Here is a 119,385-nt window from a genome sequence, read left to right as displayed (position 1 = left end):
GTTCCAGTAACGCTGATTTGAGTGAGGTTAATCAACTCTGAGTAGGTTCACCTTGAGTTTTGCGTGTGCACCACAACTTTAAAAAGCCAGCATCAATGGAGCCCCGATTCGACGAGTCACCATGGCAACGGGGAAGAGGAGGGGCTACGTTTTTCACCAACCTCGAAATCTTAATGCGCTCATACGGCGAGTTTCAATACGTTTTAAGAAATAAGTGCACCGTTGCAGCAGCAAAAGTGTAAGTTTAAATGTAGTCTTTTGCAATCACAATAATATTACAGGGAAACTGCTTGAATGGTAGCCCATTCATTTATTTAATTTAGGTGCAATCTCACGGGGGAGAAGCGCACTTGGCAGCAGCTTAGAATAGAATAGAATAGAATAGAAAAATACTTTATTTATCCTCCAATGGGGGAAATTCAAATTCGTCAAGTAGCTCAACATTTTTTTTAAATATTTACAATGATTGAATTAACAACAATAAAACAACAATAATAATACTACTACTAACTAAATAATAATAAATGACTAAATGGCAAAATAAACAAATAAATAAAAATCAATCAATCAATCAATTAATTTGAGAAGAACTCAGCAGTCACTGTTATAAAGCCTTATGGCTGTGGGAACAAAGGACCTTCTGAACCTCTCAGTCCTGCAGCGCAGAGAGATGAGACTCTCACTACAGCTGCTCCTCTGTCCTGTCAGGATGCTGTGGAGAGGATGTTTATTATTCTCCATCACAGAATCGAACTTCCTCCTCATCCGTTGCTCCACCACAGCACCGAGAGGGTTCAGCCTTCTGCCTACAACAGAACCAGCCTTTTTCACAAGTTTGTCCAGGCGCCTACAATTTCTGTCTGTAGTGCAACTCCCCCAGCAGACAGCAGCATAGAACAGTGCACTCTCAATGATAGTGTGATAAAACATGCACATCAGATCACTGCAGACATTGAAGGACCTGAGACGGCTCTGGGCCCTCCTGTACACTGCGTCTATGTTGGCAGACCACTCCAGTTTATTATCCAGCACCACCCCCAGGTATTTGCAGGTCTGAACCGTCTCTATCTCCACTCCATCAATGCAGACTGACTGGTATGGAGTTTTAGATCTCCTGAAGTCCACCACCAGCTCTTTGGTTTTGGTGGTGTTCAGGAGCAAACAGTTCTTTTTGCTCCAGTCAGTAAAGGCCTCCACAAGGTCCCTGTACTCCTTCTCCTGTCCACCGCGCACACATGCCACAACAGCCGTATCATCAGAATACTTCTGAATGTGGCATGACTCTGAGTTGTACCTGAAGTCTGATATGTACAGGGTGAAAAGAAAAGGAGCCAAAACAGTACCCTGCGGAGCCCCAGTACTGCATTCCAGTGTTCCAGAAACACATTTCCTCATCCTGACATACTGTGGTCTGGCAGACAAATAGTCTATAATCCATGTCCATGTCAGGGAGGGGGCCACACCCATACCGAGCAGCTTGTCTTTCAGTATGGGAGGCCGTATGGTGTTGGAGGCACTGGAGAAGTCAAAGAACATGACTCTCACATATGAACCAGGCACATCCAGAAAAGCATATGCCCGATGCAACATGTACAGAATCGCGTCTTCCACTCCTATGTGTTTCTGGTAGGCAAACTGGAGGGGATCAAGAGCCTCAGCAACCTGCAATCTCATGCGACGAACAAGAAGTCTCTCCAAGGTCTTCATGATATGAGATGTCAGAGCCACCCGTCTGTAGTCATTCAGCTCCACCGGTTGCCCTAATTTGGGCACCAGTATGAGACAAGAAGTTTTCCACAGTACCGGGACTTTTTCCATCTGAATGCTCATATTAAAGAGCCTCTGAAGAGGGACTGCTAGTTGACCAGCACAGTCCTGTGACAGGGGGGGGGGGGTTCAACTATAAAACAAGATGAACCCAATAAGTTGGTCAGACTACAAGCATGTCTTAAAGACATAAAGACCTGGATGACTCAGAACTGTCTGCTGCTAAATTCAGACAAACTGAAGTTGTTATCTTTGGACCTGAGCGCTCTAGAGAGAGATTGTCTAGCTATATAGTTACTCTAGATGGTATTTCCTTGGCTTCTAGTTCTACAGTGAGGAACCTTGGAGTTATTTTTGACCAGAACTTATCATTTGACTCGCATGTAAAACAGGTTTCTAGGACTGCTTTCTTTCATCTTAGTAATATTGTTAAAATCAGGAACATCCTGTCTCAGAGTGATGCAGAAAAACTGCTCCATGCATTTGTTACTTCAGGATTGGACTACTGTAATTCTTTATTATTGAGCTGTCCCACATATTCTCTGAAAAGCCTTCAGCTGATCCAAAATGCTGCAGCCAGAGTTCTGATGAGAACTAACAGGAGAGATCATATTTCTCCAGTTTTAGCTTCTCTTCATTGGCTCCCTGTTAAATTCAGAATAGAATTTAAGATTCTTCTCCTCACATATAAAGCTCTTAATGACCGAGCTCCATCATATCTTAAAGATCTCATTATAAGATATTTTCCTAACAGAGCACTTCGTTCCCAAACTGCAGGTTTACTTGAGGTTCCCAGAGTTTCTAAAAGTAGAATGGGAGGCAGAGCCTTCAGTTATCAGGCCCCTCTCTTGTGGAATAAGCTGCCAGTAAATGTCTGGGAAATGTCCGGAACCGGAGTTAAATTCCTCGTGTGCGTTCACAAACCTGGCAATAAAAGCGATTCTGATTTTGATGTGGTTCTGTTAGCATCGTCGGGCCTCGACCTTCAGCTCTCGCTGGAGCGGTTCGCAGCCGAGTGTGAAGCGGCTGGGATGAGAATCAGCACCTCCAAATCCGAGACCATGGTCCTTAGCTGGAAAATGGTGGAATGCTCTCTCCGGGTTCAGAATGAGACCTTTCCCCAAGAAAGCTCAAGTATCTCTGGGTCTTGTTCACGAGTGAGGGACGAATGGAGCAGGAGATTGACAGACGGATTGGTGCGGCGTCTGCAGTGATGCGGGCTCTGCACCGGCCCGTCGTGGTGAAGAAGGAGCTGAGCCAGAAGGCAAAGCTCTCGATTTACCGGTCAATCTATGTTCCTATCCTCACCTATGGTCACGAGCTGTGGGTAGTGACCGAAAGAACGAGATCGCGAATACAAGTGGCCGAAATGGGCTTCCTCTGCAGGGTCTCCGCATCGAGAGTAGCCAGATGAGGTGGCTCGGTTAAGTTAAGTTAAACTTAAATGTTGTCTCCTTTGTCTGCAGCGCTCTGCTCTCCTTCCTTCCTTCATGAAACGAAGAAGAATCGCCTGCGCTCGATTCTTTGTCTGCTGACTCTCTCTGTGTGCTCTTTATAGCAAGCTCCAGTGTGGAATTAATATATCTTGAACCTTCGGAAGATACAAGCATTCCTGTGGGGGATGTTTTTCTGGGTGAAGACCAGATCTGGAAAGTCTACACAAAGGAGAGAGACAGAAATCGCCTAATTTACAACCACCTTCGGCCTATGAAAGCTTTTGGGAGTGGATTTAGCAGTAGACATTTGCCATAAACTTTTTTTTTCTTTTTTTTATTTATCAAATGCAAGACAAAAATATGAAGTGTATACAGGAAGAGAAGTAATTTTCTTTTTTCTTTACCCAAACAACTTAAGAACTTGTGTACAACCCATCCTCACCTCCCCTAGGTCTTTTACATGTTGTAGGATTTCACAGATAAGTAAATAGTTAAATAAAGACAAAAACAACAACAATTAGGAGCGCTAAGGATAATTAAAATAAATAAATAAATAATAATAAAGGAGGTAGACAAATAAATACTATAATAATAACAATACGTAATAATAATAATAAAAATACTTAGGAATAATACTAATAATAATAATAATAATAACATAAACAATTACAAACGACTAAATAAATGATACAACGTGCTAATACTGATCTTTACATATACAACGTGAGTATTATTGGCTGCTTACTCCCCCCTCACCGGGACAAACCAACTGTCACTGCTGCCATGAGGGGAAGATCTTCTATATAGACACAGATTGGGGCTTCATCCCGCTACCTCCTGAGCCGGCAACCTATCTAATTAAGTGAGCATTGGTTTCCAATGTACATAAAACCTGTCAGATGAACCTCTAAGTGAAAACTTTATCTTCTCTAGCTTCAGAAGACTCAGAATATTATGGAACCAGACTTTGATTGATGGTGGTTGAGGGGACTTCCATAATAACAGGATTCTCTTTCGAGCTACAAGAGAAGTGAAGGCAATGACATTATTCTGAATGGCCGTGGTGCGAAGGTCGTCTAGGGGCTTGCCGAAGATAGCTATATGTGGGGATGGAATTCACGTTTAATACATCTGAAATTGTTTTGAAGAATAGTTGCAAGAAATTGGACAGCTTGGAGCTGGTCCAAAACATATGGGAAAGGTTGCATGGGGTCTATAAACATCTACTACATTTCTCATCAAATTTGTCTAGATAGAGTATTGAGAGTTTTTCTTTGCAATAGTGTAATCTGTGGAAAATTTTAAACTGTATTAGTGAGAGTCTAGCACAACTAGATGTTGAATTAACGGCTCCCCTTGCCCCCTCCCAGAAGGACTCAGAAAAATTCAGCTGGAGTTCCGACTCCCAACCCATCTTGATTTTATGTAAAATAGATTCACTGTTTGAAGACAATAATCTGTAAAAATAGGATATATGGCCTCTTGATAGCGTTTTAGCGTTGAGAACCAGGTCCAATCCACTTGGTGTTGGCGCCTGTGGGAATGTCATAGTATGTATTTTTGCAATGTTCCTTCACGAAATTACCGAAAAAAGTCTTTTAAGTTAAAAGTGGAGACTAATTGATCAAAACTTACAAACACACCATCAATATACAAGTCCCTCAAACTCCGTAAGCCTTTGCTTTCTAATATGGAGAATCGTGGGTGGATCCTTGCAGGGACGAACAGGTGAGTATTGCAAATGGGCGTCACTAAAGGAAGGGTAAACCATCCTAGATGACGTCTTATTTGCGCCCAGATCTTTAACGTTCCAGCAACGACCGGGTTGGAGGTAACATTTGACAAATTGAGAGGCAGGGAACTGCATGTCAAAGCCAACAGCGATGAGGAGCAAGAAGCTGACTCACTCTGGCACCAACTAGATTGAGGGGATGTTATCCAAGAAATTATTTTGTGCATATTAGCTGTCCAATAATAGCCAATCAAATTGGGTAGACCCAATCCTCCAATCGATCTTTCCCTGCAAAGCAGCACGCGACCTGCTCTCGGTCATTTACCAGCCCAGATAAATGATGAGATAATACCGTTTATGGTTGTGAAAAATGATTTAGGAAGAAAAATTGGCAGGCACTGAAAGACATACAAGTATCTCGGCAGCACATCAATTTTTATGGTTTGAATTCTACCAGCTAGAGATAACGGCAGGTAATTCCACCTTTGTAAATCTGACTTAACCGTCGCTGTTAATGATGTAAAATTCTGCTCTCGCATTGTTTGTAAGGAACGTGTTATTGTAACACAGAGATACTTAAACTGTATTAGCCAGTTTAAATGGCATGGCTGATGGCTGAATATTTATGGCCACTTGGTTAATTGGGAAGTATTCGCGTGGCTACCACCTGCTGTGTTCCGAGCTGACTAAACAGGAGTTCAGCAAAGTAAGGTCGACTTGTTTTCATCTTACAGACAGTTAGATGGGTGTCTCGAGACTTTCACTATTAGAGTGATAAATGAATACAAAATGTCAGTCTTTAGCTTCAAATAGTAAGGAAACCTAAACTATTTGAGTAAATCCGGTATCTCTCCATTACCCATATTTTATTTTCAGTTCACTATGTGTTGTATACAATCACCCATATTCAACGCATCCCCTGTTTGTCTTAAGGTTCATGTCTTTGGTCATATTGTTTTAATAAATAGTTCATATATCTATATATATGTATAATCACAGGTTGTGTTGTATGCTGTCTTTACGTAATGTCTGTCCAACCAAAAGAGAATTCACAAAAGTAGCGAGATATGAGACTGATTATTACTTGAAATATTTGACGTAAAAAAAACAGTTTTTTCCCCTTGCAGTCGGACTTATGAACACTTCATAATCACCTCATAACCTGCCCCAGTCACTTTACCATCATTAAAATTGCACTAATGAAGCTGCACTGTTGTTGCTCTGTATATTGGATACTGTGTATTGTTGTACACACCTTGTACATTTTATATTCATATATTTTTATACTTTATTTTTATCATTATATCCTATGTTACATGTTTGCACCTTACGCCGCAGCAAATTCCTAGTTAGTGAACACTGTGGTCACTAACAATGGCAATAAAACTGATTCTGAATCATAATATTCTGTTTTTCCTTCTTTAAGGTTGTGCCCTACATCCGAGGATAATTTAGATTTATTAAGATAGTGAGAACTTCTGATAAATCCTTATATTTGATCAAGTAACGCTACATGTTCCAGCCTCGATGTTAGATGCGCGATGTGATCGTTCATGATTAATATCACCATCATGCAGACCATGAACACGGTGGCCTCCCCGCTCTCCATGTTAGCTTCTTGGTGGTGTTTTTTTCTTCTCTCCTTACTTTTCGCGTATTTTGTTTTGTTCTGTTTTGTTGTTGAATGTGGCGCTAAAGTAACACGTCACTGTCTCAGATGGTTGCGTCGCATCAGTCCCTATCAGGGTCCCGACTCATGTGAGAATGCAAACTGAAACAGTTCCGCTGGAGAAGGACAGTTATAAGAAACAAATTCGAGGAGGACCGTTCTTAGAACAGTTAAAAACCAAAAGGAGACCGACACTCATTTGAATTTGGAGCTGACTCCACCAGGTTTTAGAGCAGACTCAACTAAACTCTACAGCAGTGATCTTTTGTCATTTGGATTAATGGGTTTTCAGAGTTTATCCAAGTCAGCCTATTGGTGGCATCCACTGTTTGGCAACCTGTGTTCATCATGCACTTTGGCCCAGTGTTTGCACAGTTTGTATGATCAGGAGGATTCACCAAAACATGACCTATTTTTGTTTTGTGATACCCAGTTTATCTGATCTCTTTTGTTGCCCCATCCGAACATTTGATGTTCTCTACAGTCTATTGTGCATAAATATTTGAATATAAGCTTCTTAAATCATTGCATTCTGTTTTTATGTACATTTTACACAGTGTCCCAAAAGGACTTTGGGTTGTTCTGGGCATCCATTAAAGTCATTCACATTATTTCTTTACAGATGTTTCAGGACTGCAACGTTTTACCTGTGTGAGTTCTCATGTGATGCAGCAGACTACTACTCAAACTGAAACAATTGCCACATGTTTTGCATGAATATGGCTTCTCACCTGTGTGAGTTCTCACGTGCTTTCGCAGAGCACTATTGTGACTAAAACCTTTGCCACAAGTTTCGAATGAGTACAGCTTCTCACCTGTGTGAGTTCTCATGTGCTGCCACAATGTACCCCTTTGACTGAAGCATTTGCCACATGTCTTACAAGCGTAAGGCTTCTCACCTGTGTGAACTTTTATGTGATCGGTTAAGTAACTGCTGTAGCTGAAAGCTTTCCCGCATGTAGAACAAGAATACGGTTTCTCACCTGTGTGGATTCGCAAATGCCTTTTAAGTGTGACGCTTCCAGAAAATCTATTCCCGCAGGTTTTACAAACATAATGCTTCTCAACTTTGTGAGTTTTCATGTGCTTCTGCAGATTACCATTGTGACGGAAACATTTGCCACATGTTTCACACGAGTACGACTTCCCAACTGTGTGAACTTTGATGTGACCTTTTAAGTGACTGCTGCACCTGAAAACTTTCCCACATGTAGAACATGAAAACGGCTTCTCACCTGTGTGAGTTCTCATGTGATACAACAGACCATCTCTCCGACTGAAACATTTGCCACATGTTTTGCATGAAAACGGCTTCTCACCTGTGTGAACTTTTATGTGAACAGTTAAGCTACTGCTGGAGCTGAAAACTTTCCCACATGTAGAACATGAGTATGGCTTCTCTCCTGTGTGAGTTCTCATGTGCTGCTGTAGATTACTACTCTGTATGAAAACTTTCCCACATGTAGAACATAAAAACGGCTTTTCACCTGTGTGAGTCCTCATGTGGACCAACAAACTCTTTTTTTGTCTGAAAGCTTTCTTACATATTTCACAAGAATATGGTTTCTTATCTGTGTCCATTCCATAATGTGTCCTCAACTCAACTTCACATATTACTGACTGGTCACCTGTGTCGGCATTAAACTGACTCTCATTGATCACATCGTTACTGTGATTTATGTTTCTCTCACGTCTCTTATGTGGCTTCAGTTTTGCATTTTGAGTTGATTCAGACTCTTCTTCTCTCAAGTTTTTTTCCATTTCTTGTCTCTCAGCTACAGAGGAGTTCTGAGAGAGGAGCTGGTCACTAGTTAGTTCACTTTCCTCATAAGTAGGAGTCACCAATAAGATATCAGTGTCCTGATTCAGTTCAAGCCACTCTTCCTCTTGAGAGGTGCAGCGTTCCTCCAGCTCTTCTTTAAACTGTGGTGGTTCTGGTTCCTGCTGGTCCAGACTGGAGTTGCTCTCGTGGTTAAAGAACTGCTGGTCAGTAAGAATCTCCTCCTTCTCCTCACAGACATATTGTTGTGAGAGGTCTGGGGGAAAAGGGACAAAACCAAAGGTTAGTAACACGATGAGAGATGAATCTAAGATCTGACGAGAAACATTTTAGTTTGAAATGTTGACAGTGTTCGACAGATACGTGGTGAACTGTAAAATATGCAAATGAGACTAATTATATGTCCAACTCAGCCTGAAGTTTTGAAGGTTTGATGAGTAAATGAGACCTTCACACAACAGTGCACGTGCTCGTACGCTCTTCCTGTCCTTTGAAGCGCTGTGAGTGGCAGGTTACAGGATTAAGGTGCATGAGCAGCCAGCACAGCATGCCGGGTTATTCCTCAGGTCCAGAAGGACGATCATTCGAACCATCAAAAGAGATACAGTGATCTCATTGATAACTGCTTTTAGCTTGATTGACAATCAGAGTCTCAGATATCAGGTTCTGTGCAGGTAACATTTATATAAAAGCCACAGGCTGGTTTAGATCATGCTTACTGTGACAGACTGCATCAAGACAGCCTCATGACACACAAACTAATAAATAAAGTAAATCAAAGTAAGAAAGTTTTTGTGAAAGCTTTATAATCTTGTGAGCATGTTAGATGTTGACCCGATGATGGGTTTCGGTCTGTTCTGGGCTTTACATAACAGTTCCAGAGGTGAAGTGATGCTACATTTCTGCAGCTTGGTCAGTAGTCATGGGTCAGAGCAGCAGTCACACCTCAGGATGATCAGAAATAAAAAAGCAACCTGACTACATGGATCATAAAGTACTCCTTTAACTCTGTACGCTTTAAACTTCATTTACAACACATCTGTCACCTCCAAAAGCTTCATTGTTGGGTTTGTATCAGTGGGGCCTGAACTGGAACTCAGATTGCTCAACATTGACCGTCAGCTGTTGGACGCTCAGCCACCTTCACATAAACACCAGAAAAAGAAAGGAGGCGGTGACAGACTCCCACGGGAAACTATCCCACACCACATCAGTAAACCGGGCGCTGTGATTGGCTGCCACCGCTCCAGGTTGCAATCTGTCTCTATGAGTGTGTGACCCTGTGCATGTGCGTGTTAAACAGGTGCCAACCTGGATGGGTTAAAAGTGGAGGACAAACAAGCTCGGGTTACACCGCTGCGCAAGAAACCTTCCCTCCCTTCAAACTCATGTGGAGAACTATTGGCCGGTCTCTCTCCTTCCGTTTCTGTCTCAAACCATTGAAAGGGCGCTCTTTAAGCAGATCACTGATTACCTCTCACAACACACCTCCTTGATCCAAACCAATCTGGGTTTAAAAGTGGATACTTCACTGAAACGGCTCTGTTGGCTGTGACAGAAGCCTTAAAAGAAGCTAAATCATCAGTTCTTATCCTGCTCGACCTATCGGCTGCATTTGACACTGTCAACCATTGTATCCTTTTGGTCCGTACTCTCTAGCGTGGGCATCACAGGGAGAGCACACTCCTGGTTTGAATCATACCTCACTAGTCGGTCATTCAAGTATCCTGGCTTGGTCACACTTCTGCAGCGCATCACCTCACCACAAGGGTCCCCCAAGGCTCAATACTGGGACCTCTTCTCTTTGCCCTATACACCACGTCACTGGGCCAGATCATCCCATCATATGGCTTCAAATGTTATGCTGACGATACCCGGCTTAATCTGTCATTCCCACCTGACGACCACACGATCTCAGCACCAATCTCAGACTGTCTCTCTGACATATCAAAATGGATGAAAGCCCATCACCTCCAACTGAACCTCTCTAAAACTGAACTGCTTGTCTTCCCAGCCAAACCAACCATACACCACAGGATCTGCATCCAAACTGAATCCCTATCTCTTGCTCCATCAAAGGATAGCTAGAAACTAGGGTGTCATGATTGAAGACCAACTGACCTGGTGTCACTGATGTTAGCCTACAAAGTCCTTAATGGAATGGCTCCCATCTAGTTGAATGCTCTCGCAAAGGCTTATGTCACAACTCGGTCACTCCAGTCGTCACAGGATTGTCGTCGAGCAGTGCCTACACCACGCTGAAGACAATCCAGACTCTTTTCATGTGTCGTTCCACAATGGTGGAATGACCACCGAGCGCTACCAGAACAGGGGCGTCCCTGAATATCTTCAAGAAACTCTTGAAGACCTTCCAAACTCTACAAATTCATTTCCGGACCCTATAAATCCTTACCAGAAGAGGGCATTTGGAATAGAGATTTAAATGAGGTAAATGATGAAGAGATTTGCTGGGACACAGTGTGGAAAAACCTTTGTGGCGTTTCCAAAAACCCCAACCACCAGTTAATACACTATAAATATATTCATAGGATGTATCTCACCCCCAGAAGGCGTTATTCCATGAAGATTATCACATCTCCGAATTGTGATCTCTGCTCACTTAATGCCTAGGGGTTATTCTTGCATGTTTATTGGGAGTGCCCCAGTATGGTTGGATTTTGGAGGGAAATATCTCTAACTTTAAGTGATATTCTTAAGATCAGGATCCCTGTTTCCCCAGCCTTACTTTTGCTCAATGATGAGTCTTCTTTAAATTTGTCCCTACAACATAGTCGTATTCTATGGGCAGGCCTCACAGCAGCCAAGAAAATGCTGGCCCTTAGATGGCAATCGCCACATTCCTTGGCTTGGCAGCATTGGGCCAATTCCATCCATCCATCCAGTTTCAATACCCGCTGAATCGGTCGGTCGGGTCGCGGGGGGGCTGGTGCCTATCCAAGCGGTCAATGGGCAAGAGGCAGAGTACATCCTGGACAGGCCGCCAGTCTTGGGCCAAATTCATTTCTTGAAATTGTCCTGATGGAGTGGTCTGTTGCCCATATGCACGGAGCCAGCCATAAGACTTTGCAGGCCTGGGAAGCAGCATACAAGTTAGTTAAAGAAAGGGTGCAGCACCACTGACCTTGATTTCTTATTTATTTATTTTTGTTTTATTTTTTCTCGTTTGTTTTATTTTGTGAGAGGTTCATACTGAGTCGCCAGGGGTATGGAGGGTTGTTGTATTGTTGTTCCTCTTAAATATGTATGTGATTTCTTGTTAAGGAATAAAATAATGTATTTGATGAGAACATATATATATATTTGTACATTTCTCAATAAAAAAGTTGATCACACAACAAAAAGAAATTCTTGAAGACCCAGCTCTGCAGAGCATCTCCTATCCCGGCACTTACCCTGTACTTCCCTACCCCCTCTATTGCACTTTATCTTTCTGTACTTCCCTCTATGCCTGCACTCTATCTCTACCTTGCCCCCCGTCACCTCTGACAGAGCCTGACCAGAGGTTTCCTTCTATGTAGCTTATTGTTAGTGTTGATATTAGCTGTAATGTTATATATTTTTTCAATTGTAAGTTGCTTAGGATAAAAGCGTCTGCTAAATGCATAAACATAAACATGAACCTGATCTTAATCTGAGGTGCTAGAAGAGTACAAGTACTTGGGTGTACAATAAACAATACAACAATAAACTGCTCTGGTCTGAAAGCACAGAAAGGCCAAAGTGATATTATCAGATATCATCAGCCCTTTTCCATGATATGGTGTGCTGAGGTGGTCAAAACTGAACAAGCTGGTCAGGAGGCCAGCTCAGTCCTGGACTTTCCTTTGAACTCCGTGAGAAGAGGATGGGAGCCAACCTAACATCAGTCATGGACGGCATGTTCACCACCAACACGACACTGTTGGAGCTCTGAGCTTCTCCTTCAGCCACAGACTGATGCAGCCTCAGTGTGAGAAGGAGCACCACCACAGACCAATCATCCCCAAAGCAGGAAGAGTTTCCACCAGCAGCACAATGTGAAAACTGTTATCCATCGTTCATGTTTGTCTGCTCAACCTTTGTCATTTCCAGACAGTAGTTGCTGGATAATAAACTGGAGTGGTCTGGCAACATAGAAGCAGTGTACGGGGGGGGCAGAGCCATCCTTCATCACATGATATGCATGTTTTATCACTGAGAGTGCACTCTTCTATGCTGTTGTCTGCTGGGGGAGTTGCACTGCAGAAAAAGACTGTACACTGCTGGGCCCCCAGCTGCTATTGCTTCTTGTAATCCAAATCCACTGAATGGACTTTACTGCCTCATCTGACACTTCCTTCACTATTTTCCTCACACTCTGTCCACTTACACCCAGCTCACTCAAAAACTAGATAACAGACTTTGCAACAAATCCTCTCCATCAGTGGTGCCCAGCCTTTTTTGACCCAAGATCTACTTTTCAAGTAGCCAACCTACCAAGATCTACCAGTCCAGTGTCAACATCGCAAACCCACACACATCATACAGCCTGCAGTAACTAACCAAAACTGACCTTAATATGAACCAACAAGAAAAATAACCAGACACAAAACAGGTAGATCTCTGAGTTTGAAAAAATTCAATTCAAATCAAATCAATTCAATTAAAAAAATATATATATTATTTGGGCAATTAAAGCAGCTGGAAATCACTTCCTACCCTAGTGTGAGACCTGGCACTGGGAGAAGGAGGCTGGCTTCTCGTCGTCAGGAGTGTAGGAGCTGGATGCAAGTTGTAGGCAAGGTGGTCATCAGTCATTGTTGATCTGTACTTGGACTTGATGATTTTCATGTGCGAGAAAGCAAACTCGCACAAATAAGAGCTGTCAGGTTTAAAGCAAATCTTCTGAGATTGGGATGCTTCTCCTCCACCAGTAGTTTCCAGAACACTACATGCTCTCCAGGTTGAGCAGATGTTGATCTGGCTTTGATCTCAATGTCATTTTGCAATGTCACAATCTCATCCTCAAGAGCTGAGCTTTCCAGGTCGAAAAGTGATTAGAATTTGGCGGCAATGTCATCAACATCAATACAATATCCATATGTGGACAACACATATAGCTGGTTACAGGCTCGATGCATGCAAAGTCAGTAAAACGCCTCTCAAACTCTGACGAGATGCTCTGAACATGCTCCTCATAACGTGCACTGTCAAGCTGTGTCACACCTTTACCTTGACGTTGTAGTTCTGCTTGCATGTGATGGAAGTTGCGCAGGTTACCACGCTGCAGCCTGCTTGATATCAGCTGTAGCTTGCTTTTAAACTTGTTTCCTGAACTCATCATGTTGACAACATCTTTACTCTTACCCTGCAACTCTAAATTTAATGAATCGGGTTCGCCAGTGAGATCAGTGAGGAAAGATAAATCTAAAAGCCACTGGTGGTCCTCGAGCTTTGTATGGTAATCCACATGTTTTGAAAGCCTCAGGAAGTCCTTGATTTCAGGCAACAGCATTCCTCTGCATTCCCATCATTCTCCTCCAAATGAGGACGGAAAAGCCTTCTCTGCAGACTCCTGGCACGAACTCAACACAGTCTTCATTGCAATATCCATCACTTCTTTCATATTTAAAATCTTTCCGCACAACGCTTTCTGGTGAATTATACAATCAAATCAAATCAAATTTATTTGTATAGCACATTTCATGTACAAAACAATTCAAAGTGTTTTACATAAAATAAAAGCATTGCAGCAGGGAGTGGAAGAAGCATTAAAAATACATAAAAGAATATAAAGAGAAACAAATAAAGTAATTTAAATGAATTTAAAAACAAGCAACAGTCAAGATAAGTTAAAATATACCGTACAGATTTCATGCATAGACACATGAGAAAATAAATGTTAATTCAGGAAATCTGGGAAAGATTCATGGTCTTTGCACAGTGCAATGAACCCACTGGTGCGGCCCAACATAGCAGGCGCCCCATCAGTTGTGATAGAGATCAGCTTGAAAAGCAGCAATTTTGTCTCGCTAACAAATCCCATAAAGGCATTGAAAATATCCTCACCTCTGGTGTGTTCTTTTAATGGAAAAATGGTGAGTAGCTCTTCCTTGGTGCTCATGTCTTCAAAAACCATCCTGATGAAAACACACAATTGTGCCACATCCACCATATCAGTCGGCTTGTCTAACTGGAGGGAAAAGCACTCACACGCGCCAATATCCTTCCTCAGTTCCTCCTCCATATCAACAGCCATTCTCTCAAATCGCCCTGTGGTAGTACTGTGGGAGAGTTGCACTTCTTTAATGGCCTTCACAATCTAAGTTTTATTTTTAAAGTCGTCAAAAAGGCTATGTGCTGCCTCGAGAAAGGCTTCCTTCACAATTTCGCCGTCTTTGAAAGGCTTCTTGTGTTTAGCAAGAACTGACTGACTCGATAGGAAGCAATAGTTGCGGCATTACTCTGGGTCTTCGGTTTGGTGAAGACTGACTGCCATGCTGCAAGCTGTGCTTTCAAATCCTGCACTTTCGTGGCGTGTAAAGGCGTTTTTGAAGGGAAATCTCTCTCGTAACCGTGTACCGTTTTCAAATGCCGCTCCAGATTCCCTTTATTTGCAAATCAAACCCACTGGCTTTGAATGAGAATAATAAAAAAAAATCTTCCTCCTATTCTGAGTGAAAATGGTAGGTCTTGGCACATTTCACCTCAGCCATGTTTACGTTTAGGAGTGGTAACGGCTCTGATCGCTAGCTCAGGGCTCTCAAGTTATAAATGCAGGTAATCGTGAGACTCACCCCCGTTGAGTGGGCCGGTTGGACGGGTCGCAGGAATGGGTTTCTTTCATGAATAATATTATCATTAGTGTTGTTGTTATTAATAACTGCTCTGCTCAGACTCATGGGAGATGTGCTCTTTTCCTGCTGTTTCCATTTCTTATCAGCGTAAGAATGAATTTTTTAATTTTATTCCTACACCCCTCGCGGTCAACTTGGGACCAGTCTGCGATCGACCAGCCGATTGGGCAGCACTGCTCTACATCCTACTTCCACTGGATATATCCTAACTTTCCATCCTCGCTACTCTGCTTCTGCCCCCAACTCCACATATCTAAGCTTTTTCCAGTCATATACTTCTGCTATTAACTCATCCCAAGGAACAGTCAGCTCTATGAAATAGACTCTCATTCTACTCCTAGACCACAAAACTTTATCAGGCCTTAAATTTGTAGAGGCTATCTCCTGGGGAACATCAAGCTTATTTCCTAAGTCTACCTGCATCTCCCAATCACAAGCATCCTCCAAGCTGCCGTGCCTCCTTATCGTCTTATTAACTTTCTCCCCTTCTTGAACAAACTGAATTGCCACTCTCTTCAGCTTAGACCCTCCTAAGTTTACCTGCCTTCGTTTATCTTCAATACCTGCAGCTAAGCTTCTTAATACTTGGTCATGTCGCCATGTATACCGGCCTTATAACAACCTAACCTTACAACCTGACAAAATATGCCTTAGAGTTACAGTACCTGAACATAACAAACATAACGGGTCTCCATTTACCCAGAGTTTTAGGTTCTGGGGAGTAGGCAATACATCATATGTTGCTCCTATCAAAAATCTAATACTCCTCTCCTCCATACTCCACAGCTCTTTCCAACTAAGCTTTTTTCTTCTCTACACCTTCCCAATTCAACCACCGTCCCTGCTTAGCCTGAGCCACTGCCTTTGCACCCCTTAACATTTCCTCCTGTCTACGAATCTGCTCAACAACTAGCTTTCTCTTCTCCTTGGGACCTTCTCTACTCCACACCGGTTTGCCTGGGCCAAGCCCCAAGCCTCCCCGGCCTATTTGCACATTACCCACAATCTCTGCATGTGTAAGAGTTGCTTCTGCCTCCTGAGCTGCTATTCTTGGTTTCCACTTCCTCCCCTTGGTTGGGTTTGGAACCACCTTACTAATTATCACATCTTTACTCCCAGCTAACAGGAGCTCTGTCCTAACTTCAGTACATTTAAACTCCTCTACTAGACTAGATACTGGGAGCTGGAGTATGCCTTTCCCATACAGTGCCATAGTACTTAAGCATCTAGGAACACCTAGCAACTTCCTTATATACAAATAATCTAATCTTTCCATTTTTTCTGCAACAGATAGTGGAATCTCATACACAGACAATGGCCACATCAACCTAGGAAACCATCCAAAATGCAGAAACCACAGCTTCAACTTTCCTGGAAGCTCCAATTTATCCATTCTATCCAGTCCCTCAGCAACATCTTTCCAAAACTGCACTGCCTGCTCTCCATCATTCATGTCTGCCTGGTACCACCTGCCTCTTGCCTAATTATTGGAATATTTTTTAATATATTACAAACTCTCTATCACCTAATTTCCCTCTACTTATTGAGATACTTCTAGTCTCTCAAGTATTCTCTTCATACATGGCACTGTTGTAGTCACCAACGTCTCATCATCTCATCGTCTCATATAGGCCCTAATTGGTGTAAGGCGCATGCCATCCCGACGTCTCTCTCCACTTACAACCCACTTGGAAGCTCTAATAATTATCTCCATCATCATTGTAAATGCTAATGGAGACATCGTACACCCTGCCATAATGCCCATTTCTAGCCTCTGCCAACCTGTTGTGAAACCTGCTGTACTTAGGCACTAATATCCTGAAAATATGCTCTTACTACTTTAACAACTACTATGGGCACTCTAAAACAGTGGTTCTCAAACTGTGTGCCGTGGCACATTGGTGTGCCATGAGGCAAGTCCAGGTGTGCCGGGGGGATTTTGTGACAACCATACGTTATTATTGCAATATACAACTACACAAAAATAATTATTTTTTAATTCACTATATCGGTACTTTGTATGCACTCATTTCATAATACAGAGGCAAACTCTATACCTAAAAACAATTATTTAAAACAAAATCCTCAGAGAACCCCATATTTAGCTGTTAACACAGTTGTGCAGGTGGGAACAATGAGACGACAGACTTTGCAACAAATCCTCTACATCCTACTTCCACTGGACAGATTCTAACTTTCCATCCTCGCTGCTCTGCTTCTGCCCACAACTCCACATACCTAAGCTTTTTCCTTTCATATGCTTCCACACACAGAGGAAGATTAAATGATTTAAAAACAAAAAAGAAATGTTCTTAGAAATTAGTTTATTAGTGTAAAACATTTTACAAAACCACGTGTCTTCATCAATCTGTCAACTCTTAAACATTAAAAAGTTGATGTAATCACAAAATACAAGCAAACATACAATGAAACAATAAGTACAGTTGGCAGGGAGCAAAACCTGAATGCAAGAGTTCACGATCTATAAAACACTTTACATTTAAAAACACAAAGCGAGACATCAGTAGTGTTGGAACCGTCTTGTAGCCTGTGGATGCACATCCAAATGATCCATCCTATCAATCATGAGTGACTTGCTGGTCTTTGAAACCCTCCAGATAATTGAAGAGGACTTTTAAAGAAAAACTAACTGCACAGATATATTACATCTGATGCAGAGAAGCACTTCGATCACTTTTTTCTAAGCTTTTCTGAATAACGAGTGTAATTAAATTGGCAAGTGACACAAGAAAAAGGTACGTACACATTCCTTTCTCTCCCGCTCCCAGCTGTCCACTGTGCCATTGTGAACTATTTCACCACTTTGTGACCAACACTATGCAATTCAATAGGCGGACACCTCACAAAGAGCCTATAAACCAAACTTTAAGGCACTTAACAACATTCCCAGCCATCACATCACTGCAAAGGGTTCGCTTCCTGATGGTATTGTGAGAAGACAAAACAGCTCTAATCTTAACTACAATGATTGACAATTTCAACCCAATTCTTACAAGTTGGGACACTGTGAGAAATATAAATAAAAACTAAATGAAATCAGTTTCAAATCTTAAACCATTTTATTCAGAATAGAACAAAGAAAGTATATTAAATTTTTACAATGAAACAGGGGCTACACAGTGGTGGGGCTTACCCTCAGCAGAGGGTTCCTAGTTCAATTCCCGGCTAGGTTTTCCCCGTGTTCTCCTGGAATAGGGTATGTTGCTTGGGGCTTTAAGCCCCATGTAAGGTCACCCAAGGCAAACAGATCCTAGATGAGGGACCAAACAAAGAACAGCTCACAAGACCCCTTATGATGAAAAACAATGTTGGAAAACCTTCTTTTGCCCGGACATGAGTCACCAGGGCCTCCCCCTGGAGCCAGGCCCAGGGGCAGGGCCCGACAGCGAGCGCCTGGTGGCCAGGCCTGTGCCCATGGGGCTCAGTAAACCACAGCCCGCAGATACGATGTGCGTCAACCCAATTGACTCACAACCCGTGGGAGGGGCCAAGGGGGTCAACGGACACGTTGGAGAGACTATAGCCCCTTTCACACTGAGGAATAACCCGCGTTTAATTCGAGAATTTAGCGTGTCCGCAGTTGCGTTCACACTGACGACCCGGGCTGGCGTGTCAACTCGACTCGCCTTTCGACCCGCGTCGGACCCTAGTTTTTTTGCCGAGCCGAGTTTGATGTGAAAGCAATTGACGCGGGTTGGACGTGGGCGTGACGTGAGGAGTTTAAAAGACAGAATGGACAGCTGATTCACAACAACAGCAACAGGTGAGGACAAGTTTCACTCCGTTTTACATTCGAGACATTTTTGAAGATGGCTAACTGGGGAGACAAGGAGGTCCGCGAGCTCCTCAGCCTCCGAGCAGAGGACGTTTTTTAACGCCACATGTCGGGGGCGGTGAAAGATGGACCTCTGCTGGAAGGGCTGGCAAGAAAGATTGGGAGAGCGCGGTTTCCCACGCAGCAAGACGCAGGTGACCAACAAACTGAAAGCCATGAGGAAAAAGTTCCATGCTGTTAATGGCCACAACGGCAGGAGTGACAGAGAGCAATTTCGTCAACTTGGAGATTATAGTGCTCTTGTATTCTCCGAATATGTTCTTCGGCGGCATCCCACGTTGTGACCATCCACACCCCGTAAAATAACATCTCCATGAACTGCATATACAATTGCAAAAACAAGTCCTCAAGGTGTCCCGCCATCGTTGGTTTGAAAAATTAGATGCAGACAGGTGTGCGCCTACGTCATTGTACACGCCCAGCATTTTATGTGTTTCGTGTGACGCTCTGCCACGAGGCAACGTCCCCTGAACTCGGCTTCAGGCGACACGGGTCACCTAACACGCCAAGCGTTCACATTGCGCGACGCGGGACGAATGGGCAATTTGGACCCGCTAAGGTAGCGGTTCTCAGTGTGAAAGGGGCTTATGTTTCTCGGCTGGCCTGGGAACGCCTCGGGTCCCCCCAGAAGAGCTGGAGGAAGTGGCCGGGGACAGGGACGCCTGGGTTTCTCTGCTCAAGCTGCCGCCCTCGCGACCCGATCCCTGGAGAAGCGGAAGATGATGAATGGATCGATGGATTGACAGATTGGTGAGCTATGTAAATATAAAACGTAAGACAAGTCGCTCTGGGACAAATGCTATTTATTTAGGCCCTCCAGAAAAACGCGATTTTGCGATCGCTGATTTTATTGCAAAATCAGCAAAATACCGCTGATTATTCGGGGGTCAATATTTAAAAAAAAAAAAAACGCATATTCACCGCAATAATCACATTTTCCGCGCAAAATATGCAAAATATGCAGGACTCGCTTGATTTCACAATCTCCGCACTTTTCTGCATAAAGTTGGGAAGAGAAAAAAATGTCGAAAATTAACGAGAGACAAAATGAAAAAAGCTAATCGATCTCATCTACCGACGCACATTACTGCCAAAGACCGGGCACACCAGTACCCCGACGTCTTACACGAAAGCGGGGGGAACTATTCTGCACCCCGTGCAACTGTGTGTTGGAGCATAAAAGAAAATCGTTGGTGGCGTGCCACTTTACCAGCGCGAAACATTTGAAAATGCTTTCTGCAGCTGCGGAAAGGTAAGCCAAAGCCAGACAGCTGACGTTCACCGAGGCATCAACCTCCAAAACCATTGCGAGGGCTACCAGAAGCGAGGTGAGTAGCGTACAAGCTTGAAATTGGCCAAATAAAGAATAAATGAAACAGAATGAGACCGAGAAGTGTGTGTGTGTGTGTGTGTGTGTGTGTGTGTGTGTGTGTGTGTGTGTGTGTGTGTGTGAAACTGCTCAAGTTGTTAAAATAAAAAAAACCTTCTGTGAAGTAACTTGGTTCCAGTATGCTTGTTTATCATAGGAGGTCTTTAAAATGACTCTTTTTCATTCAGCATATTTTGCAACTTTGCATAATTCGCAAGTTTTTGCATAATTCGCAAGTTTCCGCAACTTCTCACAATTTCACGGCATAAAATCATTAAAAAACCTGCATATTTAATCGCAAAATCCAGGATTTTAGCCCGCAAGATCAAGGATTTTAGCCTGCGTAATCAAGGATTTATGCCCGCGTTTTTCTGGAGGGTCTATTTAATGTGAATTTTAACTGGAGAGCGGCTTTGAACAGCAGAAGATGAGCCAGCAGCAAACAATGAGGACAACATCATTTAACAGTTAATAAGCAAAAGGAGACCGACATTCATTTGAATTTGGAGCAGACTCAACTAAACTCTACCAGCAGTGTGTCATGCCCATGGGATTTGCCCCATGTTTTTAGTTTGATATTTTATCATGTTTTAGGTTGTTTATTGTTTTAGTTTTTGAGTTCATGTTTTAGTCAGGTCTTGCCATTGTTGTTCCCCCTCACTTCCCATGCCAGGTTATTAGTTTCACTCACGTCAGCTGTTTGTCTTTGTCCCCAGCTGCACTCAGTCACCAATCACTCCCAGTTCCCTATTTAGTTTCCAGGCTACCCTGTCAATTTGTGAAATCCTTTTTAAGGTGACGGTTGAAGAATACACACCTGAAAGAACAAAGCCCCTTCCCTGTATAAATGGTTTGCACCCCCTTTGTCTGGGGTCTTTTTTCACCATTACCGAGTGGTGAGGACTGACCTTTTCCTTGCAACGAAAATAAAAATCTTGACCGGCCGGCAGAACAACAAAGGTCTCTATATTTCATTTCTCAGAGGTATTAGGAAGCAAGGGAAGATTTTTTTCCACCACAGGACCCAAAAATGGCACCTTTCAATAGACACGCTTACGACGCAGACTTCAAACTAAAGGCTATCAGTCACGCAGTAGAACATGGGAATAGAGCAGCTGCGAGAGAATTCAATATTAATTCATCAATGGTATGGAAGTGGAGGAAGCAAGAAGATGACCTGCTCCAAGTAAAGAAGACCACACAGAGTTTCCGCGGGAAAAAACGAGATGGCCACAGTTGGAGGACAAAATTGAACAGTGGATTATTGAACAGAGAGCAGCGGGTAGAAGCGTCTCTACAGTCTCTATTCGACTGAAGGCAACAGCGTTAGCAAGGGACATGAATATCAGTGACTTTCGAGGCGGTCCTTCTTGGTGCTTTCGTTTCATGAAAAGACGTAATCTTTCTATCTGCACACGAACTACAGTCTCACAGCAACTGCCAAAAGATTACGAGGAAAAGCTAGCCACTTTTTGCGCGTACTGCAAGAACAAGATCTCTGAAAAGAAGATCCGGCCAGAGCACATCACCAACATGGATGAGGTTCCCCTCACCTTTGATATCCCCCTGAACCGCACCGTGGAGAAAACAGGGACCAGAACGGTGTCTATACGCACCACAGGGAATGAGAAGTCATCCTTAACGGTAGTTCTCGGTTGCCAGGCTAATGGCCAGAAACTTCCACCCATGGTCATTTTTAAGAGGAAGACGTTGCCAAAAGAAAAGTTTCCAACCGGCGTCATCATCAAAGCTAACCCGAAGGGCTGGATGGACGAGGAAAAGATGAGTGAGTGGTTGAGAGAAATTTACGTCAAGAGACCGGATGGCTTTTTCCACATCTCTCCGTCCCTATTGATCTGCGACTCCATGCGCGCCCATCTCACCGATGCTGTCAAAAACAGAGTGAAGCAAACCAATTCGGAGCTTGCCATCATTCCAGGTGGATTAACTAAAGAACTCCAGCCGCTAGATATTGGTGTCAACAGGGCGTTCAAAGTTAAACTGCGAGCTGCGTGGGAGCAGTGGATGACAGAAGGCGAACACACATTCACCAAGGGAGGGAGACAGCGCCGGGCGACTTACGCTACTATCTGCCAAGGCTAAGGTATCGGTCTCAACTGTGGTCCGAGCTTTCACGAAGGCCGGAATCGTCACTGAACTGCCAGGTAACAGCAACGACACTGACTCGGATAATGACGAGAGGGATCCGGGCATGCTGGATGCCGTAATCGCCCAACTGTTTCACTCGGACACTGAAGATGATGATGAATTTGAGGGATTTGTGGACGAGGAATGAACTGAAAAAATGTGTGTATTGTGTTCAATTATACGTGTTATAACTGAACAATTTTGAGAGTTATTGTGAATACGTTACGGTTTGATTTAGCGGTATCAGACATTTTTTTACATGTTACAACTGAGCAAGGGTGGGAGTTATTGTGAATACGTTTAATAAAGTTTGACTGACTGACTTATCCGACTGTTTTGTTTTGCTTAATGCGCCTTATAGGCCAGTGCGCTTTATATATGAAAAAAGATCAAAAATAGACCATTCATTGACAGTGCCCCTAATAACCCAGTGCGCTCTATAGTGCGGAAAATACGGTAATGGGTTTTCAGAGTTTATCCAAGTCAGCCCATTGGTGGCATCAACTGTTTGTAGTGATGCTCCGATCGATCGGCTGCCGATCATGATCGGCCGATAATGCCCAAAAATAGCCTGATCGGCGATCGGAAAAATTATGCCGATCAAAAAACCGATCAAGTGACGTAAATTACTAGCGATCACTTTCTAATGTGGTACGTGACGTGTGTACAGAACCGAACAGGCACAACCTTTACAGTGCATCTCGACAACATGACCTCTCCTGTCTGGAATTTCTTCAAAGTGTGTCAGAAAGATGTGAAACTTGCTGCGGTCACGCCATCTGCGCTTCGGAGAGGCACGGTCGCGCTAGCTACACTTGAAAATCGAGTGCCCGTTTACATCGCATCGTACGGTAAAGCATGTGAGGGGATTTATGGTGCATTCAAGTGCACCCCGTAAACTCAGATATCTATATCGAAGTTGATTTTTCATTTGTTGGAATACATACACCTGTCATTACTTGGTTGTTTTTTTACTACATTCTTTTTAATGATTAAAACAAAATGATAGAACAAAATTATTGAAGCATATTCAGAATCAAACTCATTTATGCATAGTTAGATTTGAAAACTTCATTTAGAACCAAATCAAAATGTTCTCTGCCAACTCCACCAGATTCTTGTTCTACATGTCCCCAGCTACCTCTGTGGTGATTTTCAAGTCATCCCACTGCATCATTGTTTAATAATCTGATGCTGAAATCAAACCCAATGCATGTATATGGCTAGATTAAGAAATTCATAAAAAAAAAAATAAATAAATAAATCTAATTGTTTTCTGCAAACTCCACCAGATTCTTGTTCTACATGTCCCCAGCTACCTCTGGCGGTTTAATTTCTATAAATGGTGCACTCTCTGCTAGATGAAAGGCATGGAAATGTCCGATTCCTTCCGTGATCGGCAATCGGGCAGATCATGATTTTGGTGATCGGTGATCGGTCCAAAAAATGCTGATCGGAGCATCACTAACTGTTTGGCAACCTGTGTTCATCATGCACTTTGACCCAGTGTTTGCACAGTTTGTATGATCAGGAGGGTTCCCCAAAACATGACCTATTTTTGTTTTGTAATACACAGTTTGTCTGATCTCTTTTCGTTAACCCATCCCAACATTCTATGTTCTCTACAGTCTATTGTGAATAAAGATTTGAATATGAGCTTCTTAAATCATATCATTCTGTTTTTATGCACATTTTACACAGCGTCCCAGCTGGACTTTGGGTTGTTCTCTGCATCCATTAAAGTCATTCACATTATTTCTTTACAGATGTTTCAGGACTGCAACGTTTTACCTGTGTGAGTTCTCATGTGAAGCAGCAGATTACCACTCCGACTGAAGCATTTGCCACATGTTTAGCATGAATATGGCTTCTCACCTGTGTGAGTTCTCATGTGCTGCTGCAGATTACCATTCTGTATGAAACCTTTACCACATTTTTCACATGAATAAGGCCTCTCACCCGTGTGAGTTCTCATATGCCGCCTCAACGTACCACTGTGACTGAAGCATTTGCCACATGTTTTGCATGAATAAGGCTTCTCACCTGTGTGAGTTCTCATGTGCTGCTGCAGACTACCACTCTGACTGAAACATTTGCCACATGTTTTGCATGAATATGGCTTCTCACCTGTGTGGATTCTCACGTGCTTCTGAAGAGCATTACTGCGACGGAAACATTTGCCACATGTTTCACACGAGTATGGCTTCTCACCTGTGTGAACTTTTATGTGAGCGGTTAAGCTACTGTTGCTGCTGAAAGCTTTACCACACGTAGAACATGAAAACGGCTTCTCACCTGTGTGGATTTGCAAATGTATTTTAAGTGTTGACATTCCAGAAAATCTTTTCCCACAGGTTTTACAAACATAAGGCTTCTCACCTGTGTGAGTTTTCATGTGGACCAACAAACCATTATTATACCTGAAAGCTTTCTTACATATTTCACAAGAATATGGTTTCTTACCTGTGTGCATTCCGTAATGGGCCCTCAACTCAGAGTAATTCATAAAGGCTTTTCCACAAACTTCACATTTTACTGCCTGGTCACCTGTGTCGGCATTAAACTGACTCTCATTGATCACATCGTTACTGGGATTTATGTTTCTCTCACGTCTCTTATGTGGCTTCAGCTTTGCATTTTGAGTTGATTCAGACTCTTCTTCTCTCAAGTTTTTTTCCATTTCTTGTCTCTCAGCTTCAGAGGAGTTCTGAGAGAGGAGCTGGTCACTAGTTAGTTCACTTTCCTCATAAGTAGGAGTCACCGATAAGATATCAGTCTCCTGTTTCAGTTCAAGCCACTGTTCCTCTTGAGAGGTGCAGCGTTCCTCCAGCTCTTCTTTAAACTGTGGCGGTTCTGGTTCCTGCTGGTCCAGACTGGAGTTGCTCTCGTGGTTAAAGAACTGCTGGTCAGTAAGAATCTCCTCCTTCTCCTCCTCACAGACATATTGTTGTGAAAAGTCTGGGGAAAAGGGACAAAACCAAAGGTTAATTAAAGCTGCAAGCAGCCTTGAGCGGGACCGAGCCTTTGCGCAGTCAGGTGCCGTAGTCACGCAGCTTTGCCAACACGCACGATACCTTCTGCATGAGTTTGAGCACCTTTTACAAAGAATAAGAATAACTAGGTAGCGCCAATGAGCCATTTTGCTCCGCCCACACACGATACCCTTTACATACGTACGAGGTCGTCTTGGTGGACGTGTGTGCCAAGTTTCATGACCTTACGATGATGTTAAAGCTTTGAAACCACAAACGCCATCACACGATTTTTCACCGCCTGGCGACGCCCACACCGTTCAGAGTTTAGAAAAGTTTTGCAAGATTTTTTTCCCCCATTGCTTACGAGTAGCCTGGCCAAGTTTGGAGCTGGTACCATTTAATCTGTAGCAGGAGTTCGATCAAATGCGAGGTGTGGGGGCAGTCGGTGGCGTAGTGGGTTAAGCAGCCGCCCCATGTACGTTTCCCTGGTTTATCTATTTTTACAGAGGGCGCGCGAAAATGTACAGATGGCTGGTTGGCATGTGTGTCATTGATCTGCGCGGATAGTAATCGCTCTGCATACAGAGCTGCAAGTGGCTTTGATGGGTTAACATTCCATACCCTCGCCTCGTTCACAGCTGGCACATTTAATTGGTCTATGCCAGCACTAATCGCCCGGCATACCAACACCTACCTCTAGTTAGGTGAGAGTGGTTTCGATGGCTTGGATGGCTAGACTATATATGAACACATGTTCACTAAATATTGGCCATGTTTATTTTGCAGTTATTCATAGGATATAAACATTAAGCATTAAAACACACACAAGCGCACGAAAGACGCTTAAGAGAACTGCGAGTTGCTTGGAAATTGGAAGAGGAGATGCAAAACTGCCAACAAACGTTGTGTGAAAATAAACCACATGCACACATTCGTTGGACAATAATGCTGTAGCTTAATCATTTAGAAGCCCATTTGGCGGTTTGTGAGAATTAAAATAGTGATTTAGGCTATAAGATAAGCATCCGCATTGCCATCAAAAGGGTAACTGATCTGAAACCACCACATTCGTTGGACAATAGGCCTAATTATTAATAATAATTCGTTATTTAGAAGCCCGTTTGCGAGATGGGACGTGGTTGATACACGTGAACACAAATTCACTAAATATGTGTTTATTTTACAGTTATTCGTAGGCCTATATATTCTGCTTAAATTGTATTTTATTTGAAATATTACTGTCATACAATTATGTTTGGACGAATAGTAAATTGTTGTTTAGGTTGAGTACAAGGGTAATTGCCCTAAGATGGGATGTGGCCTTTGGTTTTTTTAATGCCCCTACCTGCTCTGCATCCAACAGGCTAATTCGATAAAGTGAATATAAAAGGAATATGAAAGGAAAACAGCACCATATCAATCAAAATCAACACTTTATTTATCCCAAGTAAGGAAAGAAAAGGCACAAAGTGTAGGGAGCCCTAGGCTGTACAGGCAATAAAATAGCTTCTGAACAGTCATCAGCAAAGGTAAAAAGTGGTTGTAGGCTATTCCAGCAAGAGTGCTAAAGTACAAATTGTTTACATCGCCTTTAAGTTAAGAAATGTTTCCAGTGCAAAATACAGACAGTCTCGTCCTCTGCCGACGGCGATTCGCTGCCCTTGCCAAGTGCAGCGGCTTGGAGAGTGCAGGACAATGCACACCCTCCTGGACTTCATCGAGCAACACCTCTTGAACGATGACCGCTGCCGACTTGAACAAGTCTCTCGTCGCCTCCGCCTTCACGCGGGCTGCGACTTTGGCCGCTGTGGCAGCGCCGGGATTGGGTCCATGGTTGTGCGGGTATTGGCCTGCTTCAAACACACCATCACGCTGCAACACTTTGGCTCTGCATGCTGCGCCGTTTGGACGGGCAGTACATCTCCAGGTGACGGAGCTGGATCTAGTATGGTGAACACCAAAACGGTAGCCGAAGTTGTCTATCAGCTGCGGACGTCCTCTCTTTGTCCCACACTCGACAACTTCGTAAGTTGGCGCCACTGGATGGTTGTCCAACACTGTGTCTTCCACAACCGTCTCTTGTAGGGCCTCCTCTATGGACTCGTTGTTCCCTGTCCGGGATGGGACTGGCGAAGGCATGGATGCGGGGGGTTGGTCTTCGATGACAGAGGATCGGTCTGTGGCGTTCATGTCACGGCATGGGGCACAGGTCCACTGTACGTTTGATCTCTGCATCTGTCTGTAGAGGTCTTGCGATACACCTTTAGCGTGAAGAAAATAAAAACAATTAATACAGTGCATACATGCTTTGACTTTAAGCCAACACTTCATGTGGTGTTAATTTACAACCCTGATCCCACCACAGCAGAACAACAGAATGAAACACTTACCGGTATTACACAGCCTGTGTTGCCACCCAGAGCACAGGTGACACACCAGTGCCTGTTGTCTTCTCGTTACTGCAGAGTCGCACACTACGCAGGAAACCATTGTCGAATGAATGAAGTAATTCTTTGACCAAGGGTGCCTTTAAAGCCATTGTCGTGGGGGCGGGGCAGAGGGTGGGGGGATGGCTTAGAAGGTGTGAAACCATTTGCATCCTAACACACCTGACACAAATATGGAAATGCCTTCACCTACATTTTGCAGCTATGAAGGAAATAATAGACTTTATTTTTTTAAGCTATAAGTTGCTTATCTGACATGCCATTAATGCATTTCCCCCCTCACATTCTCGTCGCAACTGTATCTTCACCGTTGGCTGTTGAATACTGAATCTCCTGATCGCTATAATGAATAGGCCTACTTACTGTAGGGATTACTTTCTTGGTGTAGGCATATATCATGCAATAGGCCTACCAAATGCAATACAAAATTGACCGTCTTTCAAGGCTATAGTTGGGCCTAAATGTAAAGCAACGTAGAGGTGGAGTAGCCATGTGTGTGTGTGTGTTTGTGTTTGTGTGCCTGTACAGCCTAGGGCTCCCTACACTTTGTGCCTTTTCTTTCCTTACTTGGGATAAATAAAGTGTTGATTTTGATTGATATGGTGTTGTTTTCCTTTCATATTCCTTTTATATTCACTTTATCGAATTAGCCTGTTGGATGCAGAGCAGGTAGGGGCATAAAAAAAACCAAAGGCCACGTCCCATCTTAGGGCAATTGCCCTGTACTCAACCTAAACAACAATTTACTATTTGTCCAAACATAATTGTATGACAGTAATATTTCAAATAAAATACAATTTAAGCAGAATATATAGGCCTACGAATAACTGTAAAATAAACACATATTTAGTGAATTTGTGTTCATGTGTATCAACCACGTCCCATCTCGCAAACGGGCTTCTAAATAACGAATTATTATTAATAATTAGGCCTATTGTCCAACGAATGTGGTGGTTTCAGATCAGTCACCCTTTTGATGGCAATGCAGATGCTTATCTTATAGCCTAAATCACTATTTTAATTCTCACAAACCGCCAAACGGGCTTCTAAATGATTAGGCTACAGCATTATTGTCCAACGAATGTGTGCATGTGGTTTATTTTCACACAACGTTTGTTGGCAGTTTTGCATCTCCTCTTCCAATTTCCAAGCAACTCGCAGTTCTCTTAAGCGTCTTTCGTGCGCTTGTGTGTGTTTTAATGCTTAATGTTTATATCCTATGAATAACTGCAAAATAAACATGGCCAATATTTAGTGAACATGTGTTCATATATAGTCTAGCCATCCAAGCCATCGAAACCACTCTCACCTGACTAGAGGTAGGTGTTGGTATGCCGGGCGATTAGTGCTGGCGTAGACCAATTAAATGTGCCAGCTGTGAACGAGGCGAGGGTATGGAATGTTAACCCATCAAAGCCACTTGCAGCTCTGTATGCAGAGCGATTACTATCCGCGCAGATCAATGACACACATGCCAACCAGCCATCTGTACATTTTCGCGCGCTCTCTAAAAATAGATAAACCAGGGAAGCAATTGTACACGCCCCAGCTACTGCGGAAATGATGTGATCAGGATTCCAAAAATATTCTCACAAACCACGAATCAAACTGGCTTCTGAATAACAAATTATTAGGTATTAATAATTATTGTCCAACGAATGTGGTATTTCAGATCAGTCACCCTTTCGATGACAATGCATGCTTATCTTATAAATCACTATTTTAATTCTCACAAGCCGCGCGAATCTAACGGGCTTCTAAATAATTACAGCATTATTGTCCAATGAATGTGGCAATGCGGATGATTATTTCCACAATTTTATGAATTTATAAATCACCATTTATTAAATAAAAAATAAAAAAAACGTTTCCACACTAAAGTTGGTTATTAAATAATTTACCATAGAGATGTAGGCTACCCAGACAGACCAGTAGAGCTGACTTATATCTTATAATAACGAATGTACAATAATAAAGATTTCAGCTGCTCAGGTAGCCTGGCCTAAACGACTCCTCTGTTGGCCTGAACGACTCCTCTGTTGGCCTGAACGACTCCTCTGTTGGCCTGAACGACTCCTCTGTTGGCCTAAACGACTGCTCCCTGTGGCCTAAACGACTGCTCCCTGTGGCCTAAACGACTGCTCCCTGTGGCCTAAACGACTGCTCCCTGTGGCCTAAACGACTGCTCCCTGTGGCCTAAACGACTGCTCCCTGTGACCTAAACGACTGCTCCCTGTGGCCTAAACGACTGCTCCCTGTGGCCTAAACGACTCCTCTGTTGGCCTAAACGACTGCGGCCTAAACGCCAATGGCCTAAACGACCTGCTCCCCATTAGGACACACATACTACTCTGTTGCCAGACTCTTATTCTTCCGTTTCCGTCATGAATTTCGGCGCGCTACTAGTCTAGTACCGATGGTCCGACCGGCATAAAAAGCACGCCGCTGGTGCGCAACGACCTCGATCGGTGTGCAACGACGTTTGGCTCTCATTAGTCAAAAGGAATTCCGGCAAAATGGGAAAAAGTTGGAAAAATGTGGATGGGAAAATGCATTGAAAAGCACTTAACGAGCCAAAGTTGAGCTCCCTCTCTCCAACTCAGATCCCCACTAATTTCAATACTGCACCAATTACTCGAACAAATGTCTCTCATGTCCAAAATCAGGTAGCCTGGCCTAAACGACTGCAGGGGGGCCTAAACGACAGCGGCCTAAACGCCAATGGCCTAAACGACCTGTATCCGTCTTAATGCCTTCGGCATTGGCACCCATAATAATAACTCCTTCAGATACAATAGGGTCCTTGCAGTTTCACTGCTCGGTCCCTAATAACACGATGACAGATGAATCTAACATCTGACAAGTAGTGGTGCAACGGATCATAATTGATCCGTGATCCGAACGGATTTCTCTCTACGGTTCGGTACGTACGTGGTCCGCAGATTGGTTGACAAAATAAATAAATAAATAAGTAAGGAGGCGTGTTTATGTGGAGGCCGTGCGCCTATTCAACCTAAAGGACAAAAGCACAGTGGTAGTAATGGCTAGCGGAGGAGGAGAGGATCATCATTTAAGTCGCATGTATGGGCACATTTTAGCTTCCCTGTCACATACAATGATGATGGACGAAGGGTGGTGGATAAAACAAATACGGTATGTCGGCATTGTGGCACGAGAAAGCTATATGAGAGTGGAAATACATCCAGCATGGCAGCGCATTTGAAGCGCCATCATCCTGGCATGTTAGCTCCTGCGTCAGGCTCCAAGACGAGTGCTGCGCATCAACCAGTAATCACAAAGACATTTAAAGGGGAACTCCGGGGCATTTGAAGCGCATTTCCATTGCTAGAGGTTGTCAAATACTGACAGTAGGACACAGACAGGTGCAAATCTGCGCTCCCTGTGTGGAGATAGCGCTGTTCGCTCAGCCTGTCATGCGAGGCTAATACGTGGTGGCTAAGGGGCAAGCGCTAACCCTTCCACGTAAAACAACAACTTGCACACTGCAGAAACGTCACACCACTTTATAAACCATCCGACAATAAAGTCACAAGCCTTACCATCAAAACCATATGCATGGTTCTCACATTACTGGCATGGGGACGTTACAAAACAACTTTATAAACAGCATGTCACTCACCGGCTGGTTGTAGGCTCGCGCATGTGAAAGCCCAAAAGAGTGGATGGACGATACTCCCATATACAAAACAATTATCTTCTCTAGAAAAACTGCGTTCAAGTATTTAAAACATTACAACAATATTACTGGGCATGTATTGTTCTAATGTTTTAAATACTTGAACGCAGTTTTTACACAGTACTCAAAACACAGCTTCAAGTGTGTTCAACCTCCTGCCATTTAAAAATCTTTCACTCAATTGAAATAAATCTACACTACATTGCCACGTTCCTCTAAGCCTTCTGCTTCTGATGGTCTTCAAATTATTTTCCTTGCTCCTCAACTTTTGTCACAGGAGGTCATAGTATCCATTCAGCCACTTTCTGCTGCTTCTCCTGCAGGTCTGCTGGGTGTGAGCTTGTTAAGCCGCACCGGTTTACAAACATTCCTATCACTGTGAGGACATCTCTCTTCCACTCCTCTGCTTCATTTTACACTGCAGCCATTTTAAGCATTATTCACTTGTGACTTCTGCTAAATTTACACTATATTCAGCTTTTTTTAGTATTTTTTCCTCAAAGCTGTTTTGCAGGAACAGCTCTTTCTAGTTAAAGTTTTAAAGATGCTTTACCTTTCGCGGTGTTACGGTGACTTTCTGACATGGAAGAGCTGTCTCCATCGTTACTGTGACGCCTCTTCTTTGGCCTCAGCTCTGCATTTCCAGTTGATTCACGCCCACTTCCTTCCTGATCTTGGCTCTGATCTTGGAGCTGGACATTTGTTGGTTCTGCTTCACTAAGGTCACTTTCCTCATAAGTTAGGGTCACTGTGAAGATATCAGTCTCTTGCTTCAGTAAGAGCTGCTGTTCCTCATGACTGGTGCAGACTTCCACCTGTTCTTCTTTAATCTGTGGAGGTTCTGGTTCCTCCTGGTCCAGACTGGAGTCCTTCTCAAGGTTAACAGGAATCTCTTCCTCACAGAGATATTGCTGCGGGAGCTCTGGAAAGACAAAAGGTCACAAGGAAATGGTTATTTACACCATCACTAAATAACAGAGACTGTAGTTATAAGTAATAAAAAGGGTTCCACAGATATGAGGGTGAAACTTAATGTGAATGAGACTAATTATTTAGGTGCACAGATACGAGAAAGTCTTAAGTTTTAACCCTCCTAACAGCAGAAATGCAACAATCAACTGGCTGGTGAGCAGAAACGTAGGTTTGTTAGCTTGTTTCAGATACATCAGATTTACATCATCTTTTAATTCTAAGGTGCTAAAACAATCATATGCTCCTGAGCAGGTGTTAAAACTCATGACATATCACACTGTGTCTTTATTTATGGAACAGAAACTAAGTGAACCCCTGATCCAGCAGCTTGTAGCAGCAGCTTCAGCAGCAGTAAGTTGAAGTAATGGTTTCCTGTGTGACGTTATCAGTCTCTCACATGGTTGTGGAGGAATCTTGGCCCACTCTTCTTTCCAACGCTGCTTCAGCTCATTGAGGTGTGCAGCTTTGGTTCATGCTCAGATTATTTTACTGGCAATGGACATAAATGTTTAACATCTGGTCATGAAGATTAGAAATGGATCTAGATGTGATTTTAGAAGGTGATCCCACAGATTGAGCGTAGGAACATTACCCAGATGTTAGAACTCAGGGTCTGTAAATAAAAGACAGCCTGAGAGGGAACCGGAACACAATCCAAAACAAACCACCATCACATTCTCCATGAGTTCAGTAACAGAGGCGATGTGTGAGAGGCACAGAGGGAAGCTTTTAAACTTTCTGTCTCTGCAGAACATGGTCTGTTCACATTAATGTGAAACTTCACTTCCTGTCATGCATCTGTGGGCTGTGCACGGCTGCTGTGCACGGCTGCTGTGCAACTGCGGTCAAGTGAGCAGAAGTTCGTCTTTTCTCTGATTTAAAGTGCGCCCGTATTACAGAATTTATGGCAAATGCAGGAAGTTCATGATACGGAGCGTGCAAATATTTTACTAAACTGTAAAATCCCTCTCATCCATAATTTCTGACAAAGGCGTGTACACTTGAACTCAGGACCATCATGACTGTTCACTCACTCAGTGTCAAGCTCATTCACTTTATCCTTTTGGAGAAATTCAACCTCAAATTTCATTATTTTGAAATGAAAACGGCATGCGCATTACATCAGCCAGGTTTGCAAGAACTGATTCCATATCAAACACTGTCACTGCAGTTTAATTCTTTTGGTACTTCTAAAATAATTTTGTTCTATTTCTGAAGAATGCGAAATTCAAAGTCATGACAGTAACTTTGACTGATTGACTCGCTTAGTGAACTTTGTCTAAAAAACACTTTGTAAACCTATTCTCTATACGCTAAAACAAGTAAATCATTATTTTATTTATTATAAGAACAATTGTTAGTGGTGGCAGAAGTGGTAAATCTAATATTTTCAACTTTCTGTTAGTGTTTAACACGGAGCTGTTTAACTAGCTGTGCCATGTGCTCAGCAGTCAACTTTGAATGGACTTTGAGGCTGAATTTCTCCAAAATGATACAGTGAATGAGCTTGATCCTGAGTGAGTGAATAGTCAGGATGGTCCTGAGTTCAAGTGTATCAACCTTTTAGCTAATTATTATTGTTATTGCACATGGTGAAGTAATGAAATAAATAAATAAATGATGAAATGAATATGCAGTGTGGTGCAATGAGTCTCTGGCTGAAGGTGCTTCTGTGGTTGACCAACACATCATGAAGAGGATATATTGTCCAGCATGGACAAAATAAACAGCGGATTCAGGATGAGGCCCGTTACAGCCCAACAGAACCGGAGCGGAGCTCAGAGCTGCAGCCCTGTTCCTCCACACAGCCTTACTTACCCACTCTGTGGACGTTTATTTGCGGTTTCCAGCTGATATCCAGCAGTCCGCGCTGACGGCCGATCTCTTCCTCGTACTGGACGATGGTTTTCTCAAACTCTGAGAATATTTCTTCGGCGGCAGCAGTTAGTCGCTGGCTGATAAACTCTCTCAGATGCTGAACTGAAGACATTGTTGCTGCACACACTCAGATATTCAGCTCAGACACACTAACACACCGTCCAGCAGCTGAGTCCCACACAGAGAAAACTGGCGCCCGGCTGCGGTGTTTGTTTCCGGTGTCACACGGTGGAGTTCCGGCAGAGGAAACGGACCAGTTTAACGTTCCGCCTGTTTTACAGCAAAATAAATAGAGCTGCAGGAAGTATTCATGGAAATGAAAAGAGATAAAGAACTAATATTTTCAACATTGTGACTTCAGTTGTGTGATATTGTGTTAACGTAATATATGAACGGAGACACGGCTGTAACCAAACTTGTTCACTTAACTTCCTGTTCTTCTTCTACGAACACCTCAGCAGGTTCAATACACAAACACTGGTGACAGACTCCCCCTACTGGTCGAAGTCATATATGCAACATACATCACATCTTTCCCCTTAAGATATTCTCCATAACCAATTTACTCAATACTTTCTACTTTTTTTAAACACACTTTTCTAATGCAATATCATTCAAAACATCCTCAGATTCAAACTGAAAGCACCTTTACACGTAATAGGTAAAGTGCATATTACTTGAATTCTGAAAATGAATTAACAAACCAAAATTAACTTAACGTGCTTCATTTATACTCATGACTACTTCAAACAACTTAGCAATATTTTCTGTCTTTCTTCGTTTAAAGCAAATGACTTTAAAGTCCAAATGAAATGCTCCTCATCACTCACAGTAACGTTTTGGTGTTCTAATTGACCGGCCACACCTCAACCTCTTAACTGTTTCTTCTCTGTTCACAGTTGGTGTCACAGTCTCTTTCTCAGGTGATGTCACAAGTGACTGTGCATGTGATGGCATGGGCCTTTCAGTCTCTGCAGGTGGATTTGTGGTGACTGACCAGGGGCGGTCCTAGAGGCGGGCCGACCGGGCAGGCGCCCCTGGCGGCATCGCAGGGGGGGTGAGAAAAAAAAAAAAAAATCCCAAAAAAAAACGTAGCACCTGATTGTATTTTAACTGCCTTAACCTTCTGGTGATTTGCCTGAAGGAACGCCTGAAAACTGCACTTTTTCTTAGACGATCACTGTAGATTTTTCTACCTTCGCCTAGATTTAAAAAAAAAAAAGTACCATGAAACAGGCTTGTAATAGCTAAAAGGCCTTAAAGATGGACTCAAACAGTGCCAACAGGTCCTAGAAATGTTTTTATTCCATATTTAATATCTGTATATCAAAATATGATATTATACACCCTTTTCTGTATGGATATGTCTAGGGCAACTTTGTACAGGGCCATTTGGAAAATGATAAAATTAATATTAAAAGTAATAAAAAAAATAATTAAGGGGGGGTTGGGGGCGCCAGCACCGGGTTTCGCCCAGGGCGTAAATCAGTGTCGGACCGCCACTGTGACTGATCCACAGTCCTCCACATCTCCAGGGCATGGTTGTGTAAATGTCTCTTCTCGGCTTTTCAGCAGATGCCGGCGGTTTCTCCTGTAGGTGTTTCCATCTCCTGTTTGGATTATTACAGACCGGGGGTTGTCATGTCTTCTCACGACGACTGCTGGCTGCCAGTTGTCTTTGACTCTTACTCTCACTTTCTCCCCTTCCATCAGAAGTGGCAACTGTTTTGCTCCTCGGTCGAAGTACTGCTTTTGTTTCAGCTGTCTCTCCTTGATGCTGTGGTGCACATTGTCAAACACCTGGGGCTTCAGCAGCTGTGCTGATGTTGGCAGTTTGGTTCTCGGTCTCCGACCCATGAGTCGCTGTGCAGGGTACAGTTTCACTCCATCCAAAGGTGAGTTTCTGTATTCCAACAAAGCAATGTACGGGTAACTCTTGACTCTCTTGTGCTTTCTTCAGTACATTTTTTTACTGTCTGGATTGCTCTCTCACTTTGTCCATTAGACTGGGGGTATCCCGGGCTGGACGTGGTGTGTACAAACTCCCAGCTCTCTGTGAATGACCGGAACTCAGCACTTGAAAATTGAGGGCCGTTGTCAGACATGACCTCGTCCGGAATCCCATGTCTCGAAAACATTTTTCACACTGAGACCCGCTACCATCGCGGGTCCAAATTGTCACTTCGTCCCGCATCGAGCAATGTGAAAGCTTGGCGTATTAGGTGATCCGAGTTCAGGGGGCGTGGCCTAGTGGCAGAGCGTCACACGAAACACATAAAATGCTGGGCGTGTACAATGACGTAGGCACAAGCCATGCGTCAGAGGTAGGGTTAAATACACCTGTCTGCATCAAATTTTTCAAACCAACGATGGCGGGACACCTTGAGGACTTGTTTTTGCAATTGTATATGCGTGTGTGGATGGTCACAACGTGGGATGCCGCTTAAGAACATATGCGGAGAATACAAGAGCAGGGTTGACATCTGGGTTGAGCTGGATGTGGTGCTGTCCTGGCACGCACCCTACCCCAGTGAACACATCTTCATATTCACTCAGAATGTCAGAGTTGTCTTTGTCATTTACACTGTACACTCTTCTGAGTAATCCTAGCTCTGTGCAGGATTCTCTTCCAAGGATAGCAGGTGAGTCTCTCTCTATGATCTGGAATTCTAACTCGTATTCATTGTCTTTGAAATCACATTTGAGCTTTGCCTTGCCTTTTGTAGTGATCATGTGGCCGGAGTAAGTGACGAGCTTACATCCTGACTTCTGTAGCACTGCGTCCTCAATTGTAATTTTCTCTCATCGACAGCACGTTGCACTCTGCTCCTGTATCAAGCTTCACAGTTAGCACACTGTTGTTTTTTTGGAGCTTTTGAGTCCATTTCTCACTGTCATTGTTCATTGTTGAGACTGCATCCAGTTGCAGCTCTGCACCTGTTTGCTCACTTGGTCTGATCTCGATACATCCCATAAACGTGACATCATCTTCTTGTTGTTGTTCTGTCTCAGGTACTTTTTTCTCAGTTTTCCTGTGTTTAAACTGTTGTTTTTGTGACCTACACATGCGACTGAAGTGGTTCTTTAATTTGCACTGGTTGCACATTTTCCCATTTGCTGGACACTTCTTTGGAAGTTTTGAAGGAATGTCGCACATTTCACCTTCTCACTCTTCTCCTCGATACCCGTCGCAATGAGATAGAGTTCAAACTTTTGAATCCACGTTCGCCAGTTTTCTGCCAGATTTCCCTCGAAGCTCAGACTGTTTGGAGTTTTTTTTTTTTTTTTTAACAATTTTTATTTATTTGTTTTAGTTAACAATATTGACAATACAATGCAAGACAATCAACTCTGAATTGCACAGTAGGAAAGAGAATAAATAAACAAACAAAAAGAGAATCTAACTAACAAACAAACAAAAACAAAAAGTCAGTAATAGCCTCAACAGAGCCTGTATATAATTATATAAAATCAGGTTTTTCCTTATATGACAACCATTTTCCCCATCTTTTAGCGAAATAGGTCTTCTTTCACTTTCAACTTGTATGTGAGATGTTCCATCGCTAGTATATCGTCTATAATTGACATCCATTGTTTGTTGCTAGGGGTGTCAGTCTTGAGCCAGTTTTTTAGTAATGGCCTTCTTTCCAGCCACCAGTAGAATCTAAGCCAGAAATTGGTTTCCTACATGCACCGATCCATCCAAATGTCCGAGGTACAAAACAAGACAGGATTTAGGAATCACATATCCCAACACATTGCAGAGAACTGAGTGAACATTCCCCCAGCAGGGCTGTATATGCCCTTAACACCTATTGTCACATATATGCTACAAACCGGAGCCGGAGTAACTGTTGACTCCAAATTGACCAGGATGCCTGTTGTCGCAAATTTGCAACATACAAAAAATTCTATTTATTTTTTGTGCAAAAGTGAAATGAATGATCTCAGCATTATTTACCATCTACTTAAAGGTGGGGTAGGGGATCTTTTTCTGGAACATTTTTTTACATATTGCTTGAAATACTCTTCACACCCCCATTGCAACCAATTAATTAAAAGTTTAGACACAAATATGAAAAGTTTTAGTGGCCTCTAGAATGTACAATCTAGGAAAAACACTGTCCAATCATACTGAACGGACCGTTAACAATGATTGGATTCTGATGCGTCTATCAAACTGCAATCTGCTCCTCCCTCCCCCTCCTCCCCCACCTGTGCGCGTACCCTGCTCCGTGAACGAAGCTTGGCAGGAAGCTAAACTAGAGCCAGCTTGGCTAGCACCTAGCATTATTAAAAGTATAGTTATCATATACTAAATACTAAATACTAAATACTAAATACGGCAACGATCGATGCTTGCTGTCAGAACAGCGCTCGTGCACCTTCGTGCTCGTTCATGTACTCTAGAGGCGTGCCTTTGGGGGGAAAGTGAAGAAAAGGGTTGGGACTTTTTACCTGTGTATTTTCAAAATGCAGCTTCGCTGGACTCAAAATCCAGGATCTCCTACCCTACCTTTAAAGGCTAAAACACACACAAAACATTTTTTTTAATATACTGCTATATAAATTCAGGCGTTAAGGGGATATTTATGCATCTCCAAAAGATGTGTGTGTGATCGGAATCCATGTGGTTACACAATCTCCAGCATCGCTGGTGGGTACTTATCTGTTTACTTTTGATTCTAGGTGTGACAAAATATCGAATTACATTCTTCCAATTAAATTCTTTCCACCTCAGTGACTGGGTAGTAGTTTGGTTTGCTTTCCACAAATCATGCCATATCCCTTCTGGAATCTCCTCACCCAGCTCCTTTTCCCACTTAGCTTTAACATACATTGTTGACTCTCTACTAGATTCCATTAAGCTGCCATATGAAACAGATACTACTTTTGGGATGGGATGGTTATATGTCTGGTTATAAGTCTTGTATTATATCTCTATTTTCTGTCTGCATAAAAAAATAATCTATTCGGGAATAAACAGAATGTGACATTGAGTAATAACTAAAATCCCTCCGCAGTGGATGTAGATCTCTCCACACATCAAAAAAGCCCATCTCCCCCCATGTATTCCTTACCAGTTTTGTGATAGATTTCTTATTTCTCTTGAGACTAGTTGCGTACGCACAAAATAGTGGCGTACGCAACTTTTCACGTCAACGATCAGATGTATCAAGAACGAAAAGACCGTGGAAATGTGCGGTGCCTCACGGCAGCTTCAGGGCTGGCGTACACACGTTTCTGCAGCTGTTGATTCTTTGGCGACACCTAAGGAGATGTTGGGAAACTGTTATAATAAATAAATGTGAAAACAATTAGTCCTCAGACAGTGATGTGCACATTTGAGATAGATAAACAATTAATACACACATGTGTCTCCATTTACACGAGTGGATATAAAAGCAGCGCTAAGTGGTGCAATGCATACCATTAAAAACAATGGCTGCTTTAAAAGTATTAGAAGACTTTGCAAATGGTGCAATTCGAAGAGAGCGTGTGTTCACTACAACAGAGAGGATTTGCTGGCATATGATGGCGACTGATTACTCATTAGCCGTTTTGAGGGAAATCCTCCTAGAACTGTGCGCAGAGCTGCGGCCGGCGTTGGAGCGCAACACAGCGAGGAGCCATGCGCTGCCTGTGCTCACAGGTGATGTGCACACTGGGGTTCCAACCGGAGCATTACAGGGGCAGGTGGCCAACCGATTGGGACTGTGCCAGTCTACCCTGAGCCGAGCCATGGGACAGAATTATCCGCATCTCAGCCACGTATATCAAATTCTCAACATGCCAACATTAAAGCTCAATTTGAAGCGAGAGACGATTTTGTAATTGGAGCTATCGACTGCGCACACATTGCTATAAAAGCGCAATCACATGATGAATTTGTATGTTAACAGGAAACTATTTCATTCGATCGATGTACAGATCATATGTGATGCATAAATGCAATTAACCAAAAGTGTGGCGAGGTGGCCTGGTTCAACGCACGATTCATACATTCTGAGTAACAGCATCGTTGGGAACAGACTTACAGGGTGGCACTGTGCGGGATGGCTGGCTTCTTGGTGAGTAACTTCATTCTTGTAATTGTCCTAATATTATTCCCCGTGACGCGAGGGGGCGCACATTGAGTATGTGCGCCCCCAATTTCTCTCCCGTCTTCACAGCATCATTATTATATTATATATATTAGTCGGTGGTCAAAGTTAGTTTCTTGCTGTTTTTTGCTGGTTAAACTTCAGTTTAAGATCTTTCTAACAAGCCCCTGATCGTCTCTGTGGGCATATATTAATAACCCCGTGCGTAAAGTGTGAAATGTCTTAATCAGCCTCACCTTTTCCCCGGCGCACTTCTGCGCGTTACTGCATGAACACGTTGTTGTGAGTTACACAAAAGCATGGGTATTTAGCTTGGGGGTAATCAGAGTCACCCACATGTGTTCCCACCACCCCAGAGAGAGCAGTGTCACCCACTGTTGCCCCGACTCTCTGTTCAAACAGAGTCGGTCACCCCCCCACCCGCCTGTTTTGGCCACACTGCGGCGGTGGGCAACCAGTCTCCGCTTTACATCCACCTTAATGTTGGACCACTTCTTCTTCACCTCTGCTTGTGAGGCTTCTCAGACCCCACAGCATTGACAGCCTCAGGCCCCCCCCCCACTCTTGTTGTCTTTGCCGGAGGACAGCGTGCCAAAGAACACATTTTTGCAGGCCTCCACTTCAGAAAGTAGCACCGACATCTCGCTTTCCGTGAAGTTCTTCTTTTTTCCCGTCTTATTCATTCTTTTTTCTTTATTTTCTGACCGTACACAGAGGGGAATCGCAGGTGCAGGGCTCATTTAAATAGGATTTGCGTATTTAAGTCGGGGCGTGGACAGGGAGGAGTCAGGTGCTCCGACATGTGCGCTCAATTCCACGTTGATTGGGATGTACAAACGAAATGTGCTTGGATTACTGGGTGCGCACATATTCGTACATCCGACGTTGGAGGGCATTTGGGTTTGAGCGTACGCCATGTTTCAGTAGGAAATCCACGCAAGTCTTTGTACATGAGGCCCCAGCACTGTGCCATGGCTTTAGCTCAGACTTTGCATATTTGCCGGATTAGAGATCAGGAAGGACATAAACGAGTTGTTTACCGAAATTTGTTGCTTCAGGTCAATTTCCTGCCCCTTAGTGACGCCTCGAATGATGTACCTCTGTCTACAGTCGTCCCTAGTGTGACTAGAGCCCCTTCTCTGTCTGAATGGGATGGTACTGAAATGTCTGGTTAGTACTCTGCGTTGTGTTAAGGCTTGTAAGAATGGACACCACACCGCTGCTCTTTGGAAGGTCTTTATTTTCCTCAACCTTTCCTAACCGAAAGGTTGACCGTGTCTTTTGTAGCGGATGTTGCTCCCCTATAAAAAAATGTACAGAAACAGAAAACAAAAACAAAAGTTCCCACTGCCTACTCTTATAAATGTCGAGTTAAAACAATAATTTTGTGAAATTGTGAACAAGCCAAATGAATCCGTTACATTCAGTCAGCCGAATAGAGCACAGGTCACCCCTCAGTTCATTGAGCTCCACTGCCACTTTCTTTTCTTATATTCTTTATGATTTTGTGAAGCACATAACATTATTATTTATCTTTAATCATCATTATTGGACACAGATTGAGTCCATGCCCCTCTGGTACAACATGAGTCATTGATAGTGTAAGAAATTACAAACTTATGAATTAAATAACATCGTCATTGGGTACATTTATGTTTCCAGCAATATTCTCCATAAGCAGCATAATCCCTCCAGTGAGTTCTGGTTCTGCCCCGGGGTCTCCTCCCAGGGGGCATCCTAACCAGGTGAACCACCTCAGCTGACTCCTTTCTATGTGGAGGAGCAGCGGCTCGACTCGGAGCTTTCTCCGGATGGTGGAGCTCCTCCCCCTATCTCTAAGGCTGAGCCCCGCCCCCCTCTGAAGGAAACTCATTTCAGCCGCTTGTATCCACGACCTCATTCTTTGGGTCTCTACTCAGATCTGCACAACATACTGCATATGTGACGTAACGTAGGCCTAATTTTGACACATTATTCAAACATTTAATAGTCTGTGTATGAGCATTATTGTCAAGTGACACATTTTAGATAATGTTTTCATTTTCCCTTATGTCTATAGTGTTATTCACGAAAACACAGATCATTTCCATCTTGGTATAGCACTTAAGATTGACTGAAAGAAACTGGCCATGTTTGATTCTAGCTGTAAAAACAAATACCAGCGTATGCGGTTAAAAAAGGCATTCTGGGCTTGTGCTGTTGCAGTATAGCTAGAAATTGAGGTGGGTATTGAACCACAATGCAACATTTCAACACCAGAATGCATTTCTGAAAACATGGTGCATGTTGAACTTGATTTAACTCAAAGCTGCATACCCAGCAGCCATACCAAGACAGGTCAGTAGGGGGCAATACTGGTCCAAAGTACAGTAACTACACTCTGTCTAAAATAGAGGAGGTGATTACCAATTAATTAAGCAACACTTTTTAATGAAATAACATACCTTTGTTTATAGACGACTATTGTGTAACAAATATTACACAGTGGCTGCGTTTACAAGATTTCCAGCCCTGACCTTAGAGAGAGTAGCGAGAGAGTAGACAAGGCTATAGGTTATAGGCTACAGCCTCCAATTAAATTAGTCATTCTATTATATATATATTTTATGTTAGGGCCTATTGTTGTTTTTGATCCAACTGTGAAGCACGTTGAGCTGCAAGTCTTGTGTGAATTGTGCTATTGGCTATAGAAATGCAGTAATATTAATAATAATAATAATAACAATAACGACAAAAAAGCCTACTAATATTATTATTCTTATTAGGCTTATTTGTTATTATTATTATTATCATTGTCATTATTGTTACTGGTTGATTCCATAGTGTGTGCAGAAAGAATTAACTAACCTTTTCCCTCAATTGTCTAGTAACAGACTTGTCACTTGTCTCCAGTCGAGCCCGTATGTGCGCAGGACGTCATTTAACTCTGCTGTCAACGCCTCTGCATTGGCGATGTTGATTTTCCTACTGGCAAAATGCTAAGTTTTCACACTCCCAGCATCCTCGTCAAAAAAACGGACAAGAACATTCATGATCTTATCCATGTTTTTGTCCGTTGCCTCGTCAATATTAAGGGAAAACATACCATTCCCAATTTTCTCAGACAGGTGATGTTTAAATTCTGGGGCAATGCCGTGGGTGAGCAGATAACTGGCATGCTGCCTTGAAACAGACAGGTGTGGCAGGGCGGCACGGTCTTCTGCCAGCTTCTTGCAGAGGGCCATGAGCGGTTGTGCAACCGTGAATGATAGGTCATGCTCCGCAATGAAGGTGCACAGCCAAATTTTTAAATTAGATACTCGATCTGTCATCGAAGGCGGAATGTCCGCCGTAGCTGATGCTCCTGGCAAAAGGGTGGTGTATCGCACTGCTCTGGCTGCTGCTTTATGTACAGTATCTTGTTCGTGCCGAGAGAGAATTTCTTTACCACTTGTACCGTACATCAGCTTCTTAGAGCACAACGTACAGTAACAAGCACCAGGTTGCCGAAGCTTTTGACACCAGCTCGGAAAGGGCTTACCATCAAGCCCCACATCTTCGATCCATGCCCAACGCCATTTGTTCTTTATACTTTTATCCAGGCCTTTGACATCTTCTCCGGGCTTCAGAAACCCCGCCATACTGGAAAACTTTGCAAAACTAGCAAACTAGCAAAGCAATCGCAAGGAAACATATGTCAGCAAGCAGACAAGTTACATGAATAATGTCCCAATGTTAACCGATTGCATCACACGTAGTGACATTGATGTTGCGTGCCGATTCATTTCATTTTTTTCTAAACGGTTACATCGGTTAATATTTGGGACATTATTCATGTAACTTGTCTGCTTACTGACATATGTTTAAATACTCATAAACAATATTTAATCATTTATTACAGTTAGGAAGCCGTAATGCGCCAAATTTTAAGCTGCCACTAAACTATCTGGGCCGTAGCCTAATAACTATTTGTTTTCCTTATTGGCCAAGACAAACAAGACCCGCCCCCGTCCTACTTCTGAATGGATGGAAGGCTTGCGTTGAGCTTTAAATGGTCTGCACACGTCAAACGCAGGGTAAAAAAGGCTTTTCGTAATTTTTTTTTAATTTTTAATTTTTATTTATTTTTAACAGGGCCACGCTACGCCGGAACGCTATCACCCCTGGAAATGTGCAGAATATTTCTATGTCACAGGCTCAGACCGAACAAGTGGAATTATTTGGCAAAGAACAGGTAAGTGAAGCAGACTTTTAAAGCACCCGAGATAGTCTGCAGGTGTGATCTCCTTCAGGGAACAGAAACATAACGGAAAAACAAAACAGAAATAACAGGTGTTCAAATCAAATCAAATCAAATTTATTTGTAGCACATTTCATGTACAAACAATTCAAAGTACTTCACATAAAATAAAAGCTTTGCAGCAGGGAGTGGAAGAAGCATTAAAATACATAAAAGAATATAAAGAGAAACAAATAAAATCATTTAAATGAATTTAAAAACAGGCAACAGTCCAGATAAGTTCAAAGATATTTCATGCATAGACACATGAGAACAGAAATGTCTTTAACCTGGATTTAAAAATGTCTACATTTGGTGAAAGTTTAATCTCCACTGGCAGTTTGTTCCACTTGTTTGCAGCATAACAGCTAAATGCTGCTTCTCCATGTTTAGTCTGGACTCTGGACTGGACCAGCTGACCTGAGTCCTTGGATCTCAGAGCTCTGCTGGCTTTATATTCTCTGAACACATCACAGATGTAAACCATCAGCAGGCTTTTAAAATCTATTCTGTGACTGATTGGAAGCCAGAGTAAAGATTTTAAAGCTGCTGTGATGTGTTCAGATCTCTTAGTCCGGGTTAAAACTCCAGCAGCAGCGTTCTGGATGAGCTGCAGATGTTTAATGCTCTTTTTGGGAAGTCCAGTTAAAGGAGCGTTACAGTGATGGAGTCTGCTGGAGATGAATGCATGGATGAGTTTCTCCTTGTCTGTTTGGGAGAGGAAACCTTTAATTCTGTTGGTGTTTCTGAGATGGTAAAAAGCTGCCTTGGTGACAGCTTTGATGTGGCTGCTGAAAGTCAGATCTGAGTCTATCAACACTCCGAGGTTACCAACTTGGTCAGTGATTGTAAGGGCCCGAGTCTCAAGATATTTACCAACGCTGACCCTCTTCTCTTTGCTACCAAACAGAATGATCTCAGTTTGGTCTTCATTTAATTGTAGAAAATTCTAGTTACAGCAACACTATGCAATTCAGAAGACAGAAATTTCACAAAGAGGCTATAAGCCAAACTTCAAGGCACTCAACAACATTCCCAGCCATCCCATCACTGCAACAGGTTCGCTTCCTGATGGTATTGTGAGAAGACAGAACAGCTCTAATCTTAACTACAATGATTGACAATTTCAAACCAATTGTTACAAGTTTTCACTTTGAAAAATCTAAATAAAAACTAAATAAAATCAGTTTCAAATCATAAACCATTTCATTCAGAATAGAAAAAAAACATATATATCAAATTCTTACAATGAAACAGGAGCTGCACAGCTCGGTTTGTCTGCTCAAGCTAATGCCCCCGCGACCCGACCCCCGGAGAAGCGGTAGATGGATGGATGGGCGAGCTATATAATCATAAAACGTAAGACAAGTCGCTGTGGGACAAATGTTATTTCATGTGACTGGAGAGCGGCTTTGAACAGCAGAAGATGAGCCAGCAGCAGACAACAAGGACAACATCATGTAACAGTTAATAACCAAAAGGAGACAGAAACTCATTTGAATTTGGAGCTGACTCCACCAGGTTTTAGAGCAGACTCAACTAAACTCTACAGCAGAGATCTTTTGTCATTTGGATTAATGGGTTTTCAGAGTTTATCCAAGCCAGCCCATTGGTGGCATCCATTTGGCAACCTGTGTTCATCATGCACTTTGGCCCAGTGTTTGCACAGTTTTTATGATCAGGAGGATTCCCCAAAACATGACCTATTTTTGTTTTGTAACACACAGCTTGTCTGATCTCTTTTGTTGCCCCATCCCAACATTTCATGTTCTCTACAGTCTATTGTGAATAAATATTTGAATATGAGCTTCTTAAATCATTGCATTCTGTTTTTATGCACATTTTACACAGCGTCCCAGCAGGACTTTGGGTTGTTCTTGGCATCCATTAAAGTCATTCACATTATTTCTTTACAGATGTTTCAGGACTGCAACTTTTTACCTGTGTACAGTTCTCATGTGATGCAGCATATTACCACTCCGACTGAAGCATTTGCCACATGTTTTGCAAGAATATGGCTTCTCACCTGTGTGAGTTCTCATGTGATGCAGCAGATTATCACTCCGACTGAAACATTTGCCACATGTTTTGCAAGAATATGGCTTTTCACCTGTGTGAGTTCTCATGTGATGACGCAGATTACCGCTCTCACTGAAACATTTGCCACATGTTTCACACGAGTACGACTTCTCACCTGTGTGAGTTCTCATGTGATGACGCAGATTACCACTCTCACTGAAACATTTGCCACATGTTTCGCATGAGTATGACTTCTCACCTGTGTGAGTTCTCATGTGCCGCCCCAACGTACCACTTTGAATGAAGCATTTCCCACATGTTTTACAAGCATAAGCCTTCTCACCTGTGTGAACTTTTATGTGAGAGGTTAAGTTACTGCTGGAGATGAAACATTTGCCACATGTTTCACATGAGTACGGCTTCTCACTTGTGTGAACTTTTATGTGAGAGGTTAAGTTACTGTTGCTGCTGAAAGCTTTTCCACATGTAGAACATGAGTATGGCTTCTCACCTGTGTGAACTTTTATGTGAGAGGTCAAGTTACTGTTGCTTCTGAAAACTTTCCCACATGTAGAACATTGAAACGGCTTCTCATCTGAGTGGACTTTCATGTGAGTGGTTAAGTTACTGCTGCATCTGAAAACTTTCCCACATGTAGAACATGAAAACGGTTTCTCACCTGTGTGAACTTTTAAGTGAGAGGTTAAGTTACTGCTGTAGCTGAAAGCTTTCCCACACGTAGAACATGAGTACGGCTTCTCACCTGTGTGAGTTCTCATGTGCTGCAGCAGACTACCACTCTGACTGAAACCTTTGCCACATGTTTCACATGAGTATGGCTTCTCACCTGTGTGAACTTTTATGTGAGCGGTTAAGCTACTGCTTAGTCTGAAAACTTTACCACACGTAGAACATGAAAATGGCTTCTCACCTGTGTGGATTTGCCAATGCCTTTGAAGTGTGACCCTTCCAGAAAATCTTTTCCCACATGTTTTACAAACATAAGGCTTCTCGTCTGTGTGAGTTCTCATGTGGACAAACAAAACACTATTATGTCTGAAAGCTTTGTTACATATTTTACATGAATATGGGTTCGCATTCATGTGAGTTCTCATGTGGACATTCAAATGACTCCTTTGACTGTAACTTTTATCACACATTTCACAAGTATATGGTTTCTCACCTGTGTGTATTCCGCAATGTGCCTTCAACTCAGAGTAATTCATAAAGGCTTTTCCACAAACTTCACATTTTACTGCCTGGTCACCTGTGTCGGCATTAAACTGACTCTCATTGATCACATCGTTACTGGGATTTATGTTTCTCTCACGTCTATTTGGCTTCAGCTTTGCATTTTGAGTTGATTCAGACTCTTCTTCTCTCAAGTTTTTTTCCATTTCTTGTCTCTCAGCTTCAGAGGAGTTCTGAGAGAGGAGCTGGTCACTAGTTAGTTCACTTTCCTCATAAGTAGGAGTCACCAATAAGATATCAGTCTCCTGTTTCAGTTCAAGCCACTCTTCCTCTTGAGAGGTGCAGCGTTCCTCCAGCTCTTCTTTAAACTGTGGCGGTTCTGGTTCCTGCTGGTCCAGACTGGAGTTGCTCTCGTGGTTAAAGAACTGCTGGTCAGTAAGAATCTCCTCCTTCTCCTCCTCACAGACATATTGTTGTGAGAGGTCTGGGGGAAAAGGGACAAAACCAAAGATTAATAACACGATGACAGATCTTACAAAAACATTTTAGTTTGAAATGTCAACGGTGTTCGACAGATACGTGGTGAACCGTAAAATACGCAATTGAGACTAATTATATGTCCAACTGAGCCTGAAGTTTTGAAGGTTTGATGAGTAAATAAGACCTTCAAACAACAGTGCACGTGCTTGTACGCTCTTCCTGTCCTTTGAAGCGCTGTGAGCAGTGTTGGGAGTAACGGCGTTTAAGTATAACGGCGTTACTAACGGCGTTATTTTTCCAGTAACGGAGTAATGTAATTAATTACTTTCCCCACCGCCGTTATCGTTACTGAGAATATAAAGTGATGCGTTACTACAATTTGGTTGTAGACTTTCGGCTACACATCAGCTGCCTGGAGAGAGCAGGGGTGGGGATGATGACACCGTTGCAAATGCGATGATGATTGGCTGTGTGGGCGGATGCCCTACTCACGCTGTCTCACTGCACGCGCTAAACACACACAAGACAGCGGCGACAAGCCAGGGAAGTTCAAAAGGTAGCGTTCACGAACTGGAATTACTGGCACTACTTCTAACCCGTGGAGATAAAAGGCAAGAATATGTATGTAACATGCACGCTATGCCCAGGGAAAAAAACTTTATCCACGTCTGCCTCAAGTAACTCAAATCTAATGAACCACCTCACATCCAACCATGCAAATATGAAGCACTTGTTGCTTCTGCAGCTGCTAACCCAACCCCAAGCCCAAATGCAGCTAGCATGAGGCCCAGCAAAGGAGACGGAGCCACTCGAAAAAAAAAACAACACTCAATTTTTCGGGTCAGAATTTATTTATTAATTTATTTCTATGCATCATATGGCAGGCTGCAATCTATTGAGTTCAAATAAATACAGAATGTTCTAAATTACTGTATTTAGTGTTTTTATATCTTCTATATAGGGAGTATAGGGAAATATTCACTGAGTCTGCTGCATTTCTTTTTTTTCCTTTAGCACAAGTTTCTTGCGTTTACCTTGAATGAATTCAATCAGTTAATATAAACATATTTGATGTTAAAGATGTTATAGTACACAAAAAATAATGCCACAGTTACTTTGCTGAGTAACTAATTACTTTTACCATGTGGTAACTGAGTTACTAACTCAATTACTTTTTGGGAGCAGTAACTAGTAACTGTAACTAATTACTTTTTTAAAGTAACTTGACCAACAGTGGCTGTGAGTGGCAGGTTACAGGAATGAGGTGCATGAGCAGCCAGCACAGCATGCCGGGTCATTTCTTAGCTCCAGAAGGACGATCATTCAAACCATCAAAAGAGATACAGTGATCTAATTGATAACTACTTCTAGCTTGATTGACAATCAGTCTCAGATATCAGGTTCTGTGCAGGTAACATTTATATAAAAACCACAGGCTGGTTTAGATCATGCTTACTGTGACAGACTGCATCAAGACAGCCTCATGACACACAAACTAATAAAGTAAATCAAAGTAAGAAGACACAAAGATTTTGTGAAAGATTTATGAGTGTCTGTGTTTTTAACAGTGTCTGCTGACATTTTCTCAAATTTATTTATTATGTGTGCCAATGCCGAAGGGATTAGACTCTGCCCGACAGATTTCTCACAAATTGCCTCTGAGCGCGGAGGTCGGCACTCCATTTCCATTATAAACGCCTAAAATCATAAAATTAATGTGAAAAAATATTCTAAAACTGCCATAAAAAACGAGCCACACATAGTAGCGGAATGAAAATGACACCGCTGGCTTCTGCCGTCTCTTGGGGCGCTGACGGTTCAAGAATTATTCGGATACGACTTTTACTTTTCGGACAGCAACCATTTGTTCGAGACAGTCGAGTGCAGTCAAAATTATAGTGCAATTTTAAGAAGCCATAGTGTGTGCACATGTCAGTTTGCTCTCTGTCTAACACAGTCAAGCCGCAGCTGGTTCCGTCTCCGTAGAAACGCATTAGGAGCCTGCTCTGTTCTAAGACTGCTTATGAGGGCAGAGCTAAGATGGATGCCCTGTTATAACAGCTTAATGTTATTAATCAGATCTGCTTTTCTCCTGTTAACTGATAGTGAGGGGAAGTTTGAAAATACCCACAATCCAATGGGAAAATGCATTGAAAAGCACTTAACGAGGCCATTTTGAAAATGCTATGAAAGCTGTATTTTAAAGGGATACAAGGTAGTTTAGCGGCAGTATAGCGATCTCTATTGGTCAAACTGAAATTCTACACTGTCGTAAAAATGCCCACCTGTACACACCCACTAACTAACCATCGTGGCGAATGCTGCCGTTGTGTTATTTAGTCAGTGCAGTTAGGTCATCTGATTCACAAGTGTAGACTGCCCACGTAAGATACTATAATCAGAGATTTTCTGTAGAGAGAACTCAAGATAATATGCTATAATCCTGTTGCTGGAGGAAGTGGCCGGGGACAGCTCGTCTGGGTTTCTCTGCTCAGGCTGCTGTCCCCGCGACCCGATCCCCGGACAAGCGGCAGATAATGGATGTATGGATGGACTGTTGCTGATCTTGAATGGGATTCTTCCCTCATCATGGTGTATTCGTGGAGTGATTCCTTTGTATTAACAGACACTTACAAAAGTTACATCTTAGACAGATGCGCGCAGGCACTACCAACATACACGCCGCAATAAACACAGACTAGCTCTACACTATTCCGATTACAATCACAAATTAATCAATTTTCATTTGTAGATAACAATTCTTGTTCGGATCAAAACGCTATTCTTATTGTAATCAGGTCAGTCCGTGTATTTCTGAAGCTAGGCTACGTCTCAAACTCAGGAGGAATTAGAGCACCATCATCACCTGTCTCTTTACGATCTAAAACGCAGGTCACTATGGTAGATGAACAAGATCACGCTTGGAGAAATTTCACAAATGGGAAGTGCCAACATCGAACGTTTCATATTCAGTCTGTGAAAGGCAGAATATGAAACGCTTGGTGTTGGCTCTTCAACGCAAGCGAACACATAGCTACAACTACAGCTAGCATACAGTACCTAGCTAAGTGCCGTAAACACAAACGACTCTTCTCGCGCATCACGACACTTCAGAAGCGGGTCGCTCCTGCCGAAGTTACATATGGGATTTTCAGCATACAGACCCCTGTTGGGAGCGAGACAGGCTTCATTCGCTTACTATTGACTTGTTTAACCTTTGTTAAACTCCTGAAGGCTATAATTTTAGGTGAAAATGCTACCTAGTGCCCCTTTAAACAGGACCTTGATAAAAATGACAGTGTTTCCCGCAGCGCATTATAGTTAAGGCGGCCGCCTTAGCAAACTTTTTTTTTTTTTAAACCGAAGTAATAATGCTTTGCCAGGCTCAGACATTAAAAGACAGCATTGATAACATTGAATTGCGACACCTACTGGTTGTTAATGTAAATAGTTAATAATGTAAATAAAAAAGTGTTACAGCTCTTAAACAGCTTCGTTATTGCTCTAACAGCCCCCGTCCCATTCCAAGTACCCCCGCCACCCGACGGAACGCTATCCGCGCAAAACCCCTGGTCCCGGCCGACGACTCACCACCTTGACTAAGCAATTTTCTGCGGGAAACACTGAATGACATAACTGTCTTCATCAGACCAGTCTTATGTTAATGGAAAAATTGTTTGAAAAGCACTTAACGAGCCAAAAATGCCAAAAACCTCCCTATTTTGGAGGTCTTATAACTCAGCCATATGACATCACAGAGACCTCATTCCAAGTTTATTTGTGACAGGAGACTCAACTTCAACTGAAATAAAGGCTTTGTTGATAGGTCGGGCAGTAGATTGGCACCCATTAAAATTTCTTCAGAAATTTTGTACTTTAGTACTATTAGGGACCAAGCAGTGAAACTACAAGGACCCCATTGTAACTGAAGGAGTTATTATTATTCTTTGCAAAAGGTACTCGAAAACTCATGAAATTCGGCAGGGACGACCTGCCAGTCGACGACATGGTAAATCTGGACTTTTTATTTTTGGGAGTCGCTCATTCACTCTGTAGCGCCCCCTACGATATTTCAAAATGGCCCCCGCATTGTTTTTTTTTCCCGCATGGGACGATGAAATTTGGTACACTCATTAATCATGCCCAGACGCACAAAAAAGTCTCCCGCCGCCATGGTCCCACATCCACAGGAAGGCGGCCATTTTGGACGGAAGGTGCATTTTGGTGCCATTTTTGCCGGATTCCACGCCTTGCATATAATCGAACTCCTCCTACAGATTTAATGCTTACCGCTCCAAACTTGGCCAGGTTACTCTTAAACTATTGGGGGAAAAAAACTAGAGAAACTTTTCAGAACTCTGAACGGTGTGGGCGTGGCAAGGTGGTGAAAATCGTGTGATGGCGTTTGTGGTTTGAAAGCCTCATCGCAAGGTCATGAAACTTGGCACACACGTCCACCCTGACGACCCCGTACGTCTGTAAAGGGAATCATGTGTGGGCGGGGCAAAATGGCTCAGTGGCGCCCCCTAGAACTTTTAAAAAAACCCTCCGCATTGTAGCCAAACGAAATTTGCTACACATTGTCGTCATGTCAAGCTGTCACGCCAGCCTTGTCATCACTGCGAGCTCATGAAACGTGGTGCAAACATCCACCCTGATGACCCCGTACGTATGTAAAGGGTATCGTGTGTGTGGGCAGAGCTGCGTGACTACGGCATCGGGCGCGTGCCCCAACGTGCGCACAGGCTCAGTCCCGCTCAAGGCTGCTTGCAGCTTTAATTATTCTTATCCTTTGTAAAAGGTGCTCGAAAACTCATGAAATTCGCCAAGGACAACCTGCCAGTCGACGCCATGGCAAATCTGGACTTTTTTTGGGAGAGTCACTCATTGACTCAGTAGCGCCCCCTACGATATTTCAAAATGGCCCCTGCATTGGGATTAGTTTCGCGCGGGACGACAAAATTTGATACACTCATGCCCAGACGCACAAAAAAGCCTCTTGACACCATGGTGCCAGGTCCACAGAAAGTCGGCCATTTTGAATGGAAGGTGTATTTTTGCCTGTTTCTACACCTCACACACGATCAAACTCCTACGGATTTCATCTTTACGCCTTTAAACTTGGCCAGGTTACTCTTCAGCGCCTGCCTCGACATGCGCACAGGCTTGGTCCCGCTCAAGGCTGCTTGCAGCTTTAATTATTATTGTTTTAATATACAATCGTTATAAATATTCTGTTTTTTTAAGCTACTTGACTAATTTGAATTCCCCACACTGGGGGATAATTTTTCTATCATTTTTCTATTGTATTTCCAACATATATTCCCTATAAGCTGGTTGTGTCATCAACAGATTGTTCTGTCTATAAATGTCATTCCCAGCTTGTTCAGCCTCACATTTTCCTTTCACCCACAGACCGTGTGTGTAACACCATCTTCAGATTATATCTGTGTAAGTATTATTGTACATGGTGCTGGTTTTGAGTCTGTTTTCTGTGATGCTGCTGTAAGATGTAAAACCCCCTGTGGTGATGAATAACGTCTTGCTGATTCATTATTAAAGTTTTAAAGATGCTTTACCTTTCGCGGTGTTACGGTGACTTTCTGACATGGAAGAGTTGTCTCCATTGTTACTGTGACGCCTCTTCTTTGGCCTCAGCTCTGCATTTCCAGTTGATTCACGCCCACTTCCTTCCTGATCTTGGCTCTGATCTTGGAGCTGGACATTTGTTGGTTCTGCTTCACTAAGGTCACTTTCCTCATAAATTACGGTCACTGTGAAGATATCAGTCTCCTGCTTCAGTAAGAGCTGCTGTTCCTCATGACTGGTGCAGACTTCCGCCGGTTCCTCTTTAATCTGTGGAGGTTCTGGTTCCTCCTGGTCCAGACTGGAGTCCTTCTCAAGGTTAACAGGAATCTCTTTCTCACAGAGATATTGCTGCGGGAGCTCTGGAAAGACAAAAGGTCACAAGGAAATGGTTATTTACACCATCACTAAATAACAAAGACTGTAGTTATAAGTAATAAAAAGGGTTCCACAGATATGAGGGTGAAACTTAATGTGAATGAGACTAATTATTTAGGTGCACAGATACGAGAAAGTCTTAAGTTTTAACACTCTTAACAGCAGAGATGCAACAATCAACTGGCTGGTGACCAGAAACGTAGGTTTGTTAGCTTGTTTCAGATACATCAGATTTACATAATCTTTTAATTCTAAGGTGCTAAAACAATCATCTGCTCCTCAGCAGGTGTTAAAACTCGTGACATATCACACTGTGTCTTTATTTATGGAACAAAAACTAAGTGAACCCCTGATCCAGCAGCTTGTAGCAGCTTCAGCAGCAGTAAGTTGAAGTAATGGTTTCCTGTGTGACGTTATCAGTCTCTCACATGGTTGTGGAGGAATCTAGGCCCACTCTTCTTTCCAACGCTGCTTCAGCGTATTGAGGTTTGCAGCATTGGTTCATGCTCAGATTATTATTATGGGTGCCAATGCCGAAGGCATTAGACACACATATTACTCCTGTGCTGGACTATTATTCTTCCGTTTCCGTCATGAATTTCGGTTCGCTACTAGTCTAGCAGCGATGGTCCGACCCGCTGCGTGCGCAACGACCTCGATCGGTGTGCTATTAAGTTTGGCTCTCATTAGTCGAAAGGAATTGCGGCAAAATGGGAAAAAGTGGGAAAATTGTGGATGGGAAAATGCATTGAAAAAGGCAAGGCAAGGCAATTTTATTTATAGAGCACAATTCATACACAGGGCAATTCAAAGTGCTTTACAGCTACATAAAATCACAAGAAGGCAATAAAACCATTAAAAAGGAATAAAAAAAATAAAAGAAAGAAATTAAAAAAAGAAAGAATATTTAAAACCCATTAAAATAATCATTAAGTAATTGAAAAGTGAAGAGTGCAGATAAAATACTTTCAGGTGTCATATGCACAGCTAAATAGAACTGTTTTCAGCCTGGATTTAAACATTGTCAGAGTTGAGGCCTGTCTCACATCTTCTGGAAGACTGTTCCAGATTTTAGGAGCATAAAACTGAAACGCAGCCTCGCCTTGTTTAGTCCTGACTCTGGGCCCCAGCAGGAGACCCCTCCCTGGGGCAGGAGACCCCTCCCTGGGGCAGCAGACCCCTCCCTGAGGTTCTCAGAGCCCGAGTTGGTTCATATGGCTCTAACATGTCAGAGATGTACTTTGGCGCTTGACCGTGAAGAGACTTGTACACAAGCAGAGCTGTTTTAAAGTCTATTCTCTGAGCGACAGGAAGCCAGTGCAGAGACCTGAGCGCTGGACTAATATGGTCGTATTTCCTGGTTCTGGTCAGGACTGGAGCAGCAGCGTTCTGGATGTACTGCAGCTGTCTTACAGCCCGTTTAGAGAGCCCAGTGAGCAGGCCGTTACAGCAGTCTAACCTGCTGGAGACAAACGCATGGATCAGTCTCTCTAAGTCTGGTTTAGACACTATTTCTTTGATTCTGGCAATGTTTTTTAGATGGTAAAAAGCTGCTGATGTTACAGATTTAATGTGGCTGTTAAAGTTCAGGTCTGAGTCCAATATTACCCCGAGATTTCTAACCTGATAGTTAGGTTTTAGAGAGAGAGTCTCAAGGTGACTGATAACACTTTCTCTTTGTTTCTGTGGGCCACAGACAATGATTTCAGTTTTGTCTGAGTTTAGCTGGAGGAAATTGTTTTGCATCCACACACTGATCTGTTCGATGCAGCGACACAGTGTATCTACAGGCCCGTGTTCTCCTGCCGTCAGTGACACGTAGATCTGAGTGTCATCTGCATAATTGTGGTAGGACACATTATAGCTGCGTATTAGCTGGCCTAGTGGAAGCATGTACAGATTGAACAATACGGGTCCCAGGATTGACCCCTGGGGAACCCCACAGGTCATAGCCATTTGGTCTGAGACACAGTTACCGATTTCAACAAAATATTTCCTGTCCTCCAGATAGGACTTGAACCAGTTTAAAGCAAGACCAGAGATTCCCACCCAGTCTTCTAACCTCTGTAATAAGATCGCATGGTCAACTGTGTCAAAGGCAGCACTCAGGTCCAGCAGAACTAAGACTGTGACTCTACTTGCATCTGTGTTCAGGCGGATGTCATTTGTCACCTTGATCAGAGCTGTCTCAGTGCTGTGGTGGGGCCTAAAGCCTGATTGGAAAGTATCAAAAGCATTGTTAGACAGGAGAAAGTCACCAAGCTGTTGGTCTACAACTTTTTCTAGGACTTTGCCTAAGAATGGCAGGTTTGATATGGGCCGGTAGTTGTTCAGTACTGTGGCATCAAGATTGCTCTTCTTTAGAAGAGGCTTAATGACAGCGGTTTTTAAGGCCTTTGGAAATGTTCCAGTCTGGAGTGAGATGTTGACTAGATGAGTGAGTTGTGGTAACAAACTGCTCCGCACAGACTTTAAGAATCTAGTGGGCAACTCATCAAGGCAGCACGTTGATGAACTCAGACTGCAGATGGTCTCTTCGACTGTTTTGTCAGTAACAGGTGTGAAATGTGTCAGCTCTAGGTGTCTAGCTGGCTGCAGAGTAGTTATTTGTGTTGTGGAAATTATTGCATTTTTAATGCCTTGAACTTTGTCATTAAAGAATATTGCAAACTCATTACACTTGGATGTAGAAATGAGTTCTAAAGGCAGTGAAACTGGAGGGTTTGTTAATCTGTTTACTGTAGCAAACAGGACACGAGAGTTGTTACTGCAGTTTTTGATGATTTCAGAAAAATAACTCTCCCTTGTTCTACGCAAAGTCTGGTTGAACACACATAGCTTTTCTTTGTAAGTCTCATAATGAACCTGGAGCTTTGACTTGCGCCATTTCCGTTCGGCTCTCCGGCACTCCCTTTTCTGTGCCCTGACCGACTCTTCTTTCCTCCATGGCGCCCTTTGCCTACTTTTAACCATTCTAACCTTGACAGGAGCAATGGTATCCAAAACATTTAAGAGACTTGATGTGTAAGAGTTCAACAGATCATCAACATCAGAACACAGGGTGTTCTCAAACCTAATCATTTCCATAAACTGTGTCCCTGTTCTGTCATTTATGAGTCTTCCCCGAACAACTGCAGACCCAGCTGGTGTTTTGGGTAAAGTAGACAGGTCGAAGAAAACACAGAAATGATCAGATAAAGCAACATCAACGACATTCACGTTTGAAATAACAACACCCCTTGAAATGAGCACATCTAGAGTGTGCCCTCTGTTGTGGGTGGGCTCAGTCACATGCTGAGTTAGACCAAACATTTCAAGGACAGCAGTGAGCTCTTTAGCTTCCTTGTTATGCGCTACGTCCACATGCACATTCAAGTCCCCTGTTATGACTAAACAGTCAAAAGCAGTGCACACAATTGAAAGTAGTTCAGTAAAATCATCAATAAAACAATTCTGTGGTGGTTTATAAATGGTGATATAAAGTATGGAAGATTGTTTTATCTCCATTTTGAATGACACACACTCAAATGATGAAAAAAACCCAAATGACAACTTGTGGGTGGGTATATTGTCCCTGAACATGGCACAAACACCCCCACCCCTCTGGTTTTCTCGTGTTTCAGACACAAAATTGAAGTGAGGTGGACTAGACTCAATCAGGACTGCATTTGCTGTGTTTTTGTCGAGCCACGTCTCAGTTAAAAACATAAAATCAAGAGTGTGAGAGGAAATAAAACTATTAATTAAGAATGATTTGTTACTTAAAGATCTGACATTGAGCACTGCGTGTTTGAGATTAGTTATAGTTGAACTGGATGCTGTGTTCTTGCAAGGGATATGGATAAGATTTCTCTGATTGGACAGTCTGATTGTCCCTCTCTTCACTCCATCCTTGGACCTCTGGTTGAGATGGTGTTTACCAACACAGAGGCCCTTAGCGTCCTAGACACTTAACAAGGGCTTTTTGACGCTCAAGTGCCAAAATGCTGTATTTTAGAGGCCTTATAACTAGGCTATAAAGCATAACACAGATCTCATTCAAAGTTTATATGTGACAGGAGACTCTCGGCTTTAACTGAACCAAAGGGTTTGTTGATACATTATACAGCTTTGACACAATGGCAGTTTACATTTTAGGAAGACTACATCTCGGATGAGGTGTCTCTCCCACTGTTTCCACTCTAAATTCGATACTGCATCAATTCCTCGAACAAATGTCTCTCATGTCCAAAATATCTGCTCGATCTGGACAAATTTTACTTCAAAACGTAGGCATTTTTGTCCTCTTTCACACAAAGTCACAGTCATTGAGCTCTGCCACACATATTTCTTACAAATTGCCTCTCCATTTCCATTATAAAGGCCTAAAGCCATCAAATCAATATTAAAAATTATTTTAAAACTACCATAAAAAACGAGCCACACATAGTAGCCGAATGAAAATTACACCGCTGGCTTCTGCCGTCTCTTGGGGCGCTGACGGTTCAAGAATATTATTCGGATACGACTTTTACTTTTCGGACAGCAACCATTTGTTCGGACAGTCGAGTGCAGTCAAAATTATAGTGCAATTTTAAGAAGCCATAGTGTGTGCACATATGTCAGCTGGCTCTCTGTCTAACACAGACGAGCCGCAGCTGGTTCCGTCTCCGTAGCAACGCATTAGGAGCCTGCTCTGTTCTAAGACTGCTTATGAGGGAAGAGCTAAGATGGATGCCCTGTTATAACAGTTTAATGTTATTAATCTGATCTGCTTTTTTACTTTAAACAGATAGTGGGTGGAAGTTTGAAAATACCCATTATGCAATGGGAAAATTAATTGAAAAGAACTTAACGAGCCCCAAAATGCATTTTGAAAATGCCATAAAAGCTGTATTTTAACAGGACCTTGATAAAAATGACATAACTGTCTTCGGCATACATGTCATAAATTTTGGGCCTCTGCAAATTATTATTAATAATTATAATAATAATAATAATAAAAAATACAAAAATAAATAAACACACATCCACACACACTCACATGCATCCATCCCCCAACTCCGCTGGGGTGTGGCGCAGCGGGCACATCCGGGGGCCAGCAGTCCCTCAGCCACCACAGACCCCAAACCAGCAGGACAACTCCTTCCCTCCCCAGGCAGCAACCAGGCAACAGGGGTGTGGGAAGACCCCTCACCTCGCCTTTCTGGCTCTTCGATATTTTCTAAAAGTGAGCATTTAAAATTGAGGGGCAGGCAACCTTGTGGAACTGGGAGCGCAGCCCTCCGGGCAGCCTACATACCCAAAGAGCCCCGCCCTCCAGGTACCACTCAGTGCTACCACCCCAATTCGTATTCGGGGAGCCGCTTGGTAACCCGATGGCACCCACCCGCCCCACCCCACACGGCCCCTACAAACAAACAAAAAACAAACAAACCACGCAGTCACTCCAGTCACAGCAGCTCGGGCCTGAGACCCACCATCACCCAAGCCCACCCAAGCTGCCCCCATCAGGGGAAAAGCACTGCCACACCCCACTGCACGCCACCACACCCCAACAAAGAAAAACCTGCAGACACATCAGAGATCCCAGAGCAACCAACCCGACACCAGGACCCACGTTCACCGCGGCGTGCCCGGGGCAACCCAGACCCCCCAGGCACAGGCAGCGCTCAGACACCAGGGCCCAGGCCCAGCACTACAAGCTCCACCCACAAGCCCACCAAACTGCCCACCAGGCCAGACACACAGCCCCACCCAGCAATGATCAACCCGGAGGCAGACATTGTTTCCATGCTTATATAATCTAAAAGAACATTTATAAACTGGTTAATACACAGATTGTTCTTTACTTTCCAGTTCATGAGAATAGTTTTCTTTGCGACAGAGATGGGACCAAGTCACACATGTGCAAGTCTCAAGTAATTTTTTCTTGGGCAAGTCAAGTCACCTTATTATTGCAATTTTACCCACAGAATCTGATCTTAATAAAGTGAAAAGACAAGATATAAGTAACTGTCAGTAAACATTGTCTGTGTCCAACCTGTTTAAAAAATATGACAATAATTTGGATTTGCATTGTAATTATCATCAGTAAAATACATAATGGAATCAAACAAAACAGAAATGACTTCATAAAATTATTTATTGATGGCTTTCAATCTAAACAGGGTCACTTCTGCCACTAGTTTAGTATTTTAGTTGCCTAACAAGAAAAAAGGCAAACATAAAAATCATCTGAAAGAAAAAACATACTACAGTATAGAACATCAGAAACATCTATATGTTTGATCTTTATCATCTTGAAACACCAGAGCTCTAAAGACAACAAAAAACAGATTATTAGCTTATTGTTCTTAGAAAAATGTCATGTCTGTGGGTTTTTGCCACGTTTTTAAGTTTCTGTTTAAGTTCTTAGTTTTACCATGTTTTAGCTTTTCATGTCTTAGTTTTGTTAAGTTTTAGGTTCAGGTCTTGTTTTTAGTTTTTTGCCATGCTATGCCACCTCAGTCTTTCTCCTGCCCTGCCATCAGCTTCACTTCCCTCACCTGTGTTTTCCCCATCAGCTGCACTCACCAATTACCCTCCACAGTATTTAGTTTCCAGATTTCCCCATGCACGGGGTCAGATCCTTGCACATTCACGCCACGTCTTCATGCCGAACCAAGCTAAGTGTTTTCATGCCAAGTCTTTTTTTTGTCACAGTCATGTTTTGTTTTCACAGTCTCGTTTTTGTCATCCGGCTCAGCCGCGCTTTGTGTCAACTTTTTTTTTCTTTTTAAATGATAAATCAGTTTTGCTTTTTACATCCCTGAGTCCACATCCGTGTCGTACCCCCCACCCCTACCTGACAGAAGTATCTGACCAAACATGGGCGCGGCGGACTTCGAGGCATTCTGGGAGCTGGCCGGTAAACTCTGGAGCTGCTCAGCACGGGACAGCAGCTCCTGGGAGAAATTCAAGGTGTCTAATGTACTCCTGGATTTTTTTTTTTGGAGGAAGCGGGTTCTCGAGACGTGGGCTGTGAACACATTACACATCTGTGATGAAGCGAGGAGTGTACAGTGTGCTGCGGTGTTGGACATTTTCGGCATGAGCCGGAAAAAGTAGCCGCACTGTACACTTCTGCTGTCCCGTGCTGAGCAGCTCCAGTGTTTACCGGCCAGCTCCCAGAACGCCTCGAAGTCCGCCGCGTCCATGTTTGGTCAGATGAAAACACTTAGCTTGGATCGGCATGAAGACGTGGCGTGAATGTGCAAGGATCTGACCCCATGCATGGGGAAATCTGGAAAATAAATACTTTTTGATTTTCAATTCATTTTCTCTTTGACAATTTTCCCGCCCCCATCCCCGTATCATATCAAGCATCATATCAAGTAATATTAACGTTAGCTAACTACAGACTAGGCTAACAGGGTAATATTAGCTAATTTGACAAGCACTTACTGGTCAGAATGGATCTTCAAATGACGAAATGTTGATGCCGCATGTCTTGCACTGTGCTGTTCGTCTTTTGCTGTCAATGTTGTAATTATGAAAGCCGAAGACAACGACTCTCGGTCCCGCTGACATGTTGATGCATATCTGATATGAGTTTATTCTCTCCAATAAACACATAAGGTATGTAGAGAGGGCATGACTGATTGACAGGGTAGGGATCCAATCATGACGCCATTCTCAGCCTGCGCTCCTACCGGGTAATTCGTATTATTTTTTTAATTAATTTATTAATTTTATATTCAAACTGAAAACATGAACTGAATAACACTCAAGTCATCGTGTCTCAAGTCAAGTCAAGTCCCGAGTCTTTAACTTTCAAGTCCGAGTCGAGTCTCAAGTCTTTTATTTTTTGTCAAGTCACAAGTCATCAAACATCCGAAGTCTGATCTCCAAGAGAGATCAGATTGCCGCTCTCCTCGTGGATTCCAACTTGGATTACCTCTGTTTGACTTAATCATGGCTTCATAGCAATATTCCTACTGATATGATAGACATTAAAGGATATCAATGCTTCAGAAAGGACAGAGACTCTGGGAAGGGAGGAGGAGTTAAAATTTATATCAAAGATCAATTTGATTGTAAAGTAATTGAACTTAACACTCCTCTTGAATGTCTAGCCTTAAATATAGTTTTGTCACAACCCATGAATTTTAATGTTGTTGTTCTCTATAACCCACCTTCTCATAATGTGTCTTTTTATGATGAATTAACACATGCAATTAAGCAGCTTGAGACTTACAAAGAAAAAATATGGTACGGGGATTTTAACATTAATTGGACTGAAAAAGTTTGCAAACAAAGACTTAAAACAATCATGACAAAATTGAATTACCATCAAATGATTAAAGGGCCCACCGGGATCACCCGACAGTCAAAAACCTTAATTGACATGGCATTTACAAACAAACCTGAGCACATTATAAAAACATAATTTAATAACGGGACTATCTGACCACAATTTGACTTTGACTGCTAGAAAGCTGACTAAAAAGAGACTTTGCTACTTTAGTAAATTAAAGAACAATGACAATGGCATGAAATCCAAAATCCCACAGTTTGAGAGGGAACTAAAACATCTCAATTGGGAACATATTTTAGCCTTGGAAGATGTTGATGAATGTTGCAGTTCAATCACTGCTGCGAGCACTCAATTAATTAACAAATTTACCATTCAAAAAAAGTGCAAAGAAAAGAGTCTCCCGTGGCTAAATAATGATTTAAGGAATCTCATGAAAAAGAGAGACCTAGCCCTGAAGAAATCACTACAATCCAAACTCAGCACAGACAATTTTACTTTTAAAAGCTTGAGAAATAAAGTAGTGAAAGGGCTCAGAAAAGCACAAGCTTCATATTATACAAACCTTATAGGCAATTCTATCGGCAACAATAATTCCCTTTGGAAACATTTAAATAATCTGACTAATAAAAATACCAAGCCCAAAGGAATTAAGGAATTAACAGTGAATGGCAAAATTATTAATGAAAACGCCATCATGGCTCATGAATTTAATAAGCACTTTTTACAATCAATAGAAGAGTTCACAAAAGATTTTGAGAGAGTCACATTTGGAAGCGAATCATTGCAGTCTTCTTCTGAATACTTTTGTCTACAAGAAGTGAATGAGACTGAGGTAGCAAGGACCATCCAAAAACTGTCTAACTCCGAAGCAAATTATATTTATAATATAAACTCCTGCTTTCTGAAACGTTATGGTAACTTGTTCGTTAAACCTTTGACACATCTTGTCAATTTGTCTATTAGAAAATGTAAATTTCCTTCAGGGTGGAAAAAAGCTGTGATTGTCCCAATTTTTAAATCAGGAGAGCAGGACTCAATGCACAATTATAGGCCGATAGCAATTTTACCTGTACTGTCAAAAATTATTGAAAAGTGGTGGCAGCTCAACTAATTGACCACCTACAGCAACTGAGATCGCCAACTGCTGCTTCAAAGAAAACATAAAAAAATCATTAGATAAGGGTGAAGTGGTTGGAGCTGTGTTTCTTGATTTTAAAAAGGCATTTGAAACAGTCAGCCATAGCCTCCTTTTAGCCAAAATGTCTACATTTAAGATCTCCCTTGAGGCCATGCAGTGGTTCACCTCCTACCTGCAGGATAGGGAGCAGTGTGTGAGAGTGGCCCAGGACAAATCCTCTCAGAGAAACATCTCAATGGGGATACCTCAGGGCTCCATACTAGGGCCACTGCTTTTCAGTCTCTTTATAAATGATCTGCCTTTGATTTGCCCAGGTGTCCGCTGCCAACTTTACGCGGACGATGCAGTTTTTTTATGCAGCCGCAAAGACACCAGAGCAAGCTGCAGATGTTTTATCTGCATGCATGGCTGAGGTTAGTCAGTGGCTCTTCAAAAATTAATTAGTCCCTAATCTTACAAAAACAGTCTCCATGTGCTTTTCAATCAAAAAACTAAAATTAGATCAAAATTTTAAAATATTTTTCCAAAATTGCAAAAGACAACAGGTTAATGAAATGAAATATTTAGGATTGGTTCTTGACCCACAAGTAACATTTGATGCACACATAAAGAAAATATCCAAAACAATTCAAAGAAATATAAATTGCTTTAGACTTATTAGGCTCTTCATTCCAAACCAGGCGGCCCTGCTGTACATGCATGGGATGATATTTTCTCATATCTCAGATTCAGATTCAGAAAACTTTATTTATCCCATCAGTGGGCAATTAGGTTTGCAGTCCCAGTCTCCATCAATCAACATTAAATAGTATAAATAAGAAAAATAGATAGATAAAACATATACATCTTAGCACACACATACAGTCAAACACCCTGTCCTGTCAGTGATGAACAGCGCTCAGTAAATCAAATTGTCAGTAATATACTCTATCCCTACACCTTATTTAATAATCTAATGGTTGTAGGAATGAAGGATCCAGAATAGCTTCTTGTTTTTGTCCTGACAGAATAATAGCGCCTCCCAGAGGGCATTAATGGAAATTCACCACCTAAAACATGATCAGGCTGACTGATGATACTTTTAGCCTTTTGGACTGCCTGTTTGTTAAACAGAGCACTCAGACTGTTTAGCTGTGTTCCAATAATCTTTGATGAAGTGTTAACAATGCTGCTGAGACTGTTCTTGTCTTTGACTGATAGGCTATTGAACCAACATGAAAAAGAAAAAGTTAAAAGACTCTCAATAAAAGACTGATAAAAATGACGTAAAATGGTTTTAGAGACACTGAAGGAGTTAAGCTTCCTCATCAGATGAATTCTCTGTTGTCCCTTTTTGACAATTGTCTCAGTGTTTACATGAAACTTGAGCTCACTGTCAAATATTGTACCTAAGTACTTGTAAGAATCAACGATTTCCACATCCCCCCCATGTATGACACTTGCTATTGGTTCTGCCTTTGCCCTCCTGAAATCAATTATGAGCTCCTTTGTTTTGGCTACATTTAAATCTAAAAGATTATTGTCGCACCACTTCACAAATGATGTCAACGCTAGCCCATGACTGGAATGTGGACCTTGGAATAAAGATAAACTTGACTAGGTGGCTTCCTTGTTGGGAAGACCTGCAGCTATCTGTGTACAAAATAAATCTGTGTACAAAATAAATAACAAGGCAGAGAGTACACATCCTTGCGGCGAGCCAGTATTTGAAGTAATAGGTTGGGACAAATAACCATTTACGAAAACTCTCTGTGTTCTATCTGTTAAAAAATTTAAAAGTAGCAGCAATAGTTGATTCGGTACCTGAAAATCATTTGTTAGTCTCTCGATCAGGATATGTGGCTGTATTTAGTAAAAGCAGAAGAAAAATCTGCAAATAAAAGCCTAACATGGGACCCAGGCTTCTCCAAGTGTTTGTATACTGTTTCTAAAATAAAAAGTTTTGCGTCATCCACACTTCTACCAGTTTGATAAGCAAACTGTAATGGATCCAGTTTTCCAGTGACCAAGGACATAATTTCAGCTTTAAGGATTTTTTCAAAATTTTTCATCACCAAGGATGTAAGAGCTACTGGTCTAAAATCTTTCAACTCCTTGGGTTTATTTAGTTTGGCTAGTGGAATTATGGTGGAGCGCTTCCATATCTGGGGAATATGGCCTTCTTTTGCACACATATTGAAGAGGCAGGTGAATACTGCACTTAGTTGGTCTGCACAGAAGCGTAATGTGCGCCCACAAACAGCATCAGGACCAGCAGCCTTCCTAATATTGACCTTCTTAAACAGGGATGTTACTCGTTCCTGAGATATCATTAGGTCATTATTATGAACCAGAGTGTTCCTCAACAAAGAAATATTATCAGAGAAGTCAGATGATTCAAAACGTGAGTAAAATCAATTAAAAGCATTAGGAAGATCACATGACTCAACCTCTTGAGCAGTAATAGGCATTCTCCTTTCAGCTTGTTGGTTTAATGATGCCATTGACTTCATTCCTCGCCAGGCGGCTCTAAGATCCCCCCCCCCACTGTATTGTTTTTCTACTTTCCTTCTATATTTCATTTTAGCTTTCCTGATCTCATTTTTTACTTCTTTGGACACTGCTTTAATCTCCCAAATGTCCCCAGTGTAGAAAGTCCTCTTTTTCTTGTTAATGACAGATTAAAAACTGCAGTCTGCAGGATTTGTTGTTGTCATACGTAAAGTCCTACTTTTTGGCATTTTAAGAGTTTACATGATCTATCAGAACGCTTGAAGTTGAAAACGGTGACCTCCGTAGTCGCAAAATGCAAGAAATGCTTATTTTTTAACCGAAAAATAAAAAGTTATTCAACTTCCTGTCCCGCCCCATCAAAACACATGAGAACTCGTGCACGTAGACGTGCACGCCAGATGCGCCTACACGACTCCTCATTCATCAACTCACCTGTCATTTGCGATCATGGAAGACACAGTAAGTAGACTAGCCCGTCATGAAGTTCAATAGTCCAGATAAATAAGCGTGGGGACGAGCCTACCCCAATATCAAAATAAACGGTACTTTGACCAATCCTGTGCCACTTGAAAGAGGCTGTCGGCAGGGATGTCCCTTAACCCATTGAGGCTGGGAAAGCATTGCTGCATTTCTACCTTTGAAGCCGGGGGCGCTGTTGCGTTATTCTACCTTTAAGGCCGGAAAAGCGTACACGTCTTTTTTCCTGTATAAGGTTGTTTTGCACCAATTATTGACCTCTGCGCCAATTAAATGCATTATAATAGACACGTGAGAGTCGTCATGTTCCTCGTGTCAGTGTTTTGAAGTTAAGTTTCATCGAAAAAAAAAAAAAAAGTTAAGTTTCATCGAACCAAGCATGGAGGACTTTCAGTGGGAAGACATTTCAGACGGGAGCGATTGTGAGGAGTTTCTTGGCTTTGATGATGCTGATGAACGTGCTGACCCAATTGATGCAGATTTATGGCGAGCACATATGTTTGAAGATGATTTTGAAGGGTTTGAATGTGAGTGGAAGACTGACAATTACCACCGTAATCGACGGAGAGATTTCAACCGCACACCATGGGTGAAAGTGGATTTACCTGCAGATGCCACACCGTTGCAGGCATTTAATCATATTTTTACTGAGGAGCTTTGGGTGCATCTCGTTTCCGAGACGAATAGATACAGTGAGCAGGTACTTCAGACTCCAGCTCGAGCAAAGATGGCAAGGTGGTGACACGTAACTGTGCCGGAGATGGAAATGTTTATTGGAATGTGTTTGGACTCCTTGTGCTGCCAGTACGAAGAGATTACGTATAACAAAAATAGATAAATAAATAATTTAAATATAAAATGTTATTTTATTACTGTTTTCTAATTGAAAATAGTGCTGTTCCTGCACTTTACTTTTTACATTTTCTATTTTCGTGAAGGTGTATGTAAATAAACTCAATTTCCAAAGAAAGCCACAGGTGTAAGCTCTCAAATACTTTTTGAATTTTGTTTCTATCTGCTACAGAGGCTGAGAAATCAATCATTTAGTAGGCGTTGACACAACTGCTGAATTTCCAGAAAAACTTCAGGTTTTAGGGGATCTTTCTGAAATCGCCCGTAGGTTTTACAGGCATTCTTTTCCAGACGTTTTAGGCCTAAATGGGTTAAGCCCGACTTTGTTTGCTCTATTTATCGAGCCGTTGGCTCAGGCTATTAGAGAAGACCAGAACATTAAGGGAATCTGGTTTAAAGGCACAGAGTATAAGACCTGCCTTTACGCAGATGACGTATTAATCACTCTTTCCCAACCAGATCTGAGTTTACCAACATTAATGTCTTTCCTGAAAGCATTTGGTCATTACTCGGGTTATAAATTAAACATTCATAAAACACAAGTTATCTCATTTAATTATATTCCCCCACCTCAAATAAATAACCTGTGCAATTTTAAATGGGAAAATAATATTATTAAATACTTAGGAATAAAAATCCCAAAGGATTTATCTACCATCTACGCAACAAATTATCCTCCAATTAAAACAGAGATAAAGGCAGATTTAAATAAATGGAGTTTATTACCATTGGACTTGCATTACAGAATAGATATACCGTATTTTCCTCACTATAGAGCGCACTGGATTATAAAGCGCACTGTCAATGAATGGTCTATTTTCGATCTTTTTTCATATATAAAGCGCACCGGGCTATAAGGCGCATTAAGCGAAAAAAAACCAGTGTCGTTGCTGTTACCTGGCAGTTCAGTGATGATTCGAAAACGAAACTTATAAAATCGGCTCGGCGCATGCGCAAAACCACAAAGTAGCAATTCTCGACAAGTAGCACAAATCGACTGAACACCTGTAGTTTACCAAAGTCTTACTAAAACATTTTGACAGAGCGCCGTGTACCACACAAAATCGCTTCGGGGTCCGTAAGCTAACAAGAATAAATCCATATATAAAGCGCTCCGGGTTATAAGGCGCACTTCTGTTTTTTGAGAAAATTATAGGCTTTTAAATGCGCCTTATAGTGCGGAAAATACGGTAGTTAAAATGATTGCTTTTTCTTTTTCTGTCAATACCAACAGAAATACTGCAAACACAATTAATAGAATGGAAGAGAATGCTATCTGGGTTCATTTGGAGAGGCCTTAAAACAAGGATTAGGTATAAAACATTGCAATTGTCTAAGGAGGTTTGGCCTTGCCGAACATAGAGAACTACTACAAATCTGCACAGCTCAGATACTTGATCTATTTGTGCGACCCATATTACAATGCCAAATGGAAAAATATAGAATTAAGCCAACTGGATATTCCCCTTCAGAGTTTGCTGGGTGATAGAAATCTATATGCATGGCACAAACAAACCTTAAGCGATTGGACAAGAACTCCCCTAAATATTTGGTTTGGTGAATGCCAAAAAAACAAACTGGAAAAACACATGAAAATAATACGTTGGGTAGCACATGATAAGGATTTTAAACCTGCCCAGATGGATGGACGCTTTAAACAGCGGCTCCCCAAAGGTATCACAACATACTGTCTTATTTCTGACAAAGGGACACTAGATTGCTTTCAAAAACTTAAAGATAAATACGACTTAGAAAATCAAGACTTTTTCAGATACCTTCACGTTAGAGCCCATTTTAACTGTGATGTAAGCACAACAGAGGAAGCCAGTTCTGATTTAATAAAGATTTTGATCGAGGCATATAAATCCAAACTAAACCGGAAACTGATCTCTAAAATTTACTCCTGTTTACAGTAATCTAATGGTACTTCTACTCTTTATGTTAAATCCAAATGGGAAAAAGAAGCTAAAATAACCATTTCAGAAGATGATTGGTTGAACATTTGCTAAACTCAAATGAGTACTTCTAGCTCTGGTTATTGGAGGGAATTTTCGTGGAAGAATATAATCCGATTCTTTATCACTCCCATAAATCAAACAGCTTCAGAAGCGTCAGACGAGTTATGGAAAGTGTTGGAGAGAGTGTGGTAACGCAGAGGCGGATCATTTCCATGTCTTCTGGGACTGTCCGATTATACAAACGTACTGGCGGGATGTAGTGGTGAAAATTACCTCAATATTGGGCTTTGAGATTAAATATGATTTTTGTACAATTTATCTTGGTGATATTTCCCCCACAAGCAGTGCTACTGATAAATATTTGATTAAAATAATGTTGGTCGCCAGTAAAAAAGCTATTACGCGAAAATGGCTATGGAAAGAGTCCCCATCTAAAGAGGAGTGGACTGCAACTGTGAAGCAAATATTTGACATGGAAAAACTGACTTTTTTCTTGAACATGGACAAATTCACTCCGTTATGGAGGAAATGGACAGCTCATCCTGAGTAAGTGACACTGTCATAACTTGTGCTCTGTTTTTTCTTTCTTTTATCATTTAATTTAATTTTTTGCTTGGGTGCGGTGCCCCCTACTGCCCTATTTGACGTGCTCTCTCAGGTTTGCTGTATGTAAGAAGAGTAGACTAATGAAGAATAAATAGAACTAAATTTTTGAAGTATCTCTAAACCCTGTACCTACCTCTTATATACATATTGTTGTATTTTTCCCTGTGTAATTGATATATATGCGTATATTTTTCCATCTGTGCACCTTCTCCTTTGTTCTTTTTTGGTTTTTTCTTCTTTTTTTTCTTGTTTCTATTTATATTGTAAATTGAAAAACTTAAAAAAAGTTTTAAAAAGTTTATTTATTTTTTTAAAGTATTTTTGGGGGCTTTTTATGCCTTTAATGATAGGACAGTGTGAGAGAGACAGGAAGCAGGGGGCAGAGAGAGGGGAAGACACGCAGCAAAGGGCCGCTCGGTGCGGGACTCGAACCGGGGCCCGCTGCATCGAGGACTGTAGCCTCTGTACATGAAGCGGCTGCTTAACCCACTGCGCCACCGACCGCCCCATTCATAAACAAATATGACGGAGATATATCGATGAGGCAAGAATTCTGGGACCAGTTTCAGACAGCTATCCATGAGAATATTGAGCTAAGCAAAACTGAGAAGCTTACTTACCTGAAGTCCTATTTGGTAGGTCCAGCAGCCAGAGCCATCGCGGCATTAAAGATAACAGAGAGCAATTACGACGCCGCCATAAACATGCTCAAGGAGAGATTTGGAAGAAAGGACCTGATTGTGAGTGCACACATGTCTAAACTGTTGAGCTTGACCCCAGTTAAAAGATTCACAGACATTGGTGCTCTCAGGAGAATTTATGATGAATGTGAAATCCAGATTAGAGGCTTAGAGGCAATGGGAGTAGAGTCAGACACATATGGAGGATTGCTGTGCCCCATATTACTGCAGATGATCCCAGATGACCTTGCTCTTGCTTACACACGTGAAATAGGTTCAGACCATGAACTGAAGGTTCCAGAGCTCATTGTTTTTCTACAGCAGGAAGTTGAAATCAGAGAGCGTGCCATGCACCTGACCAAAGCAGGAAGTCACAACAAGGAATCACCGACCCCCAACCAGCACAGATACAAACCTGATTCAGCAAGCGGAAGCTTCAGAAAGCCAAGTCTGCCATCAGCTGCCATGCTCTACACCAGCAGCTCACAGTTCCCGCCAGGATGTATATTCTGTGACAGCACAAGTCATAAATCTGAACTGTGTACAGACAACACACTTAACCTGCGAAAAGAAAAACTAAAGAAAATGGGACGGTGTTTCATATGCTTAGGACAGCGACACATGGCCGAATTCTGCAAATCCAAGGGAGTGTCCTGTAGTGTGTGTGGACGGAGACACCACCCCACGATGTGTGACAAAGGCGAAACCAGTGAAATGCAGAGCAGCGCTCAAGAAACAACTGAGGCTGTCATCTCATCTGTGACCCCACACACAGTTAAGACAAGCACAGCCAAGCAGAAAACGGTTCTCCTGCAAACAGTAACAGCATCTGCAGAGGGAACAAGGGGGAAGAAGAAGGTACGCTGTCTGATGGATGGAGGAAGTCAACGGAGCTTTATCCTGGAGAAGCAGGCAAGGGCATTAGGATTACCGGTTGTGAGAAAAGAGACTACTGACACCCCAGTAGCAACGGAACGAAATGTTGTGAAATTAATTCTGAAAAACATCTGTGACAAAGAGAAAACCCTTGAGAAGTTAGTTCTGCCATCGTGCAGGTTCTAGGTGCTGATATCTACTGGAAGATGGTTTCTGGTAGAGTTGAAAGACTGTCAGACGCCTTAGTTGCCATAGAGACAATGTTTGGCTGGACAGTACAAGGCCCAGTGTCCATGTTAAGCATGAGTGAGACTTCATGCATGAAGATCTGCACTGAAGAGACCATGCAGGTTTCAAACCCACTGCGTGCATTCTGGGAAATAGAGTCTCTGGGCATCTCCTGTAAGGGTGAAGAACGGGCAGCGGACACTGAGGCCCAAGAACACTTCAAAAGGTCAGTCAGCTACAAAGAAGGGCAATATGAGGTTAAGTTGCCATGGCATGAAGATAGAACAGAGCTTCCAGACAACCTGAGAGTTGCCCAAAAAAGATTTGAAGGTCTGAATAGAAAACTGAAAGCTGATGTAACACTGTTCAAGAGATACAATGATGTAATAGATGATTATCTTCAACAAGGAATATGTGAAGACGTCCCAGACAACAGTGACGGTGACGAGATAAACATAGCTCTCTGATGACGAAAACATGACGAGACGTGTGTGAGTTTTCGTTGACGAGACGAGAATGAACGAAAATGTTAGTGGGTGATCTGTCAGACGTTTAAAATGCATGACATTTCTGCTTATTGTGTGTGTGAAGACGTCCCAGACAAGGTCACAGAAAACAACAACGTCAAATACTACTTACTTCACCATGCTGTGATAAGGGAGGACAAAGCAACCACCAAGCTGAGGGTCGTTTTTGATGCTTCTGCACATGAGAACGGCTGTCCATCTCTTAATGACTGTCTGCTAACTGGACCGAATCTGAACCCAGACCTACTCAACGTCCTTGTCAGGTTCAGGTTGCACCCCATTGCATTCATGGCAGATATCACAAAGGCGTTCCTACAGATATCAATCGCAGAAAAGCAGTGTTGTTTTCGTCAACGATGACGAAATCATTTCGTTGACGCCACTTTTTTTCATGACGATGACGAGACAGTGACGAGATAAACATAGCTCTCTGATGACGAAAACATGACGAGACGTGTGTGAGTTTTCGTTGACGAGACGAGAATGGACGAAAATGTTAGTGAGTGATCTGTCAGACGTTTAAAATGCATGACATTTCTGCTTATTGTGTGTGTCAATTAAAACCTAAAAAGTATCTGCTGCGGCAACTTAAAGCTGCAGTCTGCAGGATTTGTTGTTGTCAAACGTAAAGTCCTACTTTTTGGCATTTTAAGGGTTTACATGATCTATCAGAACGCTTGAAGTTGAAAACGGTGACCTCCGTAGTCGCAAAATGCAAGAAATGCTTATTTTTTAACCGAAAAATAAAAAGTTATTCAACTTCCTGTCCCGCCCCATCAAAACACATGAGAACTCGTGCACGCCAGATGCGCTTACACGACTCCTCATTCATCAACTCACCTGTCATTTGCGATCATGGAAGACACAGTAAGTAGACTAGCCCGTAATGAAGTTCAGTAGTCCAGATAAATAAGCGTGGGGACGAGCCTACCTTGTATCGCGCGTGCACAATCGGTGATTGACAGGCAGCAGAGCCCAGCTCGTAACCTGATTGGTTACCTTTTACCGGTCCGGTCTGCAATTTTGTAAACAAACCTGCTGGCTTTGGAGGGACCTAGCGGGACAAATAGGGGACCTAGAGAACTATTTTTTTTTTGTATTGGGGTATTTAATGTACTACTTTCAGAATCCCCGGACAGTTCCAGGCATTATGCTTGAAAAAGAGTTGCAGACTGCAGCTTTAAGGCTCACCACAGGGATATTTTTTCAAAGGTAAGTTACAAATGCTGTTAACATAATCGATAAATTTCATAGTAAGCTAATACATTAGTACGTTTTCCACATACTCCTGGCGCAAATGGGCTGCTAACTTCAGGCTAAAGTTAGCTTTTGTTACGCTAACGTCAATTCATTATGTGTGTGTTACTTTAGCAGCATGTTTAGCCATGTTTACATTCAGTGACGGTGTGGTTATCTCTTTGTGTGTACGTTCTGTCAGCACGTAACTTGATATGTTAAACATGGCGAGTTACTGTTATACGTAGAGTCTGCTAGCTTTAGCCTAAAAGCCACAAGTGACGTTGTGCAGCCCTAACTAGGACCTGTGCGTTTAGTGCGCTTACAGTAAAGTTGGGACACACGCACAGTACAGAATGACAAATCAGAAAGCTTTAGTACAGGGTCAGTTAATAAGCTGTATTTTTGTTCTGCTTGTTTGATAGTAAAGACCATACTATTTTCTTAACACGGTAGACTATACTTATATTTTCTTTTTTTTTTTTTTACTAAAACTAGACTAAAACCCTTTTGAGTTTTCATCAACTAAAACTATCACATATAGAAGTGACTAAAATGTGACTAAAACTAATAAGCATTTTAGTCCAAAAGACTAAGACTAAATCTAAGATGGTTGTCAAAAACAACACTGCAGAAAAGGACAGAGATGTGTTGAGGTTTCTGTGGCTCACTGGTTGCCTTGATGCTAAGAACACAAACCTGTGTGTGCTGAGAATGACTCGTGTGGTGTTTGGTGTCTCATCAAGTCCATTTTTGCTGGCAGCCACAATCAGAAATCACCTAGAAAAACACCAAACAAGTCACACACAGGTCATTAACACTCTGAAAGACTCTCTGTGTGTTGATGACTTTATTGCCAGCTCAAGCAGTGTTGAAGAGGCTTACGCATTGACAACAAGTGCAAAGAAAATAATGTCTGACGCAAGCATGAACCTCTGTAAGTGGACTACAAATTCCCCTGAACTGAAGGCCAAGTGGCAGCAAAGTGACTTTGACTTTGCCATGGATCCTGATACAAGCGGCTGTGTGTTAAAGGTGCTAGGCCTTGTGTGGAGGCCAGAGACTGATGACTTTGTTTTTAACCTAAAGCACCTTATGGATATTTTTAAGGACAAGGAGAACACAAAGAGGAGTGTCCTGGGCTCTTCAGCTAAATTATTCGACCCTATGGGCTTTCTGACACCATTCACGATAAGAGTGAAATGTCTCTGGAGAGTCCATGACTAGACCGGTCATGTCCAAGTCCAGAGTTGCACCCATTAAGAAACTCGCACTGCCACACCTTGAACTAATGGGGGCTCTGATTGCTGCAAGAATGGGAAACAATCTGCTTCAACCATTGAATATGCAGCCGAAACAAATTCGAATGTGGACTGACTCCATGATTGTGATTCACTGGATTTCCAGCTCACCACACAGATGGAAACAGTTTGTTGCCAACAGAGTGATGGAAACTCAGTCCCTGACCACACCAGAAACCTGGTCCCATTGTAGTGGAAAACTCAACCCAGCTGATCTCACTACAAGGGGCCAGTCAGTCACAAGGCTGAAGGAAGAGGAGCTTTGGTGGTCAGGGCCACAGTTTCTGAGTTCAGCAGTGCAGCAAGAGTTTCCTGACGAAGGGCTCTATGAAGAGGAGGTAAAGACTGAGCTTAGGCCAAGTCATGTCACAGTCCAGCTCAACAGCATGGAACCAACATCAACAGATCCACTGTTAAAGCTGGAAAACTACAGCAAGTTAAAAACAGTTCTCAGAGTCACAGCATGGATTAAAAGATTCACACACAACTTACGTTCAAGTGAGAGGAAGCAAGGAGAGCTGACAGCCGAGGAGTTGGCTGAAGCTGAAAGATACTGGATTCTGGAAGCACAAAATCAAGGTTTCCAGAGGGAGAAAGGTGAATTAAGAGCAGAAAAAGACATTCACAGAGGCTCGAGAATTAGAGACCTGAAGCCGTTTCTAGACGAGCACGGTTTGATCTGTCTGGGAGGAAGACTGCAACACTCAGACATGAGTTTCGGTGAGCGGCATCCACACATCCTGCCTTCAGACCACAGACTCTCTGAAATGTTCATCAGGCGCTGTCATGACCAAGTGATGCATTCAGGTATGAGACACTTTAATGCAACTAAGAGACAAATATTGGATTCCACGAGCCAGACAAATGACAAAGACAATAATTACAGCCTGCACTACTTGTAAAAGATTCAGAGTAAAGGCAATGCAGCAGACAACAGCACCCCTGCCAAGAGATCGGATTACAGAATCACCTCCGTTTGAGACTGTTGGGGTGGACCTCTGCATGTAAAGACTAAAAAAGAAAGTGGAAAAGGCATACATAACACTTTTCACCTGTGCTGTGACACGTGCAGTCCACCTGGAGCTGGTGTCCGACATGTCGACAGAGACGTTCCTCCTGGCGTTCAAGAGATTCATATCCAGACGAGGCCTCTGTAAGATTGTGTATTCAGATAATGCCCGAACCTTCAAACGAGCTGATCAAGACCTCAGAGAACTCTGGACGGCCATCAAGGAGCCTGACCTCTTAAGGTATTTCGCTGAAAAGGGAATCACATGGAAATATATTGCAGAACGAGCCGCCTGGTGGGGGGGGTTTTGGGAAAGACTGGTTAGATCAGTTAAGACATGTTTGAGGAAAGTGATGGTAAAGGCTTCACTGAGCTTTGAGGAGATAACATCTCTATTGGCAGAAGCAGAAGCAACAATAAACTCACGGCCACTCACCTTTGTTTATAATGAACCTGAAGAGCCTCAGCCCCTCACCCCAGCTCACTTTCTGATTGGAAGGAGACTCTGCCACCCAAGCCCTTTCATGCTGCCATTCACAACCCTCGTTCCAGTAGAGAGGAGCTAACACGGAGATGGAAATATCGCCAGCGCCTTCTCAACGACTTCTGGACCCGGTGGAAAAGGGAGTACTTACTGGGGCTGAGATCTGCCCTTACCAGTAAAGGCTCTAGCATGGTTGCCGCATCCGCTCGCGCGAGCGGTGTTGATGACGTCACAAGTTCGTGCCCGCCATAGGACCCTATATAGTGGCGCAAGTCGTTTCGCGCCAGTAGTTGCAATCTTCTCCGTCACAGAGGTGGCGCTGCTACGTTAACGTTACCGCTACTCTACAACCACGAAAGTGGAGAAGAAAACAATGCCGCTGTCAAGAGCAGGAATACTGTAATTAATGATACTGCTGCAGTTTTCGGATCATTTTAATTTTTTAATTCAGTTAAAAGAGGTGAAGGTTTGAAGCCCCCGGCATCAACAGAGTCTCTGCCCCCTTCTTTGCCTTCACGTATCTGTCCCGTAGCTTCTTCCACACATTCTTACAGAACTCTCCCTCTTTCCCCAAAGTTCTGCCCATCTCTGTGCACCAGTTTGGGGAGTTTACGTGCTTCCTGTGCTGTTTCCCTGCAGTTTCGTACAGCTGTCTGTACAAACGCACCTCCTCACTGAGCCTGGTCTCACATTGGTCCATCCGGTTTGTCGTTCTCGGTGCAGCCAAGTTCCAAAAATCAACTGGTGCACGACAACGCGCTGCGCCGCCTTTTCAAGGGAAACGCCAGGCCTGAAACGCCATTTTGACATCACGGTGCGACACCGCCGTGACAGACGCGGCAACCATGCTACCGCCTTAAGAACTCACATTCTACCCTTCTCAAGGAGGGTGATCTGGTGCTCATTGGAGAGGACAGGACACCGCGCCAGATTTGGAAGACTGGGATCATCAGGGAACTCTTTCCAGGAAGAGATGGTCTTGTGAGATCTTGTGCTGTACGCACATCAGATGGGACAATATTAAAGTGATAGTCCGGAGTAGATTCAACCTGGGGTCATTTTAACCGTGATATCCAGCCAAGTAGCCCACCCGCAGTTTTTTCGATATTGGCTGAACATCAGCTGAGTTACTGAGTTATCCCGAATAGCTTCGTACAAGCGCTAACGAACCCTGTCAGTATCTCCAAAATTACCACACTAAAATCGCATGCCATGACACCAAACTTCTACAGTAGTACAAATATGGTCTGTACTCACAAAACGATGCATTTGGAAGTTTGAAAATAGTCCAGGAGTTTATTATTATCATCAACACAAGCCTGATAGCTTCTCTGCAGCTAAAGCTGCGTCGACGTCACTTCAGAGAGCTGGGAGCTTCAAAGTAAGATGAGGGTTGAGCTACTACTGTAGACAACAAAGCAAGGCTGCTCAATTTCTCCATTGATAAAATAATTTCACAACTCTACAACATAAAAATTCATAAAAAAACATGTAGAATATAGCATATACTTTGTTGTCTACAGTAGTAGATCAACCCTCATCTTATTTTGAAGCTCCCAGCTCTCTGAACTGACGTCGACGCAGCTTTAGCTGCAGAGAAGCTATCAGGCTTGTGTTGATAATAATAAACTCCTGGACTATTTTCAAACTTCCAAATGCATCGTTTGGTGAGTACAGACCATATTTGTACTACTGTAGAAGTTTGGTGTCATGGCATGTGATTTTAGTGTGGTAATTTTGGAGATACGGACCAGGATCCATTAGCGCTTGTACGAAGCTATTCGGGATAACTCTGTAACTCGGCTGATGTTCAGCCAATATCGAAAAGACTGCGGGTGGGCTACTTGGCTGGATATCACGGTGACCCCAGGTTGAATCTACTCCGGAGTATCACTTTAAGAAGACCAGTTCAACTGCTGTACCCCCTAGAGCTGACCTGAAATGACATGACCTAGAGATGATAAGAGCTGTCTTCATGAGGGGGAGGATGTTGTATCTTTAATTATTATTGTTCACATTTGGATTTAGTTTGGATATTGTATGGATAGTATTGAAAGAACGGTTGTTTCTAGACCTGATTGATTTGTTCTTGTATGTGGTGTTGCATGTTTGGACTACAAGGGGGCGTTTCTTTGTATGTCAGTTGAGAACAGGTGAAGGTTCGAATTTAGAACGAGAAAAATAGCAGTGAGGAAAAACAACGTATATATCTCGAGTTGACAGTTTGTCGTTATTTTATTTGTCCTATGATAGTATTTTATTTGTATCAGTAAAAAACCTAAAAAGACAAGGAGAAGTACTGCTTTGTTTGTACGAGAAGCTGCAGCTAAGTTCCCACAGCACGGGCCCAGGCAGCTCGCTCAGCCACAAAGCGCATTGGTTCACTTTACAATCAAGCACTCAAAATTATGGACAGAAAACCAATCCTCCACAAACATAATTTGTTGAGCTTTGACAGTTTAAGCAATTTGTGTTTTCTCAAATTATTTTTTAAATGCTATCACAATTTGGCTCCAGAACCACTCAGGGAATTTATAAAGAGACCAAACAGCAGCAGGACAACAAGAGGCAGCTCCAACCACAACTGTACAATCCCTACGTGCAGAACATCGTTTGGACAGTCGGTCTTTTCTTACAAAAGCTGTAAACTCTGGAACTCACTGCCCGCAGATTTTAAGTCCATCCGTGTGTTTAAATTTTTCACCTTTAAACTTAATTGTTGGCTTAAAACAAACCAAAACTGTACTCACTTGTGAAAATGTGAGAGTGAATGAATGAGATGAAAGTTTGAACTGCAGTGTTGTATTTATAGATTAATGTTCTTGTGTAAATTAATGTCTATTTTAGGTCTTGTGTCAGCATAGAAAAGCCTAACCAGGGACGGGAGTTGTAAATTAGCACTTGTTGCTATACTCTGTATGCATTATATCAGCTACAAGCTTTGATTTGTAACTATGTCTGATTGTATTGTCCCTGTCAAATAAACGAAAAAAAAAAACAGCAACTCGAGTCCAAGTCACAGTGACTCGAGTCCCCATCTCTGCTTTGCGATACATAGCACTGTGAGGACCATGTGTGCTGAGTTCATTTCCATGTTGATGCTGTCCAAGTCACCCAGTATGCACAGTGTGGGGCGTGCAGGAATACTACACTTAAGCCATGTTGATAGGTCCTCACAGACCTCAAGCCAAAACTTCTGCACAGGCGCACAGAACCACAAAGCGTGTGCATAATCATCAGGAGTGTTATCTGTGCAACGTGAGCAGATATTTGAGTGTGTTAGAACCATCCTGAACATCCTTTGTCCTGTATAATGTGTTCTGTGAAGGATTTTGTTTTGTATGAGCTGCAAATTAGGATTTCGAGTCATTCTGAGGGTGTTCAAACATATTTGTGGCCAGAGGTTATGGTTAGAATTAGAACTGAGGGATACACCTGCCTCCCATTTTGAGGATGTTAAAGAAATTGTGTCATCCATCTTAGACAGGTTTAAGCCAGGTTTTATTTCCTCTTTAATTGTTTCTACTGTGTAGATTTGTTGGTATCTAATAAAGTTGAACAGCTTTAATGATAAAACTGGAGTTTTAAGACGCAGCTGGATGTGTCACACCGTCAGATGTCCGGCTGCTTGGTTCTGCTGGACCAGAGGTCCGTAAAATGAGCTGAGTTATGCGTGGAGACTGCATCCGCTCAGAGAAGAGGAATAAAAACTTTGTTTATCAATGAAATGTGTGAATAATCGCGATTTTTTTTAAATGCTCATAATTATCATGGCAGGCCAGGCCTCGATCGGAGGATGTAAAAGCCGTTCAGGCTGACAGAAACAGCGGATTCGGGATGAGGCCCGTTACAGCCCAACAGAACCGGAGCGGAGCTCAGAGCTGCAGCCCTGTTCCTCCACACAGCCTTACTTACCCACTCTGTGGACGTTTATTTGCGGTTTCCAGCTGATATCCAGCAGTCCGCGCTGACGGCCGATCTCTTCCTCGTACTGGACGATGGTTTTCTCAAACTCTGAGAATATTTCTTCGGCGGCAGCAGTTAGTCGCTGGCTGATAAACTCTCTCAGATGCTGAACTGAAGACATTGTTGCTGCACACACTCAGATATTCAGCTCAGACACGCTAACACACCGTCCAGCAGCTGAGTGCCACACAGAGAAAACTGGCGGCCGGCTGCGGTGTTTGTTTCCGGTGTCACAGGGTGGAGTTAGGTGTCGTGCCAAAAAGTGGTTGTCTGCCAGAATCTGATTTGCCGCCGCGGGAGCGCGCACAGCAGCCCGTTGAACGGTAGCGCAAAACCGTCTGCTTTTCTCTGGATTAAGCGATCATACTATGCAGATACACACAACTGCATTATAATGTAGACCCAATTATAGCTTGGAAAGTTTACGTGATAAACATGTATCTGTGCTCGGTATATCTGATGACTTTGTAGAGCCCTGTCTTTGGAAATGGGAAATCAAATTAACGATCAATAATAATCACTTAGGTGTATTAACCCACTGATGGCTTTGTATGCCACACTTGCAGGGAAACTAATTCCTTTTTCTCTTGTTCCCGTTCTTTGATTTCATTATCAATGTATTGAGTGACATGGGCAGCCCATAATGTTATCATCATATAAATTGTGATTAACATCAAATAAGAGATGAAAAGATATGTGTAATAATATGTTAAAATTAGGTTGAAAGTTAAAAACTATGCCAATGTTGTCATGTACTGATAATGACGTCAGCACGTCGTTCCGTTATTCCCCGGTGGTTGGTTGTAAGGTTCTCTTCCATACAAGGCAACAGGAAGTAAAGCAGGGGTGGCCAACCCGCGGCTCCTGAGCCGCATGCGGCTCTTTGTCTGGTTTCATGTGGCTCTTATGTTCATATCAAAATTTGTGTTTGTGTTTTTTTTAATGTGCGTGTTCGCTTCGTTTGAGTTCAATATGGCTGCGGTCTCCAACCTTTTTTGCTCCATGGACCAGTTTTATGTCAGACAATATTTTCACGGACCGGCCTTTCAGGTGTGGCCGATAAATACAACAAAATAAAATGATACGGCCAACACAGACACTGTGGTATTTAGTAAATATAATAATAATAAACTTGAATCCACTGTGCACTTGTATGTAACTTTATTAGCAGTGTCCTCCTGACATAACATCCTCTCTGCCTCCTAACGCTCTCTGGTCGCTATGGTAACGCTTAAACATGCCTTCGAAACGCAGCTTTCTTTTTCTTAGTGGTCACAGCCTCTTCTTCTGTGTCCTCACTGGGAAGCTTTCCAAACACGCCTGTTTTTGACTCATTTTGCTCGGTTCATGGGTTTAATATCAGCGTTGATGCATCACGTGACCGAGACGAGAGAGTCAAGAACAGACGGATGTAACAGAGAGAATTCGGTAATTTTTCAAAATAATGTGGCTCTTTGTGGTAACACAGTAAAAAATGCGGCTCTTAGTCTCTGACTGGTTGGCCACCCCTGGTGTAGCCCGTGATCGGGTTACTAGTGATTCAAATGAATCATTTGAATGTTCTGCGACCGGTGGTTCCAGAGTACTGGTGGTGAATGGATTAGTACTATGTCGCGCCGTTGAGAGTTAGTATCTCCTGGGAATGGAGCTGTTTGCAATATGCCATTTTTAATAACCACTAAATTACCCATCGTGGGAGGTGTATTGGTGGTCACAAGTCAAGTATCAGCGCTGGACTCGGAGAGACAGAGTTCCTGCAGAAAATCCGTTCGACCAAGTCCCGATATCCGGAAACATTTCATATTTATGTTCACCCTTATCTCAGAGGTTGTACCCAGAGCCGGCCCAAGGCATATGCCAACTACGCGGTCGCTTAGGGCCCCCACGCCACCAGGGGGCCCCAGAGAGCACCGAGACGTTGTGATAAAAAAGTAAATATATACATGAAATTAAAATAACATTGAATAATTTAAACGGAATTGTATTACAGCAGAAAAAAATATATAATTTTGACAAAATACTAATACTAGGTTAATTTATGCCTCCTGTTGGCTGCTGCCACCGTTGGGCAAAATTATTTAAGTATTGTATTTATTATTTAAGTATTTAATTTTGATTACAACTTTATTTTTCTGTAAGATAATGTGAATGTCATTTGATTCTATTTTGGATTTGGATTTTGAACATTTTGCACACCATTGCACATCTGAAAGAAATTAAACTATTTAACGTGTTTACTATAAATGCAGTCTCCAGCCTGCTGATGTTACTTTCAAATAGTTAAATTGATGAGCCATACTTATACATCACTCTTTATGTAGAAGTTAATTAATAAACCATATTTATGAGTTTGCTATCCCTTTAAGGTTAAAAACAAGAATGACACCTGTATAATGTAAGATGATTACAAATAATGCTAAGATTGTGGGTCCGTTACACACATAACAGTGTAGCCTATGGAATAATGAGGCATCTGGAGCTGAGGTGATGGTAGGGGGGCCCCAAATGAAATTCTGCTTAAGGCCCCATAAAGGCTTGGGCCGGCCCTGGTTGTACCTACACTTGACAACGCATCATTGAACATTTACTCATGCTGTGAGCAGGTCATCCACCGTCTTCGTCATGTTCTTTGGATGTGATAAGCGATGTGAGTGTGTGTTGTTTCAGGCGTGCATCTACTGCAGCAGACCCATCTGTCCTAAGAGACGCTTTATCTGACCCAGTTATTTTATCCCGCTACGTCATCTTAAAGTGTTGGACATACATTGCGTTTGTATGAGCAGAGTGTAACGTACAAACTAGGAACATAGATTATTTAGAGAACTACAGAATATGAATACATACAGTCTAAGAATAAAGCCAATTTATAACAAAAGTTATGCTCATGTTTTCATTTCGAGTTCGGCAGAACTTGCAGAAAGACTAACTGTTAATTCTTTTCAACTGAAGTCATAATATTGAAAATATTAGTTCTTTATCTCTTTTCATTTCCATGAATACTTCCTGCAGCTCTATTTATTTTGCTGTAAAACAGGCGGAACGTTAAACTGGTCCGTTTCCTCTGCCGGTGTTGTGTTGTGTCAGATGCACCCCCTCGCGGGAGCGAGCGCGCACCACTCGTTTGTTCAGAAAGTGAAGCATTTCGCCTAAACAAACGCTGGGGAACATACTATTCTACGATTTAATTATTTATGAAGGAGATGGAAGAGAAGAACATCGGTTGCTTTCAGTCTTTAAAAGTCTAAAGAGTGTACCGATGTTCTTCTCAACACAAAATCGCGTTATAGCGAACGCAAAACAACACTTTTCTGTTCTGTGAAAATATATACCCCAGCCATAAGTACAAAATGAATGGACTTGATTTTTTCAAAACAAGGTGAATATATTTGACTTGGGGTTTCACAAGACTAAATATGATTCCAGCTTTTGTTGCAAGGTTCAAAAGTAAGTGCTTTTATTTGTGTTAACCTGTAGGCTGTATAGGTCGAAACAATAGCCTTCTGATCCTGAATATCACTATATGAAAATGTAATTTGATCTATGCCTGATAGACAAGTCATAGCATCTGTGTGTTTCTCACCATTAAAGTGATACTCCGGAGTAGATTCACCCTGGGGTCATTTGAACCGTGATATCCAGCCAAGTAGCCCACCCGCAGTTTTTTCGATATTGGCTGAACATCAGCTGAGTTACTGAGTTATCCCGAATAGCTTCGTACAAGGGTTAATGGATCCTGGTCCGTATCTCCAAAATTACCACACTAAAATCACATGCCATGACACCAAACTTCTACAGTAGTACAAATATGGTCTGTACTCACCAAACGATGCATTTGGAAGTTTGAAAATAGTCCAGGAGTTTATTATTATCAACACAAGCCTGATAGCTTCTCTGCTGCTAAAGCTGCGTCGACGTCACTTCAGAGAGCTGGGAGCTTCAAAGTAAGATGAGGGTTGATCTACTACTGTAGGCAACAAAGCAAGGCTGCTCAGTTTCTCCATTGATAAAATAATTTCACAACTCTACAACATAAAAATTCATAAAAAAACATGTAGAATATAGCATATACTTTGTTGTCTACAGTAGTAGATCAACCCTCATCTTACTTTGAAGCTCCCAGATCAAGGAAGTGACGTCGACGCAGCTTTAGCTGCAGAGAAGCTATCAGGCTTGTGTTGATAATAATAAACTCCTGGACTATTTTCAATCTTCCAAATGCATCGCATTTAATGTTCATTAAATGCATTTAAGAGTATTGTGTACATTTAAAAGTTTAGAAACATGTTTTACAAAAATACGAAATGATGAATAACTATCACACGTTGTTTCATTATATTTGTGTTGGTTTGAAATCTGTCATCATTACCTCCTCCTTACTGACCGCTGAAAATGTCCGGCCCAGCTTAAGGTCTCGGGTTTAAAATCTGGCCCAACTGAATTTGTAATTGAACAGTCCTGGTTTAAAGCACGCCCACCAGGTAATGCCTGTTCCATGTGCTCACCGTAAATTTAATATGAAGATGTGGAACAAGCTTTCATCACAGCTGAGTTGCACCAAAAGTTGCACAGATCAGTCCGTACTGTGTCCTAATTTACCAAAAATACTCTGCCATTCGTTGATTTTATTCTTGTCCTTATTTCCAGAGAAGAAATCTCTAAAGTTGGTGTGAAAAAGAAGCCATTTTTTTTTACTGATTTTAAAAGCCCTTTGAGTCCCTGCTGCAGTTTTTCTGATGTTCGTGTGAACAGGCCGAGTCGGTTGTTGCCGTGTTACACTCGATAATCCTTGTTGGCGAGCAGCTCTGTCCGCCTCTGTGCAGCGTGGTCACCGCAGCATGAATGTGATGACAGAGCTCTGTTTACACCAAACTGTGCGTCTGTGACGAGTCGCTGCCTCAGTTTGCAGCTCGAATGTTTGCTCTTTGCTCCGTTTTACTGCCTCAACACAGAGTTTCTGTAGAGATAAGAAGCAAAATCACTGAATTATTCAACTGTTTTTCAAATTTCTTCCCCATTAATTTATCTATAATGTTCTTTTTGGTGCTTATTACTAATTTTAATATGATGAACTGTTTCATACTTTGGTGAAAAGGTGAAGGCTGGGTGATTCGCTCTGTACTGATGGAGCAAGGTGGCCGCCTGCTAGCTTCACCTGCTAGCTTCATATGCTAGCTTCACCTGCTGGCTTCACCTGCTGGCTTCACCTGCTGGCTTCACCTGTTGGCTTCACCTGCTGGCTTCACCTGCTAGCTTCACCTGCTAGCTTCACCTGCTGACTTCACCTGCTAGCTTCACCTGCTGGCTTCACCTGCTAGCTTCACCTGTTGGCTTCACCTGCTAGCTTCACCTGCTGGCTTCACCTGCTAGCTTCACCTGCTAGCTTCATATGCTAGCTTCACCTGCTGGCTTCACCTGCTGGCTTCACCTGCTAGCTTCACCTGCTAGCTTCACCTGCTGACTTCACCTGCTGGCTTCACCTGCTAGCTTCACCTGCTGGCTTCACCTGCTGACTTCACCTGCTAGCTTCACCTGCTGGCTTCACCTGCTAGCTTCACCTGCTGGCTTCACCTGCTAGCTTCACCTGCTGGCTTCACCTGCTGATGCAAATCATACAGCCAAGTTTTACACAGGAAAGTTCCAGTTAAATCCTTCTTTTAACTGGTTCTGCCCCCCGCTGGTTATTTGTTCACATCTTTATTTACTTATTTGTCTTGTTTTCTGCTGTTTAATTACTTACTTAATGGACAAACATCGCTCGGTAGGTAAAGAACTAAATTATGTAAAAAAAATTAATTCCTAACCCACCTGATGCAGAGTCCTGAATTCCCAGGAGAACCAAAAACATCAAGAACTTCACTTTCATCATCTACCTCCATGGATTTATAAGATTAAACATTAACTCAATGCCGTTTCACTTCTGTTGATCAGAAACAGTCTCCGCACTTCCTGCTTTAACGCAGGCAAAGAGGGAGGAGGCAGAGCTACTGCGGTCAAGTGAGCAGAAGTTCGTCTTTTCCTGATTTAAAGTGCGCCCGTATTACAGAATTTATGGCAAATGTAGGAAGTCCATGATACGGAGCGTGCAAATATTTTACTAAACTGTGAAATCCCTTTGATCCATAATTTCTGACAAAGGCGTGTACACTTGAGCTCAGGAACATCCTGACTGTTCACTCTCTCAGTATCAAATGTATCATTTTGGAGAAATTCAGTCATAGGTCATTTGAAGTGAAAACGGCATGCGCATTACATCAGCCAGGTTTGCAAGAACTGATTCCATATCAAACACTGTCACTGCAGTTTAATTCTTTTGATACTTCTAAAATAATTTTGTTCTATTTCTGAAGAATGCGAAATTCAAAGTCATGACAGTAACTTTGACTGATTGACTCGCTTAGTGAACTTTTTCTAAAAAACACTCTGTAAACCTATTCTCTATACGCTAAAACAAGTAAATCATTATTTTATTTATTATAAGAACAATTGTTAGTGGTGGCAGTAGTGGTAAATCTAATATTTTCAACTTTCTGTTAGTGTTTAACACAGAGACCAGCTGTGCCATGTGCTCAGCAGTCAAACCACCACTTAAAGGGCCTGACTTAACAAACTGGGTAAGTTGTTTAAAAGGTTTTCTCCGCACATTTTGCATGCCTTGTTTTAAAGTGGATGACAGCAAGCAAGAGCCTAAAAGGATGAGAAATGACAGCCGATCATCTGTGCTAGGACAATCTGAGGTTCACTCCTCAGCCATAGGGATATGCATGTTTTCCTATCAAGAATTCCAAAAAGAAAGTGTGCATTAGATTGAGATTTCAACAATGACAACATTTTGATCTGGAGAATAATCAAATGAAGATAGTTATCAAAAGGTTGTAGAACAGTACATAATTTACTTAGTGATTTCCATGAAGAAAGCAAAAAACATTTCTGGCCTTTGCCCTTTTACAGATTCAGTGTTGCAGGTGGTTCCATGTTGAGTGCATCAACAAGGACTCGGAAACATTTCAGCAGGCAGAGAGTAGTGAATGGAATTGTGTGATTTGTGAACAATGAATAAACAACGTCAACAATGATTTCAGACTATATCTACAGTTTATAGTCACTTCCTGCTCACACATCCACATTTTACTAGTGAATGATGTTATTTGTTTCCCAAATGTGGAGCTGAGACATGGAGGGTTTGTAATGATGTTTTCAGTTTTCAGCTGATTCAGTTGTTTAGCTTTCCCTCTGTTTGGAGTGTAATCCTCTTGATTTGTTCAGCTTCATTCTTATTTTGAACAAACAAACAAAATCGATATTTAAAAAATAAAAATAATCTCCCTTTACAAACTAAAAATGTGAACTTTGAGGCTGAATTACTAAACAGTAAGGATGTTCCTGAGTTCAAGTGTACACGCCTTTGTCAGAAATGATGGATGAAAGAAAAAATTTTACATTAGAGTAAATATTGCAAATAATGCCTTTTTCACTTCAAATGAATGACTTTTGAGGCTGAATTTCTCCAAAATGATACAGTTAATGAGTTTGATCCTGAGTGAGTGAACAGTCAGGATGGTCCTGAGTTCAAGTGTCAGAAATTATGGATCAAAGGGATTTTACAGTTTAGTAAAATATTTGCACGCTCCGTATCATGGACTTCCTGCATTTGCCATAATTTCTGTAATATGGGCGCACTTTACATTGTGCAGCGATACATCGTGTCGCTGCATCGAACAGATCAGTGTGTGGATGCCAAACAATTTTCTCCAGCTAAACTCAGACAAAACTGAAATCATTGTCTGTGGCCCACAGAAACAAAGAGAAAGTGTTATCAGTCACCTTCAGACTCTCTCTCTAAAACCTAATTATCAGGTCAGAAATCTCGGGGTAATGTTGGACTCAGACCTGAACTTTAACAGCCACATTAAATCTGTAACATCAGCAGCTTTTTACCATCTAAAAAACTTTGCCAGAATCAAAGGAATAGTGTCTAAACCAGACTTAGAGAGACTGATCCATGCGTTTGTCTCCAGCAGGTTAGACTGCTGTAACGGCCTGCTCACTGGGCTCTAAACGGGCTGTAAGACAGCTGCAGTACATCCAGAACGCTGCTGCTCGAGTCCTGACCAGAACCAGGAAATACGTCCATATTAGTCCAGTGCTCAGGTCTCTGCACTGGCTTCCTGTCGCTCAGAGAATAGACTTTAAAACAGCTCAAGTCTCTTCATGGTGACAAGTTAGAGCCATATGAACCAACTCGGGCTCTGAGAACCCCAGGGAGGGGTCTCCTGCCCCAGGGAGGGGTCTCCTGCCTCAGGGAGGGGTCTCCTGCCTCAGGGAGGGGTCTCCTGCTGGTGCCCAGAGTCAGGACTAAACAAGCTGAGGCTGCGTTTCAGTTTTATGCTCCTAAAATCTGGAACAGCCTTCCAGAAGATGTGAGACAGGCCTCAACTCTGACAATGTTTAAATCCAGGCTGAAAACAGTTTTTAGCTGTGAATACGACACCTGAAAGTATTTATCTGCACTCTTTGCTTTTAAATTAATGAATGATTATTTTAATGGGTTTTTAATTTCTTTATTTTATTTTTTATTTCTTTTTAATGGTTTTATTGCCTTCTTGTGATTTTATGTAGCTGTGAAGCACTTTGAATTGCCCTGTGTATGAATTGTTATGAATTGTAACTACAACCTATGGAAGTTTTTCTGTGCCATCAGAGTTTGAACACGAATTTCTAATATTGAATTTTTACAGCATCAAAATCAGACTTTGAATTTGAAAAACCAACAGTGTAAAAAAAAATCAATTTCTAAAAACAAAAATTAGTGTAAAAACGTTTTCTTTGTGTGATTTAGTCATTTATGCACAATGCAAATCATGTTGCTGTTGTTTTATTCCTGCTCTTTCCTGTTGAATCTCCCCATCTTGTAACAATGATGTACAGTCTGAGTACTTATAAACTATTTTTATCACAGTATCATTTATTGCTTACTTTCAATAAATAATTAAACTTATTTTCCACTGCAGTTCGAAATACTTGGTGTTTGTTTTCCCGCCTGCTGGAGCTTTGGTATCTGAGACATTCACTCCATCCATGGCTGTGCAGGTTCCTCCCAGCGAGTGAAGCATCAGAGCCTTTTTTTTTCTCATCAGATGCTGTCTAAGTGCATTAAAACACTCTAATAAGGTGTCAGCTTTAGTAATGACTAGGGCTGGGCAACGATTAAAATGTTTCATCTAATTAATCACATGATTTCCCTGATTAATCACATTTGTACGCAAAATCCAAAAATGTAGTGTATAGCTTTTAGCATTTAGTTTTATTTTAAATGTGCTGCCATATGAATGAAAGTGCCATAACATTTGTTGTGCAAACACACTTTTAACATCAGCATCTTTCTGTAGTTTTTATGTAGAAGCCTCGCTCCACTGTCTGTTTCCTTGAATGACTTGCTGCTATCAGTTGTGTGTTTTGCCTTTAAGTGATATTTTAGACTGGAACTACTACGCTGAGAAGACAATTCAACTTGGCAGTGTTTACAGATGACTTTGGTTCTGTCGACTCCGCCGTCTGGAAGAACTTTAAAATGAAAATGGCCGAGTAAAAGTTCCGTACCCTTCTCCATGTTTGGTGGATCCGCCGATTACTTTCTTTTCCTGTTCCACAGCAGACAGCAACAGACTTTTACAAAATAAAAGCCTGTGAGCAACAGACTTTTACAAAATAAAAGCCTGTGAGCAACAGACGTTTAGAAAATAAAAGCCTGTGAGCAACAGACTTTTACAATAATAAAATAAATAATAAAACAGGGGCGGTCTGTGGCGTAGTGGGTTGAGCAGGCGCCCCATGTACAGAGGCTATAGTCCTCGCTGCAGCTGGCCCCGGTTCCAGTCCCGCATCGGACGGCCCTGTGCTGCATGTTGTTCCCCCTCTCTCTGCCCCCTGCTTCCTGTCTATCTGAACTTTCCTATCCATTAAAGGTATAAAAACCTGCATTAATGCACCATAAAATATTTATCAACAATAATAACGAGTTAACCCACCCAGCCCTTTATATATATATATATATATATATATATATATATATATATATATATATATATATACAGTGCACAGTGAAAATGAGTACACCCCTGTTGAAAAGTAACATTTTGAACAATATTTTAATACACACACAAGTTATTCCCAAAACGTGCATAGAGTAAGTTTAATACAACATCTGTTCAGCTTACAACAGAAAAGAAAGGTCAATAATATAACTTAAATGACATATTTGTCCATTTTTGTGAAATTATGCTGGTGCAAAAGTGAGTACACCCCTATGTTAAACTCCCTGAGAATGGGCCGTGTTGGCCCGAAATGTCATGAAATGAAAAGGCATTAAAAGGGAGGTCATCGTTGTGCGTTTCATCCTTGCCTTACATTGAAATTTTACATTTTGAGTCTGCACCAGGCTAAAAGAGACGTGTGTGAGATTTGACTGAAATCCTATGGAGAGTATCATGATCTGCTTCAGTAGTCACAGTACATGTTGACAAGCATGTTTCTTTTGGTGAAATTCAGCTTCCTACTGTTGATGGCATCCATACAGCCCCAAACCATGTCACTCCCACTACTATGCTTGACTTTAAGCATGGGGCACTTTTTCTTTGTACAAATCACTTTTTACCACCACACAGGCTTGACACCATCGAAAGCAAATTTGTTTATCATTGTCTCATCAGAGACAAACAAACTAAGGATATGGATTGCTGGAACCATGTCCTGTGATCTGATGACACCGTGGCGGCCGCTTCCAGCGGTGTTTCGGGCTCGCCGGGACCCAGTTTGGTGGCCTGCTCGGGAGGATCGGTACCGTGATCTCTCGGCGGGACGCCGGCTGCAGGCGCTCCGCAGCTGGGCCGCGGCTCCGTTTCAGCTGCGGGGAGCCTGTGGCATGGTGTCCTGCCGAGAGATCGCGGCGCCGGTCCTCCCGAGCGGGTCGTCGGGCTGGGTCCTGGTGGGCCTGGGGTGCCGCTGGAGGCGGCCGTCATCCAGACGGAACTCCTGGAGAAGGCGGTGATTTAATTTTTTTATTTTATTTTGTCAGGGACCATGTGCAAAGTACATTAATTACAAAGTAAAGAGATGACCTGCACCAGATTGTAGCTTAGAAGCTAATTTCCATGTGCAGTCCCATCTGTCTCCACGTCACTGTCGTCCAGAATCTCAACGCTGATAGGCTGTCTGGCGCGAATATTTCGCCAAAGTTGGATTTTTTGAACTCGCGCGAATCGCATATTTTCACTCGCGCGGCGGCCACCGCATCACCGCACCGCCTCACCGCTCCTCACCGCGCCTTACCGCGCCGCCCCACCGCGCCTCATCGCGCCGCCAGCTCGAATCCGCGCCTAATCGCGTCTTTGCATTGACTTTGTATGTAATCGCGTCGCCCGACCGCGTCTGGTGTGAACGCACCGTAAATGGTACTACTACTACTACATTACTGAATAAACCAATCCTTCCAGAGACTACACAGAGCACATATCTTACATTTAGCTGTTTACAAAGATAAGCAGGGCTGCACGGTGGTGTGGTTTGGCACTGTCGCCTCACAGCAAAGAGGGTTGTAGGTTCGATTCCCAGCTGCAGCCTTTCTTTGTGGAGTTTCCATGTTCTCCCTGTGTACATGTGGGTTCTCCAGGTACTCCAGCTTCCTCCCACCATCCAGAAAACACGCATGCTTGGTTAGTTGGTGTCTTTAACTTTTATTTACTTTATCTATATAGCACCTTTCATACATAAAATGTAACACAAATAGCCCCTAGGAGTGAGAGTGAGTATGCATGCGTCCCTGTGGTGGACCGAGCTTGTTCAGGGTGTACTCTGCCTCTCACCCAATGACAGCTGGGGAAGGATCCAGCCTCCTCTGCGACCCTGAAGTGGAATAAGCTGGTAAAGAAAATGGACGGATGGACAAGCACAAGCTCGTTGTTACTCGTCTCAATGTACTCAGACATTTCACCTCCACTGTCTTTATGAAGCACAGTCCTTTCTCTTCCTTCTCTGTATCATGTTCAACTTCTTTCAGAATAATACAATCTCTCCATGCACATTTCATTTGTTACATCTTTGCCATATGTTACATTCTGATCTTCATCCCTGGTATGTTTTATCATAAAAAAACATAAAAGCAGAATATTTACACATTTCAAGTACAATTTGAGCCAATGTTCAGATCTGTTCTTTTCCATTCGTATATATTCTCTGAAAATAAACTAATAATTTGGAGCTGCAGAATTAACCAGACAGTAATTATTTTGAATTACTGAGAATCAAGATATTCATGAAATTAATGTAAAACTATAAAGTTTCCATCCTGATGACTGGAGCCGATTCCAGCTCATCGAACGGGAACAATTTACCATCAGGAGGAACTCAGATAAACCAGTTACACTGACTGCTGTCTTAAATCTGCACTTTAAATCTGCATTCGATACAGTTGACCACAATATATTACTGAAACAACTGGAGAACTGGGCGGGTCTTTCCGGAACTCTACTAAACTGGTTCAAAACATACTTAGAGAACAGGAAGTACTTTGTGTCAATAGGTAACTTTACATCTGAACACACAAGAGTCACATGTGGAGTTCCCCAAGGTTCCATCCTGGGACCTCTTCTGTTTAACATCTACATGCTCCCACTGGCACAGATTATAAAAAACAACAGAATAAACTACCATAGCTATGCAGATGACACGCAGATATACATTACAGTGTCACCAGGAGACTGAGGCCCTGTACAGGCTCTTGGTAAATGCATTGAGGAGATTAATGACTGGATGTGCCACAACTTTCTCCAGCTAAACAAAAACAGAACTGAGGTAATTGTCTTTGGAGCCAAAGACAAACGATTACAAGTCACCACAGAACTTCAATCTATACACCTAAAAAATACCAACCAGGCCAGAAATCTGGGTGTAGTGATGGACTCAGACCTAAACTTGGAAAAACACATTAAGGCAGTAACAAAGTCAGCCTACTATCCCTTTAAGAATATATCAAGGTTAAAGGATCTGATGTGTCAGCAGGACCTGGAAAAACTAGTCCATGCATTCATCTTCAGTCGGCTTGATTACTGTAACAGGATCTTTACAGGTCGACCTAAAAAGTCAGTTAGACAACTGCAGCTTATTCAGAACTCTGCTGCTCGAGTCCTCACTGAGACCAAAAAAGTGGACCACATCAGTCCAGCTCTGAGGTCTTTACACCGGCTGCCTGTCCATCAGAGGATAGACTTTAAAGTTCTGATGCTGCTCTATAAAGCTCTGAATGGTCCAGGACCAGAATGCATCAGCGACCTCCTGACCCAGTATGAACCTTCCAGACCCCTCAGCTCATCTGGATCTGGTCTTTAATCAGTTCCTTGTCTATCAGTGATGCCGTTCCTTATTTCAGTGCAAACTTTATCCATGAACCTGGAGAGACAAAAAGATAAAAGATTACACAAAATAGAAATCACTGTTTATTTCACCATTAAACCATAGATGTGCATTTCTTTTACCAGCTTTCTGAAGGTTAATATTGGAGTTAAAGTAAACTGCAGATGTGAAAAACTTCAGAAAAAAAAGCATTTGTACATTTCTTCTCATAATCTCAGTCAACATTACATACATTAGTTTAAACAGTAACATGAAAATATAACTTAAAGTCAGACTACAGTGTGTCACAGGTGCATTACTGATTAAATAATCACTCACATGTGGTTATTACTTTTTATCATTCAAGCAGCTTTGTTTAACATCTGAATCAACTCACTGTGTTCCCGGCTGAGATTTCACATCATTTGCTCCTGGACTTCAGCGTTTTCTATAGCTGTGAGGTCAGAACACACAGTTAGACCACATCCTGAATCAGGAATGAACAGCTGACAGAAACAGTCCTGAAGAAGTAAAATATAGAGGTCTGTTGTTACCACACAACGTGAGATTTATACTAAATAAATGTATTACTTACGAGTTAGAGGGCGCTTGGCTGAAATGAAAAGAAGAAGAAAAAGCTCATAATTACAGCTGCTACACATTAAACATTCTCATACAGATCATGTCTTACAGCATCTTGTAATGTTCACATTCTCGTGTAAATGGCTCAGAGTCGTTCACTGCTTATTTTTTATTTAAATACTATGTAACTTCTCAAAAAGCCCATTATGGAGTTCCCCCTACAGGCTTGGAGGTAATTCTGTGCAGCATGCCAGATGTCCAGAGACATCGTCGGCCTCTCTCTTTCTCTTCCTTGCTTCATCAGTCAACGTCTTCTTCTGTTTCTTCGGTGCCTCTGCCATGATGATCGTACTGACAATGTTGCGCTAGCTTAGCCTTATACCTGGGAGCGTGAGAGGGGTCTATTTGTTTTTGCGGTAGGTGTGCCAGAAAGCAAGTCGAAGTACTTCCGCTCAGCTCCCGGGCCGGTCCAGCAAAGTTACATAGCGCAGTTTTTCCAACTCAGACCCCCGAAGGGCATAGGAGACAGGCCAATCGTAATATTAAAACTCATTCTAGCCGCACAATTTTTTTCAAGCTGTTATCTTAAGGTAGAAATGTTACATAGTATTACTTTAACCTAATTTTGTGATTTTGATGGAAATTTAGTTTTTTTTCTTATTCCAACTCTACATTAAGTCAGAATACTGAGAAAGTAGAAAACGTGTTGCTCTCCCACCGTTCTTCTTTTTGTAGAGAATGAATCCGATCACAGTGATGATGCAGAGAACAACTGCAGCAATGCTGCAGGCGATCACGATGATGAGATTCGCTGCTGAGGAAACAAATAACAAATCACAACTTTTTTAAATTAAACAAACATACATGTGAGGAGCAGATAAAATCCATAAACAATGATACTGTATGTGGTCAGTGTTTGAATCTATGCTGTTAATTAATATTTGTATCACTATTTATCCTGAGTATAGTTACTGTGACTGTGTGTTTGTTCTGCTTTACTGTTTTTACTCAGTTCTGTCTGTGCTGACTTCTGTCCAGCAAGACTGTTTACTGTTACACTGAATTTGTTTCTGTCAAGTTTTTGCTTTATTTCATAATAAGTAACTTATTTTTGTCTAAATTGACATCCCATTTCTGACATATGAACAGTGATAATGTGTTTCTGATCCAATGCTTCAAACTAGTCACAAAATATTGGAAGAAAAGACCAAACAAAAACATCAGAGAATAACATTTTGCATCAAACTTCATCAGAATTGACTGAAGTCTTACAGACTGCGTTGGGCTTGATTTTTGTTTTCTCCAGTTTGATAAGGAGGTCATCCCGTCCAAAGAGCTGAAACACACATTCGTACTTCATCCGGTCTTCAGGTGGAACAGATGAAATATTCATGTCAGCACTCATCTGGAAGGTTCCATCATTGTTGGGGAGGATCTCTCCTTTGACCACACCCTCATGAATCTCATCTCCATCTCTCCTCCAGAACAGTTCAGCTTTGTCAGGATAGAAACCTGTAGCATGGCAGCTGAGTGGAGAGGAGGCAGACTTCTGGAGGAGAGACACTGATGGAAGCTCTGAGGAGTAAAGAGAAACATTTTAGCATTTCTGTATCATTATTAACTCCACACTGGTAATGCAATATCACTATGATGTGATATGGTTTAAATTTCTAAGCTAACATGTCATGTGTACCGATTTAAAAGGGGTGATGAAACAAAAAAGGAAGAAACGATGAGAAGAAAGAAGGAGTGAGAGTCAGATACCTGAGAAAGAAGTGAGAATGTATGAGGAGACAGTAAAGGAAACTAGAAAGAGCTGTTCCTGCTAAACAGCAGTGAGAATGCTTATGAGCTGAATGGGGATAGCTGATCATGCTAAAAAAGCTGAAAATAGTTCAATTTTAGCAGAACAAACTGTTGCTAAGGTATTGCTTGAAGGAATTTTGTGATTTTTGTGTACTACCAAACTTAACATTGGAGTTAGTCAGAGAATTTGAGAGGTTGCTCTCGGTTCAAGGCTCATAGCTGAAATTCTGTAAATGTGAGCTCTTTAGGAGTTACATTGGCTGAAAGAGGACAATGTTTCCTACATTTTAAGGTATAATTTGTTTCTCTAAGTTAAAATGTATGAAAGTCAGAGGAATTTGTTTGAAAAAATTGAAAAATGTGAAACTTATCAGCACGCACTCAACTGTGTGCTCATTCATAAAAATCAAGAAGGAGCAAAATGTTCATTTTTTGAAACTTTAATATTTCAAAATTGGCTGAAGATTTGAAAAAGCTGAAACAAGTGGTAATAGCTTGTTTCTTTTAATAAAAGTTGAATATCTTAAAAAGTGTAAAAGTTAAAAACACAAAACATCATAGCAGGAATCTGCTGAAAGAGCTGAATGTTTTGATACCAAAATTGTAGAAATAGCTGAAGGTATGCAGGAGTAGTTAGGTGCCGAAAACTGGCGGAATAACAATAATAAAGAGAAACAGGAACTTAATAGTGAGAATGCCTTAAAGCATTCTCACTATAAAAAGGTTAGAAATGGGACAAAACTGAGGACAATACTGAAAGAAAGGGTGATAATAAAAATGTAAGAGAGTGACAGCTGAAAAGGAGGGAGAGTGTTGAGGAGAGAAAGTAGAAAATGAGGCCCATCGTGTTACTGTATCAGTAACAACATGAACACATATAAAACATTGTGTCCATTCTATCAAATCAGGTCATGTGATTCTACCTGTTCTCATCAGAGAGCTCCTCCCATGGTTCAGATACTTCTTCAGCCGATCAGGACAGATATGGTTCAGGTAATTCCTCTTCTGTGCCATCAAAGCTCTGTCATGGTCCCACTCATTTTTGGTGATGACAGCCTGCGCTATTGCAGCGATCCATGTCTCTGTGTTCAGGTCCAGTGATATAAAGTCTTCTCCATCATAACCAAACTGATCATAACCTTTAACTAACTTGTCAGTCTCATCATCCCACTCACAGCCGTACATTCTCTGGTAAGTGTGGACACCTGAAAGAAGGAGACAGTCTTCAGTGAACCACAGTGAGAACCAAGCAGAGCGACTTAATAACAGATGACATTACATTGTTCACACACAGACACAGAGACGCCTAAATACAGAATCTGCACCTCCTGCTATAACAAATTTAAAGTTAAACTAATTATTTTAGTTTCTGGTGATCATGTTAAGATTATTTTATGTTTAATCAATTAAATGTTTAAAAGGTAAAATCAAGAAAGCATAGAAAGGCGGTTTGAAGGCTTATTTTGGCCAACCAGCAATGATCAGAATTAAATCTTAAATTCTTAATCAGAATAAAGTTTCAGAAAACTGCTCATTACTCACCTTCAGTCTGGTTGAAGCGCTGCTTCAGAGCTTTAAAGTCAGCTTTGAAGTACTTCTCAGTACCCATAGATTCAAATCTCTGTTCCTTCCAGTACTCTGGACCTTCACTCTGTGCCACCCAGTCCTGTTTTGGAATCACACTCCTGATGTTACTGTCATAATAATCTATCTGAACACCATCCACCATTCCCAGACGGACAAACTCTGGGAAGCCTGGCATTCCTGATGATGCCGTTTGGAAGTGCTGCAGTGAATGTGTAACTGTGGAGACAGAAAATGCTGTTTTCACTCTCATGGTAAACATCTCACTCTGAAGCATTCAGCAAACTAAAACCATGCAGCTGAGCTTCAGCTGTGCTGAAATATGATGCTGAACCAACAGTGTAATTATAATCATTTTATTTTCAGGACACTTTGAAATATGGTGTCATGAATGTATGAACTCAATCCTCACAACCTAAATAATTTATATACTTTGATACAGAGATCATAAAAATCATCATTTCCTCGTGTCTAACAATATTGCCAAACCTTGCAATATAATCTTATAGCGAGAGCTGCTGACTGAATGTATCAGAGGTCTGTGGTCACTTCATAGAGCTGCTTGCATGAATAAACTTTTCCTTCTCAACCTCCAACATTCCTCTGTAAACAGATCTATAGACCTTTATCGTAAAACAAGGTTTTTTTCCGTTTTTTTAAAATAAAATCCATTAGCTAAGATGTCCGTTCATGGCTGTTTGTTAATTGTTGTTATTCAGATAAAATATCTTATTTATAAAACTTCAAAATATTCTAGATATTTATTTGTTATCTTGTTTTCATTCATCGTCTCTGGTGGACGGCATTAAAACTGCTCCTGAATTACTGGGCTGTTGTAAATTCTGGTAATTATCCGTCAAAAATATACACGAATATATAAGATTTTTCTTTTATATAAGAATATATAAGAGGGGGAAATGGAAGAGGTCTCTGGCAGCTTCCGCCGAGAGACAGCGAGCAAAAATCGTGGATCACTAGTGAAAGTGAAAGTAAGCACAGATCGTGGCACTATTTTTTTCAGTGTTTTTTACTGAAAAAGATTAGATATAAGATAAACTTTGATGAAACGTAATTTATACCTCATGAGAATTAAAAACAAAACTTGTATAAATATTTTTTGTAGATAACAGCCATGTCTACAAAGTTTACACATTAGCAAAGACAATGAGAAGGAGTTCACTACCGGACATCTGCAGTAAACATGAACCTTAATGCAAATCATACAGCCAGGTTTTACACAGGAAAGTTCCAGTTAAATCCTTCTTTTAACTGGTTCTGCCCCCCGCTGGTTATTTGTTCACATCTTTATTTACTTATTTGTCTTGTTTTCTGCTGTTTAATTACTTACTTTATGGACAAACTCGCTCGGTAGGTAAAGAACTAAATTATGTAAAAAAAATAAATCAATGTTAATACCTAACCCACCTGATGCAGAGTCCTGAATTCCCAGGAGAACAAAAAACATCAAGAACTTCACTTTCATCATCTACCTCCATGGATTTATAAGATTAAACATTAACTCAATGCCGTTTCACTTCTGTTGATCAGAAACAGTCTCCGCACTTCCTGCTTTAACGCAGGCAAAGAGGGAGGAGGCAGAGCTTCTGCGGTCAAGGTGAGCAGAAGTTCGTCTTTTCCTGATTTAAAGTGCGCCCGTATTACAGAATTTATGGCAAATGCAGGAAGTCCATGATACGGAGCGTGCAGATATTTTACTCTACTGTAAAATCCCTTTGATCCATAATTTCTGACAAAGGTTGATACACTTGAACTCCGGACAGTTGCATTTTACAGTTTTACAGTTGCAATTTTAAAGTTGCATAAATATCGCGCATGTCTTTTTCACTTCAAATTAATGACCTTTGAGGCTGAATTTCTCCAAAATGATACAGTTAATGAGCTTGATCCTGAGAGAGTGAACAGTCAGGGTGTACCTGAGTTCAAGTGTACACACCTTTGTCAGAAATTATGGATCAAAGGGATTTCACAGTTTAGTAAAATATTTGCACGCTCCGTATCATGGACTTCCTGCATTTGCCATAAATTCTGTAATACGGGCGCACTTTAAATCAGAAAAAGACTAACGTCTGCTCTCCTGACCGCAGTGGCAGAGCTGTAGAGTAAAGTTTTCCTCTGGGAGGACACATGGAAAATATCTCTGGCAGCTTCCGTCGAAAGACAGCAAACTCAAATCTCGGCACTCATAGACACTCATATGGCAGGTGTTCGCATATTTGGAAAGACCTGTGCTGAAATATGCATCACTATACACCATAAGTAATGTCTTTTAGGGAGAAGGGTTCGGGACGGACCCCCGTGTGCAGCCAGTCATGTACATCAATCCAGAATGTCTGACAATGTAAAAACAAGTTGGGATATCAATAAGTAGATACCGAGACTTCATAATCTGTTGAAGTGGCTTTATTGCAGTTACCAACATTGGCCATCATAAATCAGGATTAACATGGGGGAGTAACTACAACCTATGGAAGTTTTTCTGTGCCATCAGAGTTTGAACACGAATTTCTAATATTGAATTTTTACAGCATCAAAATCAGACTTTGAATTTGAAAAAGCAACAGTGTAAAAAAAAATCAATTTCTAAAAACAAAAATTAGTGTAAAAACGTTCTTTTGTGTGATTTTAGTTGCAAATCATGTTGCTGTTGTTTTATTCCTGCTCTTTCCTGTTGAATCTCCCCATCTTGTAACAATGATGTACAGTCTGAGTACTTATAAACTATTTTTATCACAGTATTATTTATTGCTTACTTTCAATAAATAATTAAACTTATTTTCCACTGCAGTTCAAAGTACTTGGTGTTTGTTTTCCCGCCTGCTGGAGCTTTGGTATCTGAGACATTCACTCCATCCATGGCTGTGCAGGTTCCTCCAAATGCTGTCTAAGTGCATTAAAACACTTTAATAAGGTGTCAGCTTTAGTAATGACTAAGGCTGGGCAACGATTAAAATGTTTCATCTAATTAATCACATGATTTCCCTGATTAATCACATTTGTACTCAAAATCCAAAAATGTAGTGTATAGCTTTTAGCATTTAGTTTTATTTTAAATGTGCTGCCATATGAATGAAAGTGCCATAACATTTGTTGTGCAAACACACTTTTAACATCAGCATCTTTCTGTAGTTGCGAAAAGTTGCTTCTGTCGTGTTTTATTTGACATTTTGTACAGGATGTTCGTTGATATTACTCCGCCACCGCTAAGAAAATAGTGCGAGCATGAACGAGCTGCCAAATAAAACACGACAGAAGCAACTTTTCGCAACGAAATTTGATATGGATTACCAGTGCACACCAGTAACCACTCCGGTGAGTTGATGATTTTGAAAACGGACGTTTATTGTGCTTTTACGGACCTTTCTAGACATGCGCATGACTTGCCGTTCTGAAGCAGGTTGAGAAGAATCAAAATTAGGCAAATACCGGCGACAGCAGTAAACATCAAAAAAGCGGTGAGGGGGGTTCTAAAACATTGCAGACGACTCAGAAAAGAGGCTTAATGTTGAAAATACCGCAGTTCCCCTTTAACGGCCTCGCCCCATCGTATTTATCTGAGCTTTTAACAGTCCTGGTAGAGCTCTGAGGTCAACAGATCAGTTTCTGCTGGAAGTGCCCAGGTCAGAATACAAACCCTGGGGTGAGCGAGCCTTTTCCCAAAGCTGCCCCCAGGCTCTGGAATAAGCCCCCCGTCCAGCTGCGTCTTATTCCTGACCTGGGCCTCTTCACATCTGGGCTAAAAACCTTCTTATTTAGGATGGCTTTTAATACCCAGTAGTATGATGGCACTTTTATCTTATTAGATTTTGTTGTATTTTAATTGTTTTCACTGTTCTTTTATTGTTTTTATTTGTTTTGACTTCTTCTTCTCTTTATTTATTACCTGCTGTGAAGCACTTTGGTGCATCGTAAGGATTGTCTGTAAAGGGCTGTATAAATAAAATACATTTACATTTTCCCACAGCCAGAAGGCTTTTTAACAGTGACTGCTGACATGTTCTTCTCAAATTTATTGATTGATTTATTTTTTTATTTCGTCATTTATTATTATTATTAGTTAGTAGTAGTATTTTTTTTTACTATAATTGGTATTATTTTTGTTGTTGTTAATACAATCATTGTAAATATTAAAAAAAAAAATTGAGCGACTTCACTAATTTGAATTTTAATAAAGTAATTTTCTATTCTATTCTTCTTCTTATTGTAGAGCTATAACTGATGAGTTAGATGTAAAGGTTAAATTTGAATAAACGTTTTGAGCCGTGCTTCTGAATCACATTTAAAGTTGTCATTATTGTAACTGGGAAACTGTTCGTTTGGTTATTGATTGATCGACTGGTTATCAACACACAACAGGCTGAGTGACAAATAAAACTCTTCTCAACGGTCAAGGGATTGTTGTTTTCCTCCGACCCTGAAACGCTGAATTGTGCCTTTTAAAAAGCGGGCATCGCGTTGCCGTGGAAACGGTTCGCTTCGACCGTTTGAAAACTAACGTTCACCAAGAAAGACGGGAGGAAGTGTGAAACTGGAAGACTGTGTGTCGTTAAGTCGCTAAAAAAAATAGCAGAAAATGTTTTCGAAGCCCAAGAAGAGTCCGCCTGCTGGGTAAGTTTTTCTTCACGTTTGGGATTCCCAGCCTGAACTAATCTGAGCGGGCTCTAACTTTCTGCCGCCCCCTGTGTGTGTGTGTCAGCAGCGGGACGGCGAAAGGAGAGAATCTTTCCATGTCAGAGTTAATACGCCTACACTGAATTTCAGGCAGGCGAAAGGGAGCTAAAGGAGCTCAGAAAGACATACAAGCACAGATTCTATAATAGTACAGATTCGCCACTCACGGTGCATTTCCGGTTTCCAACGAGGCGATTTTGGTTGCAGTTCCACCCTTTTTCCACGTGGGGCGCCCAATTTTGGAGACCAGAATGAATGGAGTCCTATGGAGCTATACACCCTTTCGTGCCCTTATCTCAAGATATAATTTTTTCTCTAGTAATTCGAATGTTGTTTTCGAAAGAGGATGTTTAGAAAATACCCATGGCTGAGTTTTAGATTTTTAGAGCCACTCATTTGCTTAAAAAAAGGATTTGAAGTGTATATGACGTCATACATAGCTTACGACCTGAGATGCCGCTTTACGGCAAGAATCCTGCTTGTTGTTGGTCTCAAAGGCAGCAGCGTTTTCAAGGAAGAGCTGTAGTAAGAGAGAATGTGTGGTAACATCACAGATTCTTAGGCTGTGGTAACATAAGCGGAAAAAGTCCATCTTAATTCTGTTGTCGCTTGGTATGGAGCCAGCCGTCAAGCGGTGCCTCTGGCCGTAATTCTGGTCGAGCGCTGTCATTAGCACAATGCTAGCGCGTTGTGGACAACAAGAAGCCAACCTGTAAGAAATCAAAGCGATATATGTACTCGTTCAGTAGATTTTTGACTTGAAACCCATGTTGAGCTCTCAGAAACTACATTCAAATCTGAGTGCTCTTGAGGAGACTAAAGGCTGATTCTTACTCGGCGCGACCTCGCTCATACTAGCTGGTCGCAAATGGCGCAAACGGTCACGTGTCCCAAAATTCCGCCACGCCCCCCGTCGCAAGCTAAAAAATCCTCGCGCGGCGCAAGGGCGCGCACACAACTTTTTTTCTGACTTCGCGCGCGCTCCACCGGAAACAGCTGACCAAGAGAAAGGAAACATGAACACCGCAGAGACCGCGGTGACCGAGAGGATGCGCCTCTACAAACATCTGTACGACACGTCTATGAAGTTACACTGGGACAACGTTTGGCAAAGTTCGTCTTGTTGCAAAGGACGAACATCCCACCTTCTCTTCTGTTTTTGCCGCAGCCGCTGAGCTCTGAGATACATATACAGTTCTACACCCAGAGTAAATTCATTCCGCATCAGATGTGCCAGCCTCTGCTGGCGTGACACCACAGGTGGCATTGTGTATGCTTTTCTTCGTATGCTTTTCAGCTTGTTTCCTCAACAGTGACGTCCGCTGGTCTGGAGAGAACTGCAAATGTGACGCATACTCGGCGCAAACTGCGCTTATGAGCTGAAGGAACTGTGAAGGGGCTGGCGCTTTCGATGACGTCATTAATGGTTCTCGAGCCAGAACAGTTGCGCGTTTGCGCCGAGTATGAATCAGCCTTTAGGTGAAACTGACCATTTGTAGCATCTAGCTCCATTGGGCCCCATTCATTCTGGTCTCCACCGACGCCCCAGTGGAATTCTGGTGGAACTGCAGCCAAAAAGCCGGTACAATGGGGCTTAATAGAGAGTGGCAAGGCTGTTCGTTATAATGGCTGTGATACAAGGAGCGCGAACAAGTGAGTACGGAAGCCCAGAGCGGCCGTGGTCCGTATAAACTTTTTTCTGATGGTTTTCTCGAGATAACGAGTTAATTTACCGATGGTTTTCGAGGCCACTTTTTCTCCCCAGCCCGCCCCTGTTTATATGTGTTTATATGTGTTCGCAGTTTGTTCGTCTTGTAGAGATAACTTTCATATCAGCCCGCGTCATTTAAAGAGACAGGGACCAGGCCGTCTCCATGGTTACCGAATGATGCACGAGAGGTGCCGTTATCGTTTTCTGGAGATAACGAGATAAATAACTCGTTATCGCGAGAAAACGAAAATGCTCGTCACACCAGCGGTTTGATTCAAAGGCTGCTTTATTCAGTTTTTAATGAAAGGGGGGTAAAAATGGTGATTAAACTTTCACCAAATGGAGACATTTTTAAATCCAGGTTAAAACCATTTCTGTTCTCATGTGTCTATGCATGAAATCTGCACGCTATCTTTGAACTTATCTGGACTGTTGCTTGTTTTTAACTTCATTTAAATGATTTTATTTGTTTCTCTTTATGTTCTTTTATGTATTTTTAATGCTTCTTCCACTCCTTGCTGCAATGCTGTGATTTTATGTGAAGCACTTTGAACTGTTTTGTACATGAAATGTGCTATACAAATAAATTTGATTTGATGATTTTGATTTAGAGCTTCATGTCAAAAGGGGCAATCTATCCCTTTAAATGTTGTGGATTACCGATTAGAATTAGTGTTAAATTTAAATTTGCTGAGTAACATGACCCATGAGCAGAAGGAGCCGGCTCAGCTGGATCCTCCTGACCCGGTGACAGCTTCTTCTCCAGATGTGATTTCTGACGCTTAGTTTCCAGAGTGTGGGATTCTGAGGGAAAGGTGAGTAAAAGCCGTAAGTGAACGTGCTTCTGTGGTCTCAATCCTGGAAAAAGCAGAGGACAGAATGATGAAACGTTGCAGATATACAGGAATGAAGGTCAGACCTGCTGAGCCAAAGGCAAACGAATGAAGTAATGACTGAGAATCAGGCCTGGGTGTCTGAGTAATCCCTGCCCAGCGGGCCGACAGGAAACAACAGCGTGCTTACGTGCAGGTACCCAACTTCTTTTTATTTTTCCTGTGCTTTCACGCAGTATTTGGAGAATTTGAGGCAGCGCAGGCAGGAGTTGCAGAAGGAAATGAAAGAACAGGAGGAGCAGCGCTTCAACTTGCTCCTGAAGGTACAACAGAACACAACGCAAATGTTGGAGTTTATAACCGGTGCTGCGACTGTCGGCTGCAGGGATTTCTGTCTTTTTCCGTCCAGGAGCGGGAGGTTGATGTCGCTGCGAGGAAGGCAGCGAGAGAGACGAAGGAAAAGGAGGCAAAGTTAGAGCAGCAGGAGCAGGAGTACGCCGAGATGGCTGAGAGGAAACAGGAGCTGCTGCGTGAGGTGCAGAAATACTCCGTGTTCAAAGACTTCCTGGAGGAGGTTCTCAAGCTGACCACGGTGAGTCATCCACCAATAAACCGTTACACCATCTGACCAGGGGCGGAGCCGGGGGTGTCCCAGGGGCGGATTTTATATGCGGGGGTGTCCCAGGGGCGGAGCAGGGGGTGTCCCAGGGGTGGATTTCATATGTGGGGGTGTCCCAGGGGTGGAGCAGGGGGTGTCCCAGGGGCGGATTTTATATGCGGGGGTGTCCCAGGGGCGGAGCAGGGGGTGTCCCAGGGGTGGATTTCATATGTGGGGGTGTCCCAGGGGTGGAGCAGGGGGTGTCCCAGGGGCGGATTTTATATGTGGGGGTGTCCCAGGGGCGGAGCAGGGGGTGTCCCAGGGGTGGAGCAGGGGGTGTCCCAGGGGCGGATTTTATATGTGGGGGTGTCCCAGGGGCGGAGCAGGGGGTGTCCCAGGGGCGGATTTCATATGTGGGGGTGTCCCAGGGGTGGAGCAGGGGGTGTCCCAGGGGCGGATTTTATATGTGGGGGTGTCCCAGGGGCGGAGCAGGGGGTGTCCCAGGGGTGGAGCAGGGGGTGTCCCAGGGGCGGATTTTATATGTGGGGGTGTCCCAGGGGCGGAGCAGGGGGTGTCCCAGGGGTGGAGCAGGGGGTGTCCCAGGGGTGGATTTTATATGTGGGGGTGTCCCAGGGGCGGAGCAGGGGGTGTCCCAGGGGCGGATTTTATATGTGGGGGTGTCCCAGGGGCGGATTTTATATGTGGGGGTGTCCCAGGGGCGGAGCAGGGGGTGTCCCAGGGGCGGATTTTATATGTGGGGGTGTCCCAGGGGCGGAGCAGGGGGTGTCCCAGGGGCGGATTTTATATGTGGGGGTGTCCCAGGGGCGGATTTTATATGTGGGGGTGTCCCAGGGGCGGAGCAGGGGGTGTCCCAGGGGTGGAGCAGGGGCAGGGCCAGATTAACACTTTGCTGTACCCTGGGCAACAATATTCAAGGGCCCCATGATCACGACCCCAGGATCACCATAATCTGACAAAATACAGAACTACGTCCTCTTATCAAGGACACTCACTCACATATGATGTTATGAAAACAAAACACATCAGCATCAGTATAATCTGGCAAAATTGACCCACTACATAGAGAGGGAAGGCAGTGTCCTCCATTTTCACAAAAAAATAAATAAGCAATCACTTTCAAAGCATCCAATATTTATTTAACAACACATATTCCCAACACAGATGTATTGAACTGATAAAGCCATCACAGAGGAAGTCCACAGACAAGACAAGAACAATCTAGTTATAGTGCAATATAAACATTTTGAAATCTGCCTGTTTTCTCTCAACAACAATAAACTATTTACAGCATTTCCATGGAGCCACCACAAGGAAAAAATAAATAAAATGCAGTATCTGCAGTATCATCTGTATAATTTTAACTTGTCACATCACAACTCAACAAGACTGGCAAGGGTTAAACATTTTAATGCAAAATAACATTTGGAAATCTGTCAGTTTCTCTCAATTAGACAAGACAAAACAAATTTAATCTTAAATAATGGGGAAGTGCATGTTTAAATTTGAAATGCTTGATTTAATTTGGCAAACTTCTTACACTGGCATTTTTCTGGACTTTGAATGTGCAAACTGGTGTACAATATCTTCAAAATCAAGGGTACTAACAAGTTCATGTTCGATGGCCAAGAGAGAAAGTGCAGAGAGCCGTGTCTGTGACATTGTGGTCCTCAGCTCATTTTTAACTCGTTTCAAAACAGAAAACGACCTCTCACCCTCACAGTTAGACACAGGCAAGGTTAAAAACAGTCTTAGTGCAACATAAACATTTGGAAATGTTGTCTTAAGTCCATGTCTCTCAAGAGCTTGCAGCAGCTGTACAGGTGAAGTCTCATTCTGCACAAAGTGCTTGAACTGAATAAGTTCGTCTGACAAGGAACCATCTAAATCTGTCGGATAAGTGGAGCACAGTTTAGCAGCTCTTTCACGCACATCACAATCATTGCAGTCCCTCTCAAATAAAACTCCAAAGAGATCACACACATGTGTGTAGGCTTCGATGCGCTTGGATAGGCACGAACAAAGTCTGTCAATGATGACATGATATGTTTCAACCTTAAATCTCTGACTACTATCAGTAAAAGCTACTTCACTGTCATCACTAGACTCGTCTGCAAATTTCTTTCTTTTTCTCACACGTCGAGTGTCAAATTTATAGTTTTGTGTGGCACTAATAGTGCGCGCGGATTCTTCGAGCTCAGCAAACTGTTCTCATAGAGAGCCAACATATGAATGCAGTGACCGCAAAAGGCCAAGAGCAGTAGCTAAATCCATGTCGCTCCTTTGGAGTTGGTCACTTGTTGCCTTAAATCTATGCAGTACCCGGTCCCACAACATAGTCATTATTACTGTTTCAAGTTTATCAAGTTTTGTGACCAATGCAGCAGCTTCGAGTTTGGTTTGTGTTTTCTCATCACAGTCTGAAGCTAATTTGGCTAATGTATCTCTGATTGCCCTGTAATTTTCATTGAGAGCTTTTGTGGAGTCTGCTCTGCAACTCCATCGAGTGCTGCTGAGGGATTTTAGAGTGTATCTAATGTAATGTTCGCTGTTATGAAAAACTGTATTCCAGCGGTGTGTTGATGCGCTACAAAATGTATACAGGGACTGTAACAGTTCAAAAAATAAGTTCACCTCCTCACAGCAATTATCAATACTGTTAACACCTACGAGGTTCAGCGAATGGGCAGCACACGGTGTATAATGAATTAGTGGGTTTTGTTTTTTCAAGTGTGCCTGGAGGCCGCTGTATTTGCCAGACATATTGCTAGCATTATCAAAACTTTGGCCACGACAGTTTGACAAGTCTAACCCCAAGCCTCGCACCATTTCAATCACAGATTCAGCTAGGCTTGCACCTGTGTGGCTGTGGATGGGCTCAAACCCAATGAATCTTTCCAAGACTCTGCCATCTGCACTGACAAAACGAAAAACAAATGTGAGCTGATCTATGTGTGCTAAATCTGGTGTTGAATCAACGATTACAGAGAAATATTTAGCGTGTCTGATTTCCTCTGCTATCACTTGCTTAGTTTTGTCACCCATTAATGAAATAAATTCTTCACACACAGTTGAGGACATGTAAGATGGCCTACCTCTGCCCTTATTGCCATGCTTCTCAAGGTGCTCCTTTAAAAAGGGATCAAACTCCGCGATCAGTTCAAGCAGTCCCAAATAGTTCCCATTGTGCGCGGAGCCCAGCAGCTCGTTGTCGCCTCGAAATGGCAGTCCTCTCGCTCCCAAAAATTTAATAACGGCAACCACACGTCGAAGGACTTCTTTCCAGTACTGCTCTTCTGCCTCACACTGTCGGGCAAGAGAAGCGTCAACTCTGCATGCGAATTTAGACCGGTGCAATAAAGAAAGCATGTTTTGTCTGTGTTCTGCACTCTTTTCATGATCACTAATCCTCTCTGGATGTTTCCAATCACAGAATCCGCTGACAAATGCAGGCTTTTGGGATGATAAGAGTTTGCAGGCATAGCAATAAACTGATCCAGTTGATGGCGAGTAAAGAAGCCATTCCCTTGGCACAATTTGGTTGTTTGGGAGACGACAATTAAGCACATCGTTGGTGAGGGAGCGTGTCCAACTCCCAAGCCCGGACTCTCTTACCGATGCCGGATACTTAGCAGCCCGGTTCTGGAAAGCTGCAGGCCCCCGGGAGATCGCCTCTTCCCGCAGCTGCTCCGTAACCGGTCCCCACAGTGCAGGATCCCCAGGGAGTAGCAGAGGCGTTGAGGTACAGGGGCAACTCTCAGACTCGATGAGCGGCTCAGATGGCGGTGAGACTCGAGGCCCATCACCGCTTCCCTCAACGGTCGCACTCGCGGCAGAATTTGGGCCGTCGGTTGAAGATGCCGGGGGCTCTTTGCTAACCTCTTCGCTCTCTGGGCTGTGGACATTAGCTAGCGCCAGCAATGAAGAAATATCCTGGCTAGCTGAGCTGTCCTTGTTGACGGAAGCTACCTTAGAACAGTTGGTAACATTTACTGGAGTGAAGAAGTTACCTATTTTTGGAATATACTTTAAATTTTCTGTGTTTCTGATGTCCTTCTCCTTTTTTAATTTCCGTTTCGCGCTCCCACTCAGCTTCTCCATGTTTGCTAATTGTGAACAAGCGCTTGACATCATGAAACCGCTCAGTGCACGTTGATTGGCGTCACCTTTAACCCGCCTCATACGGGCTGACCAATCACAGCTCATGGTCACAGTCACAGGCAGCCAGGGGCAGAGATTCTGTGCCGCGCATAGACTACAGATGCAGCGCATCTGTAGTCTATGCCGCGGACAGTTTAATACGCGAGAGATAACCAGATATTTTGCTTGTGGCGTCACTGCCCAGGGCCCCATAGAAGTCGAGGGCCCCTGGGCAATTGCCCAATTGCCCATATGGTTAATCCGGCCTTGAGCAGGGGGTGTCCCAGGGGTGGATTTTATATGTGGGGGTGTCCCAGGGGCGGAGCAGGGGGTGTCCCAGGGGCGGATTTTATATGTGGGGGTGTCCCAGGGGCGGAGCAGGGGGTGTCCCAGGGGCGGATTTTATATGTGGGGGTGTCCCAGGGGCGGATTTTATATGTGGGGGTGTCCCAGGGGTGGAGCAGGGGGTGTCCCAGGGGCGGATTTTATATGTGGGGGTGTCCCAGGGGTGGAGCAGTGGTTTTATATGTGGGGGTGTCCCAGGGGTGGAGCAGGGGGTGTCCCAGGGGCGGATTTTATATGTGGGGGTGTCCCAGGGGCGGATTTTATATGTGGGGGTGTCCCAGGGGCGGAGCAGGGGGTGTCCCAGGGGCGGATTTTATATGTGGGGGTGTCCCAGGGAAGGATTTTATATGTGGGGGTGTCCCAGGGGCGGAGCAGGGGGTGTCCCAGGGGCGGATTTTATATGTGGGGGTGTCCCAGGGGCGGAGCAGGGGGTGTCCCAGGGGCGGATTTTATATGTGGGGGTGTCCCAGGGGCGGATTTTATATGTGGGGGTGTCCCAGGGGCGGAGCAGGGGGTGTCCCAGGGGCGGATTTTATATGCGGGGGTGTCCCAGGGGCGGAGCAGGGGGTGTCCCAGGGGCGGATTTTATATGTGGGGGTGTCCCAGGGGCGGAGCAGGGGGTGTCCCAGGGGCGGATTTTATATGTGGGGGTGTCCCAGGGGCGGATTTTATATGTGGGGGTGTCCCAGGGGCGGAGCAGGGGGTGTCCCAGGGGCGGATTTTATATGTGGGGGTGTCCCAGGGGCGGAGCAGGGGGTGTCCCAGGGGCGGATTTTATATGTGGGGGTGTCCCAGGGGTGGAGCAGGGGGTGTCCCAGGGGCGGATTTTATATGTGGGGGTGTCCCAGGGGTGGAGCAGTGGTTTTATATGTGGGGGTGTCCCAGGGGTGGAGCAGGGGGTGTCCCAGGGGTGGATTTTATATGTGGGGGTGTCCCAGGGGTGGAGCAGGGGGTGTCCCAGGGGCGGATTTTATATGTGGGGGTGTCCCAGGGGTGGAGCAGGGGGTGTCCCAGGGGCGGATTTTATATGTGGGGGTGTCCCAGGGGCGGATTTTATATGTGGGGGTGTCCCAGGGGTGCAGCAGTGATTTTATATGTGGGGGTGTCCCAGGGGTGGAGCAGTGATTTTAAATGTGGGGGTGTCCCAGGGGTGGAGCAGTGATTTTATACGTGGGGGTGTTCCAGGGGTGCAGCAGGGATTTTATACGTGGGGGTGTCCCAGGGGTGGAGCAGTGATTTTATATGTGGGGGTGGGTGGAGCAGTGATTTTAAATGTGGGGGTGTCCCAGGGGTGGAGCAGTGATTTTATATGTGGGGGTGTTCCAGGGGTGCAGCAGGGATTTTATACGTGGGGGTGTCCCAGGGGTGGAGCAGTGATTTTATATGTGGGGGTGGGTGGAGCAGTGATTTTAAATGTGGGGGTGTCCCAGGGGTGGAGCAGTGATTTTATATGTGGGGGTGTTCCAGGGGCGGAGCAGTGGTTTTATATGCGGGGGTGTCCCAGGGGCGGAGCAGTGGTTTTATATGCGGGGGTGTCCCAGGGGCGGAGCAGTGGTTTTATATGCGGGGGTGTCCCAGGGGTGGAGCAGTGATTTTAAATGTGGGGGTGTCCCAGGGGTGGAGCAGTGATTTTATATGTGGGGGCGTCCCAGGGGTGCAGCAGTGATTTTATATGTGGGGGCGTTCCAGGGGTGCAGCAGTGATTTTATATGCGGGGGTGTCCCAGGGGTGGAGCAGTGGTTTTATATGCGGGGGTGTCCCAGGGGTGGAGCAGTGATTTTATATGCGGGGGTGTCCCAGGGGCGGATTTTATATGTGGGGGTGTCCCAGGGGCGGATTTTATATGTGGGGGTGTCCCAGGGGTGGAGCAGGGGGTGTCCCAGGGGCGGATTTTATATGTGGGGGTGTCCCAGGGGTGGAGCAGTGGTTTTATATGTGGGGGTGTCCCAGGGGTGGAGCAGGGGGTGTCCCAGGGGCGGATTTTATATGTGGGGGTGTCCCAGGGGTGGAGCAGGGGGTGTCCCAGGGGCGGATTTTATATGTGGGGGTGTCCCAGGGGTGGAGCAGTGGTTTTATATGTGGGGGTGTCCCAGGGGTGGATTTTATATGTGGGGGTGTCCCAGGGGTGGAGCAGGGGGTGTCCCAGGGGCGGATTTTATATGTGGGGGTGTCCCAGGGGTGGAGCAGGGGGTGTCCCAGGGGCGGATTTTATATGTGGGGGCGTTCCAGGGGTGCAGCAGTGATTTTATATGTGGGGGTGTCCCAGGGGTGGAGCAGTGATTTTATATGTGGGGGTGTCCCAGGGGTGCAGCAGTGATTTTATATGTGGGGGTGTCCCAGGGGTGCAGCAGGGATTTTATATGTGGGGGTGTTCCAGGGGTGCAGCAGGGATTTTAAATGTGGGGGTGTTCCAGGGGTGCAGCAGGGATTTTAAATGTGGGGGTGTTCCAGGGGTGCAGCAGTGATTTTATATGTGGGGGTGTTCCAGGGGTGCAGCAGGGATTTTAAATGTGGGGGTGTTCCAGGGGTGCAGCAGTGATTTTATATGTGGGGGTGTCCCAGGGGTGGAGCAGTGATTTTAAATGCGGGGGTGTCCCAGGGGTGAAGCAGTGATTTTATATGTGGGGGTGTTCCAGGGGTGCAGCAGTGATTTTAAATGTGGGGGTGTTCCAGGGGTGGAGCAGTGGTTTCATATGTGGGGGTGTCCCAGGGGTGGAGCAGGGGGTGTCCCAGGGGTGGAGCAGGGGGTGTTCCAGGGGTGGCACATGAGCACCACATGGAGTCCACAGACTGAATATAAAAAGGTAAAGCCTCACAATAGAGGTACGGTATCATAATTTACACGTTTTTAATCACAAACTGTAACATTTGATCACTATGACGGAGTTATCACCGTGGATTTACTGCAGGCTACGAAGTTCCTGAAAAAAATCTCTGCACTTCACGGCCTGATTGAAAACTCTCGAAAAGAAATAATTGCCCTGAGCTGGGGTCTGACTTGTGCTTCTTTACAAAGAAGCCTGCAATATTTCCCGTTCTTTTTATTGTTATCTGTCCCTACACAAAATAAGGCAGCCTGCACTGGAAAAAATCAAAGTCTTACCAAGTATATTTGTCTCATTTCTTGTCAGAATATCTCATTACACTTAATATCAGACACAACTGCCTAACAAGTTCTATTTCAGCCAGATATAGGGACTTGTTTTAAGACAAAACATCTGGAATATCTTAAATGAAAAAGTCTTGAAAACAAATTGTTTTGAGTCGCATATCATATGAGAAAAGCTTTTTTTGACATTTGAAGAGGTTTTTAAGCTAATTTCAAGATCACTTTTATCTCAAAAGTCCTAAATATCACATCTTATTTCAAGAAATCTTGACAAGCCGATTTTCACTAGTTCCATTGGCAGATTTTTTTGCTTATTTCAAGCAAAAACGTCTTTTATTTGTTGTTTTTCTTACTTATTTTTGGAGGGGCATTTTTTCCAGTGTGGTTAAACCTCAATATTGTGTTAATCTTAAACTCTTTGTCTCCATTCTTGTGCTTTAACGTACTTTAAAATCAACTACCAGCCGAGCTGCTAATTAATTAATGCGATTAATTAGATTAAACATTTTAATCGTGGCCCAGCCCTAGTAGCTTTGCTTCAACGTTGACTCTTATTGTGTGTTTTGCAGTTTGAAGACGTGGACGCACTCACCGCTCACTTTGAGAACCTGCTCCACTACAGAGACCGGCTCTATGAGAGGGAGAATCAGGTGCAGGACAAGCAGGGGATAAAGCTGCTGCAACTGAAGGACCAGCACGAGTTGATGTTACTGCAGGGCAACAACCAGCTGTCTCAGCTCCAGACTGAGCTACAGAAGGCCCGTTCTGAGGCTCAAGACTGGGTATCAAACACAATCCTTAAGTCCATCATCAGAGCTAAGATCCAGCTGACGTTTTCCCCGTGACGCTCAGAAGTCTTCTCTCCAAACAGCAAAGGCAATGGAATCACATCCAGGAAACGGCTGCCAAGAAGACTCTGGAGCTGGGCCAGCTTAAGATGGCCACCCTGAACCTGTTTGAACAGACCGGCGGCGTGGTGGGAGCAGAAGGTGTGGACATCAGTGCCACCGACAAACAGCTGGGGCAGGTAGGTGCCCTCGTGGAGGCGCAGAGAAGCAGGCGGAGCGACACCAACTGATCCCTTCTGTTTCCTGTCCTTCTCCCTCTCAGATCCAGATGTACATCAAGGACATGAGTGACATCATCAAACAGTATCAGACTTCATTAGAAAAAGGGCCCGGAAGGAAACAATCAAAAAAACACAAAAAGAAGTCAAATAGAAAATGAGGTTAAATTTCCCTCGTTTGCATTAGAAAGCCTGTTCAAAATGTAGCTGATGTATTTTGACTTCCTGTTGGCCCGTACTGTAATATAGTTTTGACCTATGTATTTTTATGTGTTTCTAAGTTGAAATAAAGTTTTAATTTGAATGAAAAAGAAAAAATGAAGTGTAATATGTGGTTTCAAAGCAGCGGAATCAAAGATCTAACCTAATTTTAAGCCCCTGCAGCAGCTCAAAGCGGTTTTATTTTTGGGAAAATAAGAACAAAGACGAATCTGGTCTGGACCCCGTGTTTGTGGCGGGCTTTCCGGGCCGAGAATGGGAGGAAAAGCTGAAAGCCTGCAGGGCGAGGCCTCGTATGAAGTAACACGCATGCATGTCAGGATCAGCAGCTCGGACTGAGACAGCGACAGCTCTCTCTGGTAGAAGAAAATGCTTCTTTCACGCCGTCTTCAAATAGCAAATAGTTATTTTCTGCCGACAGCCGCGCCTGTTACGGTGTTTGCTGCTCGGTCTGCACAGCAGGCAGTGATACGAAGGGAGAGAAAATAGGGCCAAGCGATTGTGAGGTCTGACTGTTTCCTGGAGAACCATTTTGTGATGCAAATGTATTACTCTGTTGTAGGGCTGGGCGATATATCGATATTTAAGATATATCGATATATTTTTAAATAAGATATGGAATTAGAGCATATCGCATATATCGATATAGTTCAAATATCGGAAACAGGTAATCTCAAGCTGATGTTTAAAAACGTTTTTCTTAAACTGAGCACTTTATTATGTTATCTCTTTATATATAAATGCTGCCCTCAGAAAAAGATTTACCTATTTTATTTTATAGGCCAATTTTATTTAAGATATTTTTTTTATTTAAATGTGCACCTTACGGAGCTTTGTTATACAGTGTTTATGTTTACATTTTATTGTGAGTTTTCAATAAATCTACTCGTATTTGGCTTTGACTTTGACTGAGCATTTCATTTCACAGCTCTCACTTTGCGGAAAAAATATCGGGATATATATCGTATATCGATATTCAACCTAAATATATCGGGATATGACTTTTGGTCCATATCGCCCAGCCCTACTCTGTTGAACGCATATTGTTTTGAGAAGCGAAACGCTTTATTTTTTAAACCCCAGCCAACTAGCCGGACTACCTTCATCAACACCAAAACGAGGCTGGAACTCTGCTCACAGGACGCAGCAGGGGGTAAGAAGATGTTCATAAATGATGTTGCTGATATGGGATGTCATACAGCTTCATGTCAAAAGAGGCGAACTATCCCTTTAACTTGCCTTAAATACACTTAGCATGGCCTCATTCGCAGCTACGGTTGCAGCTCGACTTTTCACTTTACCACCGTCCTCGTCCCAGTTCACATGCATGGCGGCAGAATTAAGTAATTAACTGAAGAATGTCCCATGATGCAACGCTGTGGCCATTTCTACCTACATGACGGTCCATGTAGGTCCAGCTGAGTTCACTGCACAGACGCTGTCTTTGAGCTCCTGTAACGGTGATTCTGTGCTTATAAAATCAGGATTTTATTAGAGAAGAGCGGCAGTCTGGAAACGCTTCGATAAGTCTTCGATGGGCTGATTTTCAGTCCCGGTTTCTGACGCATTTAGCCGTTTGACAGAAAATGCGAATGAGAGCGGCTTCATTTGCATTTGAGCCGTTTTGATGCTTCCATTTTACCGTTTTTTACAAAAAGATGCAACTTTGGAGCTTGAACAGAGCATCGAGGACCAGGCATGAAAAAAAACGGTCTCCCCGAGTATATTTAAGAGCCCATTTTGTTGTGTTTACTCATCAAACTGGTGCCAATTGATCATGAAAATGTCACGGCTCAGGCAGGGAAAAGGGGAGGTGACATTAAACTGGTGAAATAAATGTATGAGAGATTCAGCGATCACAATAAATCAAACATAAACATCTGAAAACTTTAACTCGTCCTCCTCTGACACTGAAAATGAGTTTGACCAGATGAAGCACACTGCTCAGAAACCTGTTCACAAAGAGTCAGAAGAAGAAGGATGCAACACTTTGAGAGAGATGAGAGCTTTATTGATGTCAAAGAGCCACAAAGTGATGTGCGAGTGACTTGCTGAGCTGGTGAGATTCGGAGAAGCATGATGGGACAAAAGAGACTTTTCTGACAGAGAGCAGCATCATCAGGAATAAGGACGCATGCAGGATGGATGATGACTGTAACAGCCGGGAAATTCACATCTACAACTGAACACCGTCTCCTTGGTGATGAATGATGATGTCACAACAGTGTGATCTCCCATCTTTTCATGCTGTGTTGTATAATGAGTTGTTTTCCTTTATTTTTTTTATTAGGGCTGGGCAACGATTAAAATGTTTAATCTAATTAATCACATGATTTCCCTGATTAATCGCATTTGTACGTAAAATCCAAAAATGAATGAATGAATCTTCCAGTTATCTGGAACGAATGAGGATTACTTATAAACCATGGCCCTAAGAATCCAGTCTCCAAGAAAAACAAGTAAGTTCATTTCTAAGAGTAAACAAATTTATATTTCTTTATATATATTCCAGAAAGCCAATTCCAAAAGAAGAAAGCATCAAACAGTATGTAGCATATGACTTTAAAATGCATGAATAATAAAGGAGTTTTAATCAGGGAATGAACTGAATAGTTTATCATGCTACAAAGCGCATATTTCACGCTTTTCTGTCTAATATTCGTGCCTTAATATCTTTCAACATGTAAAAAAGTTTTAACTGTCTACACTACATTTTTCAACCCAAATTCCTTAAATAAAAATGTTATTCATGTTTCTTTCTTTTCCATTTCAAAGCATGTATGAGACTATAATGTCCAACATCTTTATAAGTCATTAAATCTGTCCTCCAAAGCTTTAGTGGACACTTTTTTCCTCCAGTTTACAGCTATTTTAGGTCCATCCATCCATCGGTTATCTATACCGCTGAATCCGTCGGTCGGGTCGCGGGGGGGCCGGAGCCTATCCCAGCAGTCAATGGGTGAGAGGCGGGGGTACACCCTGGACAGGCCGCCAGTCCATCGCAGGGCCACATAGAGACAAACGAGACAAACAACCATGCACGCTCAAACTCACTCCTAAGGACAATTTAGAGATGCCAATCAACCTAACATGCATAATTTTTTGGACAGTGGGAGGAAGCCGGAGTACCCGGAGAGAACCCACGCATACACGGGGAGAACATGCAAACTCCACACAGAAAGGCCCCAGCCGGGAGTTGAACCTGGAACCTTCTTGCTGTGAGGCGACGGTGCTAACCACCAGACCACCGTGCACTATTTTAGGTCATATATATATAAATATGTGTCGTTAATAGAGGTGATGAAGTCTAGATTTGAACACACACATGCGTCTCATGCAACATAAAAGGATCATGTGTAAGTTAAAGAAGAACATGTTCAAACTTTATGATGAAATTAAGGCTGGGCAACGATTACAATGTTTAATCTAATTAATCACATGATTTCCCTGATTAATCACGATTAATCGCATTTGTACGCAAAATCCAAAAATGAATCCAAAAGTAGCATATAGCTTTTAGCATTTAGTTTTATTTTAAATGTGCTGCCATATGAATGAAAGTGCCATAACATTTGTTGTGCAAACACACTTTTAACATCAGCATCTTTCTGTAGTTTTTATGTAGAAGCCTCGCTCCACTGTCTGTTTCCTTGAATGACTTGCTGCTATCAGTTGTGTGTTTTGCCTTTAAGTGATATTTTAGACTGGAACTACTACGCTGAGAAGACAATTCAACTTGGCTGTAAATGCAGGAGTTTTTTTTTATTTATTTATTTTGAAATACGTGCTTTTATGTTGAAACAAGTAAAACAGGAAGTAGCGCCGTTTAGCTCCGTTAGCTTCACACCTGTAGCGGTGATGTTAGCTGCTAGTTTATCTTTATTTTATTCCTCCATGCTTTGTGGTGTTTGCTGTAACTGTGTGAATGTGATGCATTCAACAGACTTTTACAAAAATAAAACCTGCGTTAATGCGCGATCAAATATTTATCGGTGTTAAATAATTAACGAGTTAACGCGATAATAACGAGTTAACTCGCCCTGCCCTAATTTTTAACCAATTACTCTTAATTACTTAATATTTGCAAAAGAAGAGGCATATAGATCAGCAAACTCATCCAGATGATTTATACTAAAATATTTCTTTAAGTACAAACAGAAGTCTTAACAAACTCACCTCAGCTGCAGGTTGTGAGTGTGGCCACAGGGGGGCGCTGCAGGGAGGCAGTGCGCTCAGCTGTGTTATCGCTGGACCCTGAAACTCAGCATGTGATTGGTCCCTTAAGCGTGAAACACTTCAATCCTCTTCAAATAGTGGTTAGTTTGAGCTCCTCGGGCCAGTGGGCTGCAGCTGCAGGTGTGCGCGGTTAAACCGGGACTGGGAAGTGGATTTGATGGGAAACTCTCCTCTGTGCGTGAAGTGATTTGGAGTTAAAGAAACTCCCAAAATCCCTCCGCATCATGTCCAACTTCTTGCTGGTAAAGACGCTGGAGGACCTGAGTTTGGATTCGGGTTATGGGGCCGGAGAGAGTCTGTCGTCCTCCGATAAATCGGGTCATTCTCAGCCGCGCGCCAGCACTCCGCGCCGGGGTTCCTGGTGGCGGCACGCCGGCTC

The 119,385-nt window shown here is 42.7% G+C and overlaps 3 protein-coding genes and 2 pseudogenes across 4 annotated transcripts; 2 read left to right on the top strand and 3 right to left on the bottom strand.

The window, feature by feature from the left end:
• Positions 1–3,123: 3,123 nt before the first annotated feature.
• LOC142382305 (uncharacterized) lies at positions 3,124–34,704 on the bottom strand (annotated as a pseudogene).
• Positions 34,705–45,473: 10,769 nt separating this feature from the next.
• On the bottom strand, positions 45,474–80,929 carry LOC142382187 (uncharacterized). The gene is made up of 3 exons (XM_075467766.1): positions 80,637–80,929; positions 54,194–54,562; positions 45,474–48,618 (listed from the first exon to the last, which is right to left on the bottom strand). The coding sequence occupies exons 1-3, from the start codon at positions 80,806–80,808 to the stop codon at positions 46,862–46,864; spliced, it is 2,298 nt and encodes a 765-aa protein (XP_075323881.1). The 5' UTR covers positions 80,809–80,929; the 3' UTR covers positions 45,474–46,861.
• Positions 80,930–93,997: 13,068 nt separating this feature from the next.
• LOC142382130 (class I histocompatibility antigen, F10 alpha chain-like) lies at positions 93,998–99,618 on the bottom strand. Of its 2 annotated transcripts, none has more exons than XM_075467651.1 (8): positions 99,468–99,618; positions 98,001–98,261; positions 97,382–97,663; positions 95,925–96,227; positions 95,371–95,466; positions 94,666–94,683; positions 94,468–94,524; positions 93,998–94,127 (listed from the first exon to the last, which is right to left on the bottom strand). In XM_075467651.1, exons 1-7 carry the CDS (start codon positions 99,526–99,528, stop codon positions 94,487–94,489), a joined length of 1,059 nt encoding a protein of 352 aa, XP_075323766.1. In that variant the 5' UTR covers positions 99,529–99,618; the 3' UTR covers positions 93,998–94,127; positions 94,468–94,486. The 2 variants fall into 2 exon arrangements, with proteins under 2 accessions (XP_075323766.1, XP_075323775.1); XM_075467660.1 differs by having other exon boundaries at positions 95,371–95,463.
• A 5,523-nt stretch (positions 99,619–105,141) lies between these two features.
• Positions 105,142–114,738, top strand: LOC142383885 (coiled-coil domain-containing protein 42 homolog). The gene is made up of 6 exons (XM_075469694.1): positions 105,142–105,210; positions 105,512–105,598; positions 105,685–105,867; positions 114,055–114,267; positions 114,357–114,512; positions 114,596–114,738. Exons 1-6 carry the CDS (start codon positions 105,142–105,144, stop codon positions 114,710–114,712), a joined length of 825 nt encoding a protein of 274 aa, XP_075325809.1. The 3' UTR covers positions 114,713–114,738.
• Positions 114,739–119,054: 4,316 nt separating this feature from the next.
• LOC142365772 (ankyrin repeat and BTB/POZ domain-containing protein 2-like) overlaps positions 119,055–119,385 on the top strand; it is a 1,587-nt pseudogene continuing 1,256 nt past the window's right edge.

Source organism: Odontesthes bonariensis, chromosome 1, assembly GCF_027942865.1.
Source record: "Odontesthes bonariensis isolate fOdoBon6 chromosome 1, fOdoBon6.hap1, whole genome shotgun sequence".
NCBI classification, from domain to species: Eukaryota; Metazoa; Chordata; class Actinopteri; order Atheriniformes; family Atherinopsidae; genus Odontesthes; species Odontesthes bonariensis.
This window is presented reverse-complemented; position numbering and strand designations above follow the sequence as displayed.

Excerpts from the sequence above, each read along its gene's own strand:
- LOC142382187 (XM_075467766.1), bottom strand. The coding sequence starts at position 80,808 with ATGTCTTCAGTTCAGCATCTGAGAGAGTTTATCAGCCAGCGACTAACT. Across the intron at positions 54,563-80,636 it reads AATAAACGTCCACAGAGTGG|AGCTCCCGCAGCAATATCTC; the intron begins GTAAGTAAGGCT and ends TTGTCTTTCCAG. Across the intron at positions 48,619-54,193 it reads TCACCGTAACACCGCGAAAG|ACCTCTCACAACAATATGTC; the intron begins GTAAAGCATCTT and ends CTTTTCCCCCAG.
- LOC142382130 (XM_075467651.1), bottom strand. The coding sequence starts at position 99,528 with ATGATGAAAGTGAAGTTCTTGATGTTTTTTGTTCTCCTGGGAATTCAG. Across the intron at positions 98,262-99,467 it reads AATTCAGGACTCTGCATCAG|TTACACATTCACTGCAGCAC; the intron begins GTGGGTTAGGTA and ends CTGTCTCCACAG. Across the intron at positions 96,228-97,381 it reads GAGCTCTCTGATGAGAACAG|AGCTTCCATCAGTGTCTCTC; the intron begins GTAGAATCACAT and ends TTTACTCCTCAG.
- LOC142383885 (XM_075469694.1), top strand. The coding sequence starts at position 105,142 with ATGACCCATGAGCAGAAGGAGCCGGCTCAGCTGGATCCTCCTGACCCG. Across the intron at positions 105,868-114,054 it reads AGGTTCTCAAGCTGACCACG|TTTGAAGACGTGGACGCACT; the intron begins GTGAGTCATCCA and ends TGTGTTTTGCAG. Across the intron at positions 114,268-114,356 it reads GTTCTGAGGCTCAAGACTGG|CAAAGGCAATGGAATCACAT; the intron begins GTATCAAACACA and ends CTCTCCAAACAG.